The sequence below is a fragment of a genome, unplaced genomic scaffold, assembly GCF_019419815.1.
Source record: "Pyrus x bretschneideri cultivar Hongxiangsu unplaced genomic scaffold, Pyrus_bretschneideri_v1 Contig9, whole genome shotgun sequence".
Taxonomy (NCBI): domain Eukaryota; kingdom Viridiplantae; phylum Streptophyta; class Magnoliopsida; order Rosales; family Rosaceae; genus Pyrus; species Pyrus x bretschneideri.
In genome coordinates, this window is record NW_025999831.1 from 328,866 (window position 1) to 471,755 (window position 142,890).

The 142,890-nt window shown below is 35.8% G+C and overlaps 14 protein-coding genes, 1 long non-coding RNA gene and 2 pseudogenes across 23 annotated transcripts in view; 12 read left to right on the forward strand and 5 right to left on the reverse strand.

Annotated features, from left to right (window-relative positions):
- The first annotated feature begins 3,028 nt into the window (after window positions 1-3,028).
- Window positions 3,029-4,226, forward strand: LOC103944347. The gene is made up of 3 exons (XM_009354786.3): window positions 3,029-3,202; window positions 3,426-3,472; window positions 3,840-4,226. Exons 1-3 carry the CDS (start codon window positions 3,049-3,051, stop codon window positions 3,987-3,989), a joined length of 351 nt encoding a protein of 116 aa, XP_009353061.2. The 5' UTR covers window positions 3,029-3,048; the 3' UTR covers window positions 3,990-4,226.
- A 7,512-nt stretch (window positions 4,227-11,738) lies between these two features.
- On the forward strand, window positions 11,739-13,158 carry LOC103944346 (peroxidase 57). The gene is made up of 2 exons (XM_009354785.3): window positions 11,739-12,005; window positions 12,237-13,158. Exons 1-2 carry the CDS (start codon window positions 11,805-11,807, stop codon window positions 13,002-13,004), a joined length of 969 nt encoding a protein of 322 aa, XP_009353060.2. The 5' UTR covers window positions 11,739-11,804; the 3' UTR covers window positions 13,005-13,158.
- A 300-nt stretch (window positions 13,159-13,458) lies between these two features.
- LOC125473569 lies at window positions 13,459-16,129 on the forward strand. Its single transcript, XR_007255422.1, has 3 exons — window positions 13,459-13,697; window positions 13,779-13,875; window positions 15,917-16,129. It is a non-coding gene; the product is annotated as an uncharacterized LOC125473569 (long non-coding RNA).
- A 7,642-nt stretch (window positions 16,130-23,771) lies between these two features.
- LOC103944345 (WUSCHEL-related homeobox 11-like) lies at window positions 23,772-26,141 on the forward strand. Its single transcript, XM_018646735.2, has 3 exons — window positions 23,772-24,524; window positions 25,508-25,683; window positions 25,779-26,141. Exons 1-3 carry the CDS (start codon window positions 23,879-23,881, stop codon window positions 25,794-25,796), a joined length of 840 nt encoding a protein of 279 aa, XP_018502251.2. The 5' UTR covers window positions 23,772-23,878; the 3' UTR covers window positions 25,797-26,141.
- Window positions 26,142-35,624: 9,483 nt separating this feature from the next.
- On the reverse strand, window positions 35,625-38,317 carry LOC103944440 (transcription factor CSA). Its single transcript, XM_009354908.3, has 3 exons — window positions 37,205-38,317; window positions 36,502-36,978; window positions 35,625-36,279 (listed from the first exon to the last, which is right to left on the reverse strand). The coding sequence occupies exons 1-3, from the start codon at window positions 37,665-37,667 to the stop codon at window positions 35,996-35,998; spliced, it is 1,224 nt and encodes a 407-aa protein (XP_009353183.2). The 5' UTR covers window positions 37,668-38,317; the 3' UTR covers window positions 35,625-35,995.
- Window positions 38,318-54,677: 16,360 nt separating this feature from the next.
- Window positions 54,678-58,345, forward strand: LOC103944344 (zinc finger protein VAR3, chloroplastic). Its single transcript, XM_048576489.1, has 5 exons — window positions 54,678-55,207; window positions 55,293-55,410; window positions 55,954-56,237; window positions 56,379-56,477; window positions 56,575-58,345. The coding sequence occupies exons 1-5, from the start codon at window positions 54,750-54,752 to the stop codon at window positions 58,193-58,195; spliced, it is 2,580 nt and encodes an 859-aa protein (XP_048432446.1). The 5' UTR covers window positions 54,678-54,749; the 3' UTR covers window positions 58,196-58,345.
- Window positions 58,346-61,332: 2,987 nt separating this feature from the next.
- LOC103944343 (NADH--cytochrome b5 reductase 1) lies at window positions 61,333-64,928 on the forward strand. Its single transcript, XM_009354781.2, has 9 exons — window positions 61,333-61,655; window positions 62,563-62,704; window positions 62,836-62,926; window positions 63,054-63,131; window positions 63,226-63,306; window positions 63,397-63,486; window positions 63,864-63,929; window positions 64,385-64,471; window positions 64,587-64,928. The coding sequence occupies exons 1-9, from the start codon at window positions 61,550-61,552 to the stop codon at window positions 64,677-64,679; spliced, it is 834 nt and encodes a 277-aa protein (XP_009353056.2). The 5' UTR covers window positions 61,333-61,549; the 3' UTR covers window positions 64,680-64,928.
- A 2,110-nt stretch (window positions 64,929-67,038) lies between these two features.
- On the forward strand, window positions 67,039-70,340 carry LOC103944340 (annotated as a pseudogene).
- A 3,485-nt stretch (window positions 70,341-73,825) lies between these two features.
- On the forward strand, window positions 73,826-74,607 carry LOC125473583 (annotated as a pseudogene).
- Window positions 74,608-94,543: 19,936 nt separating this feature from the next.
- Window positions 94,544-96,516, forward strand: LOC125473546 (probable arabinosyltransferase ARAD1). The gene has a single exon (XM_048576508.1). The coding sequence runs from the start codon at window positions 95,026-95,028 to the stop codon at window positions 95,470-95,472; it is 447 nt and encodes a 148-aa protein (XP_048432465.1). The 5' UTR covers window positions 94,544-95,025; the 3' UTR covers window positions 95,473-96,516.
- A 709-nt stretch (window positions 96,517-97,225) lies between these two features.
- On the reverse strand, window positions 97,226-100,303 carry LOC103944339 (tetratricopeptide repeat domain-containing protein PYG7, chloroplastic). 3 transcript variants are annotated; one of them, XM_048576506.1, is made up of 5 exons: window positions 99,938-100,303; window positions 99,046-99,097; window positions 98,538-98,830; window positions 98,201-98,347; window positions 97,226-97,752 (listed from the first exon to the last, which is right to left on the reverse strand). In XM_048576506.1, exons 1-5 carry the CDS (start codon window positions 100,196-100,198, stop codon window positions 97,453-97,455), a joined length of 1,053 nt encoding a protein of 350 aa, XP_048432463.1. In that variant the 5' UTR covers window positions 100,199-100,303; the 3' UTR covers window positions 97,226-97,452. The 3 variants fall into 3 exon arrangements, with proteins under 3 accessions (XP_048432463.1, XP_009353051.1, XP_009353053.1); XM_009354776.3 differs by having other exon boundaries at window positions 99,042-99,093; window positions 99,938-100,302; XM_009354778.3 differs by having other exon boundaries at window positions 99,042-99,097; window positions 99,938-100,081.
- A 535-nt stretch (window positions 100,304-100,838) lies between these two features.
- On the reverse strand, window positions 100,839-105,277 carry LOC103944439. The gene is made up of 4 exons (XM_018646743.2): window positions 103,399-105,277; window positions 102,272-102,640; window positions 101,781-101,953; window positions 100,839-101,661 (listed from the first exon to the last, which is right to left on the reverse strand). Exons 1-4 carry the CDS (start codon window positions 105,155-105,157, stop codon window positions 101,089-101,091), a joined length of 2,874 nt encoding a protein of 957 aa, XP_018502259.2. The 5' UTR covers window positions 105,158-105,277; the 3' UTR covers window positions 100,839-101,088.
- A 4,386-nt stretch (window positions 105,278-109,663) lies between these two features.
- Window positions 109,664-114,473, forward strand: LOC103944338 (S-sulfo-L-cysteine synthase (O-acetyl-L-serine-dependent), chloroplastic-like). 4 transcript variants are annotated; one of them, XR_666822.3, is made up of 12 exons: window positions 109,664-109,921; window positions 110,648-110,756; window positions 111,036-111,093; window positions 111,290-111,553; window positions 111,864-112,001; window positions 112,360-112,411; window positions 112,522-112,571; window positions 112,980-113,039; window positions 113,201-113,281; window positions 113,920-114,093; window positions 114,167-114,224; window positions 114,313-114,473. XR_666822.3 is itself a non-coding variant. In XM_048576507.1 (10 exons), exons 1-10 carry the CDS (start codon window positions 109,691-109,693, stop codon window positions 114,007-114,009), a joined length of 1,149 nt encoding a protein of 382 aa, XP_048432464.1. In that variant the 5' UTR covers window positions 109,664-109,690; the 3' UTR covers window positions 114,010-114,473. The 4 variants fall into 4 exon arrangements, 2 of the variants coding, with proteins under 2 accessions (XP_048432464.1, XP_009353050.2); XR_666820.2 differs by having other exon boundaries at window positions 114,167-114,473; XM_048576507.1 differs by having other exon boundaries at window positions 109,664-109,937; window positions 113,920-114,473.
- Window positions 114,474-117,361: 2,888 nt separating this feature from the next.
- On the reverse strand, window positions 117,362-118,995 carry LOC103944337 (transcription factor MYB60). The gene is made up of 3 exons (XM_018646734.2): window positions 118,787-118,995; window positions 118,447-118,576; window positions 117,362-118,225 (listed from the first exon to the last, which is right to left on the reverse strand). Exons 1-3 carry the CDS (start codon window positions 118,917-118,919, stop codon window positions 117,511-117,513), a joined length of 978 nt encoding a protein of 325 aa, XP_018502250.1. The 5' UTR covers window positions 118,920-118,995; the 3' UTR covers window positions 117,362-117,510.
- Window positions 118,996-121,872: 2,877 nt separating this feature from the next.
- Window positions 121,873-130,440, reverse strand: LOC103944334 (probable ADP-ribosylation factor GTPase-activating protein AGD14). Its single transcript, XM_009354770.3, is given in 14 exon segments — window positions 121,873-122,157; window positions 122,906-122,951; window positions 123,160-123,292; window positions 124,016-124,102; window positions 124,196-124,261; window positions 124,263-124,313; window positions 124,387-124,515; window positions 124,723-125,400; window positions 125,869-126,315; window positions 127,198-127,294; window positions 127,369-127,430; window positions 127,509-127,596; window positions 129,906-129,967; window positions 130,071-130,440. Coding segments are annotated over 14 exon segments (2,097 nt in total). The 5' UTR covers window positions 130,167-130,440; the 3' UTR covers window positions 121,873-122,102.
- A 2,114-nt stretch (window positions 130,441-132,554) lies between these two features.
- On the forward strand, window positions 132,555-138,810 carry LOC103944335 (protein GrpE). 2 transcript variants are annotated; one of them, XM_048576708.1, is made up of 4 exons: window positions 132,555-133,007; window positions 137,124-137,666; window positions 138,002-138,141; window positions 138,333-138,475. In XM_048576708.1, exons 1-3 carry the CDS (start codon window positions 132,738-132,740, stop codon window positions 138,104-138,106), a joined length of 918 nt encoding a protein of 305 aa, XP_048432665.1. In that variant the 5' UTR covers window positions 132,555-132,737; the 3' UTR covers window positions 138,107-138,141; window positions 138,333-138,475. The 2 variants fall into 2 exon arrangements, with proteins under 2 accessions (XP_048432665.1, XP_009353046.3); XM_009354771.2 differs by lacking the exon at window positions 138,002-138,141 and having other exon boundaries at window positions 132,563-133,007; window positions 138,333-138,810.
- Window positions 138,811-142,730: 3,920 nt separating this feature from the next.
- The window catches only part of LOC103944336 (acyltransferase Pun1-like), a 3,747-nt gene continuing 3,587 nt past the window's right edge, over window positions 142,731-142,890 (forward strand). For 2 of the 3 annotated variants that reach the window (XM_009354773.3, XM_048576630.1), the window contains exon 1: window positions 142,732-142,890. This exon is cut by the window's right edge and continues 1,316 nt beyond it. The gene's annotated coding sequence lies outside the window, so the exon portion shown is untranslated. The other variant, XM_048576629.1, reaches the window with a different exon arrangement.

The window sequence follows — 142,890 nt, forward strand, 5'->3', positions numbered from 1 at the left end:
TTAGGTCAGTCGCAGTTTCATACCCTATTTTTAAAAATGTCAATGTCATACTTCATCTTACAAATTTGTGACAATTTCATACCTTCCGTTAGTTTGTCTGTCAATTCTTCCGTTAAATAGTGACGTGACTTAAAAAAATTAATAAAATATTAAAAACTCAAAAAATAAAATCATTTAATTTAATTTTTTTTTTTTTTTCATGGAGACACACCCTTTATCCCTTCACCCTTTCTTCCCCATCTCGTCTTCCCCCAACCCAAAACCAGAACCACCCCAAACCCAGATCCCACCCACCCCAACATCTCCCTCCCCCTTCACCACCTACTGCAGCATCTAAACCTACCACCCCAACCCGCCACCACCAACACCGCTACTAGTTCTGCCCTCTATTTCTCCCCAGAACCTCTCCTATTCTCCTCGAATTTTCGTCCCCGTCAGTGAAAACGGTTCTAGTCAGACGACCCGTGTCCAGGCAATCAACTAAGTTGCAGAGAAAGAAAGGATGGTGGCCTCTAGAGCGTAGGTATCTGAGAATTTGAGGAAAATGGCACAAAATTGCGAGCTTTATTTTAGAGCTCCAAAAATCTGCTTAGGCGAAGACTCGACTAATGACCGAGCCGTCGAGAATCGATAGAATCAGGTGCTGGAGCTCCACTTTAATGATGGAGATCAAGGACTGCTGCGTTGGCTTGTGACCGTTTGATGGCGACCATGAGCGAGTTCGAAACGGGCGGGTCGTCAGGCAAGTTGGGTTGAGAAGACCCGGTCGAGCGAGGCGCTGAGGCAGAGCTCCATATCGAGAGCTTGGAGAAGTGGGTCTGTGGCTGGTGGCAGTGGCGGGTAGGGGTGGTGGGTTTGGGTGTAGCAGCAGGTGTTGTAGGAGTTGGTGCAACAAATGGCAGTGGTTGGAAGAGGGAGGGAGATGTTAGGGCAGGTGGGATATGGGTTTGGGGTGGTTTTGGTTTTGGGTTGGGGGAAGACAGGAGGGGGAAGAAAGGGTGAGTGGATAATGGGTGGGTCCCTATGAAAAAAAAAAAAAAGATTTTATTTTTTGAGTTTTTAATATTTAATTAATTTTTAATATTTTATTAATTTTTTTAAGCCATATCACTATTTAACAGAAGAATTGACAGACAAACTGACAGAAGGTATGAAATTGTGACAAATTCGTAAGATAAAGTATGACATTGACATTTTTTAAATATGGGGTATGAAACTGTGACTGACCCAATAGTTAAGGTTGTTTTATGTAATGAACCCTTTTTTTTTAATCATTTTTATCGTTGGGAATTTTCCTCACTCATGAGAAACTAACATAAAACATTATTACTTTCTTTTATGACAAACTTGAAGGAAAAATTCGAGTTTTGTGTTGAGATTTCACTACATTAGCATGCATATACTTTAAAATAATGCATGACAGTAGAATCAATAAACAAAAATTAATCAAAACTAAATACCCTTCAAGATTTATGGGCCTAATGATTGAGGTATCAAATTTAAAAAACATTTAACTACAGAGGAAGGGAGAGAGGATTGTATACCATTTGGAGCCATTCGCCTCCCCAAGAAAGCCCCTATGCTCCTTAGAACCTTGTCTTCTCCTTTTTGAATCTCCATGGAACTTCTCTTGGCTTTCTCCATAGGTCCTCTCCGTCGATTTCTCCAAAAATTAACACATGAGACAACCTAAATGTCCCACACCTCTAGTAGATAAAGACTACTAATCTGTCCTCTAGGGGCCGGCCTCTGATATTAGACAAGGAGAAACGTTCTCCTCTCTTGTTCTAGAAGTGAACCACCAAAAACCATAAAGAGAAATAAGCTAAGTGTTAGCTAATTTAGGGAGGTAAGTCAAGTGAACTGACCCTCTCCTTGGGCATACATAGAATAGAAGGATGGCTCTTTTGGATCTTATGTCAATTTCATCTTTTCAAGTCCTTAAATGAAGCTTAATGTGTTTGGGCCCAGTGGGCCCCAAAAACCTGAAACTATTTTAAGACCTAAAATTAACGTCTAATTGTTAATATGATAAATTAAGATTCTCTAATTAATTTCACTTCTATTTAATTACTGTAATTAATTGTTTCCATCACTTCGTACTTATCTCAATACACTAGCGTATCGATGTACGATCCTTTAGATTTCAATTAGCGAGGCAGTGAGGTGATTAGTAATACTACAATCACTTAGCAAATTAAAACATTCTTTTAATTCTCCCAATCATCGAAGAGTATGTGGTTAGTCCTCGAGAAGACTCACAAGTCATGAATGACATCTAGCCACAACCCAAGCAAATATAGAATAGTTTAGATAGAGCCTATTTGGCTGCAATTACAACGCAATTCGATCATTCTCTAACTCAATACTCTTGATCAAATTATTAGAGTATGAATGTTTATGCAAACCCCTAATGTGATTTCCCCAAATATATATTATTCAATTGAGACATATAAAGAATGCCTTCTTTAATCACGCTGGATACTTTGACCAAAGATTTACGAATTAGATCGTATAGTATTCTCCTTCTCTTACTGAAGGTTAGAAATTCCTTGTTACACTCTTATGCCTCTATGAATATGTCAAACACACCCAAATTGGGGCATGGTCATGTTGCATCATCAATTAGCCAATGGCTTTTCCATAAGACCATGGTGTATCAGGTCAGAGGATTACTTGTTTTAACATTCATTAAATTGACAACATGATAAGCATGAGATCCTTGTATGGGCTATCATGTAAGCCACCTTTGCACCACAACATTGAAGAAAAAAACTCATCAATTCAATGGAGGATTAGATTTTTAAAAAGACAAAAGATATAAAATGATACAATTTTAAAACTTTAAGGCGTAATGTGAGAAAATTACAAGTACTTCATGATAATCTTCTTAAGTTTAAAGGTGTAAAATGTAATTAACCCTTATTACTATTATTATATCAAATTAAATTGGATGAGGAGAAATAATTTGAGCAGACTTTTGCGGTGGGATAAAGAATTCCATAAATATTCATGTGATAGCTCTTCCTATATAAGCAATCATACTAAATGATTTTTCTTGCTATTCACCAACTCTTAGCCTCTTCCTCTTCTTCCTCCTCCTATTTGATCAACATGCTCCAAAATCCTTCACTTAAACTACTGCTGGTACTCTTATTGGTTTTCTCGTATGATCGATCTTTATCTGCGGTTCCTGCAACCAGTAAGGCTCAAGAATTTCTCATTTTCTTTCCTTTCACTTTTTAAATATTTTCTTTGGTCATTTGGATTCAGTAGAAGGGTCTAAAGCTGATGCAACATGATATACATATATGCAGTCTATCTGTATACAAAAGTTTATTTGTGCAAAAATATCGGTTTATTTCATTATTTTTTCTTATATAAAAGAAGTGGATTAATAGTTCGTTATTATGCCTGTTTTGTAGGGAGCCTCAGGTCAGAGGAGAAAGACTTGTCGGTCCAAGAATCTCTGGTTCAGCTCTCTATCTCTTCCGCTTTCGCCTTCTCATTCATTCTTTTCTTCTTGTTCTTTCCTTTAAGTAGTGAAATATTGTACCAATGATAATTATTTTAGAGCGTTGTTACTATCACTCTAAAACGTTATCGTGTATTCGTAAAGCGGTAAGGCATTTTTAATGAAAATGCCATTGCGCACTTCTTCAAGGTGAAAAGAAGTATGAAGCAGTGCATGATGACTTTTTCAAAGTATTAATAACAATTCTCTTATTTTACCCGCTTCATTCTGCAATATATAGAGATTCGTACATAAATTTATGTATGTGTTAATTATTTGCAATTTATCCCACAATAATGCTTTCTTAATTTATTCTTTCTGGTAGGGTCTAGTAGATGTGGGGAGAGGAGACGAGTTGTTTGATGCGGGCGAGGGAGAGAGTTTTATTGAAGGAAGGATGGCTATAGAAAGTGAAGACTATCCAGGAACAGGAGCAAACAACCATCATGACCCAAGAACCCCTGGAAAAGCTTAAAGATCCTGTTCCCTCTCAGGCTTTAGTTTTAGTATGTTTCCATATGTGTGTGTAAACTTTACAGTCACGATCCATATAGATTCTGGACGAACTTTTATTTGTGTTTTTGTCAAATATTCGTATGAAACTGCATGGAACTTTAGATGTATTAAACTTAAAACTTTTTTATCTTATTAAATGATGTGGGAAATTCGAACTTGAGACATTTTCAATTTGAAAGAGAATTTGCCTTTCTGATATGCTCTTCCAATTCTACGAGTGAGTTTACAACACCTAATTTTTATCAACAACGGAATCTAGTAACAGCAGGTGGGAATTTGATCCTTGTTTTATTTATAGTTGGATGTGGATAAGTATGAGATTGGTAGAGGGTGATTATCCTGCCGATGATTTCACTAAAAGCGTTTTCAACCATTTTAAAAGCACTTCTAAACTAGCCCATAGACTTCAAATCTTCATTTTAGAACTGGTGAAGTCCTCTTCTGAGTCAAATGCCGAGATAGAATGTTATGAGGATGGAAGTCCAGCTTTGATTACTTGACGCCCGTGTCTGCGAATACTATAAACAGAGAACTCAGTACAACGAGCAGAGGATCTCATGCTCCAAGTGTTTTTCAAGTATCTGCCCTTCTGTGGCTTTACTAACCTTTTGCTAACCAATGTAATCGACATGTTCGACAAAATTGTTGAAGTTGTAATTGGCACCTGGTGAGACCTTCGACAAAATTGACAGCGCAGTAGCCGTGGTGTTGCACTTGAAGGGGTGCACCTCAGCTAAAATGGACGTAGTTGTGCCAAAGTTTATTGATTAGTCGGTTAGTTCCCCAGTCCTTACGAAGTTCCAACCTTGATAGGTGGTACTTAGTAAGGGTCACTGTCACATCCAAGATAACCTTCAAACCGAAGCAAGTTCACTATCACATCCAAGATAACCTTCAAACCGAAGCAAGTTCACTATCACATCCAAGATAACTTTCAAACACCTCTGCCCAATCAATCTGATACTGATCTGGTTACCTACGTTTTTTAGAACATTGTTACCGATAGAGAGCCCAGGACTGAGAATAATTGACATTGTTTAAGGCTTAAACCATATTAAGTTTTTATATATAAATGTTTCTTAACTTTTAGTAGTTACTTCCAAAATATGAATTTGGTTTTTAATATCAGTTAACATACTGATCATTTACTGGAAAATGGTTTTGTTGAAGTGATTTACCTTATACTTTATCATCATGTCTTTAGGCATGAGCCCAAGTAACCGTGAAGATTAGATGGAGTACAATCATCAACCAGGTTAGAAACCACAGCTAGAGCTGGAACAGTATTAAAATTTGGTCCTTAAGAACTTCTTTGTGAATCTTTGGATACGGTTGTTAACTTAGAGACCCAAGGACATTTCTTAAGAAGGGCTCTGTCAGTTGTAGAGAAAATCTAGAGGAGCCCTCTTCATGCGTGTCTTCAAAGACCGTACGTAGTAGCCAGGGAAGTGAATTACCCAAACACATACTCCCTTTGAACTGTAATGAGCGTAATGTATCAAATGCTTTGAATTGTTACAAACTGTTATTGTGCTCTCAGAATTTTCTTACAATTTCCTGGTATTTGTGCTCTAAGAATTTCCTTACAAAGTGTTCAAACACCACATCGGGGTTGTATACCACTATGGCCTCCTGCTGGACTGGGAAATGTATTGTTGTGAGGATCTAATGGCTGTTTATCTCCGTCTTCCTAGCTCTACTGGTAATAGTCGCTGCTCAGGTAATGGCTTGCCAACCCTAGGAAAGCACTCGAGGGTTTAAAATATTATGGATGTGGAGAAATCAGAACTGTGTTTTGTTCCGAAAACATTTAGAGTTGATGACCCCGATGAGGCTTCAAAGAATCCTATATATATGGACCGCTTTAGGCATTAAGCCTAACCAGATGGAATCCACCTCAAAAATGTAATGTTTATCAGAACTTTAGAATCTAAAACAAAAGGCAAGAGCCATATCTTGAATTCATCCATGTTTATCACTAATTTCCCAGCCTCTGGTATATATAGGCAGGAAATTGTATGAACCGCAAGCATGCCACTACTAGGTAATGCTAGTAGACAGGATAGTGTGGAAACCCTCATTCTCGTCATTCCTAAAAAAGCAAGTAAACCTTCACAGTGTTTTGCTCGATGGTCTTGGGCGCGTATTGCTGGTCTTGCTTCCTGGTCAGATGTGGTGATCAGCTTCTCACTTGGATCGGTACATTTTGCACTTCAAACTGAATCGTTGATTATTTCTAGAGTTTTGAGTTCTGACTTCAAAAAGAAGGGCAATTTTACGAAAGTTTAGATACTGCGATTGTATAAAGGTTGTTGAGCTGAGCTATATATATGTTCTCTTTTTGTTTGCTCATTGTAAATATATATACAGCAGAAGAAAACCCTCTTGCTTACCTGTCTGCTTCATTGATTCCTCGATTAATCTTGAACTTTAGGCAACATTTCGGTAAAGTTAAATTTGTATGAGTTGTTATGTTTCCGTGGAACAATATTAATGACTCTATCAGGATAGAAAAATGGTTGCAAGATAATAGCATGCAAGTCAATTGGCTTACAAGTTTCTGTTTATCTGAACTGAATTTTATCCGGTTTCAGTCATAATTCATGGCTTCTCTTCTATAACCGGTTCAGAATCTTCAGATACTAGAACTTGCTTAATAGTGTTAGGAATGTTAGCTATATTGCTATAGCCTACCAGAACCAACGCATCGTGTAAAGAAAATAGAAGGTGCAATGGTTTTGAATGAATTTCTTCGATTCCCTAACTATTCCTCATACAGAGATTATATACAGCACTTTACAATTAATACATATCTACAATTTATGGCATGCAAGCCGTGATCCCTAGTTTGTGGGATTGGCCTAGGCTAGGAAAGGCATATAACTTTTATAACTTTTCCCTGATCTGTGGGATTTCACCTAGGCTAGAAAAGGCATAATACAATTATAATAATATTTCCTTAATACATCATATGAGCTTCGCAGCTTATCCCGGATTTTTACTTTGTTCAATGCACGATTTCCAGAGTGTAGGACTGCTTCTTGCAGAGTACAAGTAGCGGTCAAAGAAAGAGGATTTCAAGAGGTGTAGCTAGTGTTTGCACTGCAGTACAGAGTAGAGTTAGTTACTTTTATTGTAATTTCGTTTCCGTTGATTCTTTGATTATTATGTATGAGTCTTAGCTGACTCTATGTTTTATTATATCTCTACTTCCAGCTACCACGTGTCGATCCTGGTGTATCTCGAGATCAGAGCATGACAACTTCTGCCGACCCAATGTTGATTTAGGCTAGAACTGCTTTCGTCTTCAGTTGTTTGGCATGATACTCATCTCTTAGAGATTCTTCTGTTTATTCAGTCAAGTTTATTGGTCTCGAGCCACAAGTTTGTCTCCCCTTTGTGATGAATGATTTTTTTCCCCTAACAACTCATGTTTTTAATCCTTTTTAGTTTTTTTTTTTTTTAATGGAGTTCAATTTTTGTCCCGCCTTCTGTTTTTTTTTTTTTTTTCTTTCTTTCTAATCAATAATATTTTCCTCTTACCGTGGAGGTTACTTGTCTTGCACGAGTAAATTATATAGCCTTGTATTTCATCTTAAATTCATTCATCAATCAGTAAAAATAATATTCGTAATTCTAACATGGTATCATGTCAATGAATTATGATAGTGATAATCTAATCACTCATCCTAGAGGCAAAGGTGTCACAAGAGTCTCCAATAAAAAAAGCGTTGAATGTACAAATGATCCTTCGACGTATGGTTTTGGGCATTGGTCTGGTGGCAACACCCATCCAATCTAGTGAGGTAAATTTGATTGATGAAGTTACTAGCACCGTGTCAATGACGCAATACCTCTCGATCAATTCGATAGTTTGGTGGTACCAAGTAGATGATTAGTGTGGTGAATATCAGTGGGAGGGGTAATATGTGAGGATTGGAAAAAATGTCTTAACATCAGAAAATTAATAAACCTCGTAACAATTAATAAGAGCATTTCCAATCATGCTCTTTATTTTTTTAGTTGAATTTTAGCTAAAAATGCTAGAAAGCTATTTTAGGAGCTCTCTAAAAATATTATACTCCAGCCAATTAAGAGGAATAGAGTACTTTATGAATAAAATTATCAAAAATTGTATATAATGTTAGGAGCTCCTTTCTCACTCAGATTTAGAGTATTTAAAGCATCCTAATGGAAGTCCCTATTTAGGGACTCCCACCACCACTTTTAAGTATTCATTTAGGAACTTAAAGAGAATGTTTCTGTACCTAAAAGAATAAAAAATTGTTATTAGCACTCCAAAAATCTCATTCTACACTCCTCACAAGTGTATTTTTCTTTCTAATTATGGAAAACTTGGAGTGTCAAATAAGATTTTTGTAGTACTAATAACAATTCCCAAAGAATATTGCATCTAATAGTGAATAAAGGGAGTCCTTACAATAGAATCCACAAATTTGAAGTTTTTATGATTTTATATGATAATTTGATTACGTGCATATTTTTTGTTTATGTTAATATTTTTTAATTAGTTAAAATCATTAAAAGCATTAAAATCTTTAATCAAGATTGTGGGCTCCATTTTTCACTCAAGGTGCACATTTTTTTTTATGTTAACCATTTTTTTTAACTAATTAAAAACATTAAAATTAAAAGTATTAAAAATATTAAGAGCTTCAATTAAGATTGTAGGCCCCGTTTTCCACTCAAGATTGTTCATACACAGTTTCTATATGTGAGAACATACACTATCTATCCGGTGAGTATCTGTACTTTAGAGACTCACTTTCCGACCCATTAGAGATTCGTTTTGTTCCTATATTTGTTTTATACTCATGTTATACGGTGGTTGTTTCTATTTAAAGACTCTACTGGAGATGCTCTTAGCAATCATATGAGCATGTTAAATAGTGCAATGGAAAATGATAATTTCTAGATAATCTTTAATTTTTACTTAGGAACAAAAGCGGATGCATGTATGGACCAAGTGATCCCAAGACCAATCAAAAGTTCAAAGAAGAGCCTATGAAGACATCCGAGAACCACTCAATGGTCTGCGCAAGTGGTGGAAGAGAGAAGACCATGATGGTTGGGCAGATGTTGTGCACCATTAGCTCTAAACCAAGAAGAAATATCACCACGGCTCTGCTATTCTTGGACCTTGGTTTCAACAAAGAAGAAAAACATTCTCTCTCAATTTCCCACGTATCAACTCCCCATTTTTCTTTTTCTTTTTTTATTTAAAAAAATTCCAATCAGGTTGTGCCACCTAGCATTTATTTGAGATGGTGTATTACTCAACCATTTATACCATATGTTTGACACTGTTATTTCTTATAAAAATCACAATATATAAGTTCATATGATCTGCGAAAAATATTTTGTAACGTACTATGAACTCGTAGTTACTTGAACCTTCATCTCATACCATCAAATTCACTAAAATACTAAAGCACAAATTATGACATTTTTATATGTTACATGTTAATAATAAACCTAATTAAAATAATAAACTGAAATTCTCAATACAAATATAGTTTTTTTAAGTATAAATAACACTTATTTTTATGTTATATAATAACTTTATTTAAACCCACGCGCTAGGTCTAGCTTGATGCCTAACTAGCGCCTTAGTGTACCTTGATTATGAGTCTATGACCACCCGATGTTAAATCTTGGATCCCCACTGGTTAGGAATTCATTGGAGATACTCTAAGGAGTTGGCCACTCACCTTAGCTTCGAATCCTTATAATATTAGATTTGTTGATGTGTGAAATCATTATACGTGTTCCACATTACTCAATATTTGTTGTTTACATATTCTACTTGACTACAGCCTTAATTTTACCAAAATACCGAAGGTTACAAAAACTTAAAAATAGAAAATTGTAAAATCCAAAAGCACCGGCCTGATGGCGCTCTAAAGTTTTATACTGGGAGAATGGAACCCAGAAATATAAAATATTTAATAGTGGGATATATGAAATTAAAATTGTGATTCGAACAATTATTTCCATAAAAGCAGGGGAACACATTTGGCGCTTGCATAGAACGTGCAGGCCTTCATGACTTTGGATCAAAGTTACAATATTAAACACGAAATGGTTCATTCTCTTTTAATTATTCACAGATTATTTTTAGAAAATTAATCTTATTTGGATACCATGTAGACATCATTGTTATCATAATCGTGAATTTGTTTGAAATGCATAAATAACTAAATAATCTTCAAATTGAATGAATTATTTTTTAAAATTGTTTTTAAATGATGATACAAAAAATAAATTGCTTCGATTATCATTTTGTATCACATCGAAGGAGGAATGGCTTCTTCCCAAACATTATCATTGTAGAATTGAGAAACTCAAAATCCTTATATATGAATCTGACGATGAACAAGTATTGCCGTTCACTGTTCCGTCTTCGTATGACCAAATTCAAGAAAAAGGGCGATCTGCTAAACTATACATATTGCATTTCTAAATCAATTTTGGTCACGTCTCAACAAACATCACCATTATTGTTTTCAACACGATCAGCCATCCTTGTCTTTCATAATCATTATCCTCTCATGCTTCTTCCATACCCCACATAAATTGATCCGGACGTTTTTATCTAACAAGAAAACGAATGTCATAAAGTCATACCACAATCATGGGCACGTTTGAAAATATTTTTATTTAAAATACTTGAAAATACTTTTGATGAAAATGTTTTTGGAATCAATCCTTAGTAAAAATGCAAGTGAATTCAAAAAAAAAATTTCTCTAAATATGCTTTCATTCATTTTAAAAGTAATTTCAAACAAGCTCTGCAATGCTTACTATAAAGCCAAATGCCCATCCTTTCTAGACGAGAGGACTCTAACTAGGGAAATTTCCTGGATAGGAACTATAGAACCACGGGAGATAATTGCTCACTCGTTGTTTTTACATACCAACTTGGATACATAGATGGGAACAAAACTTAGGAACACTTATACTAAGTCCTTATTTATGTGAGGACATGACATCATTTCATTGTGCATACACAATATAGAATTAAAATCGTTCATTCTTTTTATGATTATCAAAGATCGTCTATAGAAAAGTTCATTTATTTTGAAGACTGTTTACCTATCTATATTTGTCGGATAGTTCGACAATTATAGTAACAAATAATATACTTATGATGAACCATCAATTTATTATATTTATATGAATTGACTAAATGTTTTCAGAATCGAATGAATAATGCTATAGATGATCTTTAGACGATAATAAAGAGAATAAATTTCAATTATAACGCATATACAGTAAAATTGTAACACATCATGTGAAAAAGAATATTTCTTACTTGTAAAAGAGCTAAATAGTGTCTATATACACATAATTTTTGTCACTTTTTGTAGCCTTTCTGTCAATTTTGCTATTTTATATTTAGCTTTGTCACCTATGTTTGTCCTTGTCCGGAAAATTGTGCTGCTTTCAACATATGCAGAAATAATTTTCTATGGGCATATCCATTTTGCATGCATCCAAATTATTCTTCAAAAACCTTGTTCTCTTACTTTTGTATACCTCAACCCTTTGATCTTTCACGCACTCCAGCTAATGATCCCAGTTCATCACTCGTATTTTTTCCTCTATAAATATTCCTGTACATTCCCTAATGTTTTCATAAACTAATACTCCTCATCAACATCAGATCCTTATCATTGTTCTCCTTTAGATTACTAATTTTGGAGAGAGAGAGAGAGAGAGAGAGAGAGAGAGAGAGAGACAAACATTTGAGATGAAGATCATTAAGACTTCGATCCTAGCACTTTTCTTTCTTCTTCCTTTTGTAGTGGCTGACCTTAGGGTTAATTTCTATACTGCTACCTGCCCCCGAGCTGAATCAATCATACGTCAACTTGTGCAGAAACGGTTTGCAACTGATTCATCTATCACTGGGGCCTTGCTTCGCATGCATTTCCATGACTGCTTTGTTCGGGTAAGCTACATTCTTACATTGAAACACATTTTTCTATTGTTAATATGTACTTCTACTTCGAGAAATTATTTTTCTTCTTAATTTAGGTGATATTTTATTAATTAACAGTCAGGATCAAAATGTAAGTGTAATACAATTTTTATTATGTGTTCGAATGTAGATTGATACTCGATATCAGTCAATATCTCGTTTCATCAACAATTAACCAATGCACTTTTATACATATTGCAGGGTTGTGATGCATCCATACTTATAGATTCAACCAAAAATAAGTCATCTGAAAAATCGGCAGGGCCAAACTTGACTGTACGAGGATACGAGCTTATTGACGAGATCAAGAAAAGCCTAGAGGCTGCATGCCCTTCAACTGTATCCTGTGCTGATATTGTAACCCTAGCAACCCGGGATTCAGTGGTTCTTGCAGGAGGGCCAAACTATGCTGCTCCAACAGGACGCCGTGACGGGCTCGTATCAAACCCTGACGACGTTAACTTGCCTGGTCCATCATTTTCAGTATCTCAGGCATTGCGATCTTTCACTGTCAAAGGGATGACCCTAAATGACATGGTGACCCTATTGGGTGCACACACGGTTGGTTTTGCCCACTGTAATTTTTTCCAAGATAGGCTTTCAAATTTTCAAGGGTCAGGATCTCCTGATCCGTCAATGGATCCAGCTTTGGTTTCAAAGTTGAGCACACTTTGTGCAGCTAGTAACAACCCCACTACATTTTTGGACCAAAACACATCTTCCACTTTTGATAACCAGTTCTACAACCAGATTCTTTTTAAAAGAGGTGTGTTGCAGATTGACCAAGAGCTTGCTTCGGATACATCTACGGCTGGTATTGTTTCTGGATTTGCATCAAACGGCGTGAGGTTCAGTCAGAGCTTTGCAACTGCTATGTTAAAGATGGGGAGTCTCCATGTTCTGGTTGGAAATGCGGGTGAAATTAGGAAAAACTGTAGGGCTTTTAATCCTGCCAAGTCAAAGAACTAAATTATGTTAAGAGGGCTCTAATTAATTGTTAATTAGTTTCAGTATTCTTTGCTGTGGAGAATCTGAAGAAATAAGTCTTACTAAGTCGTTGTGCATGGTGTTAGAAAATCTGAATTTCATTGAATGAATAATAAAGTTACACCATTGTTGTTTATATACAACTCTTCACTCTCTCACATAACTCTAACCTTCTAACTAACTTGCCACCTATTACAACAAACTCAACAAATTAACCAACTCTAAGTTTTATCACTAACTATGTAACAACCCGTCTCGGAATTTACAGAGCAAAAATGGTATTTTTGTATTTTTACTAAATTTGGGGATATTTTTCCTTTAAAAATGGTTTATAGGTCTTAAATGGTGTGCCCAAGGATGGCCCACCCCTGATTTGTCCCCCGGTTCCTTTCCTCTTTTCTTTCTTTCTCTGATTTTTTATAACTCTCTCTCTCCGCTCTTCTCTTCCTGTAACCTCATCTTTCTCTCCCTCCTCTTCTTCTCTCTTTCTTTCTCTCGTGTGACCCCCGGACCTCTCTCTCCCTCTGTGATCTCTCCCTCTTTCTCAAGTTTGTCACTCACATAAGCAATAACCCCAAACCAACACCACTGGACATATGAACCTCGGGAAAACTCAAGCAAACCTTCATGACTGTTCATCACTTCTCTGACATGTTTCGTGTTTTTTTTACGTTGGTAAGCTTCTAGAAACCCTTGGCTTGTGTTTTAGGGTTAGATCGAAGGTTGTTTTAAGTGGTGTGTATGTGTGAATCGCAGAAAATGGCTCGGAGTAGTTTTTCCAAATTTTCCAGCGAGCACCATCCCTTCCGAGGAAATTTCCGGCCAAACCACGGCGAGTTGGCTGATGTGCAAAGTATCAATCTCTTCTGCGAGGTATCAATCTCTTCATCTCGCTGAGTACTACAACTTTCCTTTTTGAATCACCCAATTTTGTTGAGTATCGAAGAAGTTATGGGCGTTTTAAGTTTGCCCAGAAACCGGCCAAAACCTTGGCTTGAAAATGGGTCAAACCGACCCATTAACCTAAGGCCCAACCCAATTTCCCAAGCCCAAGTCTGAAATCCAAACTCAGGCCTTTGGGCCGGATCACTAAGCCCAAACCCTTGAAAACCCAACCCAGTTTCCTTTTATTAAATTTTTGTTTATTTTTATTTTCAAAACCAAAACCCTTTTAGTTGGACCGGGCTTTCAAGCACAATACCCTTTAAACCCTAAACCCTATTGGACCCAAACCTTTTAGGCCCAACCCGGTCCAACCCAAAACCCTTGCCCTCGTATCCGTTGACTTTGACCCGATCTAACTTTGACCTAGTCAACGTTCAGCGTTGACTTTGACTTTGACCGGTCAACGTTGATTTTGACTTAGACCATTGCCTTGTGATAGGAATTCGGATAGTACATCACGTGTTTTTATGTAAATGATGAAAAATTTTATTTTTTAAGTTATTAATTTTTTAACACACATATCCTACCATTTATATAGTAACACATGATGTACTATTCCGTGTAACGTTCACACTGAAAAATCTCTCTAGAAAAACCAGCAAACCTGTGCAAAGAAATGCAAATTTTCTCTTTCCTCATGCTCTAGCCTCTAGCCCTTATAAAAATAAAAAAAATAAAAAAAGAAAAAAAAAAGCTTTCATTTCTTTATGCTTTGGGTTTTAAAAGAAAATAATGTATTCGTGCTTGTTTTGAGCATTGAAAATTTGAAAGGCCATAGATTTTTGTTCTTTGTGTTCTTCAAAATTAGGTGTTATTTTTATTTTTTTTTATAGAAGAAGGGCCTCAACTTATTTTCCCGCACAGGCCCTTCAAATCAACGGACCGGCCTTATTGACCAACCGAGCCCTATGCAAAAAAAGTGTCTTCGACGTACAAATTTCATAATAAGTGTTGTTCAATTTTTTAATATTCATTTGAATATCATCAATAATCGATCTTAAGTCGTCTCATTCATATTGCAAATCAAATTCTCAAGTTTCAAAACCGAAAATCAAATTTCTAATTGAAGTCTCAAACATGTGAGTTCTGGCTTAAAATAAATGTGAGTTGGCTAAGAAAGATGACGGAAAGGTGTCAAGCAAAAGGAGGAAGAAAGAACCTTCAAGGTGCCACCATTTCGTCTCAGAAAAAAAATGGTTCAAGTTGCGTAAACACGCTTTCTTTCAGAATTCATTTGTTCTAGTGTGCAACAAAAATATCCAAATAAATCTTATGAGTACAATAAAATTATCCAAATTTGAGACTATATCATCCAAGCGTTTAGGTCAAGACGTATATTGGGCTTTTTCCTTTTTAGCTTCCAGGGCTGTTGGACTAACATGACCTAGAGGGCCATCATTGAAAACTAATTTGAGCCTAATTCCTTTCTCCCCCACAACCCCCACCGGGTTATAGCAAAATTATCTTTCTAAATGAACAATACATAGGCAACCAAAGTAGGTTTAATTACTTCATGAAAAAAGGTTTGCCCTTCTAAATGAACAATGCAAAACCAAGTGGGCAAATATGTTTTGATATTTTTCATCTTTAACAGTCACTTTTATCTTTCTTTTTGTCATCACCCGTTTTGCGTACTCTTAGTGAAGTAGGCAGCACGCAGCAATGCCAACTCAATTACCTATACCATGTTAGCTAATTTATGCCTAACTGGTTCATCAAAACATGTTTGCCTATACAATGGGAGATGATCTCACAATCAGCACACTATTCTAGCAAAAAAAGAAAAGAAAAAGTTCAAAATCATCATCATTTCCGATCTCAATTGTTAAAGTAATCAACTTTAATATGTTATCGATATTTGATCTTTATTTCGTTAATATTGATTATTATAGTGACAATATTTGATTTTAATGAGTAACAATTAAAAATTAATTTCTCACTATTGACAGTGCGACTACTAAAGCTACAGTACTTGGAACGATAAAGGTACCCACAAGCACAGTGAAGATTCCTCGTGCTGTTACTGAAATTGGCAGTTTTCCATTTCTAGCTAAATTCCGAGAGCCGAGAAAACCTTGTAAACTTGACAGAAATGGAACCCTGCCAAACTCCCAATCCCATGCAACATAATTATTTAATAAACTTACTTGTAGGCTTCAGTTTTTCTTTCTTCTTTCTCATTAATTTCTTTATATAGTGTAGAAAACACCGTTTATCCTTTTTTTTTTTTTTTTTTTTTTTTATTTTATTTTGGGATAAATTCTACGGCTAAGATTGTAGAAAAGGTATTCCAAGAGACAACGACCACTACCAGCATCTGGTTCTGCTTTTAGGGCACATCCTTTGAGTTTTTCCAGTTTTGCATGCTCACCGTTGAATGAACTGAATATTAGACAAAGTGAACGTGTGTATTTGTACCAAACTATCAAAACTAGGCGCTTTCGGTCCCAGTTTAATAAAGTTTTTGCGATATATTCGGTTTACACACATTTGATAAAAATTCTTCCTCAAAAGACCCATCCAAAGTTTATCCAAAAAAAAAAAAAATCCATCCAAATATATTAAAAATTAGGGTTTTGGATTTGAGCTTTCAGTGTAATATTTTGCATTCGAAATGACAAATTGAGCGTAATGACATAAAATTAGGGTAATTTAACTGCAGTTACAAGAAAAATCAACAGTGTTTGTGGCACAAAATGGGGTGGGGCTATATTCGTGGCCTTAATTTGTTGATTTTTTTGGTAGTGTGCCAAAGCTCCAGCATCACCAACCCTTAAGGTTAATATGTGCCTCAACATAAACAGCAATAACCTTTCCCTTTAAAAATGTTAGTCATGTGACCTTAGAAGACAAATCATGTTTTGAGTTTTTCATATTGTAGGTGGAAGTCTTGTGTTTAAAGACGTCAAAATCTTGAGGCTATCAATATGTGTCAATTGGTTTTATGTTAGATACTCACATCATAACATGTTATATCATTGCCAAAAAATTTTTGTTAGTATGTCCAATAGTCTCACATACTTCTACGTTAGCTAATAAAAATTATGCATAAGTATAGACATAAAAACACCATACATGAAGAGGCGTGATAAGACATCTCATGTTGAAGATAGAAATCTTGCTTGGAAGGCTTAAAAGATCTTTTGGGTTGGACACCTTCATTTTAATAGATATCTTCTTTTATTATTATTTTTTTTTTTTGTCAAACATTTTAATAGATATCTCATGTAACACAAAAAAATATGCATCCCTACATCGTTAGTTTGTCGAACTAGTTATCAAATCCAGTAAATTAAATTAGTAACGTCCAAAATTTTTAATTAATTATATTCATGTTTTCAAAGAAGACACTTTCTCATAAACTAAAATTTTTGCGACAAGTCATATAAGAAGTTCTAGTGTTCCTAGTTGAAGTAGATATTTTATTTTTTATTTATAAAGCTATATATGGAAAAGGGAATCAAACGTCAGCCTTCGAGTGACCAAAATACTAACTGAAGTACAAATTCATAATTGATTAAAGTAGAAAGTGTATGACCATTTGGGGTTCTAACTTCTTCTTTCTACTTTAGTAGAGTAATAAATAAAACTCTAAACTCGAAATACACGTGATCGATCTTATATTACACCAAAAAATTTAGTTATACATTTTCTTCCAATTTGATTGATATATATGAAAAGATGTTCTCGTGTTCCTTGATGAATCCTAATTTTTATATATACGAGCAATAAAGAAAAAAAAAATCAAACTTGAGACATTGAGTCCAGTAGTACTCTTAACCAACTAGCTTACAACGACCTTTGCTGGTTAAAGCAAGAGCTGGATGACCATTTAGACATTAAATTTTTTTTCTTCTTTTAGTAGAATAATTAATAGAACTCCGAACTCGGAATACACGTGATGTCACGTTATGCTGAATATTTCAGTTATATCTATAACATCATCGCTATAGTACTTCTTTTATTTAACTTCCTCCTAAGCATTTATACTATTGTTAAGGAAAAAGTGCTTCATATCTACTATTAAAAAGATATGAATAAAAATTTGTGCATAATGGTATCAATATCATCATGTGTATTTCAATGTTCAACTAAATGTCGAACTAAGCCACTTGGATTATCCTAGCGGTGAGGGTGTGTGATAATTGATGGGAGTAGGTTAGATTCAGGATTTCACTGTAACAAATGAAAAAAAATATCGAACTATGCCGCTCAAACAATTTTCTTTCTTTCTATCATCATAATTAAGTGATAGTCTATCCTAAGTTAATCTAAATTATGATGCGCAGACAAACATGGATGTATCTATATTGGTACTACAAATATGCTCTCTTTACACACTCGAATTTGAATTTCTGCTCATAATCCGTATGACATTAAAGTAAAATATGGTCCTTTCAAAAGATTACAAATAAAGAATTCAAACTTAAGTGCAAAATGAGACGTCTGATACTCCTCGTATATAATCTTTAATTCGATGATATAACTATGTAAGTTGCAGTAATGCACGCAGAAAGTAACTGTAAGTGTTTCATGATGAGTAGCTACTTTTTGTTTTGTTTTCTTATCAAATATTATTTACGCCTTTCTTCCTTTCTGAAAAACTAGCTAGATCCCCAAGCATTGTATATCAAACACGTTCTCAGAAAACAGCTAGATCCCCAAAATATCATGCCTTTCTTCCTTTCAAAAATAATATTAACTGATCCCTTTCTTTGTACAATTATCATTGTTAGTAGTTTATGTTTTGGCAAACAATATCGTGTGTAGCTCTTGGTTTTTTAAAGTTACAAACTAGTCAAATACATGCATCTTACACTTAATCAAGAAACATATAATGATAAAAGGCAGTGACATCAAACTAAAAATAATGATTAAAGCAGCCTCCCTTATTGTATATCAGGAAATCTAGAAATAAAGGGATATCAGGAAGTGTGAAATTTAAAATGGACAGCACCATAATATTCATACATTGCAGCAATAAACCTTAGTCATGAAGCAACCACCATATAACCTGCAGAGTGCAGAGTGCATGCAGATCCTGGAAAACAAAAAGTTAGAAAAACGCATAAAAGCCAGCACAGACACAAAACCGCGTCTGAAAAACAGAGTCGGTTCATGTTTTGTTCTCAAAACCCTAATATTATATTGCAACAAAGATAAACCAAAAGTGCTCGATTTTTAAGCCAACCTTTACGGCCTCATACCCTCCTCTCGTTTAATGTAAAATAAATAAAAAGATTTAAACTCTGCTAGGTTTGTCTAACGTCACAGAATAAATTATTGCCACCGTTTTTTGACCATCCATTTGGCCTGTTCCTCCCTCTCATCCTATTTTCTTTAATGGCTTCTTCTTCTACAGCTTTCCAGCTTGCGTTGCTTCCCTTCTCAGTCACATGCACTTGCTCCTGCTCTCTCAGACCTTAGTTTTCTTGTCCATCTTTCAAACTGCACACCTCTCACAATCATCATCCCTTTTGTTTTACTAATTTGACCTTTTCTTTTGGCTATTTTCCCATGCAAACCTTGTTCGTATATAGTACGTATACAATACAATGGCATATTATTTCTACATAGACTTTTACTCTCTCTTCTATATTTATCGAGCTAATGAATTGTTGATGCACAAATCAGTAAGACTTTGAAACAACGTAAAGTGTCAAGTTTATGGCCTTTTCAAGGTTGTTTCGATCACCTAGTGAAGATACTATGTAAGGAGATAAAAATGGGGAAGCAAACACAAGATGTACGTAATTCACCCTAAGTTAGGCTATGTCCACGAGGGTATAGGAGTTCTCATTAATATTGAAGAGTTTACACAACATATAGTTCTAACATAATCATCATTAGTGAGTCCTAATGATAAGTTTAAGTACAATAACAACATTCGGGATTAATTGTAGGAGAAAGGTCTTCTTTTATAGTTGAGAAGAGTCTCTGGCTTCCGCTGCGGTTGATGTAAGACTCTATGAGCTTTATTCTAATGTTGACACATGTACTGTTATGACCGGCATCCTGGTTGGAGAAAAACTCTTGTACTTCAATAAAGGTACCTCTACACGAATTCTTCAATAGGTCTTTAAAAGTATGAAGTTAAGCAATGCTTGTTAATTTCGAGATTGGTCAAGTTTGATACTCACACGAATTTTCTTTTAAACTTCTCCTAATAAATGATGAATTTTTCCTTTCACTATTTCGAATCACTTATCATTTCTTTGATTGAATATTTATTTAGCCTGGGTATTATGTTTTATTCATCTTTATTCACTATACATTCCCTAACATTATTATTGCTATCGTGATAATGTTATCATTGACTAGGAATTGAAGCTTTTATACTGCACAGTGCTCTTTACATATTGTATGCAACAGCAATAATAAAATCTTATCTCAATAAGCGATGTTGACTATGAATTATAAAATGACAATATGCTTGGTTTTGCACTCAGTCTTCCGTTAGCTCCTCGTAGTCTGTGTATTTTCTTAAATTCTCTTTCAAGTCTTCCTAGAACTTCCTATACCTTTTTTGCCTTAAGCTTCTGTCTCATAATTGCTTCTTCTAACCAAAACATTTATAGGTCTTCAATTCACATGTCCAAACCACCTTAACTATTTTTCTCTCATCTTATCTTCAATTACGGTATCCCTTACTTTACATCGGATATCCTCGTTCTTAATCTTGTCATTTCTCATGTGCCTACACATCCAACGAAGCGTTCTCATCTCTACTATGCTCATATTTTGCACGTTTGATGCTTGACCGCCAACATTCCATGCCATAGAGCATTGCGGGCCTTATTGCCATCCTATAAAAAGATTTCATTGAGTTTTAGTAACGTACGTTTGCCGCACAACACACCTAATGCACTATTACACTTCATTCATCCAACTTGTATTCTATAGTCGAGATCTCCATCCAATTCTCTCTTATTTTTCAACATAGACCCAAAATAATGAAAGGGCTCACTCTTTTGTATTTCATGACCTTCAATCCTCACCTCTATCTCATTTTGACCCACATTTCCACTGAACTTGCATTCCATATACTTTGTCTTTAACCTACTTAAGCGAAGACCTTTAGATACCAACCTTTCCCACCAAAGGTTAAGCTTCGCATTTACTCCCTCCTATGTTTCATCTATCAACATTATATCATCTGCGAAAAACATACACCAAGAAATATCATCTTGAATATATCTCGTTAACTCATCTATTACCAATACAAAAAGGTAAAGACTTAAAGTTGAGCCTTGGTGCAACCTATGATTAACTTTCAGTTTGTCCTTCATGAGTTCTTACTACAGTCCTTGCTCCATATCCTTTATTAATTACTTAGATATATGTTACACATACTTCTTTCTTCTCTAGAATCCTCCAAAGAATTTCTCTTGGGACCTTAACATACACTTTTTTCAAATCTATAAACACCATTTGCAAAGCCTTTTGCATATCTCTGCATCGTTCCATTGATCTCCATAAAGAGATAGATTGTCTCTATAGTCGAACACCCTAGCATGAACCTGAATTGATTATTTGAGACCCGTGTCTCTTACCTCAATTTGTGCTCAATCACTCTCTTAAAGCTTCATTATATGACTAATTAACTTAATACCCCTATAGTTCACACAACTATTTTATGTAATGAACAGTAGAACTATAACCATAAACCATGTCTCTTTGTCTTTGTGGGAAACGTATCAGTGAATATTTCTACTATCTTGGATGATTATTATTATCAACATCAATACAATTCAAGAAGGAATATGCTAGGGAGATCTTTTTTTAGATCATATTTTTTAAAATTATATTATGTGACAATTGATAGTTGGATATCATCATTAATCATATAAAGAAGAAATTCAACCATCAATCGTAATGTCACGTGATCTACAAATATGGTCTAATTAAAAGGTGGTCTCGAGAGCATCAACCCTACAAGAACAAGGGGAAATACTCACAATTATATGGGACTACTATTTTATTGATTTCCATTGTTTCTTAAGAACGTCAAATTTACTGTTCAATGCATAAACCTTTCATCAATGCGCGTGCTCTATGGCAACTCTTGATTGATAAATGATGGAAGCTGAACATAAGGCAAAATCCTTCGCCACCTCAAGTAGGAGTACCGAATATCAAGACCAATCGAGGGGCTCTAATACAAGATAAAAATCAACGAGCCACATATACTAGAAGAGTGCTATCATTGTCACAAATTTAAGCACATTTCGGTAGAACCATCTTCAACCGATGATAAAGAAATATTGACGGTATAAATTTCACATAAACAAATAAAACCTTTGTGGAGCTGAGTGGAAGGATGTAAAAGCTTTGTACTTTCTTTTGGTGAATTGGATGCATGCATATACGACGAAGAGGCCATCCCATTGAAATATAACATTCAGAGATCAATGGAGAAGAGTTGATTGATAGATATAATGTATAGCTGAGATTATGCCACTTCTCAAAAGATTAGAGAGTTAGTTAGAGTTTGTAGAATGTGCACTGTTGAGGTTCTTGTATAAATACTCGTTGTAATAACTTTCCCGTTGAGAAAAGTAATACAAAAAGCACTTCAGCTTCTCTTTGCTTTTTCTCGACTTCTCAATCTTCTTCTTCCTCTGAGTTCTTGCTTTCTCCTTCTTGATTTACATTGATCACGTTGTTCTCTTTAAAGAATTTTGAAAGGTTGCCTCCGTTTTGGGGTCGGTGAACAATTTGATGAAGGCTTGTATTGTATCTATTTAGCTCGATCCTCAATGAATGTGTGCAACTAGTGGAGGAGTTCGTGTCTAACTCCCAAGTTTGTGTTTATCAGACTTAGGGTTTCTTGCAAAAGATCATTTTCTATTGTAATTGGAGTTCTCTATTTAGAAAAGTTGGGATACGAGATGTGAGTGGTTAAGTCTATTTTTCTTATATTTTCCTCTCTTTTTACAGTACCAGACGATCAAGGTCGACCCTTTTGAGCGTATCTAAATTTTGGTTGAACTACTCAAATCATATAAGTAATCCTAGGGTTATTATATATTTGTGTCATATTTACAAGTGATATTCTACATTATTCTATATATTAAGAGGAATCAAAGAATTTGCACGTGAGACGATATTTGTGTTACATTTATAGTACAATGACTATTTTTAAGTGTCAATAATTAAGATCTTTTTTAAATTAAAAAAAATTATAAAATTTCATGTTTTGCTAATGTAAATTTAATTAAATTTCAAATACAGAACTAAATGTGTACCTAGAATCGTCAATCCAATTGAGCCATGATAGGTGCAAATGAGGCGGTGAGTCGTGGTGATAATGGTAGTGGTCATGGGCATGTAGTGGTGGTGATGGTGCATATAAATGGTTGTTTTTTTTAAGCTCTCACTTTCATATAATTTTAGAAATGACAACTAGTTTGATGAAATTTAAAACTCGGATTTATGCTCCAAATTTCTTTTGTTCACATAAAATTTCTAAATTTTTTATGTTTATATATCCAAACAAAGGATTTGATTTATGTCATTTTAGAAATCATGTTTTCTTCAAATTCCAAGATTATTTTCCTCACCCAAATTAAGGTTGCTTACATTTGTAATTTACTTCATTTTCTATTATATCTCTCGCACACCCTTCATCTCTCCTTCTTCAGTAACGCACTGCCAACTTCCATCACATGCCCCCGCATGTTTGATACTCTAGTTTCGTATTAAAAAAATTGTGAAGGGTAATAATGTAATTTCCTTTATGGTAATATAATCAATCAAATGCTCTTTCAGCCCTATATATCCCCTCAAACGTCCCTGAAGCGGTTTACTATGTATTCATATGTACTTCATGTTTCTCTTTGTAACTTTTTTTAGTTTTCCCATTCAACCTAGGTTTCAGCAGCTTCAAAGACCAAGACCTAACGGAATATATGGAAGATCATCATCAACATCAAGGCCAAGACCCTGACGGTAGTAGTCCAAGCAACGGCTCGACCGAGAGAAGCCCTGAGCCGGTGAGGTCAAGATGGATACCGAAGCCAGAGCAAATCCTAATTCTGGAGTCAATTTTCAACAGTGGAATGGTGAATCCTCCCAAAGAAGAAACTGTGAGAATAAGGAAACTGCTTGAGAAGTTTGGCTCTGTTGGGGATGCCAACGTTTTCTACTGGTTCCAAAACCGCCGGTCGAGATCTCGCCGCCGACAACGGCAGTTGCAGGCAAGCCTTGAACAAAGGACCAATAATAATATAAACAGTAATCCAATGACTTCTCTTTCTCATCACCAATTGCGTGGTGAAATTCAGTACGGAATAAGCTGCAGTGTTCCTGCTGCTGCTCCTCCCTTGGCTTTCGGAGCTTCTCCTAATAATTTCCTTATGGGTTCTTCATCTTCTTCGTCTTGTGGCCATCATCTGATAACAGATCATGATGTTCATCATAGTACTGCTTGCGTTGATGATCAGTTCTTTCCAGTTTCTAGTCAAATGGGGTTTCCGGAAATCGAGCAGAGCTCCGGTGTAACGTCTGCGTTAGGAGGAGGCCCTTCTGATACCTCAAATTTCCACTTCCAGTCTGGTAATTGCATGGACCGTTTCACTAATTTTTATACTTTGTTTGTACAGCTATATATTCGCACTCTTTTATATAATTACATTCTCTCATCTGAGCTCAAATTAAATCAGTTTTTCATTTCTTCAGTACGTTTAATTTGTTATATCAGTTTCCTAAAGCAATTGTTTTCAATTTGATTGAGTAATATTACACTGTTGAAGTTCCATAGATTCACAATTAGTATGAGAACGACGGAGTATATAATTCGGTAGCAGCTTTTTGTTGATGTGACAGTTATTGTGTTTGAATTGTATGAAAGTTGTAGATTTCCCTAAATCCATGTAATTCCTTTTTGTGGCAGTCTTTTCCACTCGGTTTCAGATTGCTTTTAAGAAAATTTTGCAATGAAAAAGTGTAACCTTTTTAGGTAGTTGAAATGGATTCAAAAGAAAAAAGAAAAAAAGAGTATACCCCATATACATTAATTATTGTTTGACAATAATATCGATTTCAATTATAATAACAATCTGCAAAACTTCATTGTTAATTCATGAAGGATATTCGTTAAGTTTCGTAATACTTAAATGTAAGGAAAAATATTCTCTGCTTTTGTTTGCCCTAAGATTCTGTGATCTTTTTCTTGTACAAAAGCCTTTTTGTGTTCTTTTGGACCTTGACACTATGAAACCTGAAGAACATCTGCATTAGTTTAATGAATCATCCTCAAGGATTTAATACTGATAAACTCAAGTGCTAATCGAATCAAGAGTCTAATGTCTTTTTCAATTATGTATTTGTTAATGTGAGCCCTTTATTCCTTGAACACGGGTTGAAAGCTCCGGCAAGATTTTCTCCAATAACCTTTAATTTGTTTTTGAATAATCCTAGCTCTTGTATGAGTTCTTGACCCATCAATGAATATCATATCTCTCTCAAAACTCAAATTAAGAAGCTTAGCTATTACGTGAAGTACTGAATCCATGAAGGGTCCATTGATTTATTTTCAGGTCTCATCACAGTGTTTATTAATGGATTTCCAACAGAAATTCCCAAAGGGCCACTTGACATGAAAGCCGTGTTTGGACAAGATGTGCTATTGGTTCACTCCTCTGGACTCCCACTTCCAATCAATGAATTTGGTTTCTTGGCACACAGCTTGGAGTCTGGTGAAAGCTATTTCCTGGTATAATACTCTCTCTCTCTCTCTCGTGATTCATAAATAAATTTACATTGTTATATATACTGCTGATTAAGTCGCCAAATGTTTTGTTAATGCAGGTTTCAAGACCAAGTTAAGTAAATTTAAGCTGCACCTACAATATGGGAGCTTCCTACATGTTTCTTCTTCATCTTGCCTTCTTTTCTGGTTTCGTTATCGTCTTCACTTTCCCCCCACCCCCACAGTGTGATTATTAGAAAAATATATCTATATATTAGCTACCATGCATGATAGTTTATGGTCAATCAAATTATATCCTATTTCTCTTCTTTCTTTCTTCATTGTATTACTGAAATTGACCTCATCAGCATTGCACAACATAATTTAGGGACTTCGTATATGAAACAGCAGCATGTTAGCTTGCATATTTTTTTAGAACAATATGGATATTAGATTGGAATGCTGTGTTTTTTATATTAAAATCTTGTCGTGGATATAATTTAAACTCATAATATCTTTCAACAAAGATGGTTTGCCTATATATATGTGGCTTAAATGTGGAACTTAAGGTGACAATACACAATATGTTTTTCTCCACTTGTGAATATGAAATCTAGGTTTAACTCAAAGATTGTGAGTTTGATTCATGATTATTATGTTTGGCTCGTTGTGTGGCTTAATCAAATCTTCTTCGTCCCCAATTTCCCTCTCTGTATAGAATAAAGAAATGTGACATTTAGGACCATTACTCGGCCAAATACTCTAGCTAAGGCCTTGTTTAGAATTTTGGTTCACATTGAAATATTGTTTAACTTCAAACTTAAGCAGTAAAAAGTGTTTGATAAAATAAACATCTAATTATTCTAAAAGCAATGGAATCTGACAACAGCTTTTAAAAGCCACATCTAAGTTGTTTTTGAAAGCTTTTTCATAAGAAAACCGTAGCCTTTAATGAAGTTTCAATTCTCTTAACCCTCATTGGTTTTTAACTTTTTAGAAATGAAATCTACTTAATCACCCCACCCCAAACCACAACCGTCTGTGCACAACCCCACTCAACAGCCTCCATCTTCCACCACCCGCCACCACTTTCAACTGCCACCACTTCCTACCACCTTCATCCCAACCAACCCCTCACCACCATGATCAGTCCTCTGCCATCACCATTGTTGCCACCACAACCGATATTTGCCACCACCACCACTTGTATCACTCCAACCAAACCCCATCACCAACCAATGTTCTAAAATAGCTTGACGGTAATCGGGCGGTAGCTTTTGATAGGTTATTGGCCTTATTATATTGTATTCTTTGTTTTGGCTTTGATATATGGTGGTTGCGGCAACAATGATGTTGCCAGCTGTTTAAGTAAACCTATCGACCGCAAGAGCTAGGAAGACCCACATAATCCCGATGATAATATGATAAAGGCTAGCAGAGGATGTCTTATGATTTGGAAGAGCATCAACTCCTTGATTACCTCCCTTATAACTGTGAAAAGATCGAAAATGTATTTGGGAACTCTAATGCAAGCACTTCCTCTACTTCACCCTCAAGTGGGAAAGCACCAACTGAAGAAAGCTAAGAAATCAAGAACCAAAAGCAAAATCAACTTTCAACCAATAAAATTTCAATCTCGAGCTAAAGCTAATTCAATAGCTTTAATTATTGCTATTACCTATGGCACAACAAAATTCGATATAAAATAGAGTAAACAGTTAGCTTTTCACTAATCTAAGAATTCAAGTAACAAGTTTAATATTGAAATTACTGATTAAAAATCGAATAACTTGAATTAGAAGAATGTCATTCTAGCCAGTGTTTAAAATATCGGTATGGGTGGAAATATCGATATGCAAATTTGTGAAATTATTGACAGATATATCAAATATCGATATCGATATCAATTGCTTTCGATGGAAATGATGAAAACTTAAAATGAAACTTTAGGGATTGTCAAACATTGGTTTGAACGAAATATAAAAGTTTTTCCGATGTGTTAGAAATATCAACGATATCTGTTGATTTTAGCTTAAATTTAAGAGTTTCTCCGATATGAGGTGAAGTTTAGACTTCAACCCCCTTTCCATATCTTTCTCTGATTTTTTGAATATTTTCATAGAAATATCAACCATATTGAAGAAATTTTAAACATTAATTATAGCTCATTCTAACTATTAAATTGTCAACAATCAACAATAGCACAACTAGGTATGTACAAACAAGGCACGGTGTTTAGTGTAACGTGTATCCACTTCTTTCAGCCAAATATGTTTTCAGAGGTTCGTCGGTGGGTGAATATGAGATTCTTCAGATCTCTTATCAAGAAAAAATACGCAACTTTTATTTCTTCTGCAGCAGCTTGCCTTCAGTTTCTTTAGGAATCCCTTACTTATCAAGAAAAAATAAAAATTAAGTTCCAAACTTTACTCTTTTAAACTAGAGTTAAAGTATAATGACCAATTCTAAACTTTACTCACTCATAAAAAATACTAACTAAATTTGATTTTTTTTTTTTTTTTTTTTTTTGGGTCTGACTCTCACACTCATGATGGTACACTACTAATCACTTAAGGTTATAATATGTGTATTTGGTCATTAATTAATATTATATCCTTAATGTTTTATTGTGATATTGTAAATTTAGATCATATATTTTAAACAAGGTTTCACCTAATTAACATGTGTTGAAGTTTTTTGTGTTTTTTGTTTGGGAAATGTTATTGGCACTCCAAAAATCTCATTCTACACTCCTCAAAAGTGTATTTTTCTTTCCTAATATAGAAAGTTTGGAATGTAGAATAAGATTTTTGGAATACTAATAACAATTCCCTTTTGTTTTTGGTAACTAAAGAAACAAAAGGGTTAGGCGAGTCGAACTATATTCAAAAGGTTTGGCAGTACTACAATATGTTAACAACTTAAAATTATGTGGGAAAAGACACTTTTTCATATAGATATTTTCCTCATTACTTGCCAAGACACAAATAAGCAACTTCCTTCTTAGTGTTTCCCAATCGTTGGGTTGAATGTATAGAAAAATATGGCTTAATTTTCTAAGAATTCTAGGTAAGTATATACAAAAGTATGGCTTAATATGGTTCTTCCTGTTGACCGCTCTTGTTTAGGTACACATATATAACCATTACTCCTACCTCATCGTTTATCTTCGTTCTAAATCTTTTGGAATCTCTCAAATTTTCATTTTTTGGGCAACCTCCAATTTTCTTCTCGACCCGAACAAAAATAAGTGGGGAAAATATTGAACATAGAAGTTGATGAAACTGCATGGCCAGTAGTACGTGCTGGATTCCTCTTCTTGAATAAAAACCCTAGAAAAGAATAAGCAACTTGGCATCCACACCGACCAATATAACCAATCCAAAACAGACGGATGTTCGGTACGGAATAAAATACTGTGTGATGTCAAAATTTATAACTTTTATTGGCTGGCATCTCCTTTGAAATTGCTTGTTTAACTTTCGTTAGATTCTATGGTTCTATAGATGCCACAATAGAAAATTACTGTGCTTAAATTTTAATATACATTGTTAGCAAGGTTATTGATCTTCTTGTACTTGACCAACGAACAGCCAGTCAACCCTTTTGGGAATCCAATGTTGAAAGTTTCAATGAAAGGGGGGGTGCCATCTTACATCTATTTTTACTTCATACAACCTTTGTTAATTTATGTTTATTGATATTCATCAATTTATTCGATTTAACGACCGTAAATTAATGGAAGGTTGAAATCTATTTTTAATGAATTAAAGAAAAATCTTGTTAACAAAGTTTGTCAATATCCTTGTTAAGTGGAGATGTTGGTTTTGTAAAACTATCCTTAAAAAGGTGGTCATGCGGTTGCTCATGTGACAATTTAATGAGGATATTGACCATTTTTTACGGAATAACCAAAATGATTTACGATAAACAAACTTAGTTACTTAAAGACCACTTGTATCGATTTTTATTTTCAAGAACCAAATTGAGGAGTTATGTCCATCTTATAGACTATTTTGGCTAAAAGGGGTTGGTTTGACAAAAGTAGCATGAAAAAGGTAGTCATGTGGTTACTCCATGACAATTTAATAATGATGTTGACACATTTTTCGGAATGAGCAAAATGATTTATAGTGGATAAACTCAAAGACCACTTCTACGATTTTCAATCGTAGAGACCAAAATAAGTAGTTATGATAATCTCAAAAATCATTTTAGATAAAACACCTAATTCGACTGCATTTTCATAAAGTTACAACATAGAAGGAGATTTGAAGATCTTGCATACAATTAAACAAGATATTCAAGTTCATTGGCATATTTTATCTATCAAAAAGGCTATTTTGACACATTATGCATCAAAATCCTAACCATGCGCTAAATCGCATCTTTCGAGAAGCTAACATGGCATCAATTGATTCAACTACGGTAGGGCGCAACGATAATCAGACTTTGTATATTTGGTGATTCTTTCGGACATTCTTTTTAAATGTATAATGGGTGATGTTAATGTCCTCCTATATCATCTTTATCGATAAATCATATCATCCTTGTTAAGTTCTTGAGCTTATGCAAAAGCTTACCCAGTCCAAGTAAGCCAGCACTTGAAGATTCAACTCCTCTTTCATCTTCCTCATAAGCTCACCAGTACGCAATGAAGTAATCTTATGACACGGAACCTGAACTTGGCGTACTCAGATTCATCAAAACTTGTGATAAAGACTTCTCATAAACCCTAAACCTGTAGAGAGATCCTCTCTGGATCTCTTCCACCAAGACCACCAAATCAAATGATCTGGACCCTTGAAATTTGATCAAAAACTAAAATTATTATAACTTTTAAAATGAGCCCCTGTTTTTAACCGTTGAATCAAATTTTAAAGATCTGAATCACTTGATCTGATGACCTTGGTAGAAGAGATCCAGAGAGGATCTCTTTCTCCTAAAATACCCACCCCATAATGTCCTAAACACAAAAACTAGGGCCTGAAACAAGGGGCACGGATCAGAAAGGAATGAAAGCCCAGGTCTAAACAGTTAAATTACATGTAGAAAAATGGGTACCAATGGACCTATCGCACTTGGGCCCCAAACTGTCCAAATTGATGCTATTCCAATACCATTATCGTGACCTCGAAATGCAAAGTAACAAAATTTCAAAAATAACTTTCTTACAAACAAAAATTAAAAGAATTATTCCCTTTATTGGACTAAGGTCTAAGTTCGAGTCAAGCTGCCAAAAGTCTATTGATGGACGATCTGTAAAAATTAAAAACCATGATAAGACCTTCTATGTAAGTTCCCAAAAAAGTTTACGGTATGCCCTGACCTTGAAATGGAATAGCCTCTCATTCCCTAGACTTTTTGTAACAAAAATATAAAATAAAAAAGGAAAAGAATGTCTTCATATTGTCGCCCTAATCATGGTGAAAGGCTAGCACATATCAAGTGAACTATAATCAGAAACAGGCATTACTCTCTAAATTTTGGCTGAATTAGAGTTTTAGTCCTTAAATTAAAAATTTATGAGTTAGACTCATCATAATAAGGAGCAGTGGTCCTCTTGGGAAACACTGCTAGAATGTATATACAAAGTAAAGAGTTTAATACTAAGAGAAAAAAATGTTTAAAAAGGGAACAAGGGACAAAAATTTTAACATGATTACTCAAAATGATCATTGCTACAGATTGTGATAAGTTTATAAACCAATACTTAGAATTTTTTTATTTCAACATCAAAAAGCTCCCGACTAAAGTTTTCGACTAAAATTTAGAGTCAATGCTCTAGTTTTTTTCTAATCTAAAAGGAAACAAATTTATACTCTATAAGAACTGGACATGAGTGTGCCAATTCTCCAATGAAAAGAAATGTCAAATGTACCAAATAAAAGCAACCGCAATTGACATGACCATTCCCCTCCTTCACCCCTACTAGCTCTCACTGCATATATGATTAGCACCATTGTCCTGCCGACAACATTGTCATTCACAGTTATTTGGTATCCTTTGATAAAAGCTCATGCAAAGATCCGTAGACCCTACTGGAAATTCTTTCCTTGTTTCCATGTGTCTAAGACCCTACTTGAATTTATCAATTACCCAAAAAGTTACGTTGCGTGACCATGTAACACTTCATGATATATCGACCTCATATTATGACTACAATCAAATTACATCACATGTATTTTTTTAGTCGAATATATTGCATGTATTTTACTGTTCATATGCCCTGAAGTATAGAGAGGAATGTCTTGAAATGATTCACTTCAATGAGCTGTTCTAATTATTTGACCAATTTTAGACCAGAATATTCCTATATTCAATCATTTATACACCTTACAGGGTAAGTCAATCACAATGTTATAATCTGGGTGAATTGGTAACACTATATTAGCATACTAAATTGTGTTACAACTTACAAGCACACAATAATTTTTCAAAGATTGCACCCAATAACACATCCCTAATACGGTTAAATAGCACTAATACCATAGTGACGGAGTATTGCCAAAGGCAAAAATGTTCAAAATGATCCACTTAAATACCCAATTTATAACCAGCATTCACATAATATTAACACGATTAACAAAGGCAAAAAGTCAGTACACTTTCGTTTGTACTAAGCCATTAGCATTTCCACTCATAACTTATAAGAACTGGTATGTGCTACGAATTGGCTCAATACCATATCAATTTTGCATCAATACCATATCAATAATCTACATCGATAATCAAAGTGCTATTTAAATGGGGGCATTTTACACATTTTATCTCTGTTAATAGAGAAAAATTTGTGTCAGGCTCGACTGGTCACTGGTTGTGCTAAATGGCACTGCTACCGACTCAAAACTTGTCATTTGTTTTTACTTATTTGGTTTAACTAATGGCAAGTTTTCAGTGGATGGTAGTGCCACTCAGCACAATCCAGTGGCAAGTCGAGCCCCACATAAGTTTTTGTCTTGTTAATGGAGTCAATTCTAGTGATAGGCAATGATTATTGCAGGTGGGTAACTGCGGTTATTTATTCCTAACATTTTAGACTCTTACTCGTATAACTGTTTATCCGTTGAGTAATTGTCTAAACAGGTGGGCACATACCCCCAACCATCTATAAACGGTTAACCGTACACATAACCACATACCTATTTAATCGAATCGTAACCACATACTTGTTTACCTGTTTTTTTATTTTTATTTTTTAACAAGTTGTTAAATTAAAAAGAAATTTTGTCATAATTTTTCTTTTACTGACAATTGAACACCGTTATATGTACAATGTACAATTTAACATGCATTTCTCTATTCAAATTCTTTAAGTCCTCATACCATTCTAGAAAGTGAAATAAGAGTTTACAGACAATATTTATAGCTATTATCAATGAAGGTAATATAATATATTTTCCAAGAATTGATCGGGTTACTAACAAAAGACCTCTCATTACTTGAGCAAGTAAATTCAAATTTCAAAATAGTATTTCTTTTTATAAACTAAAGCATATTCGATAGAAAATTCATGCATTTTCAACATACTTTTCCCCTACACCCAAGCAAGTCTTCAATTATAATATCTAGACTATTATTAATTAAAATAAATTAAATTCCATATGATTACAAAATAAAGCTTCTAAAAACTCTGAGGTAATCCTTATCTTGAATACTAGATGATTCAAAACTCCAAAATATCCAAAACTAAACTTTCAAACACTCTAATATTATGGCAACATTCATTACAAAATCTAGTTGACTCGTTGTCGCTTTGAGTCTCCATCTTATCAAGTACCGCAAACAACCACACAAAAACCAAAAATATAAGCACTGTACTATATTTGTTCATTATACATGCATATATTGCATCAGTAGCCAATAATTACGTTACGCAAAATGAACCAATTATTTCGTATAAATACAAACTAATTGATTTCCTATAACATACATGCCCTATGTTAATGTTGATTGGATACTGATACATGCATGGACGGAGCCACTATGGGCGGATGCCCCGACTCTTTTTCTTTTTTATTTTTAAATTGTACAGTTTTGCATCCTAATGATCAGTACTAATTAAACTACAATTAAAATTGGTAGACAATTAAAATAATTTTACCATTTTGGATCCACAGTAACCCACGTGATGACAATTAAATTAATAATTAATTTACTTACTTGTAACATTAGCACTAACTTTTCTAGTTGCTTTTGTCACCGTTGAAATAATATTTTCAGCTATGAAATTTCTGAAGAATCAATTCAGAAATAGGATGGGAGATGGATAAATGATAACATGGTTATTTTTATAAAGAGAGAAATATGTGATGATATTGATAATAATGTTGTCATGCAACGCTTCCAAAACATGAAAACGCGTCGAGAGATATTGTAATATATTGTATGTAAAACTTCATAAGTTAATATATAAGTGTCTGTTTTTTAAGTAAATTCTTAAGCCTTTTAATTGTGGTTTTGTTATTTGAGAATGCTGTTGTTCATACAAATTTATGGCTTCATCGCTGAATGTACACTAGAACTATGGAGGCAATCTTTGATTTTCTCAGCATCAATCACCAACCTTTATAACCTACGTGGTGAGAAAAATGTAGATGCTGCTAGTGTGCTAAGAGAAAGCATATTTCTTAACAAGATTTTTTGCAATAGAAAAAGGCAAATCTACAATGTAATGGAATATTGTTTTTGTTTTCCTCCATCTATCCTAACCCAAAACAATCAGCAGCACAATTTAAAAGAACAGAAAAGAAAGGGAAAAACATGGCGTGAGAAGCCATGGAGTTGGATGGACAAGCAGAGGCCCTTCACCAAAATAGAAATTGTCTTTTGCAAATTGGAGTCTCAAGGGACATGGATAGCTCAGGAGATATCTCTCTCACAAACGAAGCAACGGTTAAATGTTTACCTTGTTTGTACCTGCGGCCAATATCCATAATCATCTATTTATATTTCACAAGTAAACGGTTATACTGATAATACTGTATTTATTTAAACGGTTATCCATAATCGTAGCCATCAAGTATAAAAGAGCGAATAATCGTGGTTACCCAAACCCTCGGATATTTTGACCATCTTAGTCAATGCCATGTCAATATAACATCAGACTATCTCCAATTGAAAGGGTTAAAGGTCAAAAAGCAAAACAAATGGCCTAATTTGCCTAAAACTCATCTTCAACCGATAGATGAGCTATAATTTTATAGAGCCTACCATGCATTATTTAGCCAAAACGATACCAGGTTGGCAAAACGTTGCCCTTCTCTTAGCCCTTTGTTTAGACTCAACTCCTCAATTGCAATAATTGATTCAAATTAAATGGGTACATTTAAAAACATCTAACAGTAGTTTAATTAAATTAACCAATAAATTTAAAATATAAACTTAAAATTAATAAATTATTGAGGGGATTACGTTTAGTCCATTCGGTTAAATATGATATATATGAGTATAACCTGACACTGTTCATTTAAAAATAATTGTTTCCATGGCGATAATTATGCACCTGAGCTAAACATATAATTCTAAACAGGACTATGCTTAGCCCTTTCTATTAGAGATGGTTAGTACTATTTCCTCAAACATGTATCGTAGGAAAGAGACTTCAATGACCTTGTGTCAAAGACTATCTCCATGGCCTTCTACCCTACAATGCTACGATGCTGGTGAACTCATTCCACCCAATCCTAATATATTACTATCGTAAGAGAAGTCTCGTAGGAGTACTAATAGGTGCAGTTTCCTGTGAAATTTCCAATTACAACATCTGCATACCTTAATTTTTATACATCATTCATGTATGAACTGCGTTACTGCCGACAAAAGCACATACCTCACAAATGCAGAAACCATAAGCACAAAAGGAGGAGGTTAGTAAATGCAAGGGCGAGGAAAACATGGTCAAACAAGTAATACCAAAACTCACAAATGACATTGACAGAATTGACATTTAAAACACTAGTCGCTAAAAAACATGGGCACTTTCATTCATTGATTTGAGTCAGTAAGTAGTCTGCAGGAAGCAACCGTGTACAAAATGCCACACAACAAAAACAACATCCAAAGACTCCTACTTTTAACCCACTCTCAAATATTTTTAACTCTCTCCCCTGTTTTCTTTTACCTAGTTTCACTGTAGTTTCTCTTTTGCCTTTTATAGAACTAACTGTACACAAAGACTGTAGAGATTATGCCCCCCTCTCAATTTGCAGACCTACTTTTAACCACATAACAGAGATTAAGCTCTTGCACTTTTGCTAAAGTTTTAGGCTTTTTCTGGATATCCCGAAGCATACTGGAAAATCCACTTCCGCTGGCTAAAAACCCACATCTTTTTTTAAGGAGTGCCTACTCCAAGGAAATCAATGAAATGGAGGGTGGTGATCTTCTCATGATGCAGATTTTGATTTTCCCCAGATAAGGACAGATTGGTCCTGGTGGTGGTGACTGAGTCATCCCCAGAAATATCTGAATTTGAATCTGATTGATGGCCAGAAGTATCCACACCCTTCATAGCTGCAGCTGCTGCTCCCACTCCTCTCGCTGGCCCAGTGCTCCTGCAGAAACCATTCCCATTGCTACCAATCATCTTTTTAAATCCCCCATCACTTGATGATGTGCCTGCAACAACAAAAAAGTAATAATAAGTAACAAATATAGATTATAATTTTAAATAAACTAATTAACTTATTGTTCTCGTCCAAACTCGTTTAACTTTCTGATGAGATTCGGTGCATGTGAGTTTGGCATAATCCGCACCGACCAATGAACAATTTGGTCATGCATTTGTTATGATTCATTTATAATGTGAAAAAAGAGGTAACATAAGGAACAGTCACATACCTATATGTGATCCAAAGTTATGGTGGTGATGAAAATGATGGAACTTGGTGAAAAAGGTGGGAGGTGGTTTGTTTGAGGGAGTGAGGGAGAGATCAGTGCATGTTGAGGCAGACTGAGTGCTGTCATCATTGATGGTGCTTATAGAGATGGTTGATTCAGTACTGGTGGAAGGATTTTTTGGGAAATTAGCAACCATATGAGGAGGAGGAGGTGCAGGAGGAGATGGAGGTGGAGGAGAAGAGGGCTTTCTCCTCTTGAAAACATTGGATTGCTCTCGGTGTCTTCTGGCCATGATCACGTGCCAATGGTTCTTCACAGCATTGTCAGTCCTTCCAGGGAAGAGCCTTGCAATCATTGCCCATTTGTTGCCATAGAGTCTGTGGGCAACCAACAGCCTCTCTTCTTCCTCCTCACTGAATGCCCTTTTGTTGATCCTTGGATCTAGCTGGTTGAACCACCTCAATCTGCAACTCTTCCCTACAAATAAAAAAAGTCAGATGATGAACAATGACAAATTAATTAGTTTACATTTTCATAATAAAAAACATGTAAAGAGAAGTGATTTTCCGCACATTTTTTTAACATCCTTTTTTTACATCCGACGGATAGAAATAAACATGGTGCGAAAAAGGAGAAAATGAGTGTGCGAAAATCATTGAACTTTGAAAGTAACAAATTCAAAGAGGGGGATAAAAAGGCTTACCTGATCTACCATCAAGTTTCTCAGCTATTATGTTCCAGTTTTGAGGACCATATTGTCCCACAAGTTCTTTGAGCTTTGAGTCTTCAGCTGGTCTCCAATGGCCTCTGGCACAACTCTTAGCACTAGTTCTCCCACCAGCAGGGCTCCTATCTTCATCATCATCTTCCTCTCCAACAAGATTCAAATTCAAAGGCACGGGCCGTTTCAGATCAACCCCAAAAAGCACACCATGATCGCTTATATTTTTTGGTCCCCCATTTTCCAAAGCTTGAAAACTCCATGGTTTGTTGGTTTGCTGGGATGATGAGGGACTGAAAGGCCCAAGCCCCATTGCAGAAGTAGAAGAACCACCAAAGGTGTTTGAGAGAGAAAGTTGATTAGAAACAGGAGGTGGTGGCAAAAAGTTCAAATCTTTGTATCTGGTTAAACCATCACAATCACTCCTCAGATGTTGAAAACCCATTAGTAACTCTCACTTGGAAAATTAACCCACCAAACAGAAATCAGAAGGGTAAAAACCCAAGATGCAGAATTTTCGAAGAAAATGGAAGAAAAAAAGCAGAAAACTTGGGGTGGTTTCTTTATCAAACAGAAAAAGTGCAATGCCACAGGGTAGAACAACAGAAACCAAGACTCGGGTTTTTTCTGTTAGACCACTCTATCTGTGAGATCACTCTATCTGTTAGATCACTCAAACAAAGGTCTGTTTGGCAGGGAAGAAAGTGAGAGAAAATGCAAGAGAAAAAGCAGAAACCAGAGAAAATATATTAAACAAGAAAGGGAACAGGAAACAGAGAAATGGGTTTGGTTTGGGAGAAAGAAATAAACAAAAAAACCGCACGGTTGAAATTTGATTCTCTCCTCCTCTCAAAGAGCCAGGGTGCTTATTTTTAAACTGATATCATCATCACACTCTCTCTCTCTCTCTCTCTCTCTCTCTCTCTCTCTCTTTCTAATATAGAAAAAATGGGGTGGTGGGATTGTTTGGAAAGCAGGAAAGTCTGTGCTGTTGTGCATGCACTTCGAGAACCGCTCGTGTGGGTGGTGGTGGTGGGGATCCAGCCTCTCTCTCTCTCTCTCTCTCTCAACTCTTTCTCTCTCTCACTAAAAACCGATGCTTTTGAGTTTTGAGATTTTCGTGAGTGTTGGGTAGGGGATTAATGTAGTCGTAGAAGTACTACTAGTTGTACTCGTAGTGCTGCATTGCTTGTCCCATCTTCTTTTATTTATTTATTTTTCTTGTGCGTTGGAAAACCAGAATCTGTTTGTCTGTTTGCGAAACGTTTCTTTTGCCTTGGTTTTCAAAGAACGGAAATTTTCAGCGACCGAAGTCTTAATCTTCATCCCCACCACCTGTCATTGCCCTTCTGTGCTCTTGTACCACCATAACTGAAAATACTATTGTCATTATTATTATTTTTTCCATATATGATACTCGGACTATAAGTACATTTCACGCCAACTAAGTTTGATGTCAAATTCAAAACGGGGGGCACCAAGTTTTAATTTTTTCACTTTGCACTCCCGATATTTTGAAATTTGTTCAATGTACATTTTCCGTCAAATTGTAATCTTTATTATGTTATTGAGAGTCCGAGGCCAATGAAATTTCGGTAACAAAATTCAATAGAATGCTTCTCATATTTACACTTTCTGTTGAGACTCTTTTGGCATTATGATTACAATTAAACAAAATGTGTGAATTGGACGAATTTTAAAACTTCAGAGTGGAATGTGAAATAATAAAAAATTCATGTTTGATTTTCAAACTAACACCAAAACTCAACTGTTCTAAAACTACCTATCCAATCATATTCAACTAATTTCTATTTGTTTAAATTTGATTTCCTTTTATTATTTTCCTTTCTTCCCCCCCCCCCCCCCTTTTCCTTTGTATTATTCCATATTTGTAAATAGTGCGTGCATGTCCTTGTTGCAGGATCCAACTTGGCAAAATGTACCAGCCTAAGCAAAGTGCGTTTTTCATGTTCTTCTGCAAGCAAACGTTTTTCATTCGACCGACTAATTAAGAGTTGAATAGCTGTGGCAGTTTTTTAATTTTTTTTTTTAATAAACGATATTATCTATACTAAATTGTGAGAGAGTTGGCTAAGTCTCGTAATGGTAAAGCAATAATATAGTTCAAATTTATTTTTAGGCTAACTGTGGCATGTTTTTTACGAATCTCGACATTGGAATTAACGGTGATTTCCGAAATAACCGGATTGGAAACAAATTTATCAATTTTCATTCCAAAAATTCGAAGATTCGAAATTTCCAAATTCAAAATTTTCAACGGTGTTGCGTCAAAATTTTTTTGGCAATAATGGCTGATTAAATGTATATGACCTAGAAAAAAATGACAGGTTAGATGCAAATAAAAGAATTATGGAATTTTCTTTGTCTCATTGTGAAGAATTATTCATTCTTCTCATCTGATCGTGAACATAAAGCAAGTCTTTTTTTGCAACAATGGCAAATTAAATGTATATGACCTAGAAAAAAAATGACAGGTTAAATGCAATTAAAAGAATTCTTGAATTTTCTTTTTCTCATCGAAAAAGAATTATTCATCATTCTCATATGATCGTGACAAAAAACAAGTTTTTCTGGCAACAATGGCAGCTTAAATGTATATGACCTAGAAAAAAAAATGACAGTTTAGATGCAAATGCAATTAAAAGAATTATTGTCATATCCCCGCTCGGGGCGGATCACTTCCCGGGTCCGCTCCACCACCGTAGCACGATATTGTCCACTTTGGGCTTATCATTCCCTCACGGTTTTATTTTTGGGAACTCACGAGCAACTTCCCAGTGGGTCACCACTCATGGGATTGCTCTAGCCCCCTTCTCGCTTAACTTCGGAGTTCCTAAGGAACCCGAAGCCAGTGAGCTCCCAAAATGCCTTCTGCTAGGTAGGGATGGGAATATACATTTAAGGATCACTCCCCTGGGCGATGTGGGATGTCACAATCCACCCCTCTTAGGGGCCCGACGTCCTCGTCGGCACACATGCGGCCAAGGTTAGGCTCTGATACCAAATTGTCATATCCCAGCTCGAGGCGGATCACTTCCTGGGCCCGCTCCACCACCGTAGCACGATATTGTCCGCTTTGGGCTTACCATTCCCTCACGGTTTTATTTTTGGGAACTCACGAGCAACTTCCCAGTGGGTCATCCATCATGGGATTGCTCTAGCCCCCTTCTCGCTTAACTTCGGAGTTCCTAAGGAACCCGAAGTCAGTAAGCTCCCAAAATGCCTAGTGATAGGTAGGGATGAGAATATACATTTAAGGATCACTCCCCTGGACGATGTGAGATGTCACAATTATGGAATTTCTTTTTATCATAAAAAATAATTATTCAATCATTTACATCTGATTGTGAACATAAAACGATATTTTTCTTAATAATGAGATGAAGTAAAAAAGAGAAAAATCACAATTTTGTCGAATCTCATGTCTGGGGCCTTTAGGCCGCTAGACATAGAATTTTATCTCAAAATAACCTCGGTGCAATTTAACAACAACTCTCACTTTAATATACATTTTTACAAACAACCACTTCTTCGACTGGGACAATTGCATTTATTCAACGATTCCTAAATGCCTTCGGACATATCATTCCTAATATCTTATAACAATCGCTATGTAAAATCACTAGAAGAATTTGCCTCACATAAACATATTTTCACTATTCAGCCATCCAAAGTATAATTGACGGCCAATATATGAACTGTTTTTTTTCTCTTTTAAGTATCGAGGACCAACTAGAACTGGCTAGTCGACAAAGTTTTCGAAAGATAACTTGCAACAATTTTGTCCTCGCAACGAAATGAAACCAAAACTAAACTTTAAGTGGAATTACGCTTAGGGGATGTTAACCATCGTAATTAACTTAGGTTCTACAACAAAATTAATTGGAAGAATGAGAAGTAGTTCAACTTACTTACAAGCCCATTCAGGGTCCCTTCTCCCATCAATGTGGGATTCGTTATCAACACGCCTCCTCATATATTGCGAATTTTCAAGTCTAACACATGAGCAACACAACAAGGTAATGTTAAGCACGTGTGGCCGCTTGACTACACATGTGAGATAATCTGCTTTGTTACTATGAAGAAATATGGGTTTCCATCATAGAACTTTTTTTTGTCGAAATGATTATAGAACTAATTGACAATATGAAAACTAACCCACAATTCCTGTCCATTAAACCAAGAGTTGTGTTGATCTAGAGCTTAAGTGAGACTTAAGCCTGTAAGTTACTTAACTCTATAAGAGATTGTTTAGTGTGCTCAGAATATAAACATGTTTTAAGTATTATTATACAAATAGAGTGATATTTAAAAAAAAAAAAGGAAAAATTCTTTCTACTCGTATGATAATTGACATATTCCCATATTTTGAATACATAGAAAAATCTTTTTCGAAAGACATGAAATGACATGTTCTGTTCTTCTAAAACAACAAACGAGAGAAACCGGAGTATAAGTAAAACCAAAGAAACTTGATTGACAATGCAATGCAAGTGATCGGCTTTAACTTTGCACAACCAACGTCGCCAAACCCATCATTACATTTTATTTACCCCAGGAACACTCATCATTGCGTTTCACATTAAAAAACCAAAAAAAATGGTAACAAAAATAAAAGAAAGATAAAAGTAAATCCCATCACACAAAAGAAAAAATCGCATCACGAAAGAGAGTGAGTGAAAGATCTCGTTGTCATTGCCCCGAATCTGCGTAACAGAGAGAGAGGGCAAAGAGAGTAGTAAGGAAAGAATTGAGATATACTCCAGATCTTTATGTCTCACTTTAGAATAGTAGGTCGAAAGATTTAGATTGTTTAAGAGAAAAAAAAATTATATTGTTTAAGTTTTTTTACGTTTTTAAGTTAATTAGTTGGATGGACTAATAAGAGTCGTAAAATTAGAATTTGAGTAGTACGAATCTCTTAATATCGATCATCGGACACAAAGATTTAGAATAAATATCAATTATAAAAAAAAAAAGCACTAATAGAAATACATTTTTTCTCACTATTATTAAGTGGCAACGATGCTAATCATTTAGTAATTATTGTTATATAAGTTCAATGTAATACAATTTTTACGTAAATTTCGAAATTCAAAATTTACTTAGCAACGATTAATAAAGTAGTCAAATGGTGAGTTAAAATATTTTCCAGAAAACAACGCACCTTGCAAACGTTTGAGCTTTCTGAGACGCACACGTGCGAACGATGAGAGAGGAAGAGCATAGAGACGCAGCGACCGACAACGGTTTCATCGGTTTCCTGCTAACGTAAACACAATATTTTAATAATCTTAAAAATTAGATTAGTGGGCTTTTGATTAATTAATTTTTATTTACATTTTTGGCATCAGCATTATTGTTATTTTTACTTTTTTGGTCCATGCTTTCTCCACCGCATCTCCCATGCGCTGCCGTTTTGTCTGTTTCCCGAAACCGTTTGGCTTTTGCGTTTGGGGCTTCTGGTTACACGTGCGGTTGAATCGTTGTCGTACACGCGAACGGTGTTACTGGGGCATGACAATCTGGGGTAACGAAATCTATGAGGATATTGGACGTGGATCCCGTATCAAAGAGATTTTTCAATATGATCGGTACACGAGATTATACATCATCGTTTTATTATAAAAATTGTAAGATTTATGAGTTAAAAAATTAATAACTTAAAACATAAAATTTCTCACTTGTATTCCTATCACAATAAAAAAGTTCTTCCGCACTTGGAGGATATGTTAAGAAAGTGTTTGGGGAAAGTGGATGGACGAAAGTACCCCCGTGGTGTTGCGTGGAGGTGTTGGATGGACGAAAGTACCCACATGCCCTCGTCCACAGGATGTTCAAAATCTAATAGCATTGGCGGTTGAGTTCATCATGACATGATAATATCATGCATAAGTTTTCTCAGATGGTAAATATCATGAACGCTTTGCCTCTTGTAGTAGGAATCCAAATTTTTTTCAGGATAATGTCGTCTTAATAATTCATAAAAATAAAATTACATCTGATTTATACTTCAAATTCGTGTCGCTTTTGTTTTTGAACTTTTTGGAGGATATTTTCTTTCACGTTACGTGTTTGTTTAATATTGAATTTGATAATCCATTAGGTCTAAGGTATTTTTAAGGAAGAAATGGAAATCAGCTTCCAAATTTGTCCAAATTAAAAGTAAAAGTAATGAATTAGTCATGAAATGACCTCAAACTGAATAGAAACACCGTACAACTAGTTCATCTAGTTCCACTAGCATAGACAAGATTTAGAAGTTGATATTCGTTCCACTTTCTTTGGTATAACTTGAACTAGTGACTTAATACATAAAATTTAATCTCAGACATTAAATGTGACATACTTACATGTATTGGCACAATTAGTGTGAGATCAGCATTTTCAGCGTCCCCGTTACAAAACTATAATGATCACAAATATGCACATTGCAATTGGCACAATGTGTTGCTTGTGGCAAACTAGGTAACTTGATCCATTAATTTCCAAGTGCATTGCAACAAAGCCTATATAGTTCACGGAATTAAAGTCATTTCTTCAAGCAATAACTTAGGAAATGTGACTTTAATTTTAATTTTAATAATAGTGCGTTCAGTTTGTTATCATGTCGTGTTCAAAAAGTCGTTTAAGTATACATGGCAATGATATAAAATATGTGGAATTATGAATTAGGTCTGTTTCCTTTATAAACAAAAAGAACACAAAGAGCAGCCTTTGTTGAAAAAGAACAACAAAATTAGCTAATGGCAGCAATTACAACTTCATTTGACTGACCCTTTTGAAAAAGAATACCAAAATTAGCTAATGGCAGCAATTACTACTTCATTTGTATGACCCTTTTTAATAAAGTGAATAATGTTGGCAGAAAGACTTTCCCTAATAATCACAAAAACTTTTCTTTGTAGTTACATATAACAAATAAACTTTGTTATATATTGAAGAAAGTTAGAAAAAGTTAAGGTTTCATTGTAAAATTAATTGGTAATATAGAAAGTTAACTTACTTATAAGATCATGCAAGATCCCTCCTCCTATTAATATGAGATTCATTCTCAATATGCTTCCTCACGTGTGGTGAATTTTCAAACCTAACACGTGGATAATGTAGCGGGATGACGTGAAGCGCTTGTACCCGTTTGGCTTCACATGTGGGACAACTTACTCTTATACCACGAATAAAGTTGAGGTTCCACCATATAACCAATTGACAATATGAAGAATAATCCAACTTACTTATAAAGGCTATATAAAGTTTCTTCTCCCATCGATGTGGAATTCATTCTCAATATATATTAATCAAACATCAAACAAATAGAAGATTAATTAAGAAAGATAATTAGAAACACCATATACAAGGAGGGTTTTCACGTTAATGGAGTGCAAAAGTTAAAATTACGTACCATAGAGAGAATCATACAACTATACTTTATACTACTGTTTTCAAATACATACGTTTGTGTCAATATGGTGGTAATTACTAATTACCGTGCACGTGATTAACTATAATCAGTAATCAAGGAATCCAAATAGGAGGATCACATCAACATTTTCAACTAATTTCCGTCTTAATATAAGATAAAGACATCTCGTTAACAACTTCGTGATGCACCATGTTGGTTGGTTCTTGGTAAAGATTAATTTGGCTGCTTCATCAACATTTTCAATATTTCCGTCTTAATATAAGATAACGACATCTCGTTAACAACTCCGTGGTGCAGATCATGTTGGTTAGTTCTTGGTAAAGATTAATTTGGATGCTTCAACATGAAAAGTATGAATTAGTTAATTAAATCTTGTATAACAGTAAAAAATAATAATTACACACTCTTCTTCTCTCCCGACACGACACCTGCTTAATTTTATTCGTGTTTTTATTAGATTTATTCAGGTTGATGATCAGAAATAATGAAATAGATGTATGAATATTAAAATGTAACGTGTGATGAGTTATCATTTTCTTAACTAGCAGAGAGCACGCACTTTGTGTGTGTGAACAATTTCTCTTGATAAGTGCATATTTTTCTTAATAATACATAATTACTGTTTTGTCATAGGAAAAATAGGTATATGATTGTTATTTTCTCAAAAAATGAGGGTAAAATAGGAAAAATAGGGATATGATTGTCATTTTGTCAAAAGGTACAAAATTAAAGCCTCTGCAACTACCCACCTTCTCCCACGTTCTCTTCAAACGCAATCACTTCAGTTCATTCAAACTATCCAAAAAACATTATGATTTCACTTACATGTATGAAAAAATGATGGTGGGATAATTTCTCTTAATAAGTGCATATTTTTTTATCATATGTAAATATTTTGATACAAAATTACTATTTTACCCTCCTTATGTAATTATTATGCATCAAAAGTCAGGGTAAAATAGGAAAAAAAGGAAAAAGTTCAAAAGATACAAAATTACTATTTTACCCTCCTCATGTCAACATTGTGTATTAAAAATGAGGGGAAAATTGAAAACAAGAGGTAAAAAGTTGACAAGGCCTTTTCTCGAATATAAGAATAGAATAGATAATAATGCCTAATTGCCTATCTGTCGACGAAAACAAGAGGGAATAATTACGAGAAACTAATTAGATTAAAGAAATGATTAGTTATCTATACAATTCAGTTCTTGTTAATTTGTTCCTTGTACACATATCATGCCGTTAGCCGAGATTATCTTTAGTCACAATCATAGTTCATATATAGATGTCCCACCCAATGTTCTTTTGTTTGTTTTCTTTTCCCTTTTTCTTGCTGAATGATGAGTCGATGACCCTTAATTTGTTGCATGCATGAACCAAAGGGCCTACTATAACTTTTGACCCCCACAGAGACCACGCGCTACAAAAGCCTTTTTGTTTTACTTGGAATAATACTTGGTGGAATCGGTACAATTAACCAAGTGACCAAACCCCTCCCCCCCCCCAAACAATGTCAAGGAATTCTCTTTGTTTTTTATATGGTTATGGAAAAGATTTTGAGAAAGCGACTAATTAAGATGTGATTTTAATGCTACTCAGTATTCAATGTATGAATATTTTAATCGTTAAATTTTATTTACATAATTGTTAAATCGTATATTTTCAATTATAATCATTTAGTTTCTGTAGCACTCAAAATTACGTACTATTAAAATAAAAATCACTGGATTAAAAAAATTCTAGATGTAGTTGTGGTGCATGTCACTCTATGATTACACATATGTGTACAATATATCGATGTCTTGGGTCTCCATCAGAAAGATAGGTTGTTATTCTCAATCTCTCAGTCGTTATGCATAGGTTTTATAGTATTAGGTTTAGGGTGTCACCTCCTGCCGACGAAATGAATGGAAACCCTACCCAATTACCAAGCGACCAGTACACATCCACTACGTACTACTGCGATTCATGTGGGAGCTAGTTTTTCTTGAGTGAAAATTTTTCTCAAGAAGGCTAGTTTCATGTTTCTAATTTTATATGCCGTCGTTAAGCTTACAATACGAGCAGTCTAATTAATAATACAAATAGAAATTTAGGGAAACTTACAAGGAAAAATAAATCCATAATTCGAGATGAGATACCCTTTACGAAGATGTGGAGGTTACAGGTCTCAAAATTTGAAGCCAAATGTAGATTAATTTCAACAAAATAGATAACTAATATGAGCTCGAAGTTTCCTTTGTGACTCCCGGAACTTCTTCATAGTGGCTTCACTATACAGAAAAAATTATCATGCCGTCACTTTAACGTATAAATTTCGAAGCCATTTAAACTAATGATGAGATGGGCATTGGGTTCAATTTTGTTTTTCTTTTGATTTATAGAACGTTTTTTTACCAAAAGTTTGCACTAAGTGGAAGTTATTTATTGGGTAAATCACATTTTCATACCTCAGGTTTGAGGTCTATTTCAATTCCTTACAATATCTTCAAAACATTTCACTTTCATACCTTAAGTACTATTTTATTTCAAAATAATATCTCCGTTATATTTTCCATCCATTTATCCATTAAATGCTGACGTGGTTGCCACCAAATGTCTGCCACGTGACAAAAAAAATAATTTTTTAATTTTTTTTTTCAAAACATGAAAAAAAAAAAAAAAAAAAACTTGAAAAAGCAGAAACCCACCCTATCTCTGCAACCCCTCTTCTCCCTCCCAAGCATCCCAACCACCTCCCTCTCCTCCACTCTCTTCACCTCCCCTCCCATCCAAAAACCCATCCCATCCCACCCAAAACCTGAATTTTCTCACCTAAAAAAAAAAAAAAAAAAAAAAAATTGAAACACATAGCGACCCACAGTCTGCAAGAAGAAGAAGAAGAAGAAGAAGAGGGAGGAAGAAAGAAAGAAAAAAAAATTGAAACTATCCCTCCCCCCTCCCAACTGACCCATATCTGTAACAACAAGAAGAATAAGAAGAAGAAGAAGAAGAAGAGGAAGAGGGAGGGAGGGAGGGAGGGGAAAAAAAAATTGAAACTATCCCTCCCGTTCCCCCCCCCCCGACCTAGCTCCCTTCCATCCCCCCCACCCAGCGACCCTCTCGCGAAACCCAGATCCTATATCCCCCCTCCCGCCCAGCGACCCTCCGTGCCTAGACCCCTTCCCCCTGCGCGAAGATGATTTCTGGGATTTTTTTTTTCCCACCTTCTCCTCCTTCTTGGACCCCTCCCCCCCCCGCCCTCGCCGCGAAGATGATTTCTGGGATTTTTTTCCTCCTTCTCCTTTTAGGGATGTTGGGATGCTTGGGGGGGAGGGGGAGAAGAGGTGGGTTTCCGCTTTTTGAAGTTTTTTTCTTTTTCAATATTTTTTTGCCACGTGGCAGACATTTGGCAGTCACGTGGCATATATGTGGCAATCATGTCAGCATTTAACGGATCAATGGATGAAAAATGTAACGGACGTATTATTTTGAAATAAAATAGTTCTTAAGGTATGAAAGTGAAATGTTTTGAAGATGTTGTAAGGAATTGAAATAGACCCCAAACCTGAGGTATGAAAATGTAATTTACCCTTATTTATTTATTTTTTTATTATTATTACAAGTGATACTTTGTACTAATCTACACTAATAGAATGAGGTTTGAACTTGGAAAGGAATATATATTGAGAAACATATACGATAGTATTTATCATTGAAAAAAGTTGAGGTTCCATAAACGAATTGGCATATGGGGAGTAGTCCAACTTTTTATAAGCACATGCAAAGTTCATCCTCTCATCAATATGGGATTCATTCTCAACACGCCATCTCACGTGTGATGAATTTGCAAGTCAAGCACATGGACAACACAACAGGATGACGTGGAGCATGTGTGACTGTTGGACTTCACACGTGGGACAACCTGCTCTGATAGCATGAAGAAGTTGAGATTCCACCATAAAACTAATTAGTAGTATGGGGAGTGACCCAACTTCTTATAAGGTCCCTCCTCTCATCAACGAGGAATTCATTATCAACAATCCCATTGTATATCTAACAGCCACATGTATTTTTTCGTTGCTCAATATAGTATGTATTTAGCTCGAGTCATTCCACATTTCCTGAAGGTCATATATAATTCAAAGCCTAACATATAAGTGTATATATTGTCTTTGGCCTCTTGCTCTAAATATTTTACAAGGTGCATCAACCTTCATATATGTGATGATCTATGCGTACCGATTGTTTTGTAAATTCTTATTTAATAATGCTGTTTCATATTTTAGGAACGGGCTTCCTTTGTAGGGAATGTCTCTTGAAATTGTCATCACTAGTGTGATACTTGCCGATACAACCAAACAAAAACTTGGACTCAATAGACTAAGATGTCTAGAGAGGTTAACAGATCAAGGTGGTTACTTAGCAAGAACGAACGACACCAACATGCAACTAATAAGTAATTTGAGTATCCAGGCGACCAAATATTTTGCATAGCAAATATCGATTGTCTCAAGCGTTCATAATTGTTTCATATATTTAGGAATGGGCTTCCAATTGTAGGTCATGTTTCTTGAATTTTATCATCACCTAGTGTGATACTTGCCGATACAACCAAATAAAAACTTGGATTCAGTAGACTAAGATGTCTAGAGAGGTTAACAGATCAAGGCGGTTACTTAACAATAATGTACGACGTCCAACATGTTACTAAGCAATTAGTGTGTCCATGCGAACAAATATTATGCATAGCCAATATCGATGGTCTCATGCCTTCATAACGGGACACATATGAAATATGTCCTCAACTGGATCCATTCCAAAATACAAAATCATGCAGTCAAAACATCAACGTATAAAACAAATATTATTTGATACCATCTTAGCTACACACACACACATATGGGCGAATTCAAGCACCATGAAAAGGTTAATTTCTTGACTCTTAATTGTTCTGTTCACATCCCTATCACTAATTGTATTTCCAAGAAATCTAACAGAATTAATTTACTATACAAAGACTTTGACTTTATAAGAAAATATTTCAAAGAGCCAAATATGTGCATAAGAAATTCAAATTTAGGTTGGAACGTTGAAAAGGAGGAGCCAAATACTGTACATCTGTACCTTTTAGGAAAATGCTAGTGAGACTACATTTTTGTGTTATATATTTATTTGTATACCACATGATGCGGCAAGTGACATGACACATCATATTAATTAATGAGTTTATCTCATTGAATGTTGGTTGTGTATCATTTGCCACATCATGTTGTACATGTAATCTCCTATCATTACTCTATCTTCTATTTATATGTATTAAAGAATAAGGTAATTTAGTGAAGCATCCATAACCATAGAAAAAAGGCATCTCCGTACTTAAAACTCGGGTATAAAATTTTATGTTGTGACTTGTATGTGTACCCCTTGCTTTGTTAAATATTATCATTTTATGTTGTTTCATATATTTAGAAACTTACTTTAATTCCAATGTAGGCCATTTTTCTTGACATTGTCACTAGTGTTAGATACTCGCCGATAAAACAAGATAAAAACTTGGCTTCAATATACTCACCAAGATGTTTACAGGTTAACAGATCTAGGTGGTTACTTAACAAGAGCCTACACCTTCTTGATAAAATATACATATGTTCGAGTGTTTTTACGAATAAAATATGCATATGTTCGATATTCTCAACCTTTCAGATGTCCTTGAATCGATTCCATTTCTAACGAACTTGTCGCCTGCATATATAAACGATAAAACTATGCATGGTTCTTCACAACGATATAGTTATATAAAAGGGTAAGAAATTCAGGCAAGTCACATAAGAGATTACCAACAGTGATTTGGTATCTAACTCGTCATTCAAAAAATCGAACCTAAAACTACATATTTATTTACAATAAAAAAAATATCATTAAATTATTGTGTCAAGTGAGAAATAAAACCTCTTGACAGTATGGCATAAAAGAAAGAAGAACAAAGAGAAAGCTTGACGAAGCAAAAGTAATCTCTGTGTATTAGCTTCAATACAACAGTAGTACAAAATGATCTCTGTACTCACTACTAGGACAAGGATAACTACCTTTCTTACACTATAAGCCAATGTAACAAATCCTATCCAAACTAATGATGACATGGCAATCTTATCATAATCTAATCCTATTATGACTTGACAAGCTTATCAAATATGCCATGGCATATGATATGGCATTCCTATAAGTCAATATAGGTCAACATCTTCCATCAATCTCAATTAGGGTAACCAGATTAAGATTGCAACAATTTCGAACAAAGGTAAGACTATGAAGTCCTTTAGTTAACATATCAATAGTCTGTTCATCAGTAGGCTAGTATTTAATATGAAGATTGTGGCAGCAAAAATCCGTCGTCTTCAATCTTGACGAATGTGTACCTACAAAACAATCAACACCTTCAATCAAAGCCAAAGCCACAGTCGCCCACAAGGTGTTTTAGGGGAGGGGTGGGGTTGGATAGTGGATCTTCGATGCCTAAGTCAATATCTCTAAAAAGAGTGAGTGTTTATGGCTTGTATGTGTAGCAAAAAGCTTACCAAGATTTGGTGGAGATGAGGTATTTATAGGGCGGTAACCGGCCCAGGTGTAGGGTTTTGCCCTACACCTGGCAACTTCCCATTGGCCAAGGTTGTGTCATCCGTAGGATGGATGAGGTTAATATTTTGGATTAGGAGATAATATCTTGGGATGATGATGGAGCATCCTCGACTGTGATAGGATTCCTTACTTGATTGAGTTGATCTTCAATTGTGGAGTTATTAAAGATAGGATTTGGTGATTAATCTTATCTTTAATGCCTTTCACTTTTTCCACGCCACGAGCATGGGAGATTTGAGCAGTCGTCATCCGCTGCTTGGACATCTAGAGATGCTAATCTGCGCGTGGGAATATTTGTGTGCCCTGCCCATGCAATGAGGGTAATCTTGTCTTCTTCAGAAAAAAGATATGTCATTTTAAAGATTTTTGAGATTATTTATGGCTCCACAAAGATCCCTTTTATGAACTCTCTCTACAAAATGATAATTTATATGAAGGTGATTGATCCTCGAATGATGAACTGTATCAAATATGACATGGCATTCCTATCAGTCAATATAGGTCAACAAAACCAAGCATGTTAGTTAAATTAGTGATCAAATTTTTATAAGGAAAACTAATAAAAAGTCCAAAAAAAATTTTCTTTTAATGAAAAACCCTTTTTAAATATATAGTGAATAGTACTAGAAAAAAATTTAAATGCGATTTTTTTTTAAAAGCAAACAGTACATAGAGTGTTTTGTTAAACCTCCATTTTTTAGATGAATATTTTTAGTTTAATTAGAGTTACACAATCTCAGATGACAGATCATATATGAATGTAAACTATGGGCCAAGCTAACGACCAAGATGTCAGCTTCTTGACTCTTGTTCTTCACATCATATCCCTGATTGTATTTCCAAGAATCTAGTAACATTAATATATAGCCTTCGAATTAATACATATAAAATATGTTCATAAAAAATCATTATATGCACAATAATTCAAATTTAGGTGGAAGACGTTGACAAAGATGTGCTCAAATATTTGTACACTTGCCAGAAGCCATGGCACTACTCTTTGTAGCACGAGTTATGCGTAGATACCTATGCAGAACTAAACTAAGCGTTTGGTTTTATATTATTATTCAAAAGTTTATAGTTACAAAACTACAATCTTTGTCATTTACTTAAAACTCGAATTTTATAATCACCCTCATCTCAATAATGTGGGATAATTATAATCCATTTTATATATAATATGTGTTTATTGAATGTTATATACCAAACCTGCAGTCGTTTTCACGATAGTTACTTGATGGATAGTTGCCCTAGCTAAAATGATAACAAGCTCCTGAGATGTCCAGGTGGTATCACCAATCAATCAACAAACATTCCCATTTCTCAGTTGTTTATGAAATTTAAACTCGAGATTTTCTCCAACAAAATGGAGGCTTTTATAATCCCAAATAAATTATGGGTAACAAAGTGGTATACTTGATTTGGTTGAGCATACACATAGGTTTAATCTGCATGGTTTCTCAAAAAAGTTTGGCAAATAATCATTAGTTAATGATATTCAGTCTTCATTTCATTAAATGAGATTATGCATGAAAACTATTAATAGACAAGAGCATGATAATAAATTACGAAATTTCTACTATACTCCGATGCATGACATTTATTGGAAGAATTGATAGCTGAATATACGACCTTAAATTCAAAAACTAAAGATCTAGTTGTTAAGAATTTCGATTATACAACGCACAGATGCATACTAAACAAACTCCAAATCAACCCAACTCAGAAAACCAGATGACCTAAAGGCATGGGCAGTCACCATGCACTCCTTTGGGACTAGGGAGAGTCACAACTTACAAGACGGTGGTACTTGTGTGTGTTAGTGACACCTTTTGAGATTGGTTGGGGGTTTGCCTCTTTTGTAGCCAAAAAAGGACACCAATCGCAGCCTTTGTTGAACCAAAAGAAAAAGCGGCTTTGGGGCATCACCATTTGCAACTAAACTGCCCTTTTTGACTACTCCCCCTTTTGCAAAGGAATTAACACACTAAAAAAATATGTGACAAACCCCCAAAACCACTATGAACTCAACTTCCATGCTATAGTAATATTCATCCGATATGTTGACTATAATAATATTCATCCGATATGTTGTTTTGGTGACCAGATGATCAAATAATGCATAATACTCACTGTGAATTTGATATTGATAATGAAGAATTAATGGATGAGCTTTTGTTTTTAATCTCTAATTTTTAGTATAAAATTTCATAATAAGTAACTGTAAATTTTTAGTCACCTAATGACCAAGAGAATGTAGCTCTATTATTATTTAAATTTGACATCACTTAGTGATCTATATGTTTGCACGAGAATGATATATTTGCCGACAAGTATCCTCCCTACTTTACCTAATAAAGTCATTGTGTTTGAAGACATTTGGAAAAGAATTCGGTCAACAATGTAAGGAATATGTTAAGCTATTGTTTTTGTTTTTTTTTTGGAAAAACGTAGATTAAATTGTTAATTGTTATAGAGGAGGGGATAGGTGGGAAAGAACTCACATTGGAATGCATATGCATGATTATTTTTCATCACTGCAGTAAAGTGTCATCTGCATGAACATGATACATCAACAGCAATTTGTTTTGTATCTTTTGTGTGGCTGCCAATTTTCATTTCAAACAAGCTGGATTGGATCACCTCTATATGTTGGAAATTTTGTATTTTGGCTCCTTTTGATGTGGGTTCGAAGGAGTTGGCCATGTAGTGTTACTAGTGTAATTGACGAACACCAAGGCCCAATTACTAGCCTTCATTCAAATTATGGGCTTGGGCTTGACCTTGGCTCAGTTAACTTTTAATTTTTTTTTTGTTTTGTGAACAACTGGTATTAATTTACTACAGTTGATTAATATTATTCTTCTCAAGTGTCTTAGGTCTAACTTATGAGAATGATGAGTTAGATATCTAATTAATATAATTTATTATGTAGCTTAATCTAATTCCTCTCCTCAACCCCAATTAAGAAAAAAAAAAAAAGAATTGAGGTCTCAATTTAATGAGTACATTTTACTCACCATCTTTACTTATAATGTAGTGTCATCATATCTATACAAATGTTGAACATGTGGCTAATAAACATTCGAGTTAGAAATCTGGTTGGATTATGGAGGAGAAGAACTTGACTCTATCTCTACCCATCGGAAAAATTTATTGGATACGAGCAAGTATTGACCTAATTCTAACGCCTCGAATTAATTAAGTTTCGATTGAGTTCAAGTTAAGTTTCGGTTGAGTTCGAATTGATCCTGCCCAAGTTGCATCCCTCTTTTAATTGGAGAATTATATTGGGCTTACTTTTGTTGTTTATTTGGGCCCATTAAGAATCCAAAAGATTAAAAAAATCAGAAACCTCAGAAAAGCTGTTTATTCCTGCAACCACATTTCCATCCCCAACCCCAAGCAAGTAGGGTTTATCATCTCCCGCTCCACCGCGAAACTCCCATGCTACGCCACTTCTAAATGGGTGGCGCCGGCAACCGATTCTTCTCCCTGCTCTCCACCACCACCACCCACCCTGTCCAGCGCTTCCCTTCTCTCCTCCTCCTTTCCCGCCACTCCAAACCCCCACTCTTCCCTTCGTCCTCCTTCTCTTTCCTTTCCCACCGCCACTCCCTCTCTTCCCGCCCCACCTCCTCCTCCGCCTCCCCTTTCCCTCCCAATTCCTCTCACCATTTCCATTCCCATTCCCACTTCCCCGTTTCCGCCGCCTACCCTTCTTATGCCGATTCCGCCCCCTTAAGACACTCGCACCCCTGGCCCGAGTGGTCCCACTTCCTCAACTCCCTCTCCGCTGCCGGCTACAACGGAACCAACGGCCAGGATGAGTTCACCGCTGTGGTCCGGGATTTGCCCGAGGAGTTCATGCTTGCTGCGAATGTTTGCTTGGCATTCGCTAGGCAAAGAGCTGGCCTTTTGAGGTAATGTTTAATATGCTTCTCTCTCAATCAGTAAAAGTCTCGAAATGTTTACCAACGGATGAATTGTGTGTGGTTTTCAATGTAGGTTGCTTTCGAGGCGGGATTTAGATGTTGTGGTGGAGAATGGGACGCCATTTCTGTTTCAGAATGGCGATGATTCGGTGAGGCGAATGAGATTGTTTCTCGGCCAAGGCGATACCAATGTGAGTTTTCATTAACTCTGTCAATGCTCCTGAATTTGTTATTGGTGAAATGGTTTGTTCAGACACTGGATTGATCAGATACAACAAACCTATAAGGAAGAAAATCTGGTAGACAAATATAGTCAAACAAACATTTTTACTACAGAAATCTATCTTAAATTGTAGCGTTCGGTAACTTTTTAGAGCAAACATATAAGGCCTTCCCTGAGTTGGGCGCTTTGCGAAACCACCAGAGAAAGTAATGTGTTCCACAGAAGTACAAAAGCTGATGTTCTCTAGGCGGTTTTATTATGTTAAGACCGTTGAGCTGAAAATTTTCTGTAAACTGAACATTCCAGCCTTATTGAATTTTATTCTATGTTAAATTTGATATAAATGCATTAAGACCACTTGAGTTTCATGTGGTTTGTCTAAATTTTTACCATGATGACTTTCTACATGATTTGGATATCTTCTAATTTCTCGGTTTTAAATTAAGTACATAAAAGTTACAAGTTACTAACCCAGTCAATTTTTATGCTCTATTTGCCTTTTCCGTAACAGGCCTTGGACATTGATAAAGCACAAACGGTTGATTTGATGAGATTTATTTTGAGTTATGCTAGTGCCCCTGTTTTATCGTCAGACAGAAACAATCTGTACAATAGAGAAATTGTTGAATTATCTGTTCGTACTCTGTTGGGTGAAATGGCCAAGCTCTGCTTTAGCGCTCCAGATTCGAACTTTATTGGGGCAATGCAGAGTCGATCCCCTGATAACTATGGAGAATCTGTTAGGCCTTTTGGAAAAACTATTGAAATGAAAAGAGGTGATTGGATTTGTCAGAGGTAGAGTCCCTTTTTTTGGCCTACTATCTTCATTTATATTATAATGCATTTTGTATGAAATGGTTCGGGGCTATAGGGATAGTTTAATGCACATTATTTTTCTTTTGTTTATTGTTCATAAGAGATTCTGTTGACGAGCAGGTGTAATTTCATGAACTTTGCAAGAAACATGAAATGCCTGGAGTGCGAGGAGGCTCGGCCAAAGAGACAGCTGACTGGCAATGAGTGGGAGTGCCCTCAGTAAGCATTGCTTGTTTATTAAATCTCTTTTTTTGGTTTTCCGGTAATTTTTTTTCCTTTACTGATTAATTCATGATGAAAATAACTTCTTTCTCAGATGTGATTTTTTCAACTATGGTAGAAACATGGTATGTTTGAGGTGTGATTGTAAGCGCCCTGGAGAGGTCTCACTTGGTTCCACCAAAAATAGGTTAGATATGGGATATGAAAATGTGGGTGATAGAAATAGGGCTGAAATCGATAGCAGGCTGGCCGCTAATGAAGAGAAGGCACAGCGGTGGTTTAGTAAGATTTCTCAGCTAGACAGCACTTCAGACATGAGCAATGCTGTATCTGATGAAGATTTTCCTGAAATAATGCCACTGAGAAAAGGAGTAAACAGATTTGTTGTAAGCACTAGGAAAACGCCATTAGAGAGGAGGCTGGAAAATGCTCAATACCAAAGAAACGTGGATAATGAGGGCAATTATCAAGGCAAGGATCTTCAAGCTGGGAGTGCGAATAGGTCACTTGGTCGTACAGCCAACCGGACTTTAGATGAAATTCTTGGCCGTGCATCTGTTCCTGAATCAAATAATACAAGTACCAATCCCAGACAAAATGTTGGAACTGACGCTCCCTCTTCCATGCAGAGCTCAGTTTCCTCAGAGTATGGACAACCTAATGGGGGCAATTCCAATTATTCCCAATTTGTGCCATTACCCGAGGATAAGTTTGCCAGGAAACCTGAGAATTCAAGTGTGGAGGAGAGTGTGCAGCTGTCTGAGAAGCCTCCGGAACAGGCTGGGAGCAAGGATGGCGAAGGAGATCAAGCGGAAAAATCTGAGAGATGGTTTAAGAGGGTTGCAGAGTTGCACGATGTTACTGATCTTGCGAGCGCAATTTCAGATGAGGACTTTCCTGAAATTATGCCGATGCGTAAAGGAGAGAATCGATTTGTTGTCAGCAAGAAGAAAGATCGGTCTTTGACTACTCCGGCATACAAGAGACGTTCAGCTACTGAACAAGCTGGCAATGCCAATTATGTTCCCTTCGTACCCTTCCCACCCGACTATTTTGCTAAAAAAAACAACCAGCAGACAGAAGAGACAGATTTGACTAATAAGACTGCTGATGAAACAACTACAACTATGATCCCAGATAACAACCCTTCAGACAATATGGTTGATGCTAGATCTGGGAAGCTGAATGCTGATCACGTTCAACAGATGAAAAATCAGCAAAGCAGTGTGCCAATCTGGAACTCAGAAAGTTCGGGACAAAGTCAGCTCAAGGATTCTGCCCGCAATTTTGCTAATTCTAGCCCAAACAGCACGGATAGTTTGAACAGTGGATCTTCAGGGAAAGAGAATTCTAACCAGACAGCAAGTTCAACATGGAATCCACCGCAACAGTCCAATGATCAGAACATTAGGCAGGGCTGGACCGGGAAAAGTTTGGAGGGGTCAGCAGTGAAGGAGCCAGATCCTTTAGATATGTCAGAGGAGGCAAAGGCGGAGAGATGGTTCAAGCGCGTTGCGCAGATAAAAGACATCTCAGAGCTGAGTCAGATTCCTGATGAAGATTTCCCGTCAATAATGCCAATGCGGAAAGGGGTGAATAGGTTTGTTGTCAGCAAGCGGAAAACGCCGTTGGAGAGGAGGCTGACATCTCCACAATACAGAAAAAATCTTCCTATTGTAAGCTCTGATCCAGCAAAGGAAAGAGATGGTAACTGAGAAATCACAAAAAGGACTTCCTCTTTGTTGTTTTGGAAGATGAGATAATTGTTTATTTCATACTTTTGCATAGTTGTATTTTTCATAGGTTGCCTTGGACAAAACTTTGGGTGCATTCCAAACAGTGTATAAAGGTATACATTTCCTCTAGTTATGCAATTGTCCAGATTGGAGCTAAATGCATTTTTCATGTTGAGACACGGACGAACACTAGGTGAGGGCAATTAGTTGTGGACTCTCTTCTCCCTTGGAACTTAATTTTGATCTTACTTTGCCAACTGAAACTTAAAAGTCACCATTTTATTCTTTGAAACTCAAAATTTGGCTTATTTTTAGCTACATTTCTTGAAACTTAATTTTCATCTCATTTTGCCTCCTAAAACTCAAAAGTTACCACTTGAGAGGTCATTTGTATGTGCTTTCAAAATGACTGAAAGCATTTGTGATGAGAATGTTTTTGAAACCAATCCTTAGTAAAAATGGAAGTAAATCTTGGAAAAGCACTTAAAGTGCTTTCTGAAAGAAGCACATAACTGATGCTTCTTGCAAATGAGTCCTTACTCTTTGAAACTTAAAAGTAATTTTCACCTTGACTTGTCGACGTTCTCTTCTCCCTGAACTTTAAAGTTCGCCCTCTAAAACATATGTGGGACCCACCATTCAACAAGACTGTGTCTCATGCCAATGAATTTGATTATAAATCTCAACTATGTGTTAACATTCAACAATGAAAAAAAAATATTAAAATCGAGTTTTGTAGAGTAAAATGACGAAATTAACAGAAAATGTTATAAATCTCCACTATGAGTTAATAGCCTACATAATGGAATTAACATAATTAAGGCAACGTGGAGCGAATTTTGAATTTTATAAAATAAAATGACGACTTTTGAGTTTTAGAAAGTAAAATGAGATTAAAAACAAATTTAGTAAAAGTTAAGGTCAAAATTTTCCATGACGTCTAATTATCTTTAGTTGGATGAAAAATGTGCAGATCCAACTTCTCTGCCCTCTCACTTCTCATACACTTTCATTTCCTCATATTTTGTGCGGTCACGGTTAAGTCACGTTAAGATTTTATATTGATTTTTTTTATAGAGATAATAAGATAAAAAATAAAAGTAATATAAAATGTTAACGTAACTTAATCAGAACTACACAAATAGAAGGGGATGAAAGTGTATGGGAAGTGGAAGGGCAGATAAACCAGGACATGTGCTCCCACATTTGTGCTGTCATTTGTGCTTGGTACTTCTTTGTTTGTACCACATAGCATATGGGGCTACAGGAAAACATGTTGCGCCCATGGCACCACATGTTCCATACTTTGCCACCACTCATAAGTTCATAACATGTTCGACCCATGGCACCACATGTTCTATATTTTGCCACCACTCGTAACTCGTGCAACATTTTTAAGAAAAAGCATTTGTAAGCTCGTTTCAACTAAATCAGCATGTGAGAATGAGGCAATTCTTTTTTTTTTCTTTTTCTTTTTATTTTGATATTCGATGATACAAACATCTATTTGTGATCAAATAAGAAATAAGAGATAAGTTCTATCATGTTTTAAATGAGGATAAATAGAGAAAAGTAGAAGTGCAGAGTTTGTATTTACCTGCTTCAGCTTTTCTAAAAAAATTTCCTGATTTGATATAAGTAAGCTTTGTTTTAAACACCTTCGAAACAATGACAAGTCTATATTTTTTTTTGTAACACATGATAAGTCTATCTTTTGATTTGTATTAAACAAATCAGATATGCGTGACAATTTGGTATCAGAGCCTAACCTTGATCGTGGTGTGCCGACGAGGACGTCGGGCCCCCAAGGGGGGTGGATTGTGACATCCCACATCGCCCAGGGGAGTGATCCTTAAATGTATATTCTCATTCCTACCTAGCACGAGGCCTTTTGGGAGCTCACTGGCTTCGGGTTCCGTGGGAACTCCGAAGTTAAGCGAGTAGCGCGTGAAAGCATTCCCAGGATGAGTGACCCATCGGGAAGTTCTCGTGTGAGTTCCCAAAAACAAAACCGTGAGGGCGTGGTCGAGGCCCAAAGCGGACAATATCGTGCTACGATGGTGGAGCGGGCCCGGGAAGTCGTCCCGCCCGGGCGGGGATGTGACAATGCCCATATTATATGTAAATAGTTATAGCATCCTGATAATTATTAAGCAAATATTCAGGGCTTCTGGTATATAAGCTAGCTACTATCACTCTTTGTCTTACATTATTGGCATCATTGTCACCCCTTGAGATTCTATTATAAATACTTTTATAAACTTCACTTCTCATTTTTTTCCTTCTAATATAATCCAATTAATTTTCTTCAAGCGTTGCATAAGAATCAACTAAAAATTGTTGGAACAACCTTTCACCCTTTTAACAGAGTGTCCAATTGTGAGACTCTTTTTTCCTAAAACTAATCAGCTATGAAAGCTCTCATTGGTACTCTCCCTCTTTTACATTTATGACCTTTAAAATAATTGTTCCATTCTAAATCAGATTTATATTCATCTTCGTCTAGAGAAAAGAGTAAATACATGAATTTTAGATTCAAATTTATAACCCGTTTTAACCCTCCATCTTTAAACTCTATAACAATATCTATATTCAAATCAAAGAGGCTTATATCCCACTATCCAACAAGGAAAAAGATTCTCTCTGAATCTTCTTTGTGAGGATCCGAAAGATCAATTAATCATGTTCATTTATCATATATCGTGAAGTCATAAATCATTTAAAATTGAATATAAATAGTACATAACGAAAACTAATTGCACGATATACGATGAACGGACATGATTGATTGATCCCCCGAATCCCAATAAAGAGGATCCAGAGATGATCATTTTCCATTTTTTTAAATCATATGACGCGGTTGTTAATGATTGAATTATCATTTAAATATTTATTAACATACTTATTTTTTATTAGTGACACTGATACATCATATGATTTGCAAATGTAATCTTAAAAATTGGTCCACCTACCATTAACAAAAATTAATCCGAAATTTTTTTATATAACATGATAAAAACATGACAAAATTTCGCATGGGAAAAGACATGAGAAATTAATTGGAGGAGTAATATCATCCCTGGTTTATTGAGAAACGTTGTTTTGAGAACGGTCCCGGGTTACGTATCGTTTCTATGGGCGCCTGCAACTGTGGGTCAGCATCGTTTGGTGTACCAAAGACCGGATCCGTCAGCCCACCATCAACGATTTCACCTACCACCCTATCACCTCCAACTCTCTCACTGCTCTTCATACACTGTACTATATATGGTTGATATCTTTTGATAAAATCAAGAAGCAAGATCATTTTTTTGCCAAAAACCCACAAGTAATATGGATTTCTTAGAGTCACTGGATCCCCAGATCCTTGTGGGTGTAGCTGTGGCTGTTGTTGTTATTGCGGCTGTTGCTTATCTCTTCTCCTCCAAGAAGCCCAAAGGTTTGTTTTTTTATTTATTTTAATTGCCCCTTTTGTTTTCCTTTCAATTTTTTGTGATTAGTTGGTGGTTTCCATAGCTTTGATCATACTTATGGTTGATCATTCGAGTGTTTAGTGTTGGGTTATGAATATGTATTATTTTTCTGTGATTTTTGTCCTGGATGGATTTGGAGGAGTAGGAAAAGTTTGGTGCTTTGTGATGTACTCTTTTGTGATATTTGTTTGAGTTGTAATGATCATTGGGTAATCATATTTCGATTAAGATTGATGCTTGATTTTTGCCACTGTCACTAGTACTACAGTGCAGTATTTCTCGTCACCTGTAAGTAGAGGTTTTAAGTTCAGTTCGATACTTAATTATTATTATTAATGCATGCTCATTGTGTGGCTTAGCCAAAATTTCCGCTAAAGTAGAACATTGTTGTATCCAAAAAAGTTTGATGCTTGATTTTAAGGAAAAGGGTTATATGTTATCCAGTAGAATGGCTTAAAAAGTAAGAGGATCACTTTCTGGAAGACAATGGTGGACCAAAGCCTTAATCTTCAAATTCTTCTTTTTCCTTTCTTCATCCTTTTGTAAATATACGAATCAAACATCGAAAAGCAGGACTATTTTAAACGTTTTGTATATCTATTTGAAGAGTTTGAAAATGTGTTATCTTTAATATCTGTTTTGTGTAGTTTGAAGAAATCCTAGATTTGACCATTTTACTTCTAGTCCTTCTTGTTTTTGCTTTTTGCCCTTCTCGGTAGTCAAATGGCAGCTTCTACTCAAGTTTCCTTCAGTTTTGTGTGTTAACAATGTAAGGTATACAAAACTGGGTGGACTCATTGTGTGTGTGGCCTTTTTCTAAACATTGACCATTAAAATGTGTAAAATGCCTGACATCATTGTGTATGTTTACAGGCTACTTAGATCCGGAGAATTTCAAGGACTTCAAACTTGTCAAGCGCACGCAGCTGAGCCACAATGTGGCAAAGTTTAAATTTGAACTTCCAACACCTACAGCAGTTTTAGGCCTTCCAATTGGACAGCACATAAGTTGCAGGTACGATTGATTCATGATGGTTGATTCACTGAATGTTTGTTGGAAATTCTGATCGATAAAGAGGAAGTTTGGATGATTTTTGTCTTGATTGTATCGTTGTAGCTTCTTATGTGATATACTTTGTCGAATAGGGGCAAGGATGCACAAGGAGAAGAGATTATCAAACCATATACCCCAACTACATTGGATTCTGATGTTGGATATTTTGAATTGGTTATAAAGGTATTTATCTATTAACTTGTAGGGAGATTCACTTGTACCTTCACTTTGTTGAAAAATGGAAACAGAGAAAAATGTACATGTAGTTATTTTTAAAAGGTATCATGTATTGGATATTTCTTTGCATCAGATGTATCCTCAAGGAAGAATGTCACATCATTTCCGAGAGATGCGTGTTGGAGATCATCTTGCTGTTAAGGGACCGAAGGTACACGTTTTATTTGCTATTCAAATGTGTTTGGCAATTAAATCATATAAATCCTACATGCTAAAGTTGATCTCTGAAATTTTATGGTTACCAGGGGCGTTTCAAGTATCAACCTGGCCAAGTTAGAGCATTTGGGATGCTTGCTGGAGGGTCTGGAATCACGCCAATGTTCCAGGTATGTATGTTTTACCACATAAGAGTACAATTTGTTCTTTCGTTGCTCTAGTCTTGGAGAATATTCTCACCTTATCTGCGTCCACTGTAGGTTGCGAGGGCAATATTAGAAAACCCGAAAGACAAAACGAAGGTGCACTTGATCTATGCCAATGTGACATATGAGGACATTCTCGTAAAGGTATCCTGCTCTCCCCTTTGTATCATGTATCGTGTTTCGTATCATCTTTGCATTGTCTACTTCTTATGTTTATTTGATAATTTACACTACCACTGGTTTGGCCCATTCCTTCACCAAGGAACCAACACATTGGGTCAGTATAAAATGTTAGCAGGATGGGTCTACTAATGCAGTTTAATTTGATATTTCTTAGTTGGCTATACAATTCCCACTTAGATAACCTGCCTTTTTGAATGTGCAGTGAATTACATGCTCGGTCTGTATATAGTCTAGGAAGATGTTATTTGTTTTCGGCTTTGACATTGAACTGGGAAGTAGGAATTGTAGTACTTGAGAATTGCAGTCATGTAATTGGAATTCCTTCTGTTTGTTTGCAGGAAGAGCTGGATGGCCTTGCTAGGAACTACCCTGATCGCTTCAAGATTTACTACGTCTTGAATCAGGTTAGCTGCCTTTCTCATGCAGTATTTTCTAAAACTCTTTTTCTTCCCGTTGCTTTGTCCTGGTGTTTTTGAAAAAACTTTTGAGTTTTATCCTGTAGTTTGCTACCAGAGTTCGCTATCAAGCCAAAATAAATTAAAATGCCATGAATTCCGTTTCTATTTTTACCTCTCTGTGTTTTGAGAAGGATGGTCTTCAGCTTACCGTGAATGATATTCCAACTTCTAGTGGTTCAAGATTTATATTTAGAAATACATACTCTACTCAAATACTACTACAAAGTTCTCCTCATGGAGCGTGAAGTTGCCATCTTCTGCTTCAATGCTATTATTTCGTTACTGTGAATGATATTCCGTCTCTTTTTTGTTAGTGTTGACTCCTAATCCTTATGTTGTATGCCATGACTGACGACCTTTATGTTTTTTTTTCACTGCCTCTGAAAACGGTTACTTCACAGCCTCCGGAAGTATGGGATGGTGGTGTTGGCTTTGTCTCAAAGGAAATGATTCAAGAGCACTTGCCAGCCCCGGCGCATGATATTCAGGTAAGTGAATCTAAAACCTTGCAAACACGCGTTTCCATTATCGCGTTGTTAGATATGAAAAGTCACTAGCATATTGTTATAAGCGAAGTGCTGACGTTGTCCTTGAAATCTGCAGATTCTGAGGTGTGGTCCGCCCCCGATGAACAAGGCCATGGCTGGTCACCTTGAAGCACTTGGATATGCACCGGAGATGCAGTTCCAGTTCTGATCGTTCTGCACGGTCTTCTACAAACGCTGTAATCAGAGGTTTCGCGGGTCGAGCGAAGGACTTCCATTCATTGGAACAAGTGAATTTGGCACATTCTTTGCTTTAAAAGTCGGATGGAACTTTTTACATGGCAATTGTAATTGTTAAAGGGGACTCCTTTGGTTCAAGAAGGGATGTTGGATCTTGTTTCTGATGGTTTGGGATCGGAATTTTGGATTAATCCTAGGAATAAATTCACTTTACTACAAATATAAGCAACTCTGAGCACAAATCTCGATTGAACACACCAGTGATGACGACCTAACAACTCCAAATCTTCTCGTAAACAGTCTAATTTTTGCCGAAATTCATAAATGGTTAAAAATGTGTGTGGTAATTGTTATATTAATGTGAGTTGAACCAAACACCTCTTGTTAAAGAGATTCTCAAAAGTGTGACTTTTTTTGAAATCTCTGTCATCTCATATTTTTAGCACAATATTTTGCAAGGTTGATGTGGAAATTAATGTTAAATTGTGAGATGACAGAGAATACATAGGAAGTTTCCTTAGCATTTCTCTACTAGTAAATCATACTGCTATTAATACACTTTTCTCTCCTAAGTCCAATGTTCTAAAAAGCGGCTTAGGCGGCGGTGAGCCGAGGCGTTTTCTTGCAAATCGGTGGGAAAAATTAGATGGGCTCTAGGCGAAGCTAGGCGGTTTTTTTTTTTTTTTTTAAATGAAATTAAAAAAATCCTATCTAAGTCTAAGTGGTTTAAAATTGTGAACTTGTTATACATGTGTCATCCTACAATACTCCTCACTGTGGTTATATGACATATATGCTTAATGTGTTTTTAAATTTTGGACTTGTTGTATACTCTTTTTGCATTTTATCATTATTTTATTATCTTATCCATGGATTTCATACAAGTACAATTTTTTGTAAGTGACAATATGCACTTATTTACAAGATATACAAAAAATTAATCTAAATTCGTCTAGACGCCCGCCTAACCGCTAGGAGCTAGGCTTTAGCCCACCGTCCGACTAACGCCTAGTGTTTTTTAAAACCTTGCCTAAATCATAGCCAAGCAAACTAATTTTATCGTCATTGATTTAGTTTATCATCGTCATGTTATATGTGGCAAGGAAGGTGAGAGACAACATGTCACTTGACAAAGTCTCTCCATGCCTCGACAAAATCAAAATAAAAATCAATAAGGTGGAAGGGACCGTTGCTAACTAGGTCAAATAAAAAAAAAAAAAAAAGGCAAGACCAAGTCATATACCCGTTCCAACAGGCTGAAAATGATTTACATTGAACAAATTTCTGTTGCAATATTTCAGTCTCATATTACAGTGCCATAAGAAATGAATAATGCGACGATAAATTTATTCCACGTAAGGAGAATTGTTTTAATGTGCTGAGAACATTGGCTCGTACATTAGGTATCATAATAAAAATAGTTGGTCACTTGAATTTTTTTTCAACTAATTATATTATACCACTTAATATACCGAATGATGTTTTTAACGTACTGAAAAATCTCTTCTACATAAATTACTCTCCCAACTAAGAAAATATTTTTATTTGCATTAGTTGCATTTGTAGATCCCAATTGAGCATCAACGTGCAGATTGCATAGTTTGACTCAAAATGTCCACTATTTTCAAGGAGATCCATCAATTCGTGGCTGTTTTTTATGTTAAAAAAGTAGAACAACCAGTGCGTAGTTGTTGATTGTGAAGAGAGTTGTTAACAAATATGATTATTTTATTTTATTTTTCAAATAATATTTGGATCAAAGATTAAGTACACTCCACTATTTTTAATTAACAACCCGATCGAGTTAGTAAATCATCTAATATTCTAAAAAATAAAAATAAAAATAAAACAAGTAATCAAGGGGGATAGAGAGGTTACACTGTTGATTTGTCACGTTATCGTAACACATTGTATATTACTTTTTAATAAGCTGATTGAGCATTAGTATGAACATTCCGTTAGTGTACAATGTGACACATTTACATTGAATTTCTCTTTGTTTTGCTTAACTTTGAATTGGTAAGAATCTCACGCTAGTATTGTTTTGCTTATCTATATGATGTATTGAGAAGAAAAATTACACTAAAAATGAAGTCTTTTCGAAAATAAAATATCAAATATATCGATCGTTATCCAAAAGTCGAAATCAGAAGTTTCCTCCAAAATAACGTGTCTTGATAAATAGAGTATTTGTTTATTTGCCATAATTAGCATAATTATGGTTGAGTTAAACTTAAGCAGCAATAACAATACTTTTTATAAAACAAAATACAAAAATTAAAACAAAGAAATTAGAAATTATGGAAAGTCCATTGAAATTGCGAGAACAGATGAGCCCGCTTCAACAGATAGGACCCTATTCCAACGCTTCCTTCTTCCCACTCCTTTGCTTCTGAGATAAAAACTCGAATTCTCAGCTGGCAAATTCGTCACCTACTCAACAAAAATACCAACCGTGGCGATTGGTTTTCATCCACGGTACGAAATCCACGCCATTTTCTTCCTTACCAAATCAACACACCCACATTGGATTTCTCTCTGTTTTCTCTTCTTCTGCTTCAGCTAGATTCTGGGTTGCTTTCCTCTGGCGGGTTTGATCACATTTGATTGGATTTCACCTGGGTTTTCTGTTTTTTCTCATCTGATTTCATTTGGGTTTTCTTTTTCTCAGCTGATTTTCTCTCTTTATTGTTCTTGTTCTTCAATCGTAGCCAGTGTAGCGAATTGGAGAGAGAAAACAATGGTGTGAGAGCGTAATGAGATCTGTTTTCATGGGTTAGTTTCACTATCTTCAATCTATATTTTGCATTGGATTACCAATCTTAGCGTTTCTTCTCTCTTCTGGGTGTTGAAAGTTTCTGCATTTTTGTGATGGTGCTGGGAAATGATTGATGGAAATCTGTTCCGATCAGTGTTTAGATTCTTTCGGCTTAATGCATCGGTTTTTTGTTATTCCGTGATGTGTTTCATCGATCATTTAGTCTAATTCTCGTTGGTTTTCATGGTTTTCGATTTTTCGGGTATTGAGTATCATGATTCTTTGAATCCTTTGGGATGGGAATTACAATGGCCGAAAGGAATGTTTCGTCCCTCGCTGTCATTACTCGAAAATCTTTGTTCTTTTTGTTTATAGTTACATCAACACTCTTCATATTATCTTGGTTCTTTGTGTTGCGTTCGACGGGCAGTCCTCGCTTCATTGACCATAAATTGTTAGCCCAATTCCAAGTTTAATGCCGTGATGGACAGTAGGAGTTCTGGAAGTGAGAGTCAAAAAGATGTTGAACCCTCAACTGGGAATCGAGCAATCCTTGTGGATAATGAGGAAGAAGAAAAAGCCATCATCTTCATCCCAAGAAAAAGAAGCGTCCCAAGCTAACAATGGTGTCAGATGTAACACGAATGAGAAAGTAGTTCTCAAGGTGTTCATGTATGATTTACCCCCCGAATTTCATTTCGGACTCTTGAATTGGAAACCCCAAGGGCGTGGCGTTTGGCCAGATTTTCATACTAAAATACCTGCTTATCCCGGCGGGTTGAATTTGCAACACAGTATAGAATATTGGCTGACACTGGACCTCCTTGCTTCGGAACTTCCCAACCCACCAAATGCTCGTGCTGCAATGAGAGTGCGCAATGCTAGCGAAGCTGACATTATTTTTATACCGTTCTTTTCTTCCTTGAGCTATAACCGATTCTCCAAGAGAAACCCGCACCAGAAGAAAAGCAATAATAAGGTGCTGCAAGATAAATTGGTGAAGTATGTGACTGCTCAAAAGGAATGGAAGAGATCAGGGGGAAGAGACCACTTAATTGTGGCTCACCATCCAAATAGCCTTTTAGACGCGAGGATGAGTCTATGGCCTGCAACATTCATACTTTCGGACTTTGGGAGGTATCCTCCAAGCGTAGCAAATGTGGAGAAAGATGTCATTGCTCCCTACAAGCATGTAATCAAATCCTATGTGAATGACTCGTCTACTTTTGATAGTCGGCCAACTTTGCTGTACTTCCAAGGCGCCGATATATCGAAAGGATGTACGTATTCTCTCCCCTTTATTTACTTTTGTTGGTTGTTTCTTCAGAATTGTCTGCTCATACTCATAGTCATAGGAAAGCTAATGTTTTTGCTTCCTTACTTTCCTTTTACATAGATCGTTTCGATGTAAAATCAATAATATCTGATTCTAAATCTGCATATGTTGCAGTGGTCAAGACAACAATCTTAGTTGCATAGGTTCAAGTATAAATTTATTGTTTTTACTGTTGACGAGGGCTCCAGATATGGTGTACATATCGGAGGTGATTCAGGATTTCAGAGTTACGTGTTAACTTGTTCGTATAGTTTGCTACGGAAAAGGAGATGCATTATGCCGAAAGAATGCAACATAATATGTTTGCTCATCCTTTTAAGCTTCCTTTTTTGGTTCATTCACTGTTTATGTTGTCAATTTTGCCTTGTTTCTTTCTCTGTCTTTCGTTTTCTGCTTTGGTCTAGGTTGCTTGTTCATTCCTAACTCATGGCTCTTGACTTTCCGGTTCCACATGTTCAGGGTGGCTTTGTTCGGCAAGAGTTATTCTATCTTCTACAAGATGAAAAAGATGTTCATTTCACATTTGGGAGTGTTCAAAAAGATGGAATCAACAAGGCCTCCCAGGGTATGCACACCTCCAAATTCTGCCTCAACATAGCCGGTGACACCCCATCATCAAATCGCCTCTTTGACGCTATTGCTAGCCACTGTGTCCCCGTCATCATCAGTGATGATATTGAACTTCCGTACGAGGACGTGCTTGACTACTCTGAGTTCTGCATATTTGTTCGAACAAGGGACGCTCTTAAGCAGAACTTTCTCGTAAACCTCACCAGGAACATTGGGAGGGACGAGTGGACGCGAATGTGGAAGAAGTTGCAGGAGGTTCAGAAATTCTATGAGTTTCAGTTTCCGTCAAGGGAGGGCGATGCTGTCCAGATGATATGGCAAGCAGTTGCTCGCAGAGTTCCGGCTATCAGAATGAAGTTATACAAGTCTAGACGATTCTCTCGAACAGTTTCTCGGAAGGAGACGGGGTTAAGCAGGATACCATCACCAAGTAACTTTTGGTAAGACGGGGGAATTAACACTGTCTCTGCAGATTTTCTGACTATTAACAACCACACAGGACTAAACTACAAGAAACAACATTGTGCAAACATCTTCATTTGCTCCAACATTAGAAAATTAAATTGGATAAGTTAGCTCTACGCCTTCAAAACCGATTCGTTCTTCGCTCCTACTCAGGATAGAATTCAGATGGTAGTCATATTTCATTTCTAAAGAAAAGGTTGTCATCTGTAAACTCATAATATTTTTATCTGGTCACTTGCATCCGACATTCTTACACGCATTTTGTCCTTGTCGTTGTGTTGTTTCGTAGCAACGAACTGGCAAAATGATCGTTTGGATGATCGTACCGGTGAATAGGCTTGCATTTCTTGTCAATATGTACGATTTTTCTGGGTTTCTATTCCCCTCATGGGGACTGCTCTGTTTGGCCAACTAGATGTAGACTGTGGTCTGTTTTTTCCAATTTGCATGAAAACTTGAAAGGACGAATGTGTGCAGGAAATAAAAATTGGTGGTTAAATTTACATAAATTAGTTGTTTCAATCTGACATTACAATCAAGTTGGAGGGCCAATATGCGATTATTCAAGTTTGAAAGCACTTAAAAAAGAAGATAGTTTTCGACAAGGGGGGCAAGTTGAATTGGAATTTTTGATTTGAGCTTTCCAATCCAATATTTTTCGACTTTGTAGCACCTTAATCAAATTCGACGTTCAAAAATTGAAATCCGAAATTTCCAAACAAGTTTAGAACGAAATTGGAATGTATCTGAATTTATTGAAATATATTGTGTTTTCCAGTCTAAACTCCTTAGGATGACTAATTTATGTTGAAATCATAGAAAACAATCATGTCTATGCATTCTGGCGCAAATTTAATTCTTACCGATTCTTTCTCCTTAATAATTAATTATTTAACACACTAAAAACGCTATCCTTGTCATAAAGAAAATTTCATTAAAACCAAAACTCCACTAGTTTTCTATTATATAGCGGATTATTGCCACTACGTTAGTATATGGTAATCTCCTAGGTTTACAATCTTACCTTTCGAATTGGTGGGGCATATTCAAGATTTTAGGATTTAGCTCCTGTATTTAAGACAATCACTATATCGACGGTTAGATGGTGATTGTATTAAATACATGTATTATAGGAATTATTACTGATCGTCAGATAGAGATTGTATTAAATACATGCAATTTAGACCATCAAGTTGAAAATGAAAAAACCAAAAAACAAAAATTAATGGTGTATAGAAGGTAAAAGGGGGTGTAAAACAATACACCCATAAAAATCCGGAGTTCTTGTAGGTGATTTGTTAGGATTACATGTAGATGATGCTTTTAAAAACAACTATAAAATTTAGTTCGTGCAAATTATTTTATTGTCCATAATTTTATTTTGTGATAGAAACAAAAATGTTTTTTCACCCTCTTATAGTTGACAAAAAGAGTTTTATTAATATGTGGATTAAATTAACTTCTTCCTTACAAATCTGTTATGTGCAAATAAACTAACTTGAAATAGGTCCAATTTTATGGAAACAGATCCTCTCCGGATCCCTTCCACCAAATCCACCCAATCAATTAATACAGACCTTTGAAATTTGATCCAACGGCTACAAACAAGGGGCCCCTTTAAAAGTTATAACTACTTTAGCCGTTGGACTAAATTTCAAGGGTCCGAATTAGGATGATTTGGTGGAAGAGATCCGGAAAGGATCCCTTTCCCAATTTTATGGCCTAATGATTAGTCCAATTTTTAGTTATTTTTTTTATTTAGGACCATGAATAGGACTCTATGTGTCAGCCCTTTTTGTTGTTAGGTTGATACTTTGCATTGTGATTACTATTTTACTCCACTATAGCTATTCAATGGAAAAAGAAAAAAAAGAAAAGAAAAAAAGAAAATGATACGATCGGTACTTTGCTAAGTATACTTCTTAAGAATAATCGCTAAAAAGCTAGCAATAAAATTCTTTAAAAGTCGCTAGCTTCGTACCGATCCCTCCCTTTGCAATTTTTTTTTCAATTTTATTTTTAATTTTTATTTTGTTAATGTTTCTTTTATTTCTCTTACCATAACAACAAACTATCATATTCGTGTTTTTCAAAATATATTTTTTTCTGTGAAAAATATATTATAATTCATTTTTAAACACTTGTAATCAATGATTAAAACCTAAATATAAAGATATTTTTCTATTTTCTCACTTTAAGAATTAATAAAAAATAGTTTCATGATCTAATAATCGGTAGGATCACATCCAAAGGTTTTGCAATATTTTCCTTAACTCCAGCACAAAATATTTCTTAAAGCTAAAAATTTCAAATTTTTTTTTTTCACAAAAAACTGTGTGCTACAAAATTTAGAGTCATTCTATTCGCACCACATATTTTCTAAAATTAATTTAAGACATTTCCAAAATTTCGGACACCTATAAATCTCTTGGGGGGCCTCGCTATCAGTTATATTATTTTTTTTTTTTTTTCAACTTAGGTACCCTATTAGTCAGCATAAACCCAAATTTCAGCAGATTTTTTATAATCTAAACTACCTATCATATAAGTATTTTTACACTCTAAACTGCATGTCATATAAGTACTTGTACAAGCTAAACTATCTATCATATAAGTATTTTTACACTCTAAACTGCATGTCATATAAATACTTGTACAAGCTAAACTACCTATCATATTATAATATTAGTCGGCATAAACTTAGATTTCAACTGATTTTTTATAATCTAAACTACCTATTATAAGTACTTTTACAATTTGAACTACCTGCCATATAAGTATTTGTACAAGCTAAAATATCTATCATATTGTAACTACCTATCATGGTGGAATAAGTAATTTTACATGATTCTAACAGTAAGATGTGGTCCTCCATATTGGTAATGTTAAAAGCCCCCGAAGCTAACACAATCAATGTCAAAAGCCTCTTGTGCAATTACTTACATAAGATAATCAATGTATAATGCTCGCGAATCATGTAACAAATACCAGCAAAAATGAAGCTTACTGTTGTAAACGACTTAACGAAAACATGTAAAATTATTTGTAGTTCTCATAGCTTCATGCGAATTCAAATTCAAATTTGGATACTAATCTACAGGAATCGTGAGGAAAATTCAAAACAGGAGTCGGATAAAGTTTTTTATGAAACGACAAGATTTGATGAGTAGCTTTTATTATTATTATTATTATTATTATTATTATTATTTAATACAACGATATATTTTACAATAAAAAAGATGAGAGTTTTTTATAAAATGATGAAATTTGATGTGTAACTTAAAGTTCCATGTTAATTTTGGAAGAGTCATGATAAACATTCAACGACAGTCGCTGCAATTTTGTTTTCAAATTATGGACACTTTAATTGCTCTACTTATTAAACCCTACCTATGACTGTGCAATACATTAGACCTATATCAAAACATGCGGATTAGGATCCTCTCCTGAGCAAAGGATGAAGATTCTCCTGATCAAGCCCATCGGACCATTGAAATTTTATCCAACGGCGACAGACAAGGGTCCCTCTAAAAGTTATAATAATTGTAGCAAATGTTGAGAAAGACGTCATTGTCCCCTACAAGCATGTAATCAAATCCTATGTGAATGACTCGTCTACTTTTGACAGTCGGCCAACTTTGCTGTACTTCCAAGGCGCAATATATCGAATGGATGTACGTATTCTCCCCTTTATTTACTTTTGTTGGTTGTTTCTTCAGAATTGTCTGCTCATACTCATAGTCACAGAAAGCTAATGTTTTTTCCTCCTTATTTCCTTTTATGTGCCTCACAATTGTGTTAATGCTGACTACCAATCTGAACAGATCAAGGTTAAATCTAGTTACTCTCCAAAGAAATTTCCTTTTACATAGATTCAATAATATCTAGTTCTAGATCTGCATATGTTGCAGTGGTAAAGACAGCAATCTTAGTTTGCATAGATTCAAGTATTAAGTTCTTATTTTTACTGTTCATGCGGGCTCCAGATATGGCATACATAGCGGAGGCGATTCAGGATTTGAGAGTTACATGTTAACTTGTTCGTATAGTTTGCTACGGTAAAGGAGATGCCTTATGCAGAAAGAATGCAGCATAAAATGTTTGCTCATTCTTTTAAGCTTCCTTTTTGGGTTCATTCACTGTTTATGTTGTCAACTTTTGCCTTGTTTCTTTCTGTCTTTCATTTTCTGTTTTGGTCTAGGTTGTTTGTTCATTCCTAACTCACGGCTGTTGACTTTCCGGTTCCACATGTTCAGGGTGGCTTTGTTCGGCAAGAGTTATTCTATCTTCTACAAGGCCTTCCAGGGTACGCGCACCTCCAAATTCTGCCTCAACATAGCCGGTGACACCCCATCATCAAATCGCCACTTTGACGCTATTGCTAGCCACTGTGTCCCCGTCATCATCAGTGATGATATTGAACTTCCGTACGAGGACGTGCTTGACTACTCTGAGTTCTGCATATTTGTTTGAACAAGGGATGCTCTTAAGCAGAACTTTCTCGTAAACCTCACCAGGAACATTGGGAGGGACGAGTGGACGCGAATGTGGAAGAAGTTGCAGGAGGTTCAGAAATTCTATGAGTTTCAGTTTCCGTCAAGGGAGGGCGATGCTGTCCAGATGATATGGCAAGCAGTTGCTCGCAGAGTTCCGGCTATCAGAATGAAGTTACACAAGTCTAGACGATTCTCTCGAACAGTTTCTCGGAAGGAGACGGGGTTAAGCAGGATACCATCACCAAGTAACTTTTGGTAAGACGGGGGAATTAACACTGTCTGTCTCTGCAGATTTTCTGACCTATTAACAACCACACAGGACTAAACTACAAGACACAACATTGTGCAAACATCTTCATTTGCTCGAACATTAGAAAATTAAATTGGATAAGTTAGCTCTACGCCATCGAAACCGATTCGTTCTTCACTCCTACTCAGGATAGAATTCAGTTGGTAGTCATATTTCATTTCTAAAGAAAAGGTTGTCATCTGTAAACTCATAATATTTTTATCTGGTCACTTGCATCCGACATTCTTACACGCATTTCGTCCTTGTCGTTGTGTTGTTTCGTAGCAACGAACTGGCAAAATGATCGTTTGGATGATCGTACTGGTGAATAGGCTTGCATTTCTTGTCAATATGTATGATTTTTCTGGGTTTCTATTCCCTTCATAGGGACTGTTCTGTTTGGCCAACTAGATATAGACCGTGGTCTGTTTTTTCCAATTTGCATGAAAACTTGAAAGGACGAATGTGTGCAGGAAATAAAAATTGGTGGTCAAATTTACATAAATTAGTGGTTTCAATCTCACATTACAATCAAGTTGGAGGGCCAATATGCGATAATTCAAGTTTGAAAGCACTTAAAAAAGAAGACAGTTTTCGACAAGGGGGGCAAGTTGGATTGAAAATTTTGATTTGAGCTTTCCAATCCAATATTTTTCAACTTTGTAGCACCTCAAATCAAATTCGACATCCAAAAATTGAAATCCGAAAATTCCAAACAAGTTTAGAACGAAATTGGAATGTATCTGAATATATTGAAATACATTGTGTTTTCCCGTCGAAACTCCTTAGGATGACTAATTTATGTTGAAATAATGGAAAACAATCATGTCTATGTATTCTTGTGCGGATTTGATTCTTATTGATTCTCCTTCTCCGTAATAACTAACTATTTAACCCACTAAAAACGATATCCTTGTGATAAAGAAAATTTCATTAAAAGAGTAACTCCACTAGTTCTCTCTTACAAAGCGGATTATTGCAACTACGGTACTATATGGTAATCTCCTTAGGTTTACAATCTTGACCCTTCAAATTGGTGGGGCATATTCAAGATTTTAGGATTTGGCTTCTGTATTTAAGAAATCACTATATCAACGGCAGATGGTGATTGTATTAAATACATGTATTACAGGAATTATTATCTGATCATTAGATAGAGATTGTATTAAATATATGCAATTTTAGGCCGTCAGGTCGAATGAATTGAAAAAATATAAATAAAAAAAAATTAATGCTGTATAGAAGGTAAAAAAGGGTGTATGGATAGCAACAATCAAGTTTTCCGAATCAAATTGCAGACTTAGATGCTAGAAAATACAAAATGTGACTATCGAAGGCAGGCCTAAATCTTGGACCGTGGAAAAAACGAAATGATAACTCAACAACCATTGATAGCGTGTTTACGTGCCCGTAATCGGAATCAAAACAAGGAGTTGAATTCCAATTACGGAGTATTGAATCATTTACTAATGTTGAAGAAATCAAAAGTATGGGGGGCTCACACAAAAGAGGGAATCCAACTCCCCAAATTGGAGGAATTGAAATCCCTATATGGATGTGGTATTTGAGTTCCGAGAGATTGAGGTAATGGGAATGCATTTTTCCTGCCTATTATGCCTTCTGATTATTTTTATAATTTCAAGTCTACCACTCAACTCACCGCTCCCCACCCTCCTTGCGCACTCTGCTTCATGCGGCACACCTCACCTTCCGGTTCCACCTCCTGGTGCGACCTTCACTACCCAACCCGCCAGCTCAAGAACCCCATCCACGTATCCTGAAACCGGATTCAAAAATCAATCACCCAAATCCTGAAAAGAAACAATTCAAACTAGACCGAAACCCACAAATGCGGGGAAGCAATCACTCAAAAACCCAAAAAAATTATGAAATACTTTGCAGGGAGAAGAGGTGGTGGCTATGGGGTAGGGTGAGTGGGGAAGATGGAGGTGAGGACAGGGATAAAGGATATGAAAAATTGCAAGGAGAGAGGAGTATTCTATTCAACTGGGTTTGAATAAGGGCATTATTGATACCACGGGTCTCCTCGAGGAAGAAAAGAGAATTGTGGCTCTAGTGAAGAGCACTGGTACTTCCAAGGGAAGCACCGAAGCAGGGAAGGATGAGATTTGCAGAGATTTTCTAATAAATTTGTATACAAATTTAATTTTTTTTGAAGAAGGGCATTATAGTAATCATACTGATTTTCATTCCGATTCAAGTGAATAAGTAAACAACTTATATGAATTTAGTGCTATTTTTATTCTGATTCTAGAATATTTAAGTAAACAGCTTCAATATGAATTCGATTCTGATTCCTCCTCATTTTAATTCCTCATCAATTCAATTTCTCTTATTTTAATTCCGATTACGTAAACGGGCCATGAATGTTTCGGAGAATGTCAAGCAAAACCTACATAAGCAGCTGCTGATAGCATCCTCGTCAACGCATACTGTCAGATGATCTCTCCTTTGTTTTTACCGGAACATCTCTGTACATTTTCACTTGTTCCATCAAAGTTTCCCGCCGTGGTATTGCTACCTTGTTATTCGGATCAAACAGTAGTACTTCTTCAAATGCGTTCAGTGCAGCCTTAAAGTCTTTCCTCTTTTCATAAGCATCACCTAGGTTGTTCCAAGCTGTGACGTAGCCCGGTTAAAGCTTCACGGCAGTTTCAAACTGCGTAATTCCCTTAGCAAGTTTACCCTCACGGACATAATTGACACCGAGGGCATTGTAAACCTATTCAAATATATGAAATGTGGAAACCAATATCAGAAAATTCATAATCCAAGCCCAAACATATGATGTAAAGAAAAATACAATCTGATTTAAATGGGTGGATGGGATTACAGTTCAAAACATGTAAAGGGTACATAGACTACAAAATCATGTGAAACTCGGGATGTGTAGACACCCTGAACACACGAACAGATACAATCATACAACAGCACTGAATATGCATTGCTCAGAATGACAAGTTCGTGCTAGGGATGGGCAAATACCCATTGGATATGGGTAACTGCGGTTATACGTTCATTTAAATTTGACGGTTACGGTTATGGGTATAATCGTTTACCCGTGTAATTCAAATAGACAGTTATGGATATTACCCGCGGTTATAAACGGGTACTCATTTAACCGTTTATTTTAATATATGTAAAATTTAAAAAAAAAACAAAAAAAAATTAGTTTCTAACTAGGTTTAGTATCCCGAGATATATTTGGTCATAAAGGGCCATAATATACATATATATATTTATTTATTTATGTCTCACTTGAAAGAAAAATATAGTTGATAGAACGGGCTAATGTTGAATATATGTGATTGAATGTGCTAAAACTTTAGATTGTTCGACGGTTTTGTTTTGCAGTCTTTTTGGAGTTTTGACCAATTCAAGATAATGATTACCTTTAGCATTTAAAAACATGTTATTATTAGATGATGCGTACCTATATATATTATCAAAGTTGTTAGAGATTGAAGTGAAACGGGAGTCATGTATTATTCTGTTTATTTTTATCACTAGTATCAGATAAGAGAAATGAACGTAGAGAGGGACAAACGAGGAAAACATGATTATTACTTTATGCTTTTCATACTTTTTGTACTACCCATACGATACAAGCATACGTCTCTTTTAATGCATTTAAAAGGCTTACACACCAAAAAAATAAAAACCAAACTTCTACTGTTTAAGCAATATAATTTTGACTTCTATTCTTCCACTTTTCACCCTTAGCCATATATGGTTGTCTTCTTTATGTGGGCATTCACACAAATTTCACAACAGAAATCATTACTTGAGTATTTATAATCTCAACAACTACTAATGTTAGTGAGAAACAATTCAATAATTAATTACAAAAAACAAAAAGGCACAACTTTGTATTACTTGTAGGGCAAGTAACCCCATTATTTTTCTTTAAAAAGGCACAAGGTACGGAGAAATATCATCACAGTAATTTCCAAGCCTATCTTTTCTCTTTATGCAGCTGCACCCCTCTTTCTCTCCTTTAGTTAAATTTAGGCCACAACACATTGTTAAACACACTCCTGACACTGAGCTAAGGAACTGAATGCTTGTTTACTACAAAGCCATTCACAATATTCATTAAGCAATCCAAGTAATCTATAAAACATGGTTTCAATTCCGATATTTTTTCAGCAATATTGCATGAAACATTCACCATGAAGCATGAACTCTAATTTTACTTTTTTTTTTTTTTTTTTCAAATTATAGATTCAGCTTAAATTTATTGTTCTTATAATTGTGGTAAATTGAATATGCATGAATAAGAGAAGAAAAAAAATGAGATTTTTCAAACCCTACACGCATAGGAGCCACAGCCTAAGCTGCCCGAGCCACCAAGTCATTCCTGCTCCAAAACTCTAAGGTCCAAAACAAAACCGTTTTGCATCACCTTTCTTACGGACCTGGGCTGCTTGCAGTCGACCCGCAACCCAATTGGGCATATGCACAAAACCATCCCACTTGTTTTTTTTTTCTTTTGAGCCTTGTTTTATTTTTGGCTCACATGAAATAACAAGCCAATGGGTTAGGCCTTATTTTTCACTTTTCCTTCTTAGCCTAATAATTGGGTATATAATCTGTTAACCCATTTACTTCTCATTTGTTGCTTAGCAACCCAACAACCACTTTTTTTTGGGCCTGCAAGCCACCACAGCCCCATATTTTGGGTCGTCACTTATTCTTTTCACAGATAGGTCCCAAAGCTATTCCCGTTCACTACATATGTATATTGTGTTTGTTTACAGGTATCATGAACCTAGAGTTCGTACTTAAACTCGAACTTGAAGTTTTGAAAATAAATGCCATAGAAATTCAAAGTTTCATAAAACAATACACTTGTAAAAATCCGGAGTTCTTGTAGGTGATTTGTTAGGATTACATGTAGATGATGCTTTTAAAAACAACTGTAAAATTTAGTTTGTGCAAATTACTTTATTGTCCATAATTTTATTTTGTGATAGAAGACAAAAATGTTTTTCACCCTCTTATAGTTGACAAAAAGAGTTTTATTAATATGTGGTTTAAATTAACTTCTTCCTTACAAATTTGTTATGTGTAAATAAACTAACTTGAAATAGGTCCAATTTTATGGAAAGAGATCATCTCCGGATCCCTTCCACCAAATCCACCCAATCAATCAATACAGGCCCTAGAAATTTGATCCAACGGCTACAAACATGCCCTTTAAAAGTTATAACTACTTTAGCCGTTGGACTAAATTTCAAGGGTCCGAATTAGGTGATTTTGTGGATTTGATAAAAGAGATCTGCAAATGATCCCTTTCCTAATTTTATGGCCAAACAATTAGATTAGTCCAATTTTTAGTTATTTTTTTATTTAGGTCCATGAATAGGACTCTATGTGTCAGCACTTTTTGTTGTTAGGTTGATACTTTGCATTGTGATTATTATTTTACTCTACTATAGCTATTCAATGGAAAAAGAAAAAAAAAAAAGAAAATGATACGGTCGGTACGTTCCTAGGTATTCTTCTTGAGAATTATCGCTATAAAAATAGCGACTAGAAACCAAAACAGTCGCTATATACATACCGATCCATCCCTTTTCAATTTTTTTTCAGTTTTTTATTTTTATTTTTTATTTTGTTAATGTTTCTTTTATTTCTTTTACCATAACAACAAACTATCATATTCGTGTTTTTCAAAATATATTTGTTCCGTGCAAAATATATTATAATTCATTTTTAAACACTTGTAATCAAAGATTTAAAACCTAAATTTAAAGATATTTTTCTATTTTCTCACTTTAAGAATCAATAAAAAATAGTTTCAGGACCTAATAATCGGTAGGATCACATCCAAAGGTTTTGCAATATTTTCCTTAACTCTAGCACAAAATATTTCTTAAAGCTAAAAATTTTAATTTTTTTTTCACAAAAAAATGTGTGCTATATAAGCCAAAGTTAGAGTCATTCTATTCGCATCACATATTTCCTAAAATTAATTTAGGACATTTTCCAAAATTTCGGACGCCTATAAACTCTTGGGGGGCCTTGCTATTAGTTATATTATTATTATTTTTTTTTCAACTCAGGTACCCTATTAGTCAACAAAAACCCAGATTTCAGCTGATCTTTTACAATCTAAACTACCTATCATATAAGTATTTTTACAGTCTAAACTACATGTCATATAAGTACTTGTACAAGCTAAACTACCTATCATGATGGAATAAGTAATTTTACATGATTCTAACAGTAAGATGTAGTCCTTCATCTTGGTAATGTTAAAAGCCCCCGAAGCTAACAGAATCAATGTCAAAAGCCTCTTGAGCAATTACTTACATAAGACAATCAATGTATAATGCTCGTGAATCATGTACACTAGAATCATGTAACAAATACCAACAAAAATGAAGTTTACTGTTGTAAACGACTCAACGAAAACATGTAAAATTACTTGTAGTTCTCATAGCTTCATGCGAATTCAAATTCAAATTTGGATTTAATCTGCAGGAATCGCGAGGAAAATACAAAACAGGAGTCGGATAGAGTTTTTGATGAAACAACGAGATTTGATGAGTAGCTTTTTCTTTTTGTTTTTTTTTTGTTTTTTTAATACAACGATATATTTTACACTAAAAAGATGAGGGTTTTTTTATGAAATAATGTGTAACTTAAAGTTCCATGTTAATTTTGGAAGAGTCATGATAACATTCAACAATAGTCGGTGCAATTTTGTTTTCAAATTATGGACACTTTAATTGCTCTACTTATTAGACCCTACCTATGACTGTGCAATACATTAGACCCATATCAAAACATGCGGATCAGGATACTCTCCTGAGCAAAAGGTGAGGATGCTCCTGACCAAGTCTATCAGGCCGTTGAAATTTTATCCAACGGTTACAAATAGGAGGCCCCTCTAAAAGTTATAATAATTGTAGCAAATGTTGAGAAACACGTCATTGCCCCCTACAAGCATGTAATCAAATCCTATGTGAATGACTCGTCTACTTTTGATAGTCGGCCAACTTTGCTGTACTTTTGATATATCGAAAGGATGTACGTATTCTCTCCCCTTTATTTACTTTTGTTGGTTGTTTCTTCAGAATTGTCTGCTCATACTCATATGGTCACAGGAAAGCTAATGTTTTTTTCTTCCTTATTTCCTTTTCTGTGCCTCACAATTGTGTTAATTCTGACTACCAATCTGAACAGATCAAGGTTAAATCTAGATACTCTCCAAAGAAATTTCCTTTTACATAGATTCAATAATATCTAGTTCTAGATCTGCATATGTTGCAGTGGTCAAGACAGCAATCATAGTTGCATAGATTCAAGTATAAATTTCTTATTTTTACTGTGCATGTGGATGCGATTCACGATTTGAGAGTTACATGTTAACTTGTTCGTATAGTTTGCTACGGAAAAGGAGATGCATTATGCCGAAAGAATGCAACATAAAATGTTTGCTCATTCTTTTAAGCTTCCATTTTTGGTTCATTCACTGTTTATGTTGTCAACTTTTGCCTTGTTTCTTTCGCTGTCTTTCGTTTTCTGTTTTGGTCTAGGTTGTTCGTTCATTCCTAACTCACGGCTCTTGACTTTCCGGTTCCACATGTTCAGGGTGGCTTTGTTCGGCAAGAGTTATTCTATCTTCTACAAGGCCTCCCAGGGTACGCACACCTCCAAATTCTGCCTCAACATAGCCGGTGACACCCCATCATCAAATCGCCTCTTTGACGCTATTGCTAGCCACTGTATCCCCGTCATCATCAGTGATGATATTGAACTTCCGTACGAGGACGTGCTTGACTACTCTGAGTTCTGCATATTTTTTCGAACAAGGGATGCTCTTAAGCAGAACTTTCTCGTAAACCTCACCACGAACATTGGGAGGAACAAGTGGACGCGAATGTGTTGTTTCGTAGCAACGAACTGGCAAAATGATCGTTTGGATGATCGTACCGGTGAATAGGTATGATTTTTTCTGGGTTTCTATTCTCTTCATGGGGACTGCTCTGTTCGGCCAGCTAGATGTAGACTGCGGTCTGTTTTTTCCAATTTGCATGAAAACTTGAAAGGACGAATGTGTGCAGGAAATAAAAATTGGTGGTCAAATTTGCATAAATTAGTGGTTTCCATCTGACATTAGAATCAAGTTGGAGGGCCAATATGCGATTATTCAAGTTTCAAAGCACATAAAAAAGAAGATAGTTTTCGACAAGGGGGGCAAGTTGAATTGAAAATTTTGATTTGAGCTTTCCAATCCAATATTTTTCGACTTTGCAGCACCTTAATCAAATTCGACATCCAAAAATTGAAATCCGAAAATTCCAAACAAGTTTAGAACAAAATTGGAATGTAAATGAATTTATTGAAATACATTGTGTTTTTCAGTCTACTCCTCAGGATGACTAATTTATGTTGAAATAATGGAAAACAATCATATCTATACATTCTGGTACATATTTGATTCTTATCGATTCTCTTTCTCTCTAATAATTAACTATTTAACTCACTAAAATCGCTATCCTTGTGATAAAGAAAATTTCATTAAAATGCAAAACTCCACTAGTTCTCTTTTATAAAGCGGATTATTCCCACTACGTTACCATATGGTAATCTCCTTAGGTTTACAATCTTACCTTTCGAATTGGTGGGGCATATTCAAGATTTTAGGATTTGGCTACTATATTTAAGACAGTCACTATATCGACGGCCAGATGGTAATTGTATTAAATACATGTATCACAAGAATTATTATCTGATCGTCAGATAAAAATAGTATTGAATAATGCAATTTTAGACTATCGGGTCGAATGAATTGAAAAAATCAAAAAACAAAAATTAATAGTGTATAGAAGGTAAAAAAAGATGTATGGATAGCAACAATCAAGTTTTCCGAATCAAATTACAGACTTAGATGCTAGAGAATACAAAATGTGACTATCGAAGGCAGGCCTAAATCTAGGACCGTGGAAAAACGAAATGATAACTCAACAACCATTGAATGTTTCGGAGAATGCCAAGCAAAACTTACATAAGCTGCTGCTGATAGTATCCTCGTCAACGCACACTGTCAGATGATCTCTCCTTTGTTTTTACCGGAACATCTCTGTACATTTTCACTTGTTCCATCAAAGCTTACCGCCGTGGTATTGCTACCTTGTTATTCGGATCAAACAGTAGTACTTCTTCAAATGCGTTCAGTGCAGCCTTAAAGTCTTTCCTCTTTTCGTAAGCATCACCTAGGTTGTTCCAAGCTGTGACGTAGCCCGGTTGAAGCTTCACGGCAGTTTCAAACTGCGTAATTCCCTTAGCAAGTTTACCCTCACGGACATAACTGACACCGAGGGCATTGTAAACCTATTCAAATAAATGAAATGTGGAAACCAATATCAGAAAATTCATAATCCAAGCCCAAACATATGATGTAAAGAAAAATACAATCCGATTTAAATGGGTGGATGGGATTACAGTTCAAAACATGTAAAGGGTACATAGACTACAAAATCATGTGAAACTCGGGATGTATAGACTCCCTGAACAACGAACAGATACAATCATACAACAGCACTGAATATGTAATACTCAGAATGACAGGTTAGTGTTAGGGATGGGCAAATACCCATTGGTTATGGGTAACCGCGGTTATCCGTCCATTTAAATTTGACGGTTACGGTTATAGGTTTTCATTTAGATAAATAAACGGTTATGGATATAACCGTTTACCCGTGAAATATAAATGGACGGTTATGGGTATAACCCGCGATTATAAACGGGTACCTATTTAACCGTTTATTTTAATATATGTAAAACTAAAAAAAAAAAAATTAGTTATGTTCTAACTAGGTTTAGTATCCTGAGATATATTTGGTTATAAAGGGCCATCTTATATATATATATATACATATATATATATATATATATGCCTCACTTGAGAGAAAAATATAGTTGATAGAACGGACTAATGTTTAATATATGTGATTGAATGTGTTAAAGCATTAGAGTGTTCGACAGATTTGTTTTGGAGTCTTTTGGACCTTTGACCAATTTAAGATAATGATTACCTTGAGCATTTAGAAACATGTTATTATCAGAGTTGTTAGAGATTGAAGTGAAACAGGAGCCATGTATTATTTTGTTTATTTTCTTTACTAGTATCAGATAAGAGAAATGAACGTAGAGAGGGACAAATGAGGAAAACATGATTATTACTTTCTGCTTTTTATCTTTTTGTACTGCCCATATGATACAAGCATACGTCTCTTTTAATGCATGTAAAAAGCTTACACACCAAACCAATAAGAACCAAACTTCTACTATTTAAGCAATATAATTTGACTTCTATTCTTCCACTTTCCACCCTTAGCCATATGTGGTTGTTTTCTTTATGTGGGCATTGACACCAATTTCACAACAGAAATCCTTATTTGAGTATTTATAGTCTCAACAACTACTAATGTTAGTGAGAAACAATTCAAGAATTAATTACAAAAAACAAAAAGGCACAACTTTGTATTACTTATAGGCAAGTAACCCATTTTTTTTTTTTAAAAAGGCACAACGTACGGAGAAATATCATCACTGTAATTCCCAAGCCTATCTTTTCTCTTTATGCAGCTGCACCCCTCTCTCTCTCCTTCAGTTAAATTTAAACCACAACTCATTGTTAAACACCCTCATGACACTGAGCTAAGGAACGACAACCCTATATTTTAAGTCGTCAATCATTCTTTTCACACATAGGTCCCGAAGCTATTCCTGTTCACTACATATGTATATTGTATTTGTTTGCAAGTATCATGAACCTAGAGTTCGTACTTAAACTCGAACTTGAAGTTTTGAAAATAAGTGTTATAGAAATTCGAAGTTTCATAAAATAATCCACCCATAAAAATCCGGAGTTCTTGTAGGTGATTTGTTAGGATTACATATAGATGATACTTTTAAAAACAACTGTAAAATTTAGTATGTGCAAATTACTTTATTGTCCATAATTTTATTTTATGATAGAAGACAAAAATGTTTTTTCAGTCTTTATAGTTGACAAAATAAGTTTCATTAATATGTGGTTTAAATTAATTTCTTTCTTACAAATATGTTATGTGTAAATAAACTAACTTGAAATAAGTCCAATTTTATGGAAAGAGATCCTCTACAAATCCCTTCCACCAAATCCACTAAATAAATCAATTCGGCTCTTGAAATTTGATCTAACGGCTACAAACAGGGGGCTCCTTTAAAAGTTATAACTACTTTAGCCGTTAGACTAAATTTCAAGAGTCCGAATTAGGTGATTGGGTGGATTTGGTGGAAGAAATCCGGAAAGGATTCCTTTCCCAATTTTATGTCCTAACAATTAGATTAATCCAATTTTTAGTTTTTTTATTTATTTATTTAGGTCCATGAATAGGACCCCATGTGTCAGCACTTTTTGTTGTTAGGTTGATACTTTGCATTGTGATTACTATTTTACTCTATTATAATTATTCAATGGAAAAAGAAAAAAAAAAATGATACGATCGGTACTTTATTAGCTGTGCTCCTTGAGTACAATCGCTATAACTTTAGCGACTTATATAAGAAAAAGTCGCTAAATTCATACCGATCCCTCTCTTTGCAAATTTTTTTTCGGTTTTTTTATTTTTATTTTTTATTTTGTTAATGTTTCTTTTATTTCTCTTACCATAACAACAAACTATCATATTCATGTTTTTCAAAATATATTTTTTCCGTGCAAAATATATTATAATTCATTTTTAAACACTTGTAATCAATGATTTAAAACCGAAATTTAAAGATATTTTTCTATTTTCTCACTTTAAGAATCAATAAAAAATAGTTTCAGAACCTAATAATTGGTAAGATCACATCCAAAGGTTTTGCAATATTTTCCTTAACTTCAGCGCAAAATATTTCTTAAAGCTAAAAATTTCAAATTTATTTTTTCACAAAAATCTGTGTGCTATAAGCCAAAGTTAGAGTCATTCTATTCGCACCACATATTTCCTAAAATTAATTTAGGACATTTCCAAAATTTCGGACACCTATAAATCTCTTGGGGGGCCTTGCTATTAGTTATATTATTTTTCTATTTTTTTTTCAACTCAGGTACCCTATTAGTCAGCATAAACTCAGATTTTAGCTGATCTTTTACAATCTAAACTACCATATAAGTATTTTTACAGTCTAAACTACATGTCATATAAGTACTTATACAAGCTAAACTACCTATCATATTGTAATATTAGTCGGCATAAACTTAGATTTCAACTGATCTTTTATAATCTAAACTACCTATTATATATGTATTTTTACAGTCTGAACTACCTGCCATATAAGTACTTGTACATTTTTTTATGAAATGATAAGATTTAATGTGTAACTTAAAGTTCCATGTTAATTCTGGAAGAGTCATAATAAAACATTCAAATTGTGTTTTCAAATATGAACACTTTAATTGCTCTACTTATTAGACCCTACCTATGACTGTGCAATACATTAGACCCATATCAAAACATGCGGATCAGGATCCTCTCCTAAGTAAAGGGTGGGGATCCTCCTGACCAAGCTCATCGGGCCGTTGAAATTTTATCCAACGGCTACAAACATGAGATCCCTCTAAAAGTTATAATAATTGTAGCAAATGTTGAGAAAGACGTCATTGCCCCATACAAGCATGTAATCAAATCCTATGTGAATGACTCGTCTACTTTTGATAGTCGGCCAACTTTGCTGTACTTTTAATATATCGAAAGGATGTACGTATTCTCTCCCCTTTATTTACTTTTGTTGGTTGTTTCTTCAGAATTGTCTGCTCATACTAGTATAGTCACAGGAAAGCTAATGTTTTTTTCTTCCTTATTTCCTTTTCTGTGCCTCACAATTGTGTTAATTCTGACTACCAATCTGAACAGATCAAGGTTAAATCTAGAAACTCTTCAAAGAAATTTCCTTCAACATAGATGCGTTTCGATGTAAAATCAATAATATCTAGTTCTAAATCTGCATATGTTGCAGTGGTCAAGACAGCAATCTTAGTTGCATAGGTTCAAGTATAAATTTATTGTTTTTACCGCTCGCGGGTTCCAGATATGGTGTACGTATCGGAGGCGAATCAGGATTTGAGAGTTACATGTCAACTTGTTCGTATAGTTTGCTGCGGAAAAGGAGATGCATTATGCCGAAAGAATGCAACATAAAATGTTTGCTCATTCTTTTAAGCTTCCATTTTTGGTTCATTCACTGTTTATGTTGTCAACTTTTGCCTTGTTTCTTTCTGTCTTTCGTTTTCTGTTTCGGTCTAGGTTGTTTGTTCATTCCTAACTCACGGCTCTTGACTTTCCGGTTCCACATGTTCAGGGTGGCTTTGTTCGGCAAGAGTTGTTATATCTTCTACAAGATGAAAAAGATGTTCATTTCACGTTTGGGAGTGTTCAAAACATGTTCAGGGTATGCACACCTCCAAATTCTGCCTCAACATAGCCGGTGACACCCCATCATCAAATCGCCTCTTTGACGCTATTGCTAGCCACTGTGTCCCCGTCATCATCAGTGATGATATTGAACTTCCGTACGAGGACGTACTTGACTACTCTGAGTTCTGCATATTTGTTCGAACAAGGGACGCTCTTAAGCAGAACTTTCTCGTAAACCTCACCAGGAACATTGGGAGGGACGAGTGGACGCGAATGTGGAAGAAGTTGCAGGAGGTTCAGAAATTCTATGAGTTTCAGTTTCCGTCAAGGGAGGGCGATGCTGTCCAGATGATATGGCAAGCAGTTGTTCGCAGAGTTCCAGCTATCAGAATGAAGTTACACAAGTCTAGACGATTCTCTCGAACAGTTTCTCAGAAGGAGACGGGGTTAAGCAGGATACCATCACCAAGTAACTTTTGGTAAGACGGGGGAATTAACACTGTCTGTCTCTGCAGATTTTCTGACTATTAACTACCACACAGGACTAAACTACAAGAAACAACATTGTGCAAACATCTTCATTTGCTCCAACATTAGAAAATTAAATTGGATAAGTTAGTTCTACGCCTTCAAAACCGATTTGTTCTTCGCTCCTACTCAGGATAGAATTCAGTTGGTAGTCATATTTCATTTCTAAAGAAAAGGTTGTCATCCGTAAACTCATAATATTTTTATCTGGTCACTTGCATCCGACATTCTTACACGCATTTTGTCCTTGTCGTTGTGTTGTTTCGAGCAACGAACTGACAAAATGATCGTTTGGATGATCGTACAGGTGAATAGGCTTGCATTTCTTGTCAATATGTATGATTTTTCTGGGTTTCTATTCCCTTCATGGGGACTGTTCTGTTTGGCCAACTAGATATAGACTGTGGTCTGTTTTTTCCAATATGCATGAAAACTTGAAAGGACGAATGTGTGCAGGAAATAAAAATTGGTGGTCAAATTTACATAAATTAGTGGTTTCAATCTGACATTACAATCAAGTTGGAGGGCCAATATGCGATTATTCTAGTTTGAAAGCACCTAAAAAAGAAGATAGTTTTCGACAAGGGGGGCAAGTTGAATTGAAATTTTGATTTGAGCTTTCCAATCCAATATTTTTCGACTTTGTAGCACCTTAATCAAATTTGACATCCAAAAATTGAAATACGAAAATTCCAAACAAGTTTAGAACGAAATTGGAATGTATCTGAATTGATTGAAATACATTGTGTTTTCCAAACTAAACTCCTCAGGATGACTAATTTATGTTGAAATAATGGAAAACAATCATGTTTATGCATTCTGGTGCAGATTTGATTCTTATCGATTCTCTTTCTCCCTAATAATTAACTATTTAACTCACTAAAAACGCTATCCTTATGATAAAGAAAATTTCATTAAAAAGCAAAACTCCACTAGTTCTCTTATATAAAGCGGATTATTCCCACTACATTACCATATGGTAATCTCCTTAGGTTTACAATCTTACCTTTCGAATTGGTGGGGCATATTCAAGATTTTAGGATTTGGCTCCTGTATTTAAGACAATCACTATATCGACGGCCAGATGGTAATTGTATAAATACATGTATTACAGGAATTATTATCTGATCGTCAAATAAATATTGTATTGAATAATGCAATTTTAGACTGTCAGATCGAATGAATTGAAAAAATCAAAAAACAAAAATTAATGAAGTATAAAAGGTAAAAAGGGGTGTATGGATAGCAACAATCAAGTTTTCCGAATCAAATTACAGACTTAGGTGCTAGAGAATACAAAATGTGACTATCGAAGGCAGGCCTAAATCTAGGACCGTGGAAAAACGAAATGATAACTCAACAACCATTGAATGTTTCGGAGAATGCCAAGCAAAACTTACATAAGCTGCTGCTGATAGCATCCTCGTCAACGCATACTGTCAGATGATCTCTCCTTTGTTTTTACCGGAACATCTCTGTACATTTTCACTTGTTCCATCAAAGCTTCCCGCCGTGGTATTGCTACCTTGTTATTCGGATCAAACAGTAGTACTTCTTCAAATGCGTTCAGTGCAGCCTTAAAGTCTTTCCTCTTTTCATAAGCATCACCTAGGTTGTTCCAAGCTGTGACGTAGCCCGGATGAGGCTTCACGGCAGTTTCAAACTGCGTAATTCCCTTAGCAAGCTTACCCTCACGGACATAACTGACACCGAGGGCATTGTAAACCTATTCAAATATATGAAATGTGGAAACCAATATCAGAAAATTCATAATCCAAGCCCAAACATGTGATGTAAAGAAAAATACAGTCTGATTTAAATGTGTGGATGGGATTACAGTTCAAAACATGTAAAGGGTACATAGACTACAAAATCATGTGAAACTCGGGATGTGCAGACACCCTGAACGCACGAACAGATACAATCATACAACAGCACTGAATATGCAATACTCAGAATGACAGGTTAGTGCTAGGGATGGGCAAATACCCATTGGTTATGGGTAACCGCGGTTATCCATCCATTTAAATTTGACAGTTATGGTTATAGGTATTCATTCAGATAAATAAACGGTTATGGGTATAACCGTTTACCCATGAAATTTGAATGGACGGTTATGGGTATTACCCGTTGTTATAAACGGGTATCCGTTTAACCGTTTATTTTAATATATGTAAAAACTAAAAAAAAAATTGTTCTGTTCTAACTAGGTTTAGTTTCCTGAGATATATTTGGTTGTAAAGAGCCATATAATATATATATATATATATATATATTTATGCCTCACTTGAGAGAAAAATATAGTTGATAGAACGGATTAATGTTTAATATATGTGATTGAATGTGTTAAAGCATTAGAGTGTTCGATAAATTTGTTTTGGAGTCTTTTGGAACTTTGACCAATTTATAATAATGATTACCTTGAGCATTTAGAAACATGTTATTATCAGAGTTGTTAGAGATTGAAGTGAAACGGGAGCTATGTATTATTCTGTTTATTTTCTTCACTAGTATCAGATAAGAGAAATGAACGTAGAGATGGACAAATGAGGAAAACATGATTATTACTTTCTGCTTTTCATTTTTTTGTACTGCTCATACGATACAAGCATACGTCTCTTTTCATGCATGTAAAAGGCTTACACACCAAACTAATAAGAACCAAACTTCTACTATTTAAGCAATATAATTTTGACTTCTATTCTTCCACTTTCCACCCTTAGCCATATGTGGTTGTTTTCTTTATGTGGGCATTCATACAAATTTCACAACAGAAATCATTATTTGAGTATTTATAGTCTCAACAACTACTAATGTTAGTGAGAAACAATTCAAGAATTAATTACAAAAAACAAAAAGGCACAACTTTGTATTACTTGTAGACAAGTAACCCCATTATTTTTCTTAAAAAAGGCACAAGGTACGGAGAAATATCATCATGGTAATTCCCAAGCCTATCTTTTCTCTTTATGCAGCTGCCCCCCTCTCTCTCCTTCAGTTAAATTTAGGCCACAACGCATTGTTAAACACGTTCCTGACACTGAGCTAAGGAACTGAATGTTTGTTTACTACAAAGCCGTTCACAATATTCATTAAGCAATCCAAGTAATCTATATAACATGGTTTTAATTTCGATATTTTTTCAGCAATAATTGCATGAAACATTCACCATGAACCATGAACTCTAATTTACGTTTGTTTTTTCTTTTTTCAAATTGTAGATTCAGCTTAAATTTATTGTTCTTATAATTGTGGTGAATTGAATATGCGTGAATAAGAGAAGAAAAAAAATGGGATTTTTCAAACCCTACACGCATGGGAGCCATAGCTTGAAGTCGCGCTGCCCGAGCCACCAAGTCGTTCCTGCTCCAAAACTCTAAGGTCCAAAACAAAACCGTTTTGCATCATTTTTCTTACGGACCTGGGCTGCCTGCAGTCGACCCGCAACCCAATTGGCATATGCACCAAACCGTCCCACTTGTTTTTTTTCTATTGTGCTTGTTTTTTTTTTTTGGCTCGCATGAAATAACAAGCCCATAGGTTAGGCCTTGTTTATCAGTTTTCCTTCTTAGCCCAATAGTTGGGTATATAATCTATTAACCCATTTACTTCTCCTTTGTTGCCCAACAACCACTCTTTTGGGCCTACAAGCCACGACAGCCCCATATTTTAGGTCGTCGATCATTCTTTTCACACATAGATCCCGAAGCTATTTCCGTTCACTACATATGTATGTTTGTTTGTAGGTATCATGAACCTAGAGTTCGTACTTAAACTCGAACTTGAAGTTTTGAAAATAAGTGCTATAGAAATTTGAAGTTTCATAAAACAATCCACCCGTAAAAATTCGGAGTTCTTGTAGGTGATTTGTTAGGATTACATGTAGATGATACTTTTAAAAACAACTGTAAAATTTAGTTTGTGCAAATTACTTTATTGTCCATAATTTTATTTTGTGATAGAAGACAAAAATGTTTTTTCACCCTTTTATAGTTGACGAAAAGAGTTTCATTAATATGTGGTTTAAATTAACTTCTTCCTTACAAATCTGTTATGTGTAAATAAACTAACTTGAAATAGGTCCAATTTTATGGAAAGAAATCATCTCTGGTTCCCTTCCACCAAATCCACCAAATCAATCAATTTGGCCCTTGAAATTTGATCCAACGTCTATAAACAGAGGGCCCCTTTAAAAGTTATAACCACTTTAGCCGTTGGACTAAATTTCAAGAGTCCGAATTAGGTGATTGGGCGAATTTGGTAGAAGAGATCTGGAAAGGATTCATTTCCTAATTTTATGGCCTAACAATTAGATTAATCCAATTTTTAGTTTTTTATTTTATTTTATTTAGGTCCATAAATAGGACTCCATGTGTCAGCACTTTTTGTTGTTAGGTTGATACTTTGCAATGTGATTACTATTTTACTCTACTATAACTATTCAATGGAAAAAGAAAAAAAAGAAAAAAAAAGAAAAAAAAATGAAAAGAAAATGATACGATCGGTACTTTTCTAGCGATGATCATTGGGTACAATCGCTATAAATTTAGCAACTTAATTCTTTAAAAGTCGCTACCCTCATACCGATCCCTCTCTTTGCAAATTTTTTTTTCAGTTTTTTATTTTTATTTTTTATTTTGTTAGTATTTCTTTTATTTCTCTTACCATAACAACAAACCATCATATTCGTGTTTTTCAAAATATTTTTTTTCCATGCAAAATATATTATAATTCATTTTTAAACACTTGTAATCAATGATTTAAAACCTAAATTTAAATATATTTTTCTATTTTCGCACTTTAAGAATCAATAAAAAATAGTTTTAGAACCTAATAATTGGTAGGATCACATCCAAAAGTTTTGCAATATTTTCCTTAACTCCAACGCAAAATATTTCTTAAAGCTAAAAATTTCAAAATTTATTTTTTCACAAAAAACTGTGTGTTATAAGCCAAAGTTAGAGTCATTATATTCGCACCACATATTTCCTAAAATTAATTTAGGACATTTCTAAATTTTCGGACGCCTATAAATCTCTTGGGGGGCCTTGCTATTAGTTATATTAATTTTCTATTTTTTTTTTTCAACTTAGGTACCCTATTAGTCCGCATAAACTCAGATTTCAGCTGATCTTTTACAATCTAAACTACCATATAAGTATTTTTACAGTCTAAACTATATGTCATATAAGTACTTGTACAAGCTAAACTACCTATCGTATTATAATATTAGTCGGCATAAACTTAGATTTCAACTGATCTTTTATAATCTAAACTACCTATTATATAAGTACTTTTACAGTCTAAATTACCTGGCATATAAGTACTTGTACAGTTTTTTATGAAATGATGAGATTTAATGTGTAACTTAAAATTTCATGTTAATTCTGGAAGAGTCATGATAAAACATTTAACGACAGTTGGTGCAATTTTGTTTTCAAATTATGAACACTTTAATTGCTCTACTTATTAGACCCTACCTATGACTGTGTAATACATTAGACCCATATCAAAACATACGGATCATGATCCTCTCCTGAGCAAAGGGTGGGGATCCTCCTGACCAAGCTTATCGGGCCGTTGAAATTTTATCCAACGGCTACAAATATGAGGCCGCTCTAAAAGTTATAATAATTGTAGCAAATGTTGAGAAAGACGTTATTGGCCCCCTACAAGCATGTAATCAAATCCTATGTGAATGACTCGTCAACTTTTGATAGTCGGCCAACTTTGCTGTACTTTTGATATATCGAAAGGATGTACGTATTCTCTACCCTTTATTTACTTTTGTTGGTTGTTTCTTCAGAATTGTCTGCTCATACTCGTATAGTCACAGGAAAGCTAATGTTTTTTTCTTCCTTATTTCCTTTTCTGTGCCTCACAATTGTGTTAATTCTGACTACCAATCTGAACAGATCAAGGTTAAATCTAGAAACTCATCAAAGAAATTTCCTTCAACATAGATGCGTTTCGATGTAAAATCAATAATATCTAGTTCTAAATCTGCATATGTTGCAGTGGTCAAGACAGCAATCTTAGTTGCATAGGTTCAAGTATAAATTTATTGTTTTTACCTTTCGCGGGTTCCAGATATGGTGTACATATCGGAGGCGAATCAGGATTTGAGAGTTACATGTTAACATGTTCATATAGTTTGCTGCGGAAAAGGAGATGCATTATGCCGAAAGAATGCAACATAAAATGTTAGCTCATTCTTTTAAGCTTCCAGTTTTGGTTCATTCACTGTTTATGTTGTCAACTTTTGCCTTGTTTCTGTCTCTGTCTTTCGTTTTCTGTTTTGGTCTAGGTTGTTTGTTCATTCCTAACTCACGGCTCTTGACTTTCCGGTTCCACATGTTCAGGGTGGCTTTGTTCGGCAAGAGTTGTTATATCTTCTACAAGATGAAAAAGATGTTCATTTCACGTTTGGGCGTGTTCAAAACATGTTCAGGGTATGCACACCTCCAAATTCTGCCTCAACATAGCCGGTGACACCCCATCATCAAATCGCCTCTTTGACGCTATTGCTAGCCACTGTATCCCCGTCATCATCAGTGATGATATTGAACTTCCGTACGAGGACGTGCTTGACTACTCTGAGTTCTGCATATTTGTTCGAACAAGGGAAGCTCTTAAGCAGAACTTTCTCGTAAACATCACCAGGAACATTGGGAGGGACGAGTGGACGCGAATGTGGAAGAAGTTGCAGGAGGTTCAGAAATTCTATGAGTTTCAGTTTCCGTCAAGGGAGGGCGATGCTGTCCAGATGACATGGCAAGCAGTTGTTCGCAGAGTTCCGGCTATCAGAATGAAGTTACCCAAGTCTAGACGATTCTCTCGAACAGTTTCTCAGAAGGAGACGGGGTTAAGCAGGATACCATCACCAAGTAACTTTTGGTAAGACGGGGGAATTAACACTGTCTGTCTCTGCAGATTTTCTGACTATTAACAACCACACAGGACTAAACTACAAGAAACAACATTGTGCAAACATCTTCATTTGCTCCAACATTAGAAAATTAAATTGGATAAGTTAGTTCTACGCCTTCAAAACCGATTCGTTCTTCGCTCCTACTCAGGATAGAATTCAGTTGGTAGTCATATTTCATTTCTAAAGAAAAGGTTGTCATCCGTAAACTCATAATATTTTTATCTGGTCACTTGCATCCGACATTCTTACACGCATTTTGTCCTTGTCGTTGTGTTGTTTCTGTTGGTATTCACCGGAGTTTGCTTACTCAATACCAAAATATGTGGGTGATAAGTTTACAAACTCTATCACACCTCTCACTTTGCACTCTCAATAAAATTGGACAAAGAAAGAAATAGAGAAAGGAGGGAAGCAACAAGCTTTGGCAAAACACTTGGATTTTGATATATGACAAAAGGTTTACAAACTGATGGAATAAGAAAGCTTACAAGCTTCTTCACAATTGGAAGTGGGATTCGGATTGGATGATTCTAAAGCCTAGCAAGGAGGCTTATTTATACAAGCAGAAAATGAATAAACAATAAGACAACACATGCAAACAGATCATGTGAACTTTGGACAGCTACAACAGCTCACATCTCTGCTGTCTTTCAACACACTTTCAGCTAGCACATGGAGGAAACTTTAGTCTTTGTAGTTGCAGCATGTGTGGATACAACCTGTAAAGAAACTACCAGCTAGCAGCAACCTTTTACAGACTGTTTTTATTTGAATTTCCAACAGTTTCGAGCAACCAACTGGCAAAATGATCGTTTGGATGATCGTACCGGTGAATAGGCTTGCATTTCTTGTCAATGTGTATGATTTTTCTGGGTTTCTATTCCCTTCATGGGGACTGCTCTGTTTGGCCAACTGGATGTAGACCGTGGTCTGTTTTTTCCATTTTGCATGAAAACTTGAAAGGACGAATGTGTGCAGGAAATAAAAATTGGTGGTCAAATTTACATAAATTAGTGGTTTCAATCTGACATTACAATCAAGTTGGAGGGCCAATATGCGATTATTCAAGTTTCAAAGCACTTAAAAAAGAAGATAGTTTTCGACAAGGGGGGCAAGTTGAATTGGAATTTTTGATTTGAGCTTTCCAATCCAATATTTTTCGACTTTGTAGCACCTTAATCAAATTCGACGTCCAAAAATTGAAATCCGAAATTTCCAAACAAATTTAGGACGAAATTGAAATGTATCTGAATTTATTGAAATACATTGTGTTTTCCAGTCTAAACTCCTCAGGATGACTAATTTATGTTGAAATAATGAAAAACAATCATGTCTATGCATTCTGGTGCAGATTTGATTCTTACCGATTCTTTTTCTCCCTAATAATTAATTATTTAACTCACTAAAAATGTTATCCTTGTCATAAAGAAAATTTCATTAAAAGCAAACCTCCACTAGTTCTCTCTTATAAAGCAGATTATTGCCACTACGTTACTATATGGTAATCTCCTTAGGTTTACAATCTTACCTTTCAAATTGGTGGGGCATATACAAGATTTTAGGATTTGGCTCCTGTATTTAAGACAATCACTATATCGACGGTTAGATGATGATTGTATTAAATACATGTATCACAGGGATTATTATCTAATCGTCAGATAGAGATTGTATTGAATACATGCAATTTCAGACCGTCAGGTCGAATGAATTGAAAAAATCAAAAAACAAAAATTAATGGTGTATAGAAGGTAAAAAGGGGTGTAGGGATAGCAACAATCAAGTTTTCCAAATCAAATTACAGACTTAGATGCTAGAGAATACAAAATGTGACTATCGAAGGCAGGCCTAAATCTTGGACCGTGGAAAAACGAAATGATAACTCAACAACCATTGAATGTTTCGGAGAATGCCAAGCAAAACTTACATAAGCTGCTGCTGATAGTATCCTCGTCAACGCATATTGTCAGATGATCTCTCCTTTGTTTTTACCGGAACATCTCTGTACATTTTCACTTGTTCCATCAAAGTTTCCCGCCGTGGTATTGCTACCTTGTTGTTCGGATCAAACAGTAGTACTTCTTCAAATGCGTTCAGTGCAGCCTTAAAGTCTTTCCTCTTTTCGTAAGCATCACCTAGGTTGTTCCAAGCTGTGACGTAGCCCGGTTGAAGCTTCACGGCAGTTTCAAACTGCGTAATTCCCTTAGCAAGTTTACCCTCACGGACATAACTGACACCGAGGGCATTGTAAACCTATTCAAATATAGGAAATGTGGAAACCAATATCAGAAAATTCATAATCCAAACCCAAACATATGATGTAAAGAAAAATACAATCTGATTTAAATGGGTGGACGGGATTACAGTTCAAAACATGTAAAGAAATCATGTGAAACTCGGGACGTGTAGACACCCTGAACACACGAACAGATACAATCATACAACAGCACTGAATATGCATTACTCAGAATGACAAGTTAGTGCCCTTTTAACAGATGCAACTCCGGGAAGGACTAACACAAACAACGGAACCAAGTAGCAAGCATTGCAATACCACAAAATCTTGAAATTGGAATACAACAATTAAACAGTCGCAAGTATTTTTATAACACAATTCTTAAGCCATCTGTTTGCTGGATTCAGTATGATGTGCTTTAGTTTAGACAATAGAAGTGCAAATATATCTGAGAATTCATCATACCTGAGCAAGATCTTGGTCGTCCCCATCCCATTTCTCAATTGCCTGAACCAAATACTTAATAGCAGCAGGATAAATTTTCCTCCTCAGCATCACTGCTCCAAGTTCGAAAAGCTCAGTTGCATCAGCATCACCGCTTCTTACTTGCTCCTGGTATTTAGATAGAAAAAATTATAAGGTGAGTAACCGGTTGGCGGTTGTAGACAGCCTCTGTCAAATGTCCATAACAGCAGACAAAACATTAAAGAATTTAATGTCTAGTATAGGATGTGTAGTAAGTGTCAAGGCAGGAGCAAAGTATGTTGAAAACAGTAAATAATGGAAAATGCAAGGCTCATACCTGCAATTCTTTGGCAGAAAGATCAAGTTCTCTACGTACAAGCACTTGACGGATCACAAAGAAAGTTCCAACCCCAAGAAAACCTAACAATAGTAGCAAGTATGATAGCTGGATTCCTAATTCAAATAACTCCCCGGTCTCATAAACCGCATTTGGTTTAATAATATCACGCGATTGAGCCATTGGAGCAGAAATCAGCAATAAGCTTTGTCCAACCAAGAATGCAGATACCCAAGCATATGGCCTCTTCATGAATTTTACATCCCCGGTAACCGAAAGGTTCCCAAAAATCTCTGCAATAAGATGATGATATCACAAAGATCATTCCCAACAACCAAGTAAAAAGTAAATAATAAATCAACTAAAGTTGTTTGTGATCCACACAAATGAAACATTTAGGTACATAATGATATCATGTTAAAGAAATTTCGAGCAGTCCATAAAAGTTAACAATTTGTATCATGTCTATGTGAAGATCAATATTTGTAGTGAATAGGAAATTACTCTCCAAAATTGTTGAGGCAGGAGTTTCCACTGCTAGTTCTCCACGGAGTATCTGCCTTCACCCACGATTGAACAACATATTAGTAAAAACAATTGTTAACGGAATTTAGACTAAGAAAGCCACAAAAATATCTTGTAGATGTTTCTAATCAGGCGTTGTAGAGAGCCACTGTCACAAAAAATTGTTAGACTATCATCTCTTTAGATGTTATTAAAACAATCAGAACACAAAGGAGAAACATGAATCATTTGGAACATAAGAGCTATTTATAGGATGGATATCAAGCCTTCGATGCTTCAAAATGCGGAAGCAGAAGAAAGGACAATGGTTCCCTTGTAGTAAGGTGAATCATTCAAAGCTATAAAAATCTCGGTCCATAACTCAGAACTGCCTCCGGTGTCAATGATTTTGTGCCTTTTGTTTTTAAATTTCACCACCACAATTAAACGTAGTTTTAGGCATCAGTCATATAGAGTACCTGGAGCTAACAGAAGACTTGGCGCAAAACCGAGCTACTAAAACCGAGCGCAGCAGCTTTCTAGGATTCATACGGCCAACCCACTTCATGGGACAAGGCTTGGTTGTTATTGTTGTTGTTGTTTTGAGTGATTAATTCTCGTTATTGCTTCCAAATTTTGATCAAAGCTACTACACAACCATAAAAATTCACTTCCAACGCTATCTATACACTCAATTAATGTAATGCAAATTCTTACGGCTCTCTACTGAATTGATTAAATACAGCAGCATTTGTAGCAAAATTAATTGCATTTTTCAATCGTGTTTCGTTGCGAAATCAAATCCTCATCAACAATCAACGAACAGACTCACGAACTTCAATTCAAGAAAACAAAAAACCAATTCTGAAACTTGTTAAGAAAAAAGTAAATAATACCTCGACCTCATTGAGCTCTCGAATCTCCTCCGCCGTCTCGACCCTTAGAGTTTCATGGCGGGAAGCTAAAGGCGCGAACTTGAGGAACCGTACGGACGCCGAGTGAGATGACCGAAGAGAGCTGAGACTGAGAAACGGCGCCGTGCTGCTCGAGCCTTGTCCGCACGAAACATATGAAGTTCTCGGAGGGTTGGGCGAAATGGTGGAGGAAAGCGGTGCGAACGGTGCTCGTAAAGGTGGAGTTCGGAGGACGGTGGCCATTGGAGGAGCTCAGAGCTGGGAGAGATAAGAGTGGCGATATTGAAAACAGGAGTGGAATTAATGATAGTACTGAGAGTGGGTAACTGTTATGGATAATGAAAACTGACAAAGATCTTTAAATTTCTTTCTAAACATAAAGGGGGTTAATTTGATTTGGACCGTTGGATGCGCATTTTCGTATGTAGTCTGATCGTACGGTTAATATACTTGTAGGATTCAGGGCACGACCACCGCTGAAGTAAAAGTGACAATTTATTACACCAACCTTAAAATAACTCACCCCCAAGGGCCAGAGATGCAGCCTTTGAAGAGAGATCTACATTTTCGATTTGTGTAAAGTAGGCTAGTAAAAATGATTAATATGGATCAAATGATGTAAAATGAATGGTCCGAACTCATTTGATGATTAGATGGTGTGAACCTATTGACTGACATTTATTGAAAGTTAAGGGACTTGTGCTGGCCAAACTTTAACAGAATGATTAAATTGATATGCGGTATTGAAAGTCAGAGATCAACTTTATCAATTTTTTAAACTCAAGAACCAAAATAAGGAGTTGAATCAATGTCAAGGATCATTTGCTCCTTATTTTGTGTAATTCACGTGTAACCATTTCATTGGATTTGTGGGTCCCACATATAAACTAATAGAATAGTTGATAAAATCTTAACTGAATGACCAAATTAATGTACAGTAATGAGTGTTAGGGAAGACATTAATTGATTTTAAAAGTGAGGGACTAAAATGATATTACTTCTTACTGCTGTACAAATTGTGAAGCAGATCTCCCAATCACTTGGTATCTAACAAATTGCAAGATCTGATTGATTGGTTGCTCCAAAATTAACCAAAATAACTAACAGGGGACTTGGATTCATCTCTGATTTGATCACATCCACGTTCTTCTTCTCGGGTGAATACTTGGGACAACTCGTTCCAAATGCTCTAACCCGTCGCAATGGTAACGAGTTCCTGTCGAAATGCCTACATCGTTGGCAACCATACCAAATTGCCGGGGGTGTCGAATGTTTTCGTACGGCAAATATGACAGCGGCAAATATGACAGCGGCGGTATTGGATGTGGTGCGGCAGCTGATATTTCTGGCCGCTGACGTTTCCAGGGGTGTCTGCTGTTTTCATGCGGCAAATATGACGGCGATACATATCCAGGGGTGGGATTTGGTTTTGGATGTGGTGGGGAAGCTGATATTGATGCCCGCTGACGTTTAGATTTAAACTGTTGTGCTTGAAACTTGGCAGTGCGTTTATTCTTCTTTTTCCGCGGTTGTTTAACCTTGTGACATGGCGCCAGACGCTTCTGTATCAACTCGTCCTTTTGTTTCTGCAGCTTCGCTATTTTTGTTTCAATAGCCTGGGGGGAGTACTCCGACTCTAGGTCGTAATCTTTAATGCATTCAATCACAGCTCTTAGATCAGCTATTTCTCCGTTTACAGCCTTAATCTGCAAACAAAAGTAATTTAGCATCGATAGATGGATGCATATTTACATTGAGGATGGCCGCAGCAACAATTATTTATTTGCAAAGCAGATATTGTATGTCCAGAGAAGAGCTAATTTACCTCGTTACCAAGTAGTTTTGTTTTCGAGATAAGTGACTGGAAACGCTTCCTCGCAATCTCCACATGTTGTTTCAAGAGGGGTCCCGGGGGAAACTTGTCAATTAAGTTGAAGGTGCAAATAACCCTAACAGCCTCAATCCGTTGCCCCCATTCAATAAGAGTCGGAATAGCATCTGCGGCACATAAAGTAAAAATTGAAGGATTTTCATCAACTGCCCCAGATAAGCTTCAAGGGGAGATCACCAACCAAACTCGAATATAAGGTAATGCTAGCAAATGCATAAACGAAAGAAAGCCTATAATAGAATAAACTAGCTAGAACATAACAATTATGGAAGGAAAATACAGTTGATCAGCATGGCAAGAACGTGAATAAGAGCTTAAAACCTTTTCCTAAGAAATCATCCCATTACCAAAACTCCGAAAATAAGCAAGAGCCATGGTAAGAGAAATACTAACAACCATGCAAGCTAAATTTTCAAGAAACTTACCAGGGATCTTATCTCCACAACCAGAACTCCAAATATATTCTAGGGCCTGTTTATTCTGCGAAATCAACCCGAGATAATTTACTAACTCTTCTCCATTTAACACAGAAAACAACTTGTCAATCTGTAAAAATTCATTCTGTATTGAGTGATTCCCACTAGAATGTTCATTTGATAACCCCTGGAAATTCCTAGCATCTGTGGTGGCAGTTTGACGAAGATTTGGAGAAGAACAAGTTGGACCCCCCTGCAAATTCCTAGCATCTGTGGTGGCAGTTAGTTCAAGATTTGGAGAAGAACAAGTTGCAGCATTCTTTCCCAGCGGAGATTCTGGTTTATCAGTTTTGATAGAGGAACAAAGGTTGCTGCTCGCTATTCAATTGAAAAATACAAGGAAAATGAATTAGAGGTTAGTGAGTGAATAATTCTGAATTTAACGTATCAAAGTATAGCTTTATGGGGCACTTAAAAAACATTAAAAAAAAAAACAAAAAAAGGCCCAGCAACAAGAAGAAAGTATTTGCTTCTTAAAACTATAAAGAAAAAACTGTATGCAATATTAATATACAACAACACCTATCATTGCTTCTAACTACCTTTTAAGGTATGTCTGCTTAAAATTAAAGAGCATAAAAAGAGAAACATTCAACAAAACAAATATTTTTATCATTGCTTGCAACGACATCTTAAAGTACATGGCTACTTCAGAAAGCTACTCTAAAATGAAAATGTATAAAGCACATCCAATATGGAGTGCGACCAACGCTACTCCACAATGCAAGAACTATAAGTTTTCATTTTTATCTATTCCGTAAAGCACTGCATCACTGGTTCAGAATGTTTCTTTATGACAGCTATATGTAATCAATCTTATAATGCGAAAACGTTTACAGAACTATGACCCTATCCCGTCCCATGATCGCATCAAGTGTTACTGATATAGATTTCGACTTATTACTTAACAAGGATAGGAATATACAAGAAAAACCCTTACAAATCTTCAAGCCTAGAGAATTCAATCAGAAAATATATTTTAGATTTTTATTTTTACAAGGCATAGAAAAAAAAAGGACATTCAGGTAGAAATATAAATAAGTTAGAAAAATTAATAAAACAGGAAAACTGATTACCAGGTGTGTTATCTGCGGTGTCAAGGATCCCGTACAATTCATCTGACAATTTTTCATGATCAGCGGCTATACTGAGAAGAGACTGAAGCTCCTCCCTGTCAGAAATAGAGTTCAAGTCATATGCCATAACAAGCCACAAAAAACCCAAAACCTCCAACCAATTCTCAGCCGCCACAGTCATCTTAGCTCTCCATTCACCCGCCAACTTCTTTGCTTCTGCTCTGACCTGTTCACTAATTTGTGGTGAGACTCTCTTTACCTCCTTTAACAAATGAATACAGCTCCTTCTAATTACACTCAAATCAAAATCAAATTCCCTGTTTTCCACAGTCGAATTTGAAGGGTAAAACCCTTGCATAGCATCAAGAACTAATTTTGCTGGGTCTGATGACAATTGAAGACAGGCTGAAACTTGGATAGAAACTGAATCAGTTCTCCTAAAATAATCATTCATGAAAAACTGCAAGCTCCTACCATCCCTAATGATTCTTGAATTATTGGTTGCACAAAAAGGAGGGACGGCAATGTTATCAGGGATATCTCCTGATTGTTCAATCTTCACTTGAGTATGACATATATCAGTCTTCTCCTTCGATTTATTTGTGCAAATATGTTCTTTGGATTTTTCAAATTCTTGTTGCTTCAATTCAAGCTCTTTGGTCTTTTGTTCAAGCTGCCTCACAGATTCCTGTATCAACTTGTCGACTGAATCCAAATGCCTTTTGCGGGAATCCAAATTCTTTTCTTTCAACTGACACTCATTGAGGCAATCATTGACCCTCCCGTCAGTCAAATTAAGTTCGTCGGCTTTTGATTCAAATTGTTTTTCGACCTTCTCAACACGTCTTTTAAGTTCCAATTCAAGTTTACAGTCCCACACCCCTATTGACTTCTGAAGTTCACACAAATCCTTCATTTTCGATTGAACTACATTCGTTTTTTCTACTATTAATTTCTCAATCAAACCGAGTTTATGCTCTCTTGACTTCATCTCTTTGTCGTATTCCTCAATCAATATTTGCTTAGCTCTAATTTCGTCGTCTCTCAAATCAAACTCTTTCCATTGATCCGCAACCTTACCCCTAACCGCATTTAACTGCCGCTCCTTTGACTCAATCTCTTTCGACAATTCTTTCATCCGATGTTGTGTCTTGTAATACTCCATCTCCTTATCCTTAACCAATTTCTGTAATTCTCCTAATCTACCTTCTTCAACCAAATACTTGTCGAAAGATAACTTAACAGACTGCAATAGGGACGTACCTTCTTCAACCTCCTGCACAAGTTCCTCAAATTCCCTGCCTTTGGCCGCCAGAGCCGAGTTCAATTCCGAGTCTTTGGCTTCCAAGTCCGCGAACCGGATCTCCTTCTCCTGCTCCTTTAACTCAATCTCTTTCGATAATTGTTTCACCCGTTGTTGCATATTATAATACTCCATTTCCATACCCTTAACCAATTTCTGTAATTCTCCCAATTTACCTTCTTCAACCGAATACTTTTCGAAAGATAACTTAATAGACTGCAACTGGGACTTACCTTCTTCAACCTCCCGCACAATGCCCTGCAATTCCCTGCCTTTCACCACCATCGCCGACTCGAATTCCGACTCTTTTGCTTCCAAGACAGCGAATCGAGACCCGATCACCTTCTCCCGCTCCCGGAGCCCTTCGAATGCGGCGTGGAGCGAGACCCTGACGGAGTCGACGTGGTCATCCAGGTCCTTCTTCAGCTTCGAAGCTATCTCTTCCATTGCTGTCATGCTTCTCCGCTGCTCCGTCGTGGCGGACGCCGTCGTACCGGGATATATTTTTGGTTTTCTCAAAAACCCTAACAAATGACAAGCGCGTAGTTGCCTCTCCTGCCCGGTATGTGACTCATTTTTGGTTCTTTGGTCAACAAAAGCGGAAACAAGACAGAGTCCCACCGAAGAGGCTCGGACACTGAAAGGGATGACGTGGGACTAGTTGAACTCGACACGTGTCATCCTTTCCTGCTTGCTCTTTGGTCAACAAAAGCGGAAACAAGACAGAGTCCCACCGAAGAGGCTCGGACACTGAAAGGGATGACCGAAGAGGCTCGGACACTGAAAGGGATGACGTGGGACCAGTTGAACTCGACACGTGTCATCCTTTCCAGCTTGCTCTTTGGTCAACAAAAGCGGAAACAAGACGGAGTCCCACCGAAGAGGCTCGGACACTGAAAGGGATGACCGAAGAGGCTTGGGCACTGAATGGGATGACTGAAGAGGCTCGGACACTGAAAGGGATGACGTGGGACCGGTTGAACTCGACATGTGTCATCCTTTCCAACTTGCTCTTTGGTCAACAAAAGCGAAAACAAGACGGAGTCCCACCGAAGAGGCTCGAACACTGAAAGGGATGACGTGAGACCAGTTGAACTCGACACGTGTCACTCCTTTCCAACTTGCTCTAATTGTTGAAAAAATTAGTATTTGGTCCCTAGTTACTAATGTTCATTAATTGAATTCTAATTAATTTTCAGATTTTAATCCAAGTCCCTAGCATTAATGTAATGATGAATTTACATGTCAGTTACATAATTTTTTTTAAATACAAATTGATTTAGAATTTTAATACTCACATCTTTAAACTCCTAACTAATTTTCAATTCAAAACATTTCCAAAATAAATAAAAAATTAGAATAAGTTTTTACCCATTAGCTTTTTATAAAATGTTTTCAATTTTTTAATCTTTTATGCACCTATTCATGTAATTTTTTTTGCAATTTTTTAATCTTAAAAAGTACCTATTCTTAAATATAGCAATTTGTTATTGTTGATCCTAAAAACTACTAACCTACGTGGCATGCAGTCCGAGTAATTAATAAGCTAACTACGTCATTCGATTGTGTGCAGAGCGTGCCAACTCGTCAGCCGAGCTCGACCAATGAGTAAAATTTGTTGATGTTGCGTCGAAAACGCTATTGACTTCTTGATCTTGCAATTGCGGGCGAGGAAACACGTCTCGGCCCTTGGGTTCTCGAGCCTGAAGACAAGGCTGCTACTTCTACAAAGTTCACAGATCGTCGGTGACGGGTTCAATCACGGTGATTATATTCGTAAGAATATAAGCACGCCAAACTGGTACCAAGCTATACGAACACAAATACTCAAAAGAGATGTATGTCTTGATGGTGAATGTGGTTCTGCCGTCAAAATGCCGAACTCTAAAACATACTTGCGAATATCCAATCATAAACAACTCAACGTTCAATGTGTCGAGCCCAATAATTCTGCAACACCTCATTTCGTCGAGAAGGCTAATGAAATGGCCTCTGCAAATAAGGACTCGAAAATCCTTCTTGGTTGAGACTTGGATAGGTAACCAATCGACCTTGACTTAGTGCTGTTTATCCAAACTGAAGGTGCTCCGCGGTCGGCAAATTCTACGGCAACAATGCTGTTTATCCAAACTGAAGATGTTCGCCAGTTGCCTTCACAGTACTGTTTATCCAAACTAAAGATATGTTGGTGAAAAAGAACAAAAATCTCAAAGTGTTTGAGAGGTTTCACGTAGAGCAAGAATTTATTTAGAGTAGTTTGTGTGTTAAATTGAAGAAGGATCCTTCCCATTGCTACTGCCTTTGTATTTATAAGAACGTGCTGCATTGATCCCTGAGCATTACATGATATTTTTTTATTTTTTGGAGTGGATCGGACTCATCATGCAACTATCCAACCAATTTAAAATCTCCATCATCATCTTATTTTCTCCTTATTTTCTCCAGCATTATCCAAATATATGATGATCTCCACGTGCTGGAACCAAAGTGCAATCATGCACTTATCAAAAAGTTCAAACTTGATCCCATCTTTTCCATCTTTTCAAAGCCCACGAGTTCCAACCTGATGCAATTTGCTTGACAAGATTCTTGGCAGCCTGCCAAGAATATTCGGTAGTGTTTTTTTGCCGCCATAAACACTGTATAATTTTTGTCCATGCACGCAAAACAACCTTCCGCTGTCTAAGTCAACTCCAAACTCATTTATTTACTAATTATCACCATAGTTTAAATGAATAATAACCAATTTGCAGCACACTTGAATCTGTCAGTCAACCAAACTGATCCCACCCACACATTCACATTCCAAACATCCAAATCTATTTGAATTGTGCTATCATGTTTCTAGCTTGGACATACACATCTAGTAAATTATTATTAAAAGATAATTATGATAAAAATCATAATATTATCCTTTAATTAAAAAAAATATAATCATTTCAACCACTTTGTTATTCAACGGTCTAAAATTATACTTATTTAACGACTTCGATTATTCGGGCCGATAGTGTAAAATCGTGTCCAAACAGTTATATGTAAAATGTATCCTTTTTTATATATAAAATCTATTTAATATTTCTCTAATCCATTTTTAAACTTATATGGGTACATTCTTTTCTTTTGATTTGAGAATATATCCATGTTAAGTTTCATTGAAAATACTTACTAATGTTATTAAGCCTAATATTTATTACTTTTTTTTGTGTGGTTTTGAAGAATGTACCCATGTTTTGGTACAATAATTTTTTTGTTTATTGTGATGAATGTACCCATGATATACACACACAATAGTATAATTTATATTTTAATATTTTTAATCCCACAAATTATGGGTTTTTATTTAAAATCTCATTAATATGAACAACTATAAGTTTCAATTTTTACATTAATGTCAGAGAATTCGATTTTTACACAATAGTAGCATACATAGAAATAAACTATTACATTAATGTCAGAGACTTCGATCAAAAATTAAAAACCAATAAGACTTCAGTAAAAATGTATTGATAATTAGGAATCACATCCAATGTCTTCCTTTAATTTAAGTTGTATGTTTGCCTGATATAAATGGTGAAACGAAGAAAGCTGAGAAGTTAGAAATATGGCAATGATTGACGAGAATCGTAACAATTAATTTCAATTTTGAGTTTTAACAATTTAGCAATGGCTTGCCGCAAAATTTTGAAAAGTCGTTAGCCTAACGGTCATTTCGATTTGGATGTTTTGTTCGATCGACAATATAATCTAATTAAAGTTGTATGTTTGTCTTTATATAAACGGCGAAATGAAGAAAGCACTGAAGTTGGACATATGGGAATGATTGAGGAGAATCGGGATCAATTAATTTCAATTTTGGGTTTTAACAAATTGGCAGTAATCTGCTGTAAAATTTTAAAAAAGTCGTTAGTTTAACGGTTAAGAAATCCATCGAGTGTGTAACGGTACATTTGAGGGTTTTGTTTTATTTCCTTTTCTGGAACGTATTTATTTCTTTTTCTAGAAGTTATCTAAATTACATATAAATAGGTTCTTCTTTGTCATTCAAAGGAGGGTAAAGATTATCTAATCTTCTATCATAACAAGAAAGCTAAGGACAGTAACGTAATTTTATAAAACAAAATTTTGCTAATTTTTATTTAAGCATCACCTAACATCTCTAATTAAATAATAATAATAATAATAATAATAATAATATTAAACCTCTCTCCCTCTCTCTCCACTGTCGCGTTCTCTCTCTCTCTCTCTCTCTCTCTCTCTCTCTCTCTCTCTTTTCTCTCATTCAACTTTAAAAACAAAAATAAAAGATTTTACATACACAACCACGAGTTGGTGGTCTAGTGGTAAAGAGCGAATTATAAGGCTTTCTTAAAACTAAAAACTAGAGATCTCGGGTTCGAAACCCGTTGCTGCTTGCTGGTGTAGAAGGCAGACTTGTGTCCAGGGGGAGGTTGAAATGCCTCTGTGAGTCTTCCAGGCCCTCAGAATGGGTGGATAACTATGGCTTGTCGCCAGTTGTCCCCCGTTTAAAAAAAAAAAAAAATTCACATACACTTTGTATGTGGGCATATACTAGTAAAAAAAGTAGACTTGAGAACTCAAGCTTGCCTATAACGAAAATACACGCCTAAAGTGAGACTACATACACACAAATAACTCTAACCTAAAATTTTGGGTGTATTACAAGGACAAAACAATACAGATTGTCCTAAGATCAAGAACACCACTTTATACAATGAGGCGCGCTCACAGTAACGTAGTATTTTTTGTTCAATAATGCGTAATTATGTGTAAATTTTTTTCACATGATAAAATATTATTAAATCGATACACAACATGACAATGAATCTGTTTTATATAAGTTATTCTCCTGCACCTGTCCCAAATCAAAAGAAACAGAAGGGCAAAACCGTCAACTACCCCCGGTATGTTGTTAGTGTACCCACGATACCCAATCTAAACTAAACCCCTCAAAAACCTTTTTCTGAATCAATGGCTATTTTATCACCTCCTCTGCTTCTTCCTCTTCCTCTTCCTCCTCCCTTCTCATCTCCCGGCCACCGTTTCGCTTCCTTCAAAATCCCCAGAAATTCCACCAATGGAGCTCTTCTCGGAGGACAGCTCGCAAAACGGCACGGTCTCGTGTTTGCCAAAGCTTCCTCCTATCTCTACGCCAACAGAGAAGAGCTTGACACTGTCAATATCGCCGAGGATGTCACGCAGGTTCTGCTCCAATTTTGTTCTTTCGTTTTAGCTTCTTTTTAACTCGCATTTGCTGAATTTTTAATCTTTTTTTATCTGAATAATCTCTCTAAATGCTAAGAATTTAACTGGGTATTTCTGCAATTTCGGCACTGTATTGGTATTTGGTTGGATTCTCAGAAAACTGGTACGAGAAATTTAGTAAATTAGAAAAACACCCTCAAAACTTTTTTTATTCAAGAACTCACATGAAGAAAAAAAGAAAAAAAAACCCTTAACTATCCACTTGTCATTTTCTATTTATTCTCAGTTGTGAAATTCTTTGGTGCCCTTCTCTCGTTGCGAAGTATGAATGGCCTTTTTATAAAGTATCGAGCTTGAAGTGTTTTTCTTTAAAGTGATGGTTCCTGTTGATTAATTGCTACGGAAAGTACTCGAAAATCAAGTGATAACAAATTTCACACTCTGGACTGTAGCAAGTTAGATTATGGAAATGTAACCGTGCATTGTTTAAGTGTTGGATTCAACATTCAAAATCCCCGTTGTATGATATGAATTTATTACTTCATTAGGTGATGTGGTCATGCGTTTTTGGGAATAGATTTCTCATTGTAGTTGCTGACCCGTTTTCAGTTTTCGCATTTCACAACAATATACGACATTGTCTTTGTCAGTGAATTTTGTGTACATGATGATTTACATTCTCAAACTTTTGTTGACTTGAACTGTTATGACGAATTAATGTAGTTGATCGGAGCACACCCATGGTATACCTCAACAAAGTTTCCGAAGGTTGTGTGGCAAATATTGCAGCAAAGCTTGAATCTATGGAACCCTGCCGAAGTGTCAAGGATAGGTAACCTGCCGACTGATTTGTTGTCATTTTTCCCTGAAGGCTTGCTAGATACTTTAACCCTTTTTTGTCATATTGATTTTTAATCTTGTTTGACATTCTGATTGTAGAAGATTGTTAAGGCATATGGAACCATCTGTTGATTAACTGCCCCATTTGGTAGATTAGTAGTTATTAATTTTGAATGGAACTAAGTATCTTAGCTGATCAGTCAGAATTGCCATGTCACTACAGTTTCCGCGTCAGATGAACTCATGTTTTTTATGCTGACTGACATTTCAGAATTGGCTGTAGCATGATATTGAATGCTGAAAAATGTGGGTTAATATCTCCTGGGAAGGTGATGATAAGTTATTATACCAAAACTTTACTGTATAGATCAATATTTTACTTTGTCATCTCAGATGACTTTGCTAGTTACATGGACTAAGATGTTTTAGCGTTTGCCAAAGCCATGTTTCTGTTTTGGGTGGGTTTTCTTTCGCGTTTCTTTCTGCTATACATAAGAATTATATTTCCTTTGTGTAACCATGCAGACTGTATTAGTTGAACCAACTAGTGGAAATACAGGACTTGGTATTGCTTTTGTTGCTGCAACCAAAGGATATAAACTTATAATCACCATGCCTGCATCCATAAATATTGAAAGGAGGATTCTTTTACGCGCATTTGGGGCAGAGGTTGTTTTGACAGATCCAGAAAAGGGTTTGAAAGGAGCGTTAGATAAAGCTGGGGAAATTGTTCTCAGCACACCAAATTCATATATGCTTCAACAGTTTGATAATGCTGCGAATGCAGAGGTAATTTCTATTTTCTCTGGATGCACATCAATAATACTATTGGTTATATATATCACATGTATATCGTATTATATATATATATATATATATATATATATTTGAGAAGAAACGAAAGAATTTTATATAAAAGAGAGTATTTACATAAGTGGAAAAGAGTTCCACCTAGAACCGGGAGTAAGTAGCAAGGACCTTTAAGGTAATGCTAATTAAACAATGGTAAAGCTAAATCATATCATTTAACGGCTGCTAACAAATCCCTTATATAGTATTATATAATCATGTACTTAAGATACACATTTTTGAAAGACAGATCCATTTCGATGCTACCGGGCCAGAAATATGGGAGGATACCATGGGTAATGTTGACATATTTGTTGCTGCTATTGGAACTGGTGGCACTGTTACAGGCACTGGGCGTTACCTGAAAATGATGAACAAGGAGATAAAGGTCAGGATAGTTCATAATGTACATACATATCGCATAATTTGTCTCATAGCAACAATTGATTTAATAAGTTATGGAGCATAGTCATTTGAGTTATAGGAAGAAAAAAACACAATGTTAAATGCGCATTATGGATACTGTTAGTGGTATTTCATATTATCGTTGATACTGGATTTGAGAGGGAAAAGATAAACCCGAGTGTAAGCAAACGGTGAAGGTGGAACAACTTAGCACCTCTAGATTAAATATGAGTGCTTTCTCTTACTTGGCTTTGATAAGTGGAAATTAGAGTGACTTAAGCTTTATTGGTTAATGTGTTTGTAACTCTGGATTGCATGCTTTTGTAACTTTGATTATCCAGGTAGTAGGTGTGGAACCTGCAGAGAGGAGAGTAATATCTGGAGAAAATCCAGGTGAAATCACTGTTGCTCTTCATTTTTATTACATCATTTTTCTGTTGTAGTTTCTTATTCAATAATATGGTATGCTTGTACTATATAACTTATGTAAGCAATTCATGCAGGCTATGTACCAAGCATTTTGGATGTTAATTTGCTCGATGAGGTCATCAAGGTAAATGGATTTGTGTTGTCTCTTAGTTGTTATCATTACTATTATTGTTGTTGTCTTATCGTTTCTTGGCTTAGAATTATTGAATCAAAATTCTAGCTTCCCTCATTTGTTTCTCCTCCTCACCCTTTCCTTTCTTTCTTCACTCTTCCTCCCTTGATCCTGTCTATTCTGCTCTTTTTCTTTTCTTTCCTTCCCTCCCAACTGGTACTGAATGCATCAACATAAACCCATTCTACTGGCATGAGTATTTTGGATTACTTTGATAATTACTTTGATAAGCTATGCGAATCAGCTTGTCGACAATCTTTTTTTTTTTTTAATTTTTTTCCGGGGTGGTCTTGCTTCTCACTTGTCTGTTGGAAATATAATCTGATAAATTTCTCTAATCGTTTTTTTATCTAAATGTAGGTTACCAACGATGAAGCTGTTGAAATGGCGAGGAGGCTAGCATTGGAGGAAGGCTTACTGGTAATTTGCGACTACTCTTCGATATGGAGCATTTTATAAGCGACAAGCACCAACTTCTTCTGAAACTCATCATATGTTTAACTTAGAAATCCACCCCATTTTTTCTGCAGTTCTATCCTAATTTAAGGTGATTTTGATAATTCAATATGCAATACTTGTAGGTTGGTATTTCATCGGGTGCTGCTGCGGCTGCTGCAATAAGTTTAGCAAGAAGACCTGAGAATACTGGAAAACTTATTGCGGTATGGTTTTCTCTTTTGATTACATTTGTCATCTTATTCTCCCCTTTCATGATTATTTATACAATTGGACTAGCTGTGCTGGGTACTATTAATGTCATTAGTTTGCGACATGAGCAACTTATAGAGTAAGAAGCTGATGCACAAGTTGAATGGTTTAAAATTGTCCTGAAAGACGTATGATGTATTTTGATCAAGCTATTTCATTCTGAAATGCATTTGAGGCTTAACAAAACTTAGCTAAAGCATGCGATGCTTCATTTTTTACATAATCGTGGGGCAGATTCAGATTAGATGTCTCAATCCAATCTTATGAGGAAGTAACCCGTGATTCCTCATACATTCTTTTTATTGCAGAATAAAACTAATGACAATATTTCATTCATAACATAAATGAAACAGAGCGAGAAAGAACTAATCATTCTGACTGAAAACATACTTCATTCTAAATTGTACTGAAACCGAGTGTGCTAAACGATACTCTTACCTGTTAGTGACAATTACAGTTGATTATGTTTTGTACCATTCCAAACAGTATTGTGTCAATTTATTTTGGCTCGATATTTTGGCACTTATATTGGTATATAACATCTTATCTGGAATGCATATTTTCTAATCTGTATCTGTGTTTCATTTTATAGGTTATATTTCCAAGTTTTGGTGAGAGGTATATTCCCACTGTACTTTTCCAATCAATTTACGAAGAAGTTCAGAAGATGAAGGGAAAATAATCATATTAGTCCAGACAATATATCATCGTAAAGATTGACTGCCATACAAATCAAGCAAACAGAAATCAACGTGTTTCCAAGAAGGTAAATAGATTTGATCTGTTACACATGTGTCATTTGAATGCTGTTGTGATTCACTGATGGCAGATTACTCCAGGTTACGTTTTAAAGGAATGCAGAGAGTAGTTGATGAATGAAAAATCAGAAAAATTGAGGTTGGTTTTTAGATAGGATGTTTTGCCTCGTCTTGTCCATTTAATTCTTTCGGAAGCGGTCTTAATGTATGTTTTGATTCATATGTAGGATGCATATTTTGATTCAGATGGAAAATATATCTTGTTATACATTGATCGAAACCAAGTTTAGAGAAAAACCTAGGGATGTTACACACAGTCGATCATCTATGAACTTAAATAGGTGCTGATGCAACGAGATTACGATGAAATGAAATTCCTTGTTCCACAGACCAACTTACCACAGTCCTGAGTCCCACTTTATTAGTATGATTGTTGCATCCGTCTGAGTTCACAACTCCATGTCACTTTCGTGCTTGAATCCACAACAACCACTTCGTTGTCATTTTCGTTTCTCTGCAATTATAACTTGAAGCTCATGAATTCGCATCCATCTTAGTAATTGAAAAGTAAACTGTATTTGCCTTGTTTGTATATCTATGGATGGAAATCTTATTGGAAAATCCGTTTCTCGCGGATACGCACCCGTTTAGGGGAAGATTTAGGATTTTTGTCTATAGAGTTCTGGTCCTCCAAGATAGAGTTCTACATAATTTATCTTTCCAGGTTCAACTCAAATGTATGATGACATTTGCATTGAGTTTGATACCGAACTATTGTGTGTTTTAGCTAAAGTCCATCTCCCCTCTCCTCTCCGTCATCCTTACTCTATTTGTGTAAAATATCGTTGTATAAAAAAATCCACCTATAAAAAGCAACTAAACAACCTCTTACCCCTAATCCCAAACTTAGTATGTGAAATTATTGAAAGACTAAAGGCCTTACGTAATCTAAGGTTTGTAAGACGACATTAATTTAGGGTAAGTTGGGAGATTAAGGTGGCTTATCAAGCATGGGGGAATAATTGGTCCTATAATCCTATTGGATGTAGTAATAAAGACTTGTCACAATTTCCTTTATTGGGAGTCCATAATTAATGGATCACCTCATATGTATTTTTAAGGAAAAATTGATTAGCATAGCAAAGGGGAAACTTAAGTTTAGTTTATGTTTATGTTTGTGTGTCAACTTCTAAATATCAACAGATTTGAGAGAATTTTTTTTTTTTTTTTTTTTTTTAAACTAGTGTATCCAAGTCTTTCACCTTACTAATCACTAGGTCTCTCGTATGACCCCGCATATCCCTTCAGATTTTAAAATCCATCACTCGAACATAGCCTAAAAACACTAAAACCATATCCGCACGGGAACGGAGTTGCTTTCATATTCCAATACATAATCACGTACACATAAGGTTTGATCTTTGGACTACAATGGTAGCCTTATTCTCTAAACCCACACAAGGTGGTTAAAAAGAACCAAGACCCCGGGAGTAGCCACCAACTACAAAATAGGCTACTTCTTTTCTGCTCAGAGTGATTAAAAAGGGCTCTCTGTCCGATAGAGTTAGTAATTAATATACTAATTTTTTTTAATCACTATTGGTTATATCAATCAGAAGAGGATCCTCTTCGGATCCAGTTTGTGGGGATCCTAGGGATCCCCACATCCTAACCGTTCATCGTATATTGTGCGGCTAGTCTTCGTCAGATACTATTTGTGATTAATTTTAAATAAAAAAAGTCAAATGATTTCTGACCTAACAATATACGATGAATGGTTAAAATGTAGAGATTCCTAACAAAGTGGATCCGGATGGGATCCAATTCCATATCAATTCTTGTGAAAGTTTTGAGGAATGGACCACAACAAGAAGATGGCGTTTTGTGATTGGTTGTTGTTGTCTGTAAAGGCATGCACATACATGACATGAGACTCAAAGCCTTTTATTTCCTACGTCATGTGAAAGCTTTTTAGTTTTTCTCGCATTTGCATTGCTTGGAACGTACGTAGGAGGTGGGGAAAGAAGATTTATATTGGCACGGGGGGATCCAGGATTTGAGGTTGGGGATTTCAGAGTTAAAAGGTCAAGTTTTTTCAATAGAAACAGAGCGCAATGTGTGAAAAAAAAAAATCAATTCATTTACCAAGCCATTTCTTCAAACATTTGGTGGGCTAGTTGTCGTCAGCCAAATCATGTTGCGCACATATCAATGGCTATCAACATATCTCGAAGTAATCTAACAGGAGACAGTAGTCAAAGTGGCAGCATCTTGCCCGCAAATTCACTAGTTCCCAACTTTACTGACAAGCGTGAGAGCGATGCACTCAGGTTTCGTCTCGCACATCTCCTTGACCCATCCTCTTTAATTCGTGGGTAGGGTTTTGGAGGCTGCAATGAGAGATGAGATATCACAGCTTTCGCTTGCTTCTCACACCGAAAGGTAAATAAGCTCACGTGTAATTTGCTCACATCATTTTCCCCCAAAAAGTAGGGACTTTTGAGGCAACCAATTACCTCTTTTGCATGCACGAGACCTTCGTCACGCAAATCCCACTCTCCCCGATTTTTTGCTAATTGTTTCCATCTTTGTTCAAGTATATGATTAATTCTGTTCTCAAAAAAAAAAAAAAATATATATATATATATATGATTAATTAACATAACTAAATACACATAAGAAAAAAAGAATGATTAAAAACTTCTCATTTGGAAGTGCTTTTAAAATAGTTGAAAGCAATTTTGGTGAAAATATTTTTGAAACCAATCCTTAGTAAAAATGCAAGTGAATCCTAGAAAAGTACTTAAAATGCTATCGGAACACAAAGACATTTTTTTCTAAAAACACTTTTAATAATTTTAAAAACACTTTCAAATATGCACTTCTCTCTCTACTTATTATTTGAAGTATAGGAGTAGTTAATTACCATGGAGCAATTACCTGTAAACTTGAATAACAGTCAATGTACCTACCTACATTTCAATATATTTACTCAATATTAATTGCACATATACTTTACTTAGGCCAATTTGCTCTTGCGTCCTGCTAGCATCAAGGGCCAGCCAATAAATGAAATATTTTAAGTCAATTTATTTTCCATTTGAAATGTAGGTTTGGAACTCAATTTTGTTATTGTTAGACTGCATTCAACCAAGGTCACCTGGCAATCGAACTCAGAACTTTGGGTGCAAGGCGTAAAACCAACTCAGCGTTAAGACCCTTGTCATTTGAACAATAAAAGTTTCACACACCAAAGATAAATGATGATCAACTTTCTTGAAATATTCCATCCATTCACAAAGAAAAGAAATTGAAGTTACAATTAACAAATTAAGACCCTTCATTTGTTGTAGATTTTTCCTACTAGGGTTATGTTTAAGCAGCTAGCTTAACCTCTTAAGGCATAGCTAGCTAGCTAATTAAGCTCAAACCAAGGACATTGGAGACAATTCCATCATCTGATCATCTTCTACATGTCCAGCACTTTCATCCAACAGCCACTTCTCAAGAAACGTCAATGGAGGATTGTTACAGTTAGTACTACTGCTTTCACATCGAAGAATTTGCTTACTCTTCTGATCCTCATCGCGCAGAAGATGGCGATCATGAATTATTTCCCCATTGTTTGGAACTTTAATACTAAGTTGTGACACCTTGTTGTTAGAATAAGTAGATGAATCACAAGTAGACCTGTCCCACGAAGCAAAATTGTTCAAGTTCTCATACGACAGAATCGATTCAAACTCCTCGTTAGATGCTAGATTTCCTGTGCTAATACCGCTAGGTTTTCCTTGATCATCGTCACTTGCAGCATGGTGTTTGAGGCTGGAGGTCCTTGGAGTTGGGGAGGATCTCATCCAACCTTCTAGGAGCCGCGAAATGTTCTCGGTGCTTGAGGCGTATGTGGAGGAGGATTGGTTGTTCCTCAGAATAATTGAGGAGGCTTGGCTTGTCATATTATCTAAGCTCCCTTCACTCAAACTCATCCTTGATACATTTACGTTAAACGGATCATCTGACGTTGTGTGAGGATCAAGAGCTGATTGAAAGTTCTTCAGCTTCTTCTTCAAGTGAGTGTTCCAGTAGTTCTTTATGTCGTTATCGGTTCTCTGTGGCAGGTAGGAAGCTATTGCTGCCCATCTGCTCGATCAAACCAGTATTAATTATTCATATAATTAAACTCACCAATTTAATACACACCTATAAGAATAAAAACACTCACACATAACCTTTTCCGATAGCAGAATGCCTTTTCCGACAACATTTGATTCTCGCTAATAACAATTATGTTGTATTATTGACAATCGTCGATAGTTAAAAAAAGAAGAAGTAATGAACGAAGAAGTTTGAAGATGAATTACTTGTTACCCAATAAAGCTTGCAAGTGAATGATCATCCCTTCTTCATGAGGTGTGAAGTTACCGCGCTTGATTCCCGGTCTGAGATAGTTAGTCCATCTGAGTCTGCAACTTTTGCTGCACCTCATCAACCCTTTTTGCACCCAAAAATTCAAGAAAAAATTGAATAAATGTACAAAACATCAATTCACAAAGAAATTAAAAGGAAAAATCATAACACATAATATAATAGTAACTAAATTGCTTAAAACTTTTTTCTAACACAAGCTTAAATAGGGAAGGGAGAAATCGAACTCAAGACCTCGAGTGAAAAGATAAATGCTGAATTTTATGATAAAATTACCAGTGTTGGTGGGAACTGATCTCCAATTTCCAGGACCATGCTCTTGGATGTAAGAAACAAGGATGATGTCCTCCTCTGGAGTCCATGGACCTTTCTTGATTCCAACCTTCTCACAGCAAGGAGGCCTTACCATCTCTCTCTCTCTCTCTCTCTCTCTCTCTCTAGATCTCTGCCCTCTAACCAAGACCTAAAATACAGACCTAAACATTTCAAATAGTACTCTTATGTTATGAGCTCATATATATATATATATATGAATGTATGCATGCATGCATGTATGTATGTATATATCTATATATATATATATATATATATGTAAATGTATGAATGTATGCATGCATGCATGTATATATATACGTGTGTGTATTGATCATCTACCTGGCTGAGTAATCTGCCCTTTGTTATTAAACAACTTTAATATAGTCTATCAGTAGAAACCAAAGTCAGAAGGGGAAGTCGATCAAGGATTCGGGTCCTCTCCGGATCCGTCCGCTCACCCGATCTGGCCGTCCGTAATAGATCGTGTGGCTAAAATGAACTGTCGCTTCAACTGTCTTCCCTCAAATATCCATAGCTTTTTGTATCACTATACGCATGCATCGTGAACCTCCTAAATTCCCTACTTATGGTGAAAAAATGATTGGGTGATGACATGTATGAAAACACAAACTATTAAATGAGGTCCTTAAGAAGGATTTCTTACTACAACTAAACCTTAAACCCTAAACTATTTTCAATGTGAGAGTTACTACTTTTCATTCCTTGTGTGTTAGTAAAGCATGTATACATGTTGGGAATGATAACATCTTCTAGCATGAGCAAGGTTCTAAAAGACGCTAGGCATTAGTCGGGCGGCGAGTTAGGGCCATGCCTAGCCGCCTAGGCGGACTAGACGAATTTAAGTAAATCTATTATATCTCGTATAAATAAGTTTTTGTTTATACTTAAAATATGTATATTTCATCATAAACTACAAAGTAAAATAACATATATATTATGAAGTATTGGAACATAATGAAAACATGATGAACAAACATATAATGTGTGTTCATTTAAAAATCAACAAGCTCTTACAATTTATTGAAAAAAAATAAAATGCAAAATAAAAGTTATCTATTTTCTATTTAAGTGAGTCACAACCTAGACTGAGTGCCTCAACAGGTTTGGGTGTCTTTTCTTAATTTTCAAACACCTAGGCATTAATCAGGGCAGTGACTAGCCGCCTAGCGTCTAGGTAGGGATTTTAGAAAGTGAGCATGAGAGAGAATTTTCATTTTTCTTTCACATGAGAGAGATTTTTCAGTGTAACCAGAACACGGGACAGTATGCCATTATACAATTCAAGGCTTTAGAGGCACTTAAATTTTTTTTTCTAATTATATAATGATATGTGACGCACCGCCTTGTATTCCGACCGTACCGAATAATCTCTCCTCACATGAATGATTGGAGATACATAGCAATGCGTTCATGGAATGGCTTAAATTTTGAGGACAATTTTTGTTGCGGAAGTGGAAGGGAGTGGCCCAGTGGTGCGTTAGTTCAAGGGATATGTGTGTGTACACACACACACGTATATATCTATATATATATATATATATATATTTTTTTTTTTTTTACCTAGGTTGATTTCAATCCGTATAATATCTTTAAACATTTTACTCTCATACCTTAAGTACTATTTTATTTCAATTTCATAGATCTGTTAGAAAATATGTTAAGTAAACCGTTAAGTGATGACGTGGTAAATAAAAGATCCCCATTTGTGTTGACGTGGCTGCCACATTTGTACCATGGCTAAACACTCGTCTTCCCCACCCCTTCTCCCCACCCAAGCACACCCCCAACCCAAAATCCCCCTCACGCTCACACTCCTCACCACCCTCATCGAAGCGCACAACATCACATGCCGACCCTCCTCCACTCTCCTCACTCTCTCTCTCTCGAACCCCAAAATCCCTAGTTCTCAACCTTCAACCACTACCTCATCCTCACCCACCTTGCCGTCGACATAATGACCACACCACCATCACCATCTACGCCGTCGACAACTTGGAAATGTCGGCCCTTCTTTCCAAGCACCGGTGGATTTTTTTTTTTTTTTTAGTTGCAGGTTTCATACAAATAATTTGGGTTTTTTGGGATTTTTTTTTTCGGGGGGGGGGGGGGAGGGGGGCGCGGTTGCAGAGAGGTCGGGGTGGGGTGGGATGGGGGATTTGGGTTGTAGGGAAGGGATGGGTTTTTTGGATGGGAGGAGAGGTGAAAAGAGCGAAGGAGAGGGAGAAAGGATCGGGGAAGATGGTTTCAAGTTTTTTTTTTTTTTTTAGGGTAAATTATTATAATATTTTAAATGCATAAAAAAATATTTTTTTGTCACGTGGCATAAATTTGACAGTCACATCAGCTTTTAACGAACTAATGGATGAAAAATGTAACGAACCTATTATATTGAAATAAAATAGTACTTCAGGTATGAAAGTGAAATGTTTTAAAGATATTGTAAGAAATTGAAATCGACCTCAAACATGAGGGGGTAAAATGTAATATACCCCATATATATATATGGAATGAGATCCTCGCCGAATCTCTTCAACCAATGCCACTGGATCATGTGATCCAAGCCCTTAAAATTTGATCCGTTGGATTAAATTTCAAGAACCCGAATCACTTGATTGCCTTGATGGAAGAGATTTGGAGAGGATCTCTTTCCTATACACACACACCATAAAAAATTTCTAGACATAGCGATTATAGTTTTTCTTTTGTTCAAACTTGATCAAATTCGCCTTTAGCAAAAATTGAACTTAATGCTCACTTATATATGAACTAAAATTCCACTAGTCCATAATACTAAATGAATTATGACCTTATGCTTTTAAATTTTACGAATTTTTCCACAAAAATAAAGGAGATGCTTCATTCCGGGTTGCCTTGGACTTGTCCTCCAACCCTTTATTTTCGGTTATCAAAGAATAAATTAAGCAAAAACAACGAACATAATTAAACGGAGCATGTGAAGGAGAAAATAGGACCCTAATATTGGACTTATGAAAGAAATAAACGCACACGTGAACGTGTAGAAGAAATACAGAAAGAAAAATATATACACATTGTACCTGTCAATACAAATACATACTGGAATTTGAAGAAGCATATCAAACAGGCTGAAAAATATTCATGGCAAACGTTTATTTCCACAAATAAATAGCACGAGAACAATCTGTCCTATGGATTAAAACGACGGCGTACAAATTCAATATAGAAGTTACACTACCAACTGAATGATTCCACAGACTATTCTGGCCTCCCCATATTCCTATGCAAAAGGATTTCCTCCGATGGATGCGACAGGTTCCTGTGTTGGAACATTCCTGCAAAAATAAGCAACTTCACATTAATCCATGACAGCAACAACGTCGAGCATCAATCTCTCATCCAACGCCAGCCAAGTTGAGTTTCTAAACTCTATCCAGCTTCGTCGTACTGTAGTTCTGGATATTCAACTTATTTGGTAAGGCAATCTCTAACTCTAAGCAGTGAATAGAGAGAGAATATTGTGTCCATCAGATACATCATTCACAACCTGAAACAATTACATCAGGTATTCATCCAATATATTTCAAAACATGGTGCTGTAAGTAAAACTCACTAACCCTGTTCGAACATGTTCCTTAAAGCTGTCAGAACTGGTCATATGTAAATTCATGAATCAGAAATGATTTTCGTTTGCGCATTCCTTCTTGACTCAATTATAAACTTTGGTAGGGACACCCCAACGACGTCATCCATAGCCCATAAGGCACCTCTCACAAAAGCACAGGACCCCTTGTAGTTTGGTCCCACTCGACTCCACAATGACCCCACACTAGGTTTGCCTCGTGTTAGAGGCCCACTTTCATCAACATCAATCGTCCTTCCTCCACCTAGTTATTACCCATTTTCCTTTAAGATGTCAACCTAGTTATTATCCGGTTTTGGTGATGGATTGGTGATCCTCTACCATATGAAGTTGGTAACCACACAAACCTATGAGAATAATATAATGTGTCTGCAATTTTAGACCTTTGTCTTAAAAGATAATGAAGAGGCTAAAAAATAATTAGTAGAAGATAAACTTACGGAATCTGAGAACCATGTGCATGCCCTGGCATATATGTCAAACCACCTACATCAAATCAAAATCGAATTGAATGAAAAATATTAAGATTGTTGTGGCCAAATATTTCAATGGTCCTGCAATTTTCTCTGGCTACCAATTGATGCGTCCAACACCCATTGGATTAAAAATACGCAACCCTGGTTGGTGATAGTTGCGGGAACAAAACAACAAAAGAGAAGGGAATGTAGCATTTTGCTGGCACTGAAAAGCTTACCTTCTGCTGCAGCTGGAATATACGGCATCCCAGACACTGGATTTTGCGGAAACCATGCCTGAGATGCATCGAAGAAAGAGGATTGCAAATGAGCATTTGGGAGAGAGGCTTGTAAGGAGTTCATGTCCAAAAACTGAAAGAGAATACAAGAAAAAATTAGAACCGAGAAATCTAAGAATTGTATACGTGTATGCTAGTTGCTAGAAAACGCCATTCCAAATCCTTCTTTAATTTAATTGAAACATGATACCGTCTAAGAATGATATGGTAGACACTGATTAGTACCAACTCGTTACAGTTTATCAATCACTCCACTTCCGTTGTGACTTTCCCATGAGATTTAAATTACATTATGGGGAGAATGAAAAATGCAACCAGTGTCTTATTCAGCAACACTTTTAAGCCATGAATTAGTCTAAATAAGACTGAACGAGTTCAACTAACTAGAATGGTCTAATATTTAATTTTCACACTGGATCTTAGAGGCATATGTAGATTGCAGCGTTTATTACACTAATAGAACTCATCTTTCACAGAAAGTACAGTTCTGATATCAACTATTTGACTTTAGTTATCAATTCACAACTTTTACAGGAAGTACAGTTCATTTCCGCTATCAACCAAGCATCATGCTATGGTTATCCTTGACAGTTGACAGTTATGGTAAACAAATAATACCATAACTCCACCCATGCCCTTAATCAGCTTCCACATTCAAAATTCTCACACAAACACACAAAAACTCACATAAAGCTGATAGAAATAGGCAACAATGCACTATAATAGAAACACAATTTCACCAAAAGAACAAAGGAAAAAGAGGCAATCCCTGATACAATAACTAACAGAAACATACCATACTGTTCTGATCCAGATCTGTATCATAAGGAAGATCAAATGGGTTATTTGATTTGTGGTCGGTGGCATGTGACTTAATTTCTTCCTGTAATTTAGGGTGGAACATAAGAGATTAGTATACAACTAAGCACATTGAAAACCACAGGAAAGATGCTGAAGGAAATTGAAGAGTAAAAACCATTTGAGGAAGCACTTGTGGAGTATATGATTGCCCCAACACAGCATGTACAGGCAGACTAGGATCACTGCGGTTCACCTTGGGAAACAGCTCCCCGAATCCCATCTTTATTAGATCCCTGCAAGCAAATTCCATACAATCAGATGAAGAAAATAAATAATTTGAGAGAAATACAAGGTTGACGCAGAAACCTCAGAAATTCTGAATCCAAAATCACGGTCGCCAGCTGACGAAAGCTTGTCTGTTACTCCTGGTTCACTGCCCTTCTTAGTGACCTCCAATGGATGATGGCCAATAGAATCTTCGAAAGCATTCCATGACTACTCAAAAACAACATATTTCATATCAAGGCATGCCACTATCTTAAGTAAACTTTATATTCATTATAATAAAGAAATTTAAAAAGAATAAAAAGCTCAAGGGGGTGTGAAGTACATAGAAAGCCATCATGATCTTTTAAAAACCATTATCCTGAAGATCCAAATAAGTAATTGGTGCAGGTGTAGTTTGATCATAATGATGCTTACCTGGGTGCCTCTAGTATTGGGATCTGTGACATTGTGCAAACTATTGCTCCATGGACTAGAAACATCTGAAAAAGGTCCATGACTACTAGAGTACTGAAAGGATGGCCATTGCATGCCTGCGTTTGATGATGAGAATGCATCAAAATTTCCAACAGAACCTCCACCATTGGAAGCTACATTGTCAAGGGTAATATTTTTGGTGATTGGAATAGAAGCTGAGGGTTGAGGTGCATCAAACGTTGCCCATTCTTCACTTTTAGGGGCAGCCTCGGCTACTTGTTTATCCAAGGTTGGAGTTGACTGCTGCTGAGGAAAATCAGCAAATAACTCTAAGGAAGGTTGGAAAACTTGAGGCTGGTCTATATTCATACATGAATTGGAAGATAATATAGACGGTTGAAACAAATCTATGGATGGAGACAAAGATGCTGCTGGTAACTGGAACAAATCAATGGAACAAGCTGCAGACGAGACTTCTGGTTTAGTCGAGGCCTTGAAAAGGTCCAAATTATCACTAGTTCCAAACTGAGATGATCCTGTAAAAGAAGTTGATTTATCCGGGAAGATTACAGTAGCTTGTTCAGGTTCAACAGCATTTGTTAAACCGCCTGAATTAAATGACTTGAGCGACATGGAATAGCTATCCAACGAGACAAAATTTCCTGAGGATGTAGTTCTCTGAACAAGCAACAAATGTCAGGTGATGGAAAAACTAAGGGCAGCATAAGATGATTATCAAATAGAAATGATGCTAGCCAGATAGGATAGCGCACATATATATGTATACAGATAAAAGCAGAGAATTAAGGTACACACACCAATTAACATAGCACTAATAAAATGAGGAAATAAATCCGCATGAGCTCAACTTACCAACACCAACACTTAACTAATTGAGCGATCAAAAAATGCCTATCCGAAGAAAACATGACCCAAATCATTGACTACATGTATCTGATCTTAAATTTTCCCCTTTTAAGCCCCAAGGACAGTTAAATTTATTTTAGCTGGATATAGATCAATGCTACAGAAATATATATATCCGCCCTACAAGAATATTAAAAGGTACACAGCTGTAATTTTAAAAGGAACCTTGGATACAGCTAATCATTTTGAACGCTAAAAGCAATTCTACAAGAAAAAGACCTGTGGACAGGATATCCCTGCTGCATCTCTCTTGACATTTGCCTCTGGAAATGTATCCTTTGATTGCTGTCTGTCTTCATTTAGATTATCCCATGAAGGCACAAAAGTGGGGCTGCTGGATCCAGTGTCCTTCTGAAAATTAGGAGACTGTACTCCAGATCTAGACAAATCACCTCCACTTGACACAGAGAAATCTGAAGCTCTTGAACCAGAGCCCTCATTCGCAAACCTGTCTTCGTACATTTGCTCACTTAAACGGCCAGAACTGTAGACAAAACTCGACATCTTTCCTTCATATCGACCTCGGTCAGAACCAGGCTTCCTAGTAAGTGCAGCAGCTTGTTTTCCATACCGTCGATCTTCATACTGATAGTCATAAGGTGGGCTTTGAGAATATGAATGATAGGAACTAGCACGTCTTGTCTCATCTTCACGGATTCTATAGGTCTACAAGGAATAGCACAGATTAGGCCCATAACCTTTGCAGAAAAAAATAAGTTAAAGTGTAACATAAGGAGATTATTGGTGTATACAGTTACAGCCTATTCATTCCATTCTTTTGATGGTCTGCATGATGTCTCTGAATCTTAATAGAGAAAAAACAATTAGTTGTTTTGTAATTTCTTCAATAAAACCAAATACGAACTGAACAAATGAACTGGACAGTTATGAAAACTCTAGCTGTCAGCCTCAGATGGACGAGACAAAGAACGCAACTCAGGGGGCGAGAACTCAGAGAGGTGGAGGTCCAGACAAGGCTAGTTACGAGTAAGTGGAGAGGAAAGATCTCCAGAGATTCTTATCTCATTCCATTCCAGTGGCTCAATCAGTAACCAATGCCGAAAACTAAAAAATCCATGGTTTCCCGGAAGAACCCCATTTCGCCCAAGTTGGTGCAAAACCGGAAAAAAGAAGTGGTTTTTCGCACAGCTTGCTCATAGTGCAGGTCCCACTTGTATATTGTATTTGGCCGAAGAAGCATCGGACAGGTTGGAGTCAATTACAGTCAATTTTACCGCATTATTACAAATAAATATTTCCTTAAGTGAAATCTTATATATCATAACAATATAATATACATCAATTGTGAGAGAACCCACATTAAGAAAGTAAAGCCTTGCATAGTAGTATATAGTAAATACTATCATTGGCACTCCTTTTGCCTTTTCACTCTCTCAATTATGTACCTCAATTTAGCACAGGTACACAATTTTATGTTAACAAAAATCTATTACTTTTTTCAGAAATATCAATGTTACCACTGATATTTTTGCAAATCCAAACTACCAATATATCTGCCCATATCAATATTTTAATCCATACTATTACCTGCATATCTCTTGGAGGCTTTTCAGAGGTCCTTCCTCCAGCATATTTCTTATCTACATATACACCTCTTATGAACTCACGGATTTTATCAGCCTTACTGCAAGAAGAAAAACATGACATAAGTGTACACCCCAATAATGAGCATGCTGAACATTGTAGCAATTCTATTACCTGCTATCTAGCAATCGTTGCCTTTGAAGGTCCCAATCCTTCAAATAAATTTCCCTTGCACGCTGGTAAGAGTGAATTACCCATTAGAATAAAAACAAGCAAACATTTTCTTCCAAAGAAAATGAGAATTCAGCATGTACCTGGTTACCACCATTTTGAAGTGCTTCAACTTCTTGTGAAGTAAACTTGGACATGGATACTGACTTCACACGATGAGTAAATTCCCGACTATATCACAAAATAATATGTATGATTCTATTAGGGGAAAGAAAGGAAAGGTGGATAGAGCATATGTACAACATACCAAACAGGAAAAGACAGCCTGTTAAAATATGTGAAGAGCCACGGTGTTTACTTGAAGGAAACTACATTTATGTTGTGTTTGGATGATGAGTTTAGACTACATAAATAAGAGATGTGCTACAAAACATATAGATGGATTTCCAATGACTAGATGCAATACACTGAGAGGGATTTATAAATGACTACTTTGAAGGAGTAATTTGAAAATCCTTTGTTTAGTGGCTTTTTAATGCTCATGTATTGCATTTTCAATCCCTTTATCTAAATGTTTTGTAGTGCATTTCTAACTAATTTAGCCTAAATCCTGCATCTGAACAGAACGTTAGATGTCAATGTGCTCAAGGTTCGGAGATTCATTTCCCATGAATGGTACTGACAGTTGGAAAAAGGGTGAAGATAAGCGCCAAACTCCAAGAATTAATTATCCGAGCACAGAAATATATTTCCATTTCAAAAGCTCGATCTAAAGAGCAATTATTCAGAATCAAAAGTATGGCAATTTAACAATCAAGATTTCATAATGAAGCACACAGCTTGCCTGTGCACATTAAAAGTATTGATACATAAGAAAAGGAAAATTAACTAAGAGAACAAAAGGCATGCGCGATACCATCCTAATGCAAGAATCAAACCTTATCTACTGTCCTCTCGTGCTTACCCCCTAATCATTTTAAAAAAGTACCACCTTAGGTAATTTATAGTTGATCTATCTTTCAAAGGACTTTCAATACAATCATCTTCAAAAGACGCTTACAACCAAAAGAGTGAAATGAAGAGGAAATCTTCACTTCATCCAAAGCTGAAAGCCTGAAATACACTGATAAATTGAAAAACTAAAAATTTGAAAAATCCCTACTCAGTTATGATATCGGATGGTTTAGAACCTATAACACATTCTACGCAACTAACCAAAAGAATTCAACCCAGAAACCTAGTTTACTCTTAAATACTAAACAGGCTATTTGAAGTTCGCGATGTTTTGGCTAGGTAAGAGCTTAAAAAAAATTTAACTAAATTTGATGTGGATAGTGGTATGTTTCACACCAATCCATTCAAAGGCTGACTTGCACCTAAGTACAAATACAAATCCTTGGAACTTGTTTAGTTGGTCTAGCAACCTTATTAGAGAGCATTTAGACAGCACAACAGCACTTGGTGAATGGCCCAATGAGGGAACTCAACAATCCAGCACATTCCCAAGCCCAAAGTATTTATTATGGAGGCAGACAGGACAGCTTCTGCACTTGCATGAGTATCATGCATCTCCTATAGTTAAGGTAACCGTAAAAAAGAAATTGGCCCACTTCAGAAACAATCAATTGTATTTTTGTTGTGAGTACAAACCATCAGTCATTCTGTTAATTTCAATACATTCCAAAGAGAACAGTCTTGTGTATGTTCATCAATAAAAGAGGGGAGAGAGATAGTTGCTTAAATGACATCGATCGGGTTTATTTTGTGGACGTTATATAAGGAATGCAACTTGATGCCAAAAAGTTTCTAAAGTGATCTTGATAATAACAGTATATATGGACAAGTATTAAGTTGGTATTAGGGATGTCTGTCTTATTTAACACTTTAAATCATGTCCCCACAGTTGAATTTTTTTTTACTTGTAGAATAAGCTAAACTTCCAAGAGTCATAGTTAAGTAGCCTAAAACTTTCTTGTTTTTTCCTCAAAACCTCTCTCATATGCAACATTGTGAAACTTGCTCTATAATTGCAGAGGCTGATAACAACGTTTATAGATCAGCGTCAAACAACAAGCATGGTAACCAAAACCTGTTAAAAACATTGAACAGTTGACCAGATCATTTGTGATTTATAAACACTGAAAATCCTATCTTGCAATAATTTCCCTTACAATATCCATGTATGGGTCTAAAAATTGAAACTTTTGTAGTCAACTAAACTTGTACACATTTAGAATCATATAAACATTCCATATTTTATCTCAATCTTCGATATCCATTTTAGTGGCATTGTTGTACAGATAGCAGCAAGCAGAGTTCTTCGACATCCTCAAATTTCTAACTAATAATTATAGCATAGTAAAGAAGTTGCAAACTTTAGATACAATTGACCAAACAGAAAACCCTCAGTCAAAAATAGCAGATTAGGAAGGTTTTCGGTTTTCAATACGCAAAATTAGCAGGACGAATACATTCAGTACGAGGCAAAGATTATGCACTAAAAACAAGAAATTGGATCAAACGATTATGAAGAAACTCACTGTATGCCACTGCAAGTCATGCAAACGAAAGTCCAAAAATTTGTGCAGACGTATTGAGGACCCTGCATGTACAAACCAAATTACATTAAATAAAATCCTCCAGCATGCGAAAAACAAAATAAAAACCCGAAGAAATTCGAGAAAACAAGAGAGAGGGAAGAGTACCAGGCCATTACAGTTGATGCATCGCCGATTCGGAGGGAGCTTCATGAGGCCCCGAATAATCTTCTCGTTTCGCTCTTCCTCTTTTCTGCTTCCCATTTCTGAAACAAAATCAAAACCCTAGAACCAGAAGAAGCAGAAGAAAACAAAGAACGGAATCGGAGGGTGGATTTGAACTGCGCTCCTCCCTCCTCTCTCTCTTTCCTCTCTCTCTCTCTCTCCTCCCTCTCTTTCTCTCTCTAGAAGGAACAAGGAAGGAAGGAAGGAGAAGGCTTTAGGGTTGGTTCGGTTGGGGTTTTTTGAATTTGGGAGAGAGGGGAACGGAACTCTGGAATCTGAATCTGCTGCTTTCGAGGACTGGACAGCAAGCGCTCGCGGCCTTTCCTTTATAAATTTTAATTTTTTTTATTTTTATTGGCATTTGTAAAAGATTAATAATTAATTAATAAATAAATATCCAAGTAAATAAACGATCAAGGTTCAAACAAACGCACCCAGCTCATAAAGGTGCATTCAATTAAAAAAACTTCAACAATTTCGTTCTTATTTTCGCACGCTTATTTTCTCCTTCTAATTGCTGTATGTACGTTTGTAATAATAATTTTAAGAAAAATAATTAATCTGCCTAGTAATAGTGAGAAGTTTTTCATCATGGTTGTATTTTCATATAGCAATACTAGAATAGTGTTAGTAGCCAATCAAATATAAACGTGTTGAATGTTAATATGATTTCGTCATTGGAGATTGAATGGTGAATGAGACGATTTTTTAGAACAGAGTTAGAAACTTTCTTTAACATGAGCGGCCTTAATCTCTAGTTATACTTGAGAAATCAAATTCATGATGGTAAATATCTTCTACAACTTTCATTGCTTTTTTTTTTTTTTTTTTTTTCACATGTGGCCTATTTTGTTTCAAATTTGATGGTGGCCTAGCTGACTTTTGAAAAGTTACCCTAACGGTCGAATGTCAATTCATGATTTATTCTTACTTCTACTTTTTTTTTTTGTTTGGCCAAATTCCTACTTCTACCTTAGTTGTTCAATACATTTCTATACAAATAAGTTATATATCCAAATAAGTAAAAGCATTTATCTCCGCATCCATGGTAACTATTTACGTCACTATTTGGTAAATAAAAGAATAATTGGTAAAATATGCAACGTGTATGTGTTTGAAAAATACATAGGTGTATTATTCAGCAACTTTATTTAAAAAATATTTTAAAAATTTGGCCATTTTTTCCTAAACTTAAATATAAATTTTATCAAAAAATATTACATAGGTGTATTATCTAGTACCTTTGTCAAAAAGATATTTTTACAATTTTCTTTTATTTTTTTTTATTAATTGTAAGCATAAAAGACATAAACTTTATGCATATTATGAAAAAGAAAAAAAGTTTTAACGAAACACTTCTGAATGCGCGTTAAACATGAAAATATGTTTGCACGTGTATGAGTTTAAAAAAAAAAAAGTATGTTTAAAATATGTCCTTACCTATATTACCACCTCCAATGGTGGGCTAAATGTTAAATTACCCCCCCAAACCATCTCCAACCCATGCTAAAACATTGGGCTAAATGTCAAATGTTAAAGTTGGGCCAAATACCCCCCCCCCGCGCGACTGGACTCGCTGGCCTTTGGGCCAGTCTCGGCCCGTTCACTCGCCAACGCGCCCCACGCGGAGCGCATGCAGTCCGTTCCCGACAGGGTGGGCCCCGCTGTCAGCGGGTTGTAGCCCACCCAGACCACCTCCAACGGCTACATTTTCCATCCAACGACTGCTTTTCAAGGACCATTGGTTGATCCAACGGTTCAGATTCAAATTTGATTTTTTAAAATATGTTATTTTAAAATACATTGAATCCAACGGCTGAGATCAAATATAATCAAATCTAACGGTAAAAAAAAAATCTAACGGCCCAAATTTAAATTTAACGGTTAAAATAATTAAAAAAAAATATTTAACTCAAAATTCACTCAAAAACTCTATAAATACCTATGTATTTATTCAAACATCCACACAAAACTCAAATTTCTCTTACAATTCTTCCAATTTATCTTTCTACCATTTCTTTCCATTTCCAAATTGTTCAACATGGTAAGAGAGTATATTAGAGGTCGTAATTGGTAAAAGTTGACGGCTTGCTTTGTGGAAAATTTAGTGATTTTTCAATATTATCGGAATTTAAATTTTTTTAGATTCAAATGTTCATAAAATTAATTTACGACAGTCTACATATTTATTTTTTTTTTTAAATTTAATTTAAGAAAAAAAATAGCCTAAGTTCATTCTTTAATAATCCCTGGCTAAAATTTAGGCTAGAACAGTTGGAGTAGAAAAGTTAATTTCTGGGCTAAAAGATAAATTTTCCGGTTAAAATATTTGGCTTTTAGCGCAAACCATTGAAGATGGTCTAAGATGTGAATTTACTAATTATCATTCAAATTTATAAATAATAAAAACTATGAAAATAATAAAATAAAAGGAAAGAAAATAGAGAAATATTTCTCAAAGAAAAAAAGAATAAAAAATACAAAGCGTACGATCAGCCAACTAAAAACCCCACCGGACGGTTGGAAATCGATCTCGAACCTTTTCATTACCCTTCACCCACACTCAATATCGCCACCCCTTATCCCTCGCCCCCTCTCGCAACCTCTCCAATGGCCAACGTCTTCCGAACTTCACCTTTCTCGGCGCCAATTGCACCGCCGCCCTCCGCCGCCTCGCCCAATTCTAGAAAACGTTCGTCCGTTTCGTTTCGGCTAAATCAAACCAGCGGCAACAGCACGCCTTATCTCACTGTAAGCTCCCTCCGGTTTTCTCACTTGCCATCCCTCCGGTTCGTCAAGTTCGCACCTTTGGCTTCACAAGGTGAGACCGAGACGGCTGAGACGGTGGAGAAGGAAGTTCAGGAGGGCGAAGAAGTCGAGGTATTGTTTACTTATTTTTTTTGTGAATTTGGTTTATCAGCAAACTAGAAAGCAAACTAGCATGAGATTATATTTTATTTATTTATTTATGACCAATTGGAGAATGTTTAGGGAAGTGATTTCTGCGCACCGTTTTACTTCCTTGCATATCTTGTTTGTTTCTGACCTTTGGATTGAATAAATCAAAGGAGAGTGAAGGGAAGAAGAAAGACGGTGTGCGGAAATCATTTCTCATGTTTTGTGAACAAGTGATGAAAGTTGAAGGCTTAGCTTATTTCATAATGTACTGAACAAATTACACTAGGATTTCTGATGTTTGTAACGGAAGGGAATTGAACCCTTGACCTTATTAATCCTAACCCATTTCCCTTACCTCTCCACTTGATTTACTCCAAAAGCGGAGGCCGGGATCCCTTTTGTGTTCACATTGGTGTATTTGTTTAAGAGTTCGGGGAGAGTGTTATCATGTCTTTCTTGTTATGTACTTTTAGCTGGAAAGTATGGTGCTTTTTGGTATTGGTTGCTGCGGCACCTAAGAGTACTTGGAGCTAACAGAAGACTTGACTCAAAATCAAGCTCAGTGGCTTTCTAGGATTCATATAGGCGTCCCCACTCAATGGGATAAGGCTTTGTTGTTGTTGTTGTTGTTGTAAAAAAGGGATTGTGTGACAACAAGGACATAGCGCAAGGCATTCCATGTGTAACAAGGCTATTTTGGACCCTAGATTTTGTCTGACAAGAAACATATAGAAATATATAGAACCAAGATTCTAAAAGACGCTAGGCGCTAGTTTGATGGCGAACTAGGGCCTAGGTAGACTAGGCCGATTTAAGTAAACATATTATATATATCATATGAATAAGTGTGTTTATTCGACAAAAAAAAAAGTGTGTTTATACTTGAAAATACATAATTGTGTTGGTATACGTAATTGAAAAATAAAATGACATATAGATTAGAAAGTATTAGGACATATTGAAAACATGAGGAACCAGAATATATCGAGTGTTCATCCAAGTATTCAACAAGTCTCTTACCATTTATTGAAAAAAATAAAATGCAAAATAAAAGTTATCTATTTTTTGTCCAAGTGAGAGTCACGACCTAAATAGGTGCCTGGGTGGGTCTAGGTGCCTAGACGGGCGCCTAAGCAGGTCTAGGCGCCCTTTCTTAATTTTCGAATGTCTAGGGATTAATTGGAGCAGTGGCTAACCGCCTGGTGCCTAGGTGGCCTTAGGCGGGGATTTTTATAACAATGTATAGAACTAGTTGGAAAAGTATCACTTTTTTGGTCTAATGGAAAAAGTATTAGTTATCATTCAAGCACAAAGTCAATCCTAGAACCGTTAATACTCAAATTTTCAGGGCCTGTCACTCTAAGTTCGGTTTCCATCTCCTAGATTCTACTTCTTTAAAACTCATTCAGTTCAGTTTGATGATTCACTGTGTATCCTTCAGCTCTTTGTGCTTGTTTATTAGAAAAAGATTGAGCATTGGCTGATGCTTTTCCTTACTTCAATCCGCAGTTCACATGGATTCTCTTTAAGTGATGGTTTTCATGTTTTAAATCAGTTTGTAAGATTGCACAGTCATCTTGGACTCTTAGGGCTCGTTTGGTTGAAAGGATTGGATTGGAAGGGATAATTTCTCTAAATTCAAGGCATATTGAAAGTAGATTAGAATGATTTTGATTGTGAGGAAATTAGAGAGGATTAGATTGAAGGAAAATTTGTGAAAAACATGTTCATTTAAGCAACATCAATAGCATGCAATTAACAATTAAAGGCGGAATCATGCTTGTATGCACTTAAAACAAAACATTTACCCATGAAATTCAAAGCCTAGTAGATAGGTGAATCAAGACTCAACTCAAAACAAAGTGAGTTGAGAAATCAATACCTTTGTAGATTCCTCTTTGCATAAGCAAAGGCTAATCACCCAAAGAGAGGGCCTTCATTCCTTGCATCTTAGATCCATGGATTTGGATGGATGAAAAGGTTTCTCCAAGTTCCCAAAATTGAGAACCTCTAAGTCTCCACACCAAGGTATATTGTAGAAGAAATGAGTGACCTAGAGGAAGTAAGATTGCTAGCTATTCCCCTCTAGATTGGCCAAAATTTTAGAGAGAAAGGAGAGCTTGTGTTCTCATCCTTTCCCCCAAAAATAACCCTTAGTAAATTTTAGGCTATAAAGTCCTTTATATAGTCTCTTCAAATAAGTGACCTAATGGACCAAAAGCCCTATTCTTTTACACATGGCTAGCCTATAGGTTTATTGGGCTTTCAAGCCCTTTGTTTTATTCAAGTTGTCATACAACTTGAGTTAATGGACTTGACATTCAAATCCCATTGGGCCTTGCGGCCCAAAACTAACCCGAGGTCTTTAACGAACTTATTCGTTTGATTAATTAGCATATTAATTAATCCTAGCCTTAGATAAATAATTAAACCATTTAATTATTTTTACTCATCTCCGTTGTTTCTTCAAACTCTACCTTACACGGTGTACGATCCATTAGGTTCCTTTTAGCGAGGCAGTGGGCGATTCAAACTCTTTCAAATCGATTGTGAATTGAAACTTACTTTCAATTCTCCCGTTAGTGATAATACACTTTTAGGGCTTCCACAAACCATGAGTGACACCTAGCAGCATATCATGGTTACCCAAGCTAATCAGAAGAGGTGGAGAACCTATTCAGTTTAGGATTACAAATGCAATACGGTCTTTCTCTAATACAATACTCTTGACCACATTGTTTGGTTTGATAGTTTATTCATGTCTACTATCCAATGTGAATCTTGTACTTATATGATTACCTTGAATGTGATCTGGAACGCATTCCAACATCTCATTCATACTCTGGCCAGAGATTCTAAATCATATCATAGAGTATTCTCCCTCAAACAGTTTGAAGGTTAGAGATCCCTTGTTGCGCATTCACTTGCCTCCATGGCTAAGTGGCTTAACCCCAACGATGCCGTGGACACCCTGATAGAGTGACGTTGACATAATCAAAGATTAAGGATCTAACCACAAGACAACTGTGATGCCTCAGGTCAAAAGACTAATTTGCATTATCCCAACCATGAGTTCTCATGTGACATGAATATGAGAACTCTTCGTTGATCGTGTTCAGTAACTCATTTCTCTATTGAGCACCTACGTACTTGTCTTGATGTCACACACACCAATGACTCGAGACTAGTCACTCTCCCTGAGAGAAGACATAGCACGTACTGATCTTAACGGACTGTCAATGCCCAATTGACAATCCTATGATCAGGAACGTTTAGGATGTGTCAACGAAAGAATGGTCTCATGAATCTAACTTCTTTAGATCGCATTCTTCCAATCACATATTCCTTGGACTTATCGTTTAAGCATATAACATTTATATTAGACGGCTCAAACAATAATCTTTGCCCTTTACATTTAAACTACATTAGTTTGAAATGAACTACATTAGTTTGAAATGTCCGTAAAATATCATCATATGATTGGTTTTAGGGCACATTTCCAACATAGATATGAAGAAAACTTCTCCCATCTCATCCTCCCTTTTTGGGGAGGATTGGAATGGATAACTTTTCTTCATGAGTAATCCTTCTCCTACCTCTAAGTTGGTCACAATTTTTCATTTCTTCTTTCAACATACCTTCAAAATAGTGCCTTATCTATTCCAATCCAATCATGTGTACAAACAAGGCCTTATACTCGTGAGCTTTGAAGACTAAGAGGATTTTTTTTTTTTTCTCACTATTAATATTTTCATGTGTTCTCGGGCATATAGCATGACATCCACATGATGCTAGGATGATGATGAGGGCTGTGATTCTCTATGCATAGTGAGTCGTGTTACCAAGAATATTCTATATATGTATATGTATTTGTATATTTGTATATCTCTTAAAAACGAAGCTTTCATCCTGAGGTTTCTGGCAGATTACTTACTTTTGGCACAGTGTAAAAGATGAAAGATTATATGTGCATCACGTACTACAATTCTTGTATAATTATGAAGTCTCTATTTTCCACACTTCTCAAGGCATTTGGTTTTCTATATTTGCTTACAGTTCCCTACTGTTCTTTCTTTTTCTAATAGTTTTATGGAACAGGACTCTTTAGATGGTGCAATTCCTGTGGAAGATAGTACAAGTGATGGTGAAGAAAGTGGTTCGACTGATGATGGTGAAGGTGATACTGAGGAAAAATCTGTTTCCACCATCACAGCGTCACTCCAACTATACAAAGAAGCTTTAGCCAGTAATGATGAATCAAAAGTCGCTGAAATAGGTTCTTTCCTAAAATCTTTTGAAGATGAAAAAATAGGACTTGAAATGAAGGTGGCTTCTTTGTCTGAAGAACTGTCAGCAGAAAAGGTTCGGATTCTGAGAATAAGTGCAGATTTTGACAATTTCCGGAAAAGGACAGAAAGGGAACGCATTTCTCTCGTAACAAATGCTCAAGGGGAAGTTGTGGAGAGTTTGTTGCCTGTAGTGGATAATTTTGAGAGGGCAAAAAGCCAGATTAAGGTGGAGGTAGAGGGAGAGGAGAAGATCAACAATAGCTACCAGAGCATTTATAAACAGTTTGGAGAGATTTTAAACTCTCTTGGTGTTGTCCCTGTTGAGTTGGTTGGAAAACCCTTTGATCCATTGGTAAGTCGTTCAAACTTCATGGTTATGCATAGGTGAAAGACTTATTAGCATAGGAAAACATTCAGCGTTGGACATTTTCCTTTATTTTCTCAGTCTATATTCTATAATAAAGAATCCACTTTAGTTATAAGTAGTTGTTGAAGAGAAAGACAATAGAATTGCATACTTGTAACCATAAATTCACATTTAATCCTTTTACTGGACGCAACAATTACAGTAAGGCATATGATTTCCTGACAAACACTATGTCTTGGTGATCAATAAGTTCATGTGTGGAATTGTGCTGTTTTGTTGGTTGACAAAATGACTTGTGTCTTATGGTTGGCTTTATGCAGGCAAGAAACCAAGTTGGCTCGAAATTCAATCAGTTACTTGATGATTATTATCAAGTAGTTAGTCGATTTTGTTCAGGTTTGATGAAGACCTGGATACGGTTTTAAGTCAGACCAAATCATGATTGAATCGAGCCAATTTGGTGAGTTCATGAGAGTGAAAACTACATGTGGCCTATTTTGCATTAGTAGATTGAACATGTAACATCAAAGTTACTGAATCGTTAAATGCTGTGATCGTTTGATGTCACACTCAGTATGCAGTCTTTAAATGTATAAGGCAAAAAGAATTTATGCAATTTCTAACCTTGAAACGTGCAATTTTCTTGAACAGTTGCATGAAGCAATCATGCGTGAGGACTCTTCAGAATACGAAGAAGGTATTATAATTGATGAATTTCGCAAGGGGTTTAAGCTCGGTGACAGGCTTTTGCGGCCGTCAATGGTAAAGGTATCGGCTGGTCCAGGGCCTGCCAAGGTAGAGCAGGAAGTACCTCCATCTGAGGAACAGGATGCAAGTGAAACCACCGAGAAGGGAACCGAGTCAGCTTAAAGACCAAATATTGAGTCTAGTTCAGTTTTGCAAAAGAAATAGTAACTTCAATTGTACTTCAATCAGTAGGGTAGTAATTGTTGGTGGGTGTGGCTGTTTCTGGTGGCATATTACTGCCAATTTTCTTTTCTACTGAGAGAACTATACTGCTTTTGAGCGAACCATCGGACAAAGCGAGTGCACGGTAACTTCTGTGTAGTGATTTGGATGTCCTTGAATGTTTAGTGCCTACCACATTATCAAATCATCAGTTGGAGTATCTGTTTCTTTTTCGTGATCAGTTACATTATGTACTACTTCAAGTTCATGCAGTCTTGAAATGTATTAACCTCACAGACTTCAACATGTTTTAAACAGCTCGTGGATGTAAAAGTCCGCTAAAATTCGGACGAACTTTGCCACGGCAAAGTTTCTCGGCAATGGAGTTCATCTAGGGTTACAAACTTTCCGGTAAGAATTTATGTTTGTTTTGGGTTTTCCTAGTGGTCTATGGTAGGGTTTAGGGTTTAGGGTTTAGTTATCCTTCTTTCGTTATGGTTGTTTTGCAATGAATGTTGGGTAATATTCTGCGTGGAATTGCTAGGTGCTTTTCCATAAAGCACATCCAAGTACTTTTTCACGAAATACTTGGACTTTTAATTAAACATTTCAAACATGTTTCTTGTAGCAAAAACGTTTCTATCATGTTTCTAGAAACGCTTGGTAGCAGAAACATGAAAAATGTTAAAGAGTTTATCAACGCTCTTCTTCCAATCCTAACTTTTGTTTTTCGTATCACGTGTTTTATTTTGTTCTTTTAATTTATTTAATTCAAAGTTCATAAATAAACGTAAGTGTGAAAATCGCATCTCATCATGATTTGTTAAGTGCATTAAGAGCATTTCCTTTGTTTGGTAAAAAAAAGAATCTTGAAAAGTCTGCAACATAATGAACTTTTGCCAACGGTAGGGCATGTTGAATTGTGTTCGGCTAAACTACGAGTCAAGGTAAACAACGGGTCAAAATGATTTGATAAAAATTGAGAGTGTTTTTATTTTATTTTATTCTTATTTAACAGAGATATTTCATGGAAATACTAAAATAATTGACGGTGGACAAACTCAGGGACCAGTTCTATCGATTTTAAATCTCAGTGACTAAAGTGAAGAGATATGCTAATCTTAGAATCCTTTTGGCTAAAAAAAAAACATAAATTAAATGTGAAATTCTCAAGTAGCTATGATTGAGCTAAATGACTAAAACCTGACCCTTCCATTGTGGCCAGGTAGGACCTAGACGGTTTTTTCCTAGATTTTCAAGGTAGAATTTCTTCTATGACAATGTTCATCACTAATTTAAGAACATAATATGTTGAAGAATGTAAAGTTTCACATTATTTTTAATTAAATACAGTTTACGTTAATTGGTTTTTGCTGCTAAGTGAATCGAACCTTTTGTAAACATAAGGCATACTAAATTGCACTAATGATTAAGTTGGAAACAATCATTGAAGGTTTTTTTATTTTTTTTTTGTCGAAAATAAAACTTTATTAATGAAAGGGGAAATACAATTTGCTAAATAGGCCTAAGCCTAAACAAAACACAGAACTCTATACAAATCCAAGACACAAAAGGATGTCTAAATAAAGCAATACATAAAATAGAAGACAAACTACAATCCAAGACACAAAAGGATGTCTACACAAATTTAGGCTCACAAGCAACAAAAGAAAAACAATAATAAAGCCCTAATCTCCAGCAGCAAAACACCAGTAACCACCGTCGCTACCTCTGCGAAGAAAGATATCACCCCAAATTGGAAAAAAAAAAAGAAATACACCCAAACCAAAAGTTAGACTGAGAGTATTGCGCAAAACCAATCCATTAACAATTATAGCCCCCACAATCACACATGCGAGAAAAGTCGCATAGTGTAACAAAAGGAGGGGAGGATGAAGGACAAACATTGATGTTGATGTTGATTAGAATCTTTATATATAAAGCCAACAACTCCTTTTGGGGTCACAATCTTCATCAAAAATAAGTGGACAAAAATGCCCCTTAAATAAAAAACTTCAAAAACAACCCAAAATAATGCATCAAATGTGGCATGAGTATTTTCAGTCATTTTAACAGTATTTTTTTAATAATTAATTTTTTTATTTATTTATTTTTATTTTATAATTAGTACCTCAATGGGCTAGCAATAATGTGATTCAATCAGTTGTTTATTAAATATTATTTCTCTATTCTTAATGTAAATTCAATAAAAATCGATTTTATTATGTGAATTCAGCTCTTTTGATTGGTTTATGAGAGGTTTCTTCTAGCATGATTTAAGATTATTCATTTACTTCAAATATTTGACTTTTCCTTTGTCAATTTACGCATATAAATACATTTAAAATATGTAAGTCGCATGTAACAAGTCGTGACTCGAAAAATATGTACAATAATAAAGTTGTACCAACAGCTGGACAATAATAGAGTTGTACAATCTGCAAGGGCGCACTATCTAAAGAGCACGATGGTCCACAATTTAATTTCTTTTGATTTTGTGGTTCATGTGTTAAAAAAGAATGAGATCCCAATTTTTGAAACTACACAATCTTAAAATTTTTTAGTGCTATGTAATTAATTGGTTAAAAAAATTTAAAAAAAAAAAGAAAAAAAAAAAGAGGACAAATAATAGTAAGTCACGGTTATCCATCATTTTCAAGTTCAAAGAGGCTATGGAAAGAATCGGGTTGGGTAGATCGGCATGGATTCATTTAGCTCCATGAAGAAGAAGAATCTTCAGGTGACAAGGAGGTGCAGAGAGAAATTACTCAAACCCTTTTGGATGGAATTGAATGTGTGAAGTTATTAAAATTTATGCAATTGAATTTTTTGAAATTAAATATTTGGTGAGAAGACTAAGATTTTGCATAGAAGCATTCGACACAACCCTCTTTTTTATATCAATTAATATTTTATTACCGTATAAAAAAATATTATTTAAGTTTGCTTATCTAGATTTAATACGAAGATTCATATGAAAAAAAACCTCCTGGGCAATTTAATTTTCAGGAGTGTACATATGTTTGTATAAATCAATTTCATGTCGGCAGAGCTGCCATGGGGACCTCTGCACACACACATAATCTATTCATTCAGTCATCAGCTCTGGAACCTCTCTGTAAAGTTCTCCTCCGCACACTCCACTACCTCTCTCTCTCTCTCTCATCTTCCCCATTCCCCCTTTTCATGGGAATCCAAGATAAAGTTCTCCTCCGCACACTCCACTCTCTCTCTCTCTCATCTTCCCCACCCCTTTTCATGGAATCCAAGATAAAGTTCTCCTCCGCACACTCCACTACCTCTCTCTCTCTCTCATCTTCCCCATTCCCCCTTTTCATGGGAATCCAAGATAAAGTTCTCCTCCGCACACTCCACTACCTCTCTCTCTCTCATCTTCCCCATTCCCCCTTTCATGGGAATCCAAGATAAAGTTCTCCTCCGCACACTCCACTACCTCTCTCCTCTCTCTCATCTTCCCCATTCCCCCTTTTCATGGGAATCCAAGATAAAGTTCTCCTCCGCACACTCCACTACCTCTCTCTCTCTCTCATCTTCCCCATTCCCCCTTTTCATGGGAATCCAAGATTTTGTGATCGTAATTTATTGTATTTCTTATATATACATACATATATATATATATATATAGAAAAGGATCTGTTGGGAATCCTTTCTTACGAATTCGAAGATTTTGTGATCGTGGTTGCTTATTATACTATATATTTAATTTTAAATTTCAAATAATTTTTAATCGTATGATAAATGATAAACGATTACTATCATGGAATGCTTGAGATCTCCAGAAAAAGAAGAGATTTTTTAATGTGACCAGAACATGAGGTGATATACCACGTGTTATTATACAAATGGTGAAATATAAGTGTTAAAAAATTAATTATTTAAAAAATAAAATTTTCTGTTACTTACATAAAAATATGTAGTATACTACTCGTATTCTCGTAACACTTAAAAATTTCTCTAGAAAAAAAATGTACCATGTACGATGAATAGCCAATAATTTCTCTGTAAAAATTTATTCATTCAGTCATCAGCTCAGGAACCTCTCTGTAAACTTCTTCTCCACACACTCCAGCTCTCTCTCTCTCTCTCTCTCTCTCTCTCTCTCTCTCCAGTTCTCTCTCTCTCTATCATCTTTTCCACTCCTCACTCTGTTAGTTCTATACAACTCACCCATCGCCTGGGGACTGAGTCTGACCTTGGGCTTTTCAGCTGCCAAGCAACTCCAGCATCTGTTCTGACCGAACTCAAAGTTGTAACTAAGGAGTTTGGAGAAAATAACAAG

Bases quoted from the DNA above. Each gene is read 5' to 3' on its own strand.
- LOC103944347 (XM_009354786.3), top strand. From the start codon at position 3,049: ATGATTTTTCTTGCTATTCACCAACTCTTAGCCTCTTCCTCTTCTTCC. The intron at 3,203-3,425 runs GTAAGGCTCAAG...CCTGTTTTGTAG, and splicing joins ATCTGCGGTTCCTGCAACCA to GGAGCCTCAGGTCAGAGGAG. The intron at 3,473-3,839 runs GTTCAGCTCTCT...TCTTTCTGGTAG, and splicing joins TGTCGGTCCAAGAATCTCTG to GGTCTAGTAGATGTGGGGAG.
- LOC103944346 (XM_009354785.3), top strand. From the start codon at position 11,805: ATGAAGATCATTAAGACTTCGATCCTAGCACTTTTCTTTCTTCTTCCT. The intron at 12,006-12,236 runs GTAAGCTACATT...TACATATTGCAG, and splicing joins TCCATGACTGCTTTGTTCGG to GGTTGTGATGCATCCATACT.
- LOC103944345 (XM_018646735.2), top strand. From the start codon at position 23,879: ATGGAAGATCATCATCAACATCAAGGCCAAGACCCTGACGGTAGTAGT. The intron at 24,525-25,507 runs GTAATTGCATGG...ATTTATTTTCAG, and splicing joins AAATTTCCACTTCCAGTCTG to GTCTCATCACAGTGTTTATT.
- LOC103944440 (XM_009354908.3), bottom strand. From the start codon at position 37,667: ATGGGTTTTCAACATCTGAGGAGTGATTGTGATGGTTTAACCAGATAC. The intron at 36,979-37,204 runs GTAAGCCTTTTT...TTTTATTTGTAG, and splicing joins GAAACTTGATGGTAGATCAG to GGAAGAGTTGCAGATTGAGG. The intron at 36,280-36,501 runs GTATGTGACTGT...TTGTTGTTGCAG, and splicing joins TAACTTTGGATCACATATAG to GCACATCATCAAGTGATGGG.
- LOC103944344 (XM_048576489.1), top strand. From the start codon at position 54,750: ATGGGTGGCGCCGGCAACCGATTCTTCTCCCTGCTCTCCACCACCACC. The intron at 55,208-55,292 runs GTAATGTTTAAT...TTTTCAATGTAG, and splicing joins CAAAGAGCTGGCCTTTTGAG to GTTGCTTTCGAGGCGGGATT. The intron at 56,478-56,574 runs GTAAGCATTGCT...CTTCTTTCTCAG, and splicing joins AATGAGTGGGAGTGCCCTCA to ATGTGATTTTTTCAACTATG.
- LOC103944343 (XM_009354781.2), top strand. From the start codon at position 61,550: ATGGATTTCTTAGAGTCACTGGATCCCCAGATCCTTGTGGGTGTAGCT. The intron at 61,656-62,562 runs GTTTGTTTTTTT...GTATGTTTACAG, and splicing joins CTCCTCCAAGAAGCCCAAAG to GCTACTTAGATCCGGAGAAT. The intron at 63,132-63,225 runs GTACACGTTTTA...TATGGTTACCAG, and splicing joins TTGCTGTTAAGGGACCGAAG to GGGCGTTTCAAGTATCAACC.
- LOC125473546 (XM_048576508.1), top strand. From the start codon at position 95,026: ATGCACACCTCCAAATTCTGCCTCAACATAGCCGGTGACACCCCATCA.
- LOC103944339 (XM_048576506.1), bottom strand. From the start codon at position 100,198: ATGGCCACCGTCCTCCGAACTCCACCTTTACGAGCACCGTTCGCACCG. The intron at 98,831-99,045 runs GAGAGTAATTTC...ATCTTATTGCAG, and splicing joins CTCCTGCCTCAACAATTTTG to AGATTTTTGGGAACCTTTCG. The intron at 97,753-98,200 runs GTATGATGAATT...ATATTTGAATAG, and splicing joins ACGACCAAGATCTTGCTCAG to GTTTACAATGCCCTCGGTGT.
- LOC103944439 (XM_018646743.2), bottom strand. From the start codon at position 105,157: ATGACAGCAATGGAAGAGATAGCTTCGAAGCTGAAGAAGGACCTGGAT. The intron at 102,641-103,398 runs GTAATCAGTTTT...TCAATTGAATAG, and splicing joins CACCGCAGATAACACACCTG to CGAGCAGCAACCTTTGTTCC. The intron at 101,662-101,780 runs GTAAATTAGCTC...TTTTGTTTGCAG, and splicing joins CAAAACTACTTGGTAACGAG to ATTAAGGCTGTAAACGGAGA.
- LOC103944338 (XM_048576507.1), top strand. From the start codon at position 109,691: ATGGCTATTTTATCACCTCCTCTGCTTCTTCCTCTTCCTCTTCCTCCT. The intron at 111,554-111,863 runs GTAATTTCTATT...TTTGAAAGACAG, and splicing joins ATAATGCTGCGAATGCAGAG to ATCCATTTCGATGCTACCGG. The intron at 112,002-112,359 runs GTCAGGATAGTT...TTGATTATCCAG, and splicing joins TGATGAACAAGGAGATAAAG to GTAGTAGGTGTGGAACCTGC.
- LOC103944337 (XM_018646734.2), bottom strand. From the start codon at position 118,919: ATGGTAAGGCCTCCTTGCTGTGAGAAGGTTGGAATCAAGAAAGGTCCA. The intron at 118,577-118,786 runs GTAATTTTATCA...GGGTGCAAAAAG, and splicing joins ATCAGTTCCCACCAACACTG to GGTTGATGAGGTGCAGCAAA. The intron at 118,226-118,446 runs GTAATTCATCTT...TTGATCGAGCAG, and splicing joins CAAGCTTTATTGGGTAACAA to ATGGGCAGCAATAGCTTCCT.
- LOC103944335 (XM_009354771.2), top strand. From the start codon at position 132,738: ATGGCCAACGTCTTCCGAACTTCACCTTTCTCGGCGCCAATTGCACCG. The intron at 133,008-137,123 runs GTATTGTTTACT...TTTATGGAACAG, and splicing joins AGGAGGGCGAAGAAGTCGAG to GACTCTTTAGATGGTGCAAT. The intron at 137,667-138,332 runs GTAAGTCGTTCA...TTTCTTGAACAG, and splicing joins GAAAACCCTTTGATCCATTG to TTGCATGAAGCAATCATGCG.